Here is a 140,672-nt window from a genome sequence, read left to right as displayed (position 1 = left end):
TGGCGGGAGGCAGTTTACATCTAAGCAACAGCTCTGGGAGGGTATTCTGTCCTCATGCAAAACAATTGAAGCAGAAACCATCCAAAACCTGACAAATTCAATGGACGAGAGAGTTCAGAAGCTCCTTTCGAACAAGGGGTCCTATGTGCAAATGTAACATCACCTAGAATAAAGTTTTGAGTTGAAAACTGTTTGATTTCAGTTTGTAATAACCTGCTAATGCTTATCATTTCAAAAATGACCATTTTTTTGTTATTTATTAAAATGAAAAGGTTGAAAACTCTGCTGTGCACAATAATTTGGAACATGCATTTTGAGTGCAGTTTGAGTGTTTTATTTTTTTTTTTAATATACTGTTATCATAGGCAGTTTATACAAAAAAAACTTTCAATTGTACTCTAATAGTTATTTGACTGGAAAATTACAATGACTGCAATTCATATAGGTAATTTGGGAAAGTCTGAGAAAATATTATTTGCATAATAATTTGGAACACAGTGTACATAAACCCAAGATCTAAAAGGATTTTAAAAATAAACTTAATGCACAACAATCCCTTTAAGTGAAACATCTCCTAGTCCCGTGTGCAGGACTCTGGATGGAGGTCTACACTGTACAGCCCCCCACATAACCATAAGAGGTGACAGACAGCAGCAGATGAGTGTACAGAGAACCGCGATCCGCTCCCTGCTGTATGAGTGTACAGAGAACCGCGATCCGCTCCTTGCTGTAGGAGTATACGGAGAACCGCGATCCGCTTCCTGCTGTATGAGTGTACAGAGAACCGCGATCCGCTCCCTGCTGTATGAGTGTACAGAGAACCGCGATCCGCTTCCTGCTGTATGAGTGTACGAAGAACCGCGATCCGCTCCCTGCTGAATGAGTGTACAGAGAACCGCGATCCGCTCCCTGCTGTATGAGTGTACAGAGAACAGCAATCCGCGCCCTGCTGTATGAGTGTACAGAGAACCAGGATCCGCGCCCTGCTGTATGAGTGTACAGAGAACCAGGATCCGCGCCCTGCTGTATGAGTGTACAGAGAACCAGGATCCGCTCCCTGCTGTATGAGTGTACAGAGAACCATGATCTGCTCCCTGCTGTATGAGTGTAGAGAGAACCAGGATCTGCGAGAACCAGGATCTGCTCCCTGCTGTATGAGTGTACGAAGAACCGCGATCCGCTCCCTGCTGAATGAGTGTACAGAGAACCGCGATCCGCTCCCTGCTGTATGAGTGTACAGAGAACCAGGATCCGCGCCCTGCTGTATGAGTGTACAGAGAACCAGGATCCGCGCCCTGCTGTATGAGTGTACAGAGAACCAGGATCCGCGCCCTGCTGTATGAGTGTACAGAGAACCAGGATCCGCTCCCTGCTGTATGAGTGTACAGAGAACCATGATCTGCTCCCTGCTGTATGAGTGTAGAGAGAACCAGGATCTGCGAGAACCAGGATCTGCTCCCTGCTGTATGAGTGTAGAGAGAACCAGGATCTGCTCCCCGCTGTATGAGTGTACAGAGAACCAGGATCTGCTCCCTGCTGTATGAGTGTACAGAGAACCAGGATCGGCTCCCTGCTGTATGAGTGTACAGAAAACCAGGATCTGCTCTATGAGTGTACAGAGAACCAGGATCTGTTCCCTGCTGTATGAGTGTACAGAGAACCAGGATCCGCTCCCTGCTGTATGAGTGTACGGAGAACCAGGATCCGCTCCCTGCTGTATGAGTGTACAGAGAACCATGATCTGCTCTATGAGTGTACAGAGAACCAGGGTCGGCTCCCTGCTGTATGAGTTTACAGAGAACCATGATCTGCTCTATGAGTGTACAGAGAACCAGGATCCGCTCCCTGCTGTATGAGTGTACGGAGAACCAGGATCTGCTCCCTGCTGTATGAGTGTGCAGAGAACCAGGATCTGCTCCCTGCTGTATGATTGTACGGAGAACCAGTATCTGCGAGAACCAGGATCCGCTCCCTGCTGAATGAGTGTACAGAGAACCAGGATCTGCTCCCTGCTGTATGAGTGTACAGAGAACCACGATCTGCTCCCTGCTGTATGAGTGTACAGAGAACCAGGATCCGCTCCCTGCTGTATGAGTGTACAGAGAACCAGGATCCACTCCCTGCTGTATGAGTGTACAGAGAACCAGGATCTGCTCCCTGCAGTATGAGTGTAGAGAGAACCAGGATCTGCGAGAACCAGGATCTGCTCCCTGCTGTATGAGTGTAGAGAGAACCAGGATCTGCTCCCCGCTGTATGAGTGTACAGAGAACCAGGATCTGCTCCCTGCTGTATGAGTGTACAGAGAACCAGGATCGGCTCCCTGCTGTATGAGTGTACAGAAAACCAGGATCTGCTCTATGAGTGTACAGAGAACCAGGATCTGCTCCCTGCTGTATGAGTGTACGGAGAACCAGGATCCGCTCCCTGCTGTATGAGTGTACAGAGAACCATGATCTGCTCTATGAGTGTACAGAGAACCAGGGTCGGCTCCCTGCTGTATGAGTGTACAGAGAACCATGATCTGCTCTATGAGTGTACAGAGAACCAGGATCCGCTCCCTGCTGTATGAGTGTACGGAGAACCAGGATCTGCTCCCTGCTGTATGAGTGTGCAGAGAACCAGGATCTGCTCCCTGCTGTATGATTGTACGGAGAACCAGTATCTGCGAGAACCAGGATCCGCTCCCTGCTGTATGAGTGTACAGAGAAGCAGGATCTGCTCCCTGCTGTATGAGTGTACGGAGAACCACGATCTGCTCCCTACTGTATGAGTGTACGGAGAACCAGGATCCGCTCCCTGCTGTATGAGTGTACGGAGAACCAGGATCCGCTCCCTGCTGTATGAGTGTACGGAGAACCAGGATCTGCGAGAACCAGGATCTGCTCCCTGCTGTATGAGTGTACAGAGAACCAGGATCGGCTCCCCGCTGTATGAGTGTACGGAGAACCAGTATCTGCGAGAACCAGGATCCGCTCCCTGCTGTATGAGTGTACAGAGAACCAGGATCTGCTCCCTGCTCTATGAGTGTACAGAGAACCACGATCTGCTCCCTGCTGTATGAGTGTACGGAGAACCAGGATCCGCTCCCTGCTGTATGAGTGTACGGAGAACCAGGATCTGCTCCCTGCTGTATGAGTGTACAGAGAACCAGGATCTGCTCCCTGCTGTATGAGTGTACAGAGAACCAGGATCTGCTCCCTGCTGTATGAGTGTACGGAGAACCAGTATCTGCGAGAACCAGGATCCGCTCCCTGCTGTATGAGTGTACAGAGAACCAGGATCTGCTCCCTGCTGTATGAGTGTACAGAGAACCAGGATCCACTCCCTGCTGTATGAGTGTACAGAGAACCAGGATCTGCTCCCTGCTGTATGAGTGTACAGAGAACCAGGATATGCTCCCTGCTGTATGAGTGTAGAGAGAACCAGGATCTGCGAGAACCAGGATCCGCTCCCTGCTGTATGAGTGTACAGAGAACCAGGATCTGCTCCCTGCTGTATGAGTGTACAGAGAACCAGGATCGGCTCCCTGCTGTATGAGTGTACAGAAAACCAGGATCTGCTCTATGAGTGTACAGAGAACCAGGATCTGCTCCCTGCTATATGAGTGTACAGAGAACCATGATCTGCTCCCTGCTGTATGAGTGTACGGAGAACCAGGATCCGCTCCCTGCTGTATGAGTGTACAGAGAACCATGATCTGCTCTATGAGTGTACAGAGAACCAGGGTCGGCTCCCTGCTGTATGAGTGTACAGAGAACCATGATCTGCTCTATGAGTGTACAGAGGACCAGGATCCGCTCCCTGCTGTATGAGTGTACGGAGAACCAGGATCTGCTCCCTGCTGTATGAGTGTGCAGAGAACCAGGATCTGCTCCCTGCTGTATGATTGTACGGAGAACCAGTATCTGCGAGAACCAGGATCCGCTCCCTGCTGTATGAGTGTACAGAGAAGCAGGATCTGCTCCCTGCTGTATGAGTGTACAGAGAACCAGGATCTGCTCCCTGCTGTATGAGTGTACAGAGAACCAGGATCTGCTCCCTGCTGTATGAGTGTACGGAGAACCAGTATCTGCGAGAACCAGGATCCGCTCCCTGCTGTATGAGTGTACAGAGAACCAGGATCTGCTCCCTGCTGTATGAGTGTACAGAGAACCACGATCTGCTCCCTGCTGTATGAGTGTAAGGAGAACCAGGATCCGCTCCCTGCTGTATGAGTGTACAGAGAACCAGGATCTGCTCCCTGCTGTATGAGTGTACAGAGAACCAGGATCCACTCCCTGCTGTATGAGTGTACAGAGAACCAGGATCCGCTCCCTGCTGTATGAGTGTACAGAGAACCAGGATCTGCTCCCTGCTGTATGAGTGTAGAGAGAACCAGGATCTGCAAGAACCAGGATCTGCTCCCTGCTGTATGAGTGTAGAGAGAACCAGGATCTTCTCCCCACTGTATGAGTGTACAGAGAACCAGGATCTGCTCCCTGCTGTATGAGTGTACAGAAAACCAGGATCTGCTCTATGAGTGTACAGAGAACCAGGATCTGCTCCCTGCTGTATGAGTGTACAGAGAACCATGATCTGCTCCCTGCTGTATGAGTGTACGGAGAACCAGGATCCGCTCCCTGCTGTATGAGTGTACAGAGAACCATGATCTGCTCTATGAGTGTACAGAGAACCAGGGTCGGCTCCCTGCTGAATGAGTGTACAGAGAACCATGATCTGCTCTATGAGTGTACAGAGTACCAGGATCCGCTCCCTGCTGTATGAATGTACGGAGAACCAGGATCTGCTCCCTGCTGTATGAGTGTGCAGAGAACCAGGATCTGCTCCCTGCTGTATGATTGTACGGAGAACCAGTATCTGCGAGAACCAGGATCCGCTCCCTGCTGTATGAGTGTACAGAGAACCAGGATCTGCTCCCTGCTGTATGAGTGTACGGAGAACCACGATCTGCTCCCTGCTGTATGAGTGTACGGAGAACCAGGATCCGCTCCTGCTGTATGAGTGTACGGAGAACCAGGATCCGCTCCCTGCTGTATGAGTGTACAGAGAACCAGGATCTGCGAGAACCAGGATCTGCTCCCTGCTGTATGAGTGTACAGAGAACCAGGATCGGCTCCCTGCTGTATGAGTGTACGGAGAACCAGTATCTGCGAGAACCAGGATCCGCTCCCTGCTGTATGAGTGTACAGAGAACCAGGATCTGCTCCCTGCTCTATGAGTGTACAGAGAACCAGGATCTGCTCCCTGCTGTATGAGTGTACAGAGAACCAGGATCTGCTCCCTGCTGTATGAGTGTACAGAGAACCAGGATCTGCTCCCTGCTGTATGAGTGTACAGAGAACCAGGATCTGCTCCCTGCTGTATGAGTGTACAGAGAACCACGATCTGCTCCCTGCTGTATGAGTGTACAGCGAACCAGGATCTGCTCCCTGCTGTATGAGTGTACGGAGAACCAGGATCTGCGAGAACCACGATCTGCTCCCTGCTGTATGAGTGTACGGAGAACCAGGATCTGCTCCCTGCTGTATGAGTGTACGGAGAACCAGGATCTGCTCCCTGCTGTATGTGTGTACAGAGAACCAGGATCTGCTCCCTGCTGTATGAGTGTACGGAGAACCAGGATCTGCTCCCTGCTGTATGAGTGTACGGAGAACCAGGATCTGCTCCCTGCTGTATGAGTGTACGGAGAACCAGGATCTGCTCCCTGCTGTATGAGTGTACAGAGAACCAGGATCTGCTCCCTGCTGTATGAGTGTACAGAGAACCAGGATCTGCTCCCTGCTGTATGAGTGTACGGAGAACCAGGCTCTGCTCCCTGCTGTATGAGTGTACAGAGAACCAGGATCTGCTCCCTGCTGTATGAGTGTACAGAGAACCAGGATCTGCTCCCTGCTGTATGAGTGTACAGAGAACCAGGATCTGCTCCCTGCTGTATGAGTGTACAGAGAACCAGGATCTGCGAGAACCACTGTCTGCTCCCTGCTGTAAACACTACAATGGCGACGCACAGGAGAAGCACGGGCAGCGCTAGTAGTCCGGCAGCGCTAGTAGTCCGGCAGCACAGTATAACGGCGCACTCCGCGCTTACCCGGCTCCTGTCCATAGTGTACGCGCTGTCCCGCACCCGACGTCTTTTAGCTGGAGCTTTATCCCGTTGCCATGGGCCCAGAGACTACTTCCGGGATCACAGGAGACTTCCGCTCCATGCTCCCACCCGCAGTGGAGTATAAATTGCAGCTTCTGATTGGTCGGTGTTCTCCGTTTTCATTGGCTGCCACCTACCCCTGCAGTGGAGGCTTCGCGGCGTACAGGGACTTCTCTCAGTGGCCTGTGCACTGGATGTGAGGAGTTAGCTCTTATCTTTGAGCCTCGCCCTCAGCCGCAGTGCTGTGACATGCACTAGTTATTAATAACAGTGTGAATATGTCCCACATGTCTCCTTCATAATGTACGTGCAGGAAAAAGCTCCATTAATAAGAGGCTGTGGTGGCCGCACACTAATATGGCATCGTCTTGATGGCTATTTTCATTAATCGGTGCCACTATAGACTGTGGACGATGTCGCTTGCGGATGTCGTCCGTCGCATAGCTGCGGTTCAGTTCACACGTCAGGCAGTACGGACCGGCCACAGTCGCCGGTGGGGTTGCCAACAGTCCAGAATATCCAGGACTCACTTTCTGTCCTTTCCGTGAAAACAATGTGAGGCGGCCATGATTTTGGGGCTACAGAAATTTATACAGATAATTTTGACAGTAATTATCATTTTACAGTGACTGCAGCTGATGTCTCATCAGATTTATGGGCTGTAGGCACAGATCACTTATAATGATTTATTATGATTTTCCAATGTGTCTGTAAAAAATATTGTCCATGATTTTTTGATAAACTGTCCTGAAGAAATAAAAAGTTAAGTTGGCCTTTGAACTTAGCCTAATACGGTCACCATTTGTTGGATACATTTTTTTACAGGATCTTCTATAGTAAATACTGCATCATTTCATACTTCATTATTCTAGTGGTATGTCGATGTATACTGGCCCGACAGAAGCATGAAGGACACTCGTTCTGGCCTCCGTGCGATCCCTGTGCACCACTCCAGTACATGGCTGTGGATGATGAAGGATATTGTCTATCATGAACACTTCATCAAGCTAAGTCCATGATATTTTTTCTGTCTATGTGTTGAGGCTTAGGGAACAGCTAAAAGTATGCTTTCCTGATGAACCTATGTAAGGGGAAACGCGTTGAGTTATATAGCATACTATTTTGGATATAAGCTTTATGGCATATTATTCTGAATAACATGTATTAGCTGCTAAACACTGCACTTTATACGGGCATTGTGCAATTATTTTGATTTCTGAGTGACATCTGAAGCTTGATGGTTTGGGGATTGGTGCAATAGGTATTACATGACTGGGATGGAGGTATTGCCTTATTGAAAATAGCTGTTATTGGCATCTGTGTCCTACATGCACCTTATGTGGGTTGCATGTAATATAGTGTTGGGGAATTAGCAACCTTTTTGTTGAATTATTGAAGAGGTATTACCTCTGCTCTATTTTCCAAGAGCTCTGGATATTAGACTATTGTTTTTGATTTTTTATGTGTTCCCTCTTTCCTCCGTCTGTCTTCTATTTGAAGGCCTATTGGGGTCAGGCAGGGAGAGTCGACGTGGAGCGGGGACGCCACTGCGCAGGTTAAGGGTGCCAACCTCCGCTTCCAGGCAGGTTGACAAGAGAGGAATACCCTATATATTTTCTGTTTCTGTCTGTCCATTGAAAAATGGTCCTTTATTATCAGGGAATGGGTCACATGTTTATGGTGTCCTAGGTTCAGTATATGCTATACCCTGAGGTATTTAGCTGACCAATTGGTCTGTCTCCTTATTCCAGACCTAGGTCCAGTTATCCAATTGGGGATTTGCTCTGTCATATTTATCCCGGGTATAGTGCCCATTAGGGACAGACAAGGACAGCCGACGTTGAGCGGGGGCGTCACTGCGTCGGATAAGGGTGCCAACCTCCGCTGCTATGTAGGGAAACACTAGCATGATTGTAGGGTGAGTTCCCTAAACCTACCTATTTGTATATTGGATGGCCAATGTCTTTATTATTCTTTACTACACTTTAAAAAACGTATACCCTGCTTAAAGGATATCTGGCGCCCCCATAACACAATTTGAGCTGCTTATACAGTCATGTAGGGGTATTAGCCCCTATGAAACCTGCTGTATAGATTTCTCTTTTTTCTTTTTTTCAGAAAAAAATGAGTTTTATTTTAAATGTAAATGAGGGCTCCTTGGTGCACCCTTGGCATGGCCAAAGGCTATGTGCACTATTCCCCCCATCAACCGCTATGCCGCACACCTCTTCTTAGCTCAATTGACAAAGTTCACTTGCACAAAGTGAGAACTGTCTGAATTTAATCCCTGGCCCTCTTCACGCAGTGTCAGTGCAGGTGCACTCTCATCCCTTTTATCCTGTCTCCATCAGACGCCCAATACTGTGTGATCTCTGTGTGCAGTGAGAGGCGTCTGCGGACAGGGGAGGCGTCTTTGGACCACGGAGGTGTCTGCGTGTACAGGGGAGGCATCTGTGCGGACAGGGGAGGCGTCTTGTGCGGACAGGGGAGGCGTCTGTGCGGACAGGGGAGGCGTCTGTGCGGACAGGGGAGGCGTCTGCAGATTGGAGTGGTGCCTGCGGACAGGGGAGGCGTCTGCGGATGGGAGAGGCGCCTGCGGACGGGAGAGGCGCCTGCGGACAGGGGAGGCGCCTGCGGACAGGGGAGGCGCCTGCGGATAGGGGAGGCGCCTGCGGATAGGGGAGGCGCCTGCAGACAGGAGAGGCGCCTGCAGACAGGAGAGGCGGCTGAAAACCCACCTGCACCTACATTGTGCATTAGCTTGGCTCCTGCAGTGTCAACACAGACATGGAGGGGAAAAGATTCATCTCAGGCAGCGCTCGCTTTGAGCAGACGCTGTAACGGGTCCGGGAGGCGGAACCTCTGAGCTACTATACAAGGGGGCGGCCCTTGTAAGGGAGCGGGTGGCAGTCTCTGGGTGAACGGACAGGGAGTTACGGCAAGTGATCAGGGCAGTCTCTGGGTAAGGGGTAGGTACGACCTGTGATGGCGGAGCCTCCGGGTAGGCTAGCAGGCAGATGGTAGATGTGTGCTCCCAGGTGAGCAAGCGAGAGTCTCTGGAATAGCAGGTGGTCACGCACGTGACGGCGGAACCTCCGGGCTGGCAGGCAGGTAGGTAACGGAGAAGCGCTCCCAGGTGAGCGGGCAAGAGTCTCTGAGATAGCTGGTGGTCACAGCACGTGACAACGGAGCCTCCGGGCTGGCAAGCAGGCAGGTAGCGGAGAAGCGCTCCCAGGTGAGCGGGCAAGCTGGTCCATAGACAGACTGACCGGAGTTGTAAGGCAGACCGTCGGACCTCAGGCAGGCAGGCAGGTAACAAGTATTCAGGCAGGAATCAGGCAGGTAACTAGCAGGAAACTGGCAGGAAACTGGCAGGTAACTGGCAGGTAACTGGCAACGGGACCTGAGGGCTGAAGCACAGGTGAGACACAGGTGCAAACAACATTGCTCGGGCACCTCCATTTTGGAGGAGGTGCCTTATATATGATGAAGTCCTCCGGCCATTGGCCGGGGACTCCTTAGGACGGCGTGCGCGGCCCCTTTAAGAGGAGGGGAGCGCGCGCGCGCGCGCCCTAAGCACAGGGGCCGGGAAGGAGCGCGCGCTGAGAGCAGAGCGGGAGGAGGACGCCGGGAAGGAGCGCGCGCTGACAGCAGAGCGGGGAGAGGACGCCGGGCACGGAGCAGAGCGGTGAGGGGAGCAGCGTCCCTGCCTAGCAGAGGGCAGGGACGCCAGCGCTACAGACGCGTGCTGTCAATCAAGCTAAGAGGATAAGACATGCTGATCGAGGGGGTGGAATGGTGTGTGAGCCCTTGACCATGCCATGAGCTTGACTGTTTAATTTATTTAAATTGAGTTTTGAGGATGACAGAACTTTAACCCCGCCACCACCTTGCGATTTTCCGCTTTAATTTTTTGCTCCCCTTTTTCCCTTGTTTGTTGCAGGGCACGTTGTACTTTTGCATGACACCATTAATTTTACCATGTAGTGTACTGGAAAACGGGTAAAAAAAATTCCAAGTGCGGTGAAATTGCAAAAAAAAGTGCAATTCCACAAATGTTTCTTGGGTTTCTCCAGGTCAGTATGAGTATGTGACGCGCCCCCTGGGGCCGTGGGGTGCTCAGTAGCCAGGCCGGTCCTTTTTGGGGTAGTCACGGTGGCAGTGACCCGGTCCGTGGCCCAGGGCGGTCAATAAGAAAAGTCAATTGAGGAATAAAGATTTGTGACGCCACCCGTGGTGTGCGGCTATAGGTGGCCGCCGCTGCTGTTCAGACCCACTGGGGCTGTTGGTGACGCAACAAAGATGGTTTAGCTCTCGACAGGTAGAACTAGGCCTCAGGGCAATTCAATAAGGGGATTTAGGGTGTTGGTGGCGTAGTGCAAGGCCGGTGACGCAGTAATTAAGTAAAGGACACAGTGGGGTGCAGTCTTCAAGTGTTTACTCACAGTTCTTATGGAGTTCCACGTTACAACGTCCAGATTATAACAGCCCACCGAGTCCTGTGTCCTCCGGGGAAGTGATCCAGCCAACTCTCAGATAACTTGGGTGCACTTGAACAGGACCCGTTTCTTATGTACCTTCCTAGGTCGTCTCTCTGCGCTGGCTCTCGCCCTCCTGCCCTGCGCCTTACACACAGTGTCCCGAGCCACTGGCCGCGGGCCTTGTTGGGCGTCTTCTAGATGTTTCTACACTTCCTTTTATATTCTTCCTTCAGTGCTCCCCTAAACTACTTCCTCCACCCACCTCCTCTACTTAGTTCCATCCTCCTGACAGGGACCAGGCCTGTGCTCTCCATCAGGAGCTATCTGGACCTTCCCTAATGGAGTGATGTAGTGTTGGATGTGAGTGGTTGGGTCCCGGGTAGTGCTCCCTCCTTACCTGAGAGTGGGGTGCCACACCTCTGGCTGAGATGCAGTACCTCTGTGGCAACTGGACCCGAAGGGGTGCCACATATGCAGATCCAGCATTCATGGGAGATTTACAATGGCAGGCACGGGGGTATTCTGCAGACCGCCGATTATCATGACAACCCATCGGTGTCCCGCAGTCGTGTAACAGAGGCACCAACGGGCGGGTCTTGTGACGCGTGCGTGTTAAATGCCGCTGTCAGATTGACAGCAACATTTAACTTGTTAACAGCCGTGGCTGGATCATCTGTTAGAGGCACATGACAGCTGATCAGATCAGCTGTCATGTGCAGGGAAAGATGAGGGCTCATCGCCGGAGCCTGCATCAAAGGCATGGACATGACCGATGACGTACCTATACGTCCAAAGTTGTTGAGGGGTTAATAATAGTCCATTTACAGGAGCTGATTATCATCAATGAGGGTTCCTAGCACCAAAAGGAACCTATCAGCAGTTTTATACCTTATAAACCTTGCACATCACCGATATAAGAATGTAAACTGGGTTCTTACAGAGCCTTTATACCCTCATAGGTATCTGTAATTGCCTAGGTGTGTGCCATCCCAATAATACACCAATTTTCATCTTATTAAAGCCTTGATACCTCTAATTTATGAAGCAGCCAGAGGTAAATATGATACCAATGAGCTGCAACTCATGGGCCACTGTTGTGTGCTTGCCCCCCAGGCTAAAATTTGCCAGACACCTCCTGGCTACAAGTGTCACATTCCTTGTGTCAAGCCACTCATGACCAATAGACAACGCCAGAAGCATCTTACCTGGGCCAAGGAGAAAAAGACCTAGACTGTTACTCAGTGGTCCAAGGTGTTGTTTTCAGATGAAAGTAAATTTTGCATTTCACTTGGAAATTAAGGTCCCAGAGTCTGGAGGAAGAGTTGAGAGGCCACAATCCAAGCTGCTGGAGGTCTAGTGTGAAGTTTCCACAATCAGTGATGGTTTGGGGAGCCATGTCATCTGCTGGTGTAGGTCCACTGTGTTTTATCAAGACCAAAGTCAGCGCAGCCGTCTACTAAGAAATTTCAGAGCACTTCATGCTTCCCTCTGCCGACAAGCTTTTTGGAGATGGAAATTTCATTCTTCAGCAGGACTTGGCACCTGCCCACACTGCCAAAAGTACCAATACCTGGTTTACAAACAATAGTATCACTGTGCTTGATTGGCCAGCAAACTCGCCTGACCTTAACCCCATAGAGAATCTATGGGGTATTGTCAAGAGGAAGATGAGAGACACCAGACCCAACAATGCAGACGAGCTGAAGGCTGCTATCAAAGCAACCTGGGCTTCCATAACACCTCAGCAGTGCCACAGGCTGATCACCTCCATGCCACGCCGCATTGATGCAGTAATTGATGCAAAAGGAGCCTCGACCAAGTATTGAGTGCATTTACTGAACATACATTTCAGTAGGCCAACATTTCAGATTTCAAAATCATTTTTCAAGCTGTTGTTATAAAGTATTCTAATTTACTGAGATAATATTTTTTGTGTTGTCATTGGCTGTAAGCCATGATCATCAACAATAACAGAAATAAACACTTGAAATAGATCACTCTGTTTGTAATGACTCTATATAACTTTTTGTATTGAAGAACTGAAATAAATTAACTTTTTGATAATATTCTAATTTTGTGAGAAGCACCTGTATGTGGGGGTCGCTCTGCTAGAAACTCTCTATCCAGATATTTGCCGTCTGGAGGCATAAGAAGATGTAATTTTCACTCAGCAGACTTTCCTGCTCTAAACAACCTTATATTTCATACACAACTAGAACGGGAGGTAGCAAAATATTTTTCAGAGGGTCTAAAACAATATAAGAAAAAAATGTAGTATTACCTTCAGCCAGCAGGTGGCACACAATGCACTATTATGCATGTTTCATGAGCAATTCTGTTCTTATGCATGTTCACTTATAATTTTTTCCTATCTTTGGAGATAAACACCGGACTATATCACAATGTGTACTTCCAATGGGAGACTGCAACAAATGTAAAGGCATTCTTTTAAAAAAACATACCTTAATGTACCTTTTGTTCTACCGTATTCTGTACTGGAAACAACAGCAGACACTGCTTTCCAACACAATAAAAAAAAAAAATTAAAAGAACACTATTTCAGTGTATACTGTGTGCAGAGAGCCCTATAATTAAGTTCATGTGGTTTCCCCAGATTAACCTGTGGGGTGCTCCTATATGCGGACTGCTCTGCCTGATTATAGAGAGGTTATTTAGCAGCTCCTCTGCTCTGTTTCCACCTGCAGGACTAAAAATAGGACCGAGCAGAGCATCTCTGCTGCCGCTGCTCCGAAGCCTCATACTAGAAGAGGGCTCTGCAGCTGGGAGATGGCTGGAAGGGACAGTGTTAAAGGGGTCATCCACCCCTGATATTTTTTACCAAAATATATCCAGAATGCTTCAAGGGCTTGTCACGTTTCAAATATTGCTAGCCCATAGATGTATAAAATATCAAACGGAGCTTTTACTCACCCGCATCCAGTGATGCTGCAGTGGTGACGTCACATTGATAGTGCTGCAGCCAATCACTGACCTCAGCAACTCCGGGACAAAGATATACGTAAAATGCGCGTCGTGTGAGAGTGGCTACCTGGATCCTCTGGGTGTTTATGTAATGTATATATTAGCTGCAATGAGCTTTTTATTCTGAATTCTATTTTACTGCACTTTGCATTTACTCTGAATATTGCAGCCCTTGTACCTACATTTTCTTCTCTGGGGCTCCAGATGCATCAGAAATGCAAGTAAAAACCCCATGAAAATGTGCCTATTTTACACTGCACTTTTCCTGCCAAGAAATGCTTTTTTAGGTGCAGAAATGTATGCAGCAAATTCTTAAAGGGGTTGTTCAGGCTTGGGTATCAAGTCTGCAGTCACTGTTTCACTGCAGACTTGTGAATCTTCAAAACGTGCACAGTGCACACTGTCGCAATTCGTCGGCGCCAGGAACGGGCTGTCATGTGACAACAAGTATGCAAGTTGCGGTTCTGGCCTCGTTCAATTCACTTGCCATGCCGTCTAGTCTGGATGTATGCAAATAGCATTCACTAGCTCCCAACTGCAGACTTTAACCTTAAGCCTGGACAACCCCTTTATTATGTGCACTTAAAGAGGTTGTCCACTAGTTTTACATTAATGACCTCTCCTTAGGATAGGTGATCAATGTGGCTACTGTCCATTGCATCCTGTGTAAGTGTTTTTCCAAAAACATTCATTTTCACAGACCAGGTTGCCACTGTCCCTTTATTTTTTCCTTTCTGGAGTGTAATTTAGTATTGATTTTAATCACTGTTGGTATTTGTTATATATATAACGTTTGTGTGTTTTTAACCATTCTTTAATAAAGCTTTTTCTAAACATTATAGTTTTGCTATCTTTCTACAAATATCTTGTCTATATGATCATGTTTATACATTGATGCATGTTGGGACTTGTCACATAGGCAGTTTCATAGGTTGAGCTTATATTAAAAATCCTCTCAGTGCTCCAGAATGGAAGTATTTTTAATTCTACCGTTTACTGCTTGTTGCCCAGCCACCTCTACGGTATATCAAAGATGGCTGGTCTTTTAGGCAAGGAGAGCACACTTGCAAACTTTTTGCTATACAGCTTGCAAGCTCTGCTCTGAAACTGGCCATATTCCTGGATCTGCGAGCTTCAGAGCCCCTGAACGTCTCCGATGCTGCAAAGCTGCTTCTGCTACCAACATCTGAGAAAGCGGAGTTCAAACTAGCGACTCAACCATGCCAATTGTCCAAACTTTTAATCATGACGAGCGCACCACCCACCAGCAAGCTGGAACTTGGGAGGCTGGACATCAGTGCGCTCCTAAAGCCAGAAGAGAATAACTTTTTAAGATTGTGAAAAATCAAGGGCGCGAATACAAAGGTACACGCCCACCCCTCTACACCCATAAAATGATTTATACGCATGTATGGTTACAAAATAAAAGTGCTATACGAAGACCAAATACTACAACCATACAGTGATTAAGTATTACCTCCATACTGTTATTCCACAAAACACACCGTAGAAGAACCAGTATTACTAATGATAACAATGAACAAAGCCCTAATAATACCGCCACACCATGACCACTACCATTACCATCACATAGTGACTTAGTAATAGCAATACTGCTAGTGAATAAAAGTCATTGATCGCTGGGGACCCCACCACTGAGACACCCACGATTACTGGAATGGGTTCCTGAGACACCATTTCTCCTTGGTTTAGTCAAGGTTTACAGGGAGTCTGTCTGCTGAAAATGACATAACTCTTAAAAAATTGCACCTTTACTATCCAAATGTGTTGCTGCATTTAATATAAATTGTTCTTTATTTAAATATGTTAATGAGGCACTTGGTGCACCTATTTGTTTTCATCTCCTCCTTGATTGATATTTCTGTCTTTACAGGAGCCAAAGGAGGGCAGAGATAGATGAAAAGCGAGTACCAGGGAAGGTGCACTGAAGTGCTCAGCCACATCCAACAGGCACTTCAATAGTATCTTTGAATTAAGAAGAATTTCTGGCAAAGACAGTAAAAGATGTGAACAATGTCACCCGCTAGTTACTGTGATTAGTTTGAACACTCATTTTGTGCCATAGCTATGCACTGCTACTCCAATCATTGTTTATGGGACTGATGGTGGTAGCCAAGTACAGCCCCACTGACAGTAATCAGGCGCCTTTTAGGCCCTACACAGTAATGATGCTAACACACAGTAAGTGATCTTCTCAGTGCCCACAAACAGTAGCAGCGCTCTTCTAAGTGCCCCACAGTAATAATGCTCACTATTGTTGCCCTATAATAATAGTAATAATGCCCACCATTGTCACCCTATACAGTAATAATGCCCACCATTTTCGCCCTATACAGTAATAATGCCCACCATTGTCGTCCTATACAGTTATAATGCCCACCATTGTGTTCATTGTTTCAAGTCTTTCCTTTCCTTTCCGTGCCTCAGGAGAAATCATTGAGAGAAGCAGAAGACGAAGCAGTAGGCGCGTGATTGCAAGTGTGCAAATCACACAACTGGTCACGTGATGACCACCAGAACAGAGTACAATCCTGCTAGTGAATATGACGCGCCCAAGGGATGGGGACTCGGCGCCCGGGCCTTGCTGCTTGGTTTTGGGGGATGCCGCGGTGGCTGGCTCCCGGGCCCGTACCCTGGGGTCACTCTTAAAAGCAAGGAATTGGGGGAAAGGTGTATGGGATAGGGAAAGTTCGTGACGCCACCCGTGGTGTCTGGTGAGACTCACCAGCGCTGCTACAGTCCTCTGAGGCCGGCGGTCAGGCAGCTTAGTTGGTGTGGCTCCCCACAGGTGGAGCGGGGCCTCAGGGCAGCGTAGGAGGAGGGATGCAGGACAGAGGGGACCCAGCCGGGTCGGAGGAAGAATAGGCACACTCACAACAGTTCACTTCAGTACCTTTACTGGTGGTGTTTTAGGCATGATCCAGGGCACTGTTGGGTGAAGGGTGCAAATCAGGACTCTCCCCAGTGAGCGGGTGTGGGGCCTCCTGTTTCTTGCCTTTTCCTGATAAGTTTATGACCTGCCTGGAGCTAGGCCTAACTTGGTCTCTGTCTTGCACCTGCTGACCTGGTGGTAGGGCCTTCTGTTGGAGATCACTCTCCCCGGTCTCTTGGGCCTCCGTGACTCCTGACCCTGGTATAACAGTCAGCTTTTGGTGTTCCTGGGACATGTAGTTCGCCAGGGGTTCCGGTTGTTTCTGCTGGGCCTTAGGGATCCTTGCAGACGCGGACCCGGTGTCCAGTAAGTGGTTGTGGGGTGAGCTGGTTAAGCTCCTCTGCCCCCTATGTAGCTCGCTTACTCCACTTGCCTTCGGCCGCACTCGGGGCCCTCACTAGGCTTCACACTGGCAGTAGGCCTCGCTACTCTTCACCGCTCTTACGGCGTCGGCACGCCTTGGGCTCACTAACCTGAGCTTCCTGAGTCTGGGCTGGACTGACTTTCTCACTGGCTGCACTCTCTGTGGACTCCAGACTGACTGTAACTGAACTCCTTACAGACGACTTCAGACCAGACTGAACTGCCTACCTCCACCTTCCCTATTTATATACCTATCCGGGCTCCCTCTGGTGGTCTGAGGTGGAAGGTGGAGGTGTGTGAATGCTATGAGGGCCTCTTGTGGAGGAATCCGTCCATGCACTCCTCTAGGATCTGCGGCACCAATGCACAGCAGGGCGCCACAAATATACTACAGACTGTTAGTATTCCGCAAATTAGACTTTATAGAACTTCTTCGGACAGTACCTTTTTTTACCTTACCTTTTTTCAGTGAAGCCATGCTCCTTGTGAAACACGGAGAAAAATCGTGTCTTAAGCGCTTAACCCCTTTCCAACCCTTGCCGTATTAGTACGCACATTTGCGTACCCCCGGTTCAGTGAGGGCTGCTGCGCTGAGCCCTCACTGAACCGAGCACATGTCAGCTGATTCTTACAGCTGACATGTGCCCGCAACAGCCGTGGGTGGAATCGCGATCCACCCGCGGCTGTTAACATGTTAAATGCCGCCGTCAATCTCCGACATCGGCATTTAACACGCGCTTCCGGGTTGCGCGTCATAAGCCCCGCCCATCGGCGACCCCGTCACGTGATCGCGTGTCACCGATGGGTGGGCATGACAACCCAGGGTCTGCAGCAGACGCCTGTGGTTGTCATGATCTGGTCGCTATGAGCGCCACCTAGTGGTCGGCACTCATAGCACAGGACCATTTCTGCTGCATGCAGGGGATCTACTAATCCCCTGTATGTAGCAGAGACGATCAGACAACTGCTGCTTCTAGTCTCCTATGGAGACTATTGAAGCATGCAGTAAGTGAAAAAAAATGTTTTTAAAAATATAAAAAATATATATATATATAAAAATTTAAATCACCCCCCTTTCGCCCCATTCAAAATAAAATATATAAAAAAAAAAAACCCACATACACATATTTGGTATCGCCGCGTTCAGAATCGCCCCATCTATCAATATAAAAAAAGAATTAATCCGATCGGTAAACGGTGTAACGAGAAAAAAATTCTAAACACCAGAATTACGCTTTTTGGTCGCCGCAAAATTGCAATAAAATGCAATAACGGGCGATCAAAACATCGGATCTACCCCAAAATGTTATAAAAAAAAACGTCAGCCCGGCGCGCAAAAAATAAGCCCTCACCCAGCCCCAGATCACGAAAAATAGAGACGCTACAGGCCTCGGAAAATGGCGCTATTTTTTTTTAGTTTTTTTTACCAAATTTTTGAATTTTTTTTCACCACTTAAATATAAAATAACCTATAAATGTTTGGTGTCTACGAACTCGTAATGACCTGGAGAATAAGAATGGCAGGTCAGTTTTAGCATTCAGTGAACGTGGTAAAAAAAATAAATAAAAAACAACTGTGGTATTGCACTTTTTTTGCAATTTTACCGCACTTGGAATTTTTTTCCCGTTTTCCCGTACACGATATGGTAAAACTAGTAATGGCGTTGAAAAGTACAACTTGTCCCGCAAAAAATAAGCCCTCACACGGCCATATTGTCCAAAAAATAAAAACGCTATGGCTCTGGGAACAAGGGGAGCAAAAAACGAAAAAGCAAACACGACAAAACCCAAGGTTGCGAAGGGGTTAAAGGGGCCGTCTGGTGATAACTTGTTAGTGAGATTCGCACTAATCGGAGGAGCAGAGCACGTTTCTTCCGGTTAGAATGGAGTGGCAGTGCGCACGCAGGACCGCAGCTCCATTCATTCTCTATGGACTGTCCAGTGCTGTGCTCAGCATTTTCCAGCAGCTCCATAAACAATGAATGGTGCGGCGTCCGGGAATCCAACTTAGGCCTCGTGCACACATTCAGTATTTGGTCAGTATTTTACCTCAGTATTTGTAAACCAAAATCAGGAGTGGAACAATCAGAGGAAAAGTATAATAGAAACACGTCACCACTTCTGTATTTATCACCCACTCCTGGTTTTGCCTTACAAATACTGATGTAACATACTGACCAAATACTGAACGTGTGAACTTGGCCTTACACTCAGACACCCACTGATCTGTAAGGTATCACCTGTCATGTGGATAGAGGATGACTTGTTTTCACTGGAGAACCCCTTTAATAATAAATATGGGGCATGGTATTTTGACTAACACATCTGCCCTCTGGTGTCTGAGCTACTGCATTGCGTATAATGCCCTGAGGTTGGCGCACTGTATGGAGGCACTCTGCCACATTTACAGACTGACTAGAAGCACTGTATGGGAGAATTTCGGATTGCACTGTTTATTGGGTGAAGTGTGGCACTGCTTGTGGGGGACATTGCAGGAATTAGCGTCTTCTGCACAGACACTCCACATATCTTGCCTTGCCACTCGTGGAAGCAGGAGGCAGGTAGCATGCCAGTCAGCCCTCAATCACTTGCTCAGTTCCTGGTTGCTATGGACTACATTGCACACACTTCCTGTTTCTGGACGGTGGCCGGCTGGGACTTATGGCGCATGCGTACTCGGGCTTCCAGTGCTCTTCATCCCGTTAGCCGGCTGTTGGACAGGTGTGTCTTATAGGAGGACCGTAGCCTCTCGCCTGCAGACGCCACCGGTAAGAGCCGTCTTGTCTGCTTATGTTGCAAACGATTCACTGCCGGGAGTCTGCTGCCAACCATTGCAAAGGCTGGTACTCGGGATGGTTGTCATGGCAACTGCTGGGAGATGCGGGCGGTGATGGAGGAAGGTTCCCTGCCCCCCCGCGCACAGTCTCCTTTATTACATGGTCTCCGGGTGGATAGAGGAGCCAGGAGTGGACATGATTGTGTGTGAGGCTGGGTGACCTCAGCGCTGGGGCCAGGGGCAGCCCCGCATGTGCCCATCAGCAGCTGTAATATATGGGGCACAGGAAGAGTCAGGGTCCTCGGTCACCAGCAGGGGCCTCCTGTGATTGACACTGGACCTCCGCTGACCCCACTATGTAAAAAGTAACGGAGCAGATGTGGTGGCCGCCTGCGTACATGTCTGCCCCTCCGCTATTTTAGCGGATGCCACAACGCCACACAATGAGGCTTCCTTCATTATCTAGTCACATTCGGGCCTGACAGCTAAAAGTGTATTATCCTTTAACCCCTTAATGACAAAACCTGAAGGTCCTCAAAGGGGTTGTCCAGTGAAGATAAGTCATCTTCTATACACATGATCTGTCCGACCCCTGCGACCCAAACCCATCAGCAGGATGAGGCACTTTTACCACCAGTAGAATGGAGCGGCAGTGTGCTGACCGACCGCCGCGCCATTTATTTTCCATGGGGCTGCTGCAAAAAAGCCAAGTGCAGGGTTCAGCAGTCCTATAGGAAATGAATGGAGTGGTGGTCGAATATCCAACCTGCCACTAAATTCTAACAGGGGTAAAAGTGCCCCATTCTGCTGATTGGTGCGGCTCCCGGCTGTCATAACCCTTTAGATCTTTAAAGAGAACCCGTTATCATCATTTTATACCCCCAACTAATGGCATGTATGTAAAGGTGCTTTACTGCTGAGTAAATCCTCACTTTTCTTGTAGAAATCTGTTTAGCTGTTTTAGAGGAATCCATAGATGACACTGTATCCTAATGAGTCACAAGTGCAGTGAGGTTGGACAAAGGGCTGTGAAGTCGGTAAGCCAAACCTCCGACTCCTCAATTTTCCTGACTCCCGACTCCGACTCCACAGCATGGCCTCATAACTGAGCGTGTACATAAAGTGCAGCACAGATTCATCTCAACTAAAAGTCTAGACCTTTAGATCACGAACAGAACCGACGTTTATAGGAAATTTCATAACTTTCCCAAATTCTTATGAAAAAATATTCCCCACAAACTGCATTATACTACTGAACCCAATGTATTATATATTTTAGGAGTCAGAGTCGATCCATTTTATACCGACTTCACTAATACGACTCCAACTCCACAGCCCGAGTTGGACATTGAAATTACAGCTCTCCTACTTCTCTGCCTTATGGGACTGTTCTGGAATTTCTGGACAGTTAGCAACCCTGATTAAAGCCTAGGATAAAGCTCTCTCAACTTATGGCCAGGGCTGTGGAGTCGGAGTCAGAGCTCATTTTGGTGGAGTTGGGTACAATAGTAAATTGGGTACAATAGTTCAATGCAGTTTGTGGGGAATATTTTTTCATAAGAATTTGGGAAAGTTATGAAATGTCCTATAAATGTCTGTCCTATTCCTGATCTAAGGGTCTACACTTTTAGCTGAGAAGAATCTGTGCTACAGTAAATTTATCACTTAAACATGAGCCATGTATGAGGGAGTCGGAGTCATGGAAATTGAGGAGTCGGAGGTTTGGCTTACCAACTCCACAGCCCTGCTTATGGCACTTGGTCATTATGAGGTTGCAGTAACACTCAAGGTTTGTTGTGTTCTTTGTTTTTTCTTCTGTCACTCATCCAGGGTTGCCAGCTTATCCAAAACTACAAACAGCTTACACTTTTATGGACACCTTGGAAAACCATAATGAATCATTCAGATTTTAAGTTCTACATGTCTACAGCCTATTATACTGATTTGAAGAAATTAAGAGCATTCACTGTAAACAGTAAAATGATTTGATGATAATTAAAAATTTTCATAAGAATTTGGGAAAGTTATGAAATGTCCTATAAACGTCTGTTCTGTTCCTGGTCTAAGGATCTGGGCTTTTAGTTGAGATGAATCTGTGCTGCACTTTATGTACATGCTCAGTATTGAGCAGTGCTGTGGAATTGGAGTCATATCTTATAGGCAACCTGTCTCAAGATTTATGCTGCCCAAATCACGGCCAGCATGAATCAGTTGCAGACTGCACAGCGAAGGACTTGTTAGTCTCCTGGAGCGGCGCTAGGAGAAGGATCTTCAACCTTTATTATATTCCTGGCTGCAGTCCTCTAGGCAGGCTCTGATTCATGCTGCCTGTTGTTTGGGCAGATTGAATCGTGTGACAGGTTCACCTTAACATATTCTGAAAGCAATCCAAACACATGCATGTATATTCCCTCATAAAGGATGAGAAGTGAACTTTGGGGTACATACTTCATAGTGGCCCATCAAGTCGTTATGGGCCTGTCTTACAGCTCTGTAGATATTGTGTGTTCTGCCTTCATGATTTAACACTCCTATTGGAGAATACCGTTGAAATTCCAGATGAACACCGGGAAACGCGTATGTTGGGTCAGAGCCATCTGCTCTTCAGGAAAGGATTTGGAGGGTGGTTATCGGGGATTTGACATCCTTTCAGCTTCCCTACTGTATTACACAAATTGCTCTTGCTTGTACAGGAAGCCATTTAGGAAATTATTAGGGCTATAGAAGTCTGTTCATAGGCTTCCCTTCAATATCTGGATTGTTTAGCATACTATGAATGTCTTGTATATGCATAAAGATTGGACTTCTAATAGTATTTTTTATATTCATGTCTGCAGCATTTAAAGATCTATACAGCATTAATTATTAAGCGACAAGCAAGGAATAAAAAAAAAACAATATCAAGAAACCTATAGATTGCCTGATTTCTCTTAATACGAATTGGATTACTTTGGACTTAATAAAGAGCTGTAAAAGGTACAGTATGCATTCTGCACAGCTCGTACTCTGTAAAATCAGGGATTGCCGTGTCATTTGTACGTCCTCCATGTTTCCTGTGGGAAAACAATTGTTTTACAAGTCACTCTTGTTTGAATGGATGTCCTGTATTACCACATTACATAGGCTCCCCCATATTAAGCTGGGAGCTGGTCCTGAGGGGATGGACCCTTCACTGACACTATTATCTAACATCGTATATCCCTCCCGTGACTATCGCAGGCACCAGGTGGGTGTAGGCAGAACCATTTCACTCTTGGCATACATCAAAGACCAATGTAGGGTATGGGACGCATAGCTAGACAGATATATAAATGGGCAAGTGAAACGATCTTAGCGACTTTGACACAGGGCTAATTTTGATGTTGAAACATCTTTGTCATGGAATCTCCAAAATGCCAGGTTTTGTGTGGCATTCCCGATATGCAGTGATTAGTACCTACTAAAAGTAGTCCAAGGAAAGACACGCAATGAACCAAAGACAGGGTCATAGATGTCCAAGGCTCATTTATGTGTGTCGGGAGTGAATGTAAGCCTGTCTGGTGTGGGCCCACTGGAGCACAAATAATGCTTTAAATGCATTATAACACACAGCTTGGTGCATATGTGACTAAGTAGCCACAGACCAGTGTCAGAGGCCATTCTGATTACTGTACCCACTTCATCTAGACATACGGATGATTGTCTGTTGCTTACCTAGGAAAGATATAGCACAATCGGAGGAAGGCAAGCTGGCGGAAGCACTGTAATGGTCTAGGTCAGTAGTCCTCAAGAGCCACCAACAGGTCATGTTTTCAGGATTTCCTTAGCATTGCCTTGCTGATGGAATTATCACCTGTGCAATACTAAGGAAATCCTGAAAACATGACCTGTTGGTGGCTCTTGAGGACTGGAGTTGGGGAACACTGCTGTAGGTAATGTTCTGCTAGAGAACCTTGGGACCTGCCATTCATGTGGATGTTAATTTTACTTGTACCATATTGTTGCAGTCCAAGTAATTGTATTCCCTAATGGTCATGACCTCTTTTAGCAAAGTAATGATCCCTGGCACACTGAAAACTGGTGTGTGGCGCATGACAAAGCGTTCAAGGTGTTGACTTGCTCTCCAAATTCTCCAGATGGGATAAGATCAAGCATCTATGGGATGTGCTGGAAAACAAGTCTAATCCATGAAGGCCCACCTCACAACAGGACCAAATGTATCTGCAGCTAAGGCCTAAGTGCCAGATACCACAGGAAGCCTTCAGAGGTCTTGTGGAGTCTATGCCTCAAGTGTTCAGAGCTCTTTAGCCAGCTTACTGTTGTGGCTTACATGTGTATATATTCAGTATACAGTTATTTTCACCAATGTCACCAAGTCTCCCCTAGGCTAGGTAAAAGAGCTATAGCTGGCACTTCCAACTAACTGCCATTGATTTCACATGACTCCATATCCAATGTACACAGTACAATTAGACAGTGATCCTCCGGCTTTCCTATGTGGTGGACTATGGGTCCTAAAGAGTTGGTGCATAATTGCGATTAACCCTGTAACCTCTATAGCTGCACCTCTGCTCTGACTCTCATGCTATCCAAATATTTCTTTATTGATCTAATTATTTTTCTTTGTTACACAGAAGCAATATGAGGTTAGTTGTTTTTTCATTTGTGACACTTGCGCTGTATAATGCATGCAGTTAAATTCCATACGGATGGATCGGGGAACTGTTAGAAAATGTCTTGATGCATCAGCAGTTTCTAGGTTTATAGGAAACAGCACCCTGCCGGCACCATGGAAACCGGCCCTGATTAATGATAAATGGAAAGATAACCTATTTATCAGATGGATGTTATTTTATTTTACATGTTCGGTAACATTTTGTATAGGTAGGCCTCCTATTCAACATGCACATGTCGGTTTTATTATAAGCGAGAACCCCAAATCACAAGGACAGGAAGAACATTTTCCACATGCACATATAAAACAAGTATGCTGTTGGAGTGTGGGAGTAAATCGGTGTACCCAGAAGAAACTTGCATAAATCTGGGAGAACATATGAACTCAATGCAGACATTGTCCTTGATCAGAGATGAATCCAGGGCCACAGTACAGCCAGACAACAGTGCTAACCACCAAGTCGCCAGGGATTATTTTCAGACAATGATGCAATTTAAAGGGAATCTGTCACCAGGAATTTGCCATTTCATCTAAAAGCAGAATGGTGTAGAGGAAGAAACTCTGATTTCAGTGATGTGTTACTTACTGGATTGCTTGCTGTAGTTTTGATACAACACTTTTATCAGGCGGGTATCACTGAGGGTAACAGACTTGAAGCAATGTAGTCCTCAATATACACTGCTCAAAAAAATAAGGGAACACTTAAATATCACATCCTCAATATCACTGAATGAAATATTCCAGTTGCAAATCTTTATTCATTACATAGTGGAATGCATTGAGGACAATAAAATATAAAAATGATCAATGTAAATCAAAATGAATATCCCATGGAGGTCTGGATTTGGAGTGATACTCAAAATCAAAGTGTAAAATCAAATTACAGGCTGATCCAACTTCAGTGGGAATGCCTCAAGACAAGGAAATGATGCTCAGTATTGTGTGTGGTCACCACGTGCCTGTATGACCTCCCTACAACTCTTCTTGCCACAGCTCACATTAATGCGCCATCCTGGATGAGCTGCACTACCTGAGCAAGTTTTGTGGGTTGTATTGTAGACACCGCCTCATGCTACTGTACCTCTAAGGCCACGGCCCCACTATCAGTATTTGGTCAGTATTTTTTCTCAGGAGTGGGAGACAAAGCCAGGAGTGGGCGATAAATGCAGAATTGGTGACTTGTTTCTATTATACCTTTTCTCTGATTGTTCCTCACCTGGTTTTGTCTCCCACTCCTGAGAAAAAATACTGACCGAATACTGATAGTGGGGCCGTGGCCTAAGTGTGAGAGCTTGGAGTTACATTGTGTTGTTTAAGTGTCCCCTTTATTTTTTTGAGCAGTGTACATTAGCTCTGTCTATTCCTGCCTCAGCCACTGATTTGGCAGCTTGCTGCCTATTCACAGTATACACAGAAAACTGTCCATCTGTGGTGTGGGTGATATTATACAGAGCTCATCACTGAGAAGACTAGCAGAGCAGCAGATAAGATAGTGATTTTATCAAAATTACAGCAAGAAATCCAGTAAGTGACATACCCAGGAATCAGGGTCTCTGTCCCTAAATTATCCTTCTCTCAGATGGGGCAGCAAAAACTTTGTGACAGATTCTCTTTAACCCCTTAGTGACAGCACACAGCCACTGTACAGTGGCTGTCACTATATGGAGCAAATCCAATGGAGAAATGGAAGCGAATGCGACCTTATAAATATGTATAAAAATTCAATTTTATTAGGAAACAATTTTCATATAAAAGCATAGAAAGACAAAATGGAGAAAGTGACAATGAGTAGCACACCACTCGGAGTAAATAGTAACATAAAGGGGATTTTTCACATAACAAACCCGTAAGAAAATACACTGCTCAAAAAAATAAAGGGAACACTTAAACAACAGAATATAACTCCAAGGAAATCAAACTGTCCACTTAGGAAGCAACACTAATTGACAATCAATTTCACATGCTGTTGTGCAAATGGAATAGACAATAGATGGAAATTATTGGCAATTATCAAGACACCCTCAATAAAGGAGTGGTTCTGCAGGTGGGGACCACAGACCACATCTCAGTACCAATGCATTCTGGCTGATGTTTTGGTCACTTTTGAATGTTGGTTGTGCTTTCACACTCGTGGTGGCATGAGACGGACTCTACAACCCACAGAAGTTGCTCAGGTAGTGCAGCTCATCCAGGATGGCACATCAATGCGAGCTGTGGCAAGAAGGTTTGCTGTGTCTTTCAGCGTAGTGTCCAGAGGCTGGAGGCACTACCAGGAGACAGGCCAGTACACCAGGAGATGTAGAGGGGGCCGTAGAAGGGCAACAACCCAGCAGCAGGACCGCTACCTCCGCCTTTGTTCAAGGAGGAACAGGAGGAGCACTGCCAGAGCCCTGCAAAATGACCTCCAGGAGGCCACAAATGTGCATGTATCTGCACAAACGATTAGAAACCGACTCCATGAGGGTGGTATGAGGGCCCGACGTCCACAGATGGGGGTTGTGCTCACAGCCCAACACCGTGCAGGACGCTTGGCATTTGCCACAGAACACCAGGATTGGCAAAGTCGCCACTGGCGCCCTGTGCTCTTCACAGATGAAAGCAGGTTCACACTGAGCACATGTGACAGACGTGACAGAGTCTGGAGACGCCGTGGAGAGCGATCTGCTGCCTGCAACATCCTTCAGTATGACCGGTTTGGCAGTGGGTCAGTAATGGTGTGGGGTGGCATTTCTTTGGAGGGCCGCACAGCCCTCCATGTGCTCGCCAAAGGTAGCCTGACTGCCATTAGGTACCGAGATGAGATCCTCAGACCCCTTGTGAGACTATATGCTGGTGCGGTTGGCCCTGGGTTCCTCCTAATGCAGGACAATGTCAGACCTCATGTGGCTGGAGTGTGTCAGCAGTTCCTGCAAGATGAAGACATTGAAGTTATGGACTTGTCCGCCAGTTCCCCAGACCTGAATCCGATTGAGCACATCTGGGACATCATGTCTCGCTCCATCCACCAACGTCACGTTGCACCACAGACTGTCCAGGAGTTGGCGGATGCTTTAGTCCAGGTCTGGGGGGAGATCCCACAGGAGACCATCCGCAACCTCATCGGGAGCACGCCCAGGCATTGTAGGGAGGTCATACAGGCACGTGGAGGCCACACACAATACTGAGCCTCATTTTGACTTGTTTTAAGGACATTACATCAAAGTTGGATCAGCCTGTAGTGTGTTTTTCCACTTTAATTTTGGGGGTGACTCCAAATCCAGGCCTCCATTGGTTAATAAATTTGATTTCCATTGATGATTTTTGTGTGATTTTGTTGTCAGCACATTCAACTTTGTACAGAACAAAGTATTCAATGAGAATATTTCATTCATTCAGATCTAGGATGTGTTATTTGAGTGTTCCCTTTATTTTTTTGAGCAATGTATATAGCATACAAAGCTGCATGTGGCCACCATAAGACAAATCATCAAAATAGTATAAGGGGTATGATAGAATATACAGACTCTTAATTAAATATAAAGTGGTACAGATATTATTGTTGGGTATCTGGGAATAATATTAGTAGTCCTCGGACTGTCCAGATGACTGCCTGTCTATATGCTATGAATGATCTTTGTGGATATAGTTTTGGTACCGCAGAAATTCTTATGTGACTTTATTACACAATTTTTCCTTGGCATGATATGCACTCTAATAAGGGTTCTGATCTATTATAATACTTCTGATAATAGTGATTCTGCATATACCACCATATATTAAGGGTTTGTATATTTTATCATAGCGAGGAGACCACAGCTGTGTCCTTACATCTCACACACTAAGGATGCTAAGCTATAATGGGGGCATGTTCTTTTTCTGTTGTGTTGCTGCCTGCTTATGATTTGTCAACTTATACAGGGCTAAGACGTACACCCCAAGTGAAAACTATCTGGTAACACCCACTTGGACTAAAAGAGGTATTCCCAGATCCAAGATCCTATCCCAATATGTAGTAGATGTAATACTAATAATATTAGCAAATACCTCCAAATAGCAATGTAGAGTAGTTCTCCTGATAAGCTATGTCGCTTACCCCATCTGCAGGGTGATGCTGTAGCTTAGGTATCCATGGTTACGACCACTCAAATAGTGACAGTTAATTGCTAGTGGTCGTAACCATGGATACCTAAGCTACTACAATGCCTGCACACTGGGTAAGCGACATAGGTTATTAGGAGAACTATACAGAATTTCTAATTGGAGGCATTTTCTAATAATAATATAATAATATTATTATTACTACACTTACAACATATTGGGATAGGATCTTGGAGATGGTAATACCCCTTTAACAAAGTTAACTCATTACCTAATCAAATACCTTGATTGCTAAAACCTCTGCAACAGAAAGGCAAAATAAAAAAAAACAAACAAAGTTTTATGCCACTCTGCAGCAACTTTTACTTTGTGCGTCCAGTTCAGCATGAAAAATTTGATGGAAGGTCTTCTTTAAGGGGTTATAGATCATGTGTCACAAATCTGATATCATGCATAGAGCTGTGCCACTGTGCATGTGGATCTATAAATAATTTTCTGCTAGCAGAGAAAAGTTGAGACATAATAATAATCTTCATGTATATAGCGCCAACATATTCTGCAGCGCTTTACAATTCAGAGGTTCATATACAACAGTCACAAGTAACATAGCTAAAGATAATACAATAATTAAAGCAAAAATAATGACTTCCCTGCTCGTAAGAGCTTACAATCTACAATGAGGTGGGGTGACACAAAGGACAGGGGCTTATTTACAATGATGGTCCGGCCATCTTGAGGGAATGGGGTATCCTCCATAGGCTGCATGAGCTCATCACCAGACAATATTTGTAGGGCTTTTGGGTGCGGCAGAGTTTGATGGAGAATTATGTTCAGAGAAATAGTGAAAGGACTTTGATTATGGAACATAATAGGCCACTCTAAACAGATGTGTTTTTAGGGAGTGCCAAAAACGGTGTAAATTGTGCTTAGTCCTAGTTTCTTGGGGTAGAACATTCCAAAGAATATGTGCAGCTCTGGAGAAGTCTAGGAGAAAGGAGTGGGAGACATCCCATAAAGTACATGAGCTTCTTAACTCTCACAACCTATAAAGTACATGGAGCTTCTTCTGTTAATATCAGTAGAAGTATCAAAGAAATAGAAATGGTGGAGTATTCCTGTATAAAAGAGCTGTTCTCTCCCAGAAGCACTGACATGGAGCACCACAGAGTCAGATGCTGAGTTCCTACAGCCTCATACACTGCGACTCTGTGCCCTTAGAGTAGGCATCTTTATAGATCTAATACATAAAACTAAAACCACTATATAATATATCTATTTGTCCACATATTTGTGTTGACTCGTAATGGATTATATTTATGAGCCTGGAGTTCATATTCTTGTAAATATCATTCCCTTTGCCTCTCTACCAGGTATAATACACATTTAGAAAGCTTGTTGTGGCTGCCGATCACATTGCATTACATCCAGGAGCTGTTTAATGTTTTATTTATTTGCTTGTGACCACAATCTGCTACTTGATGAGGTTCTTACTTATTCATGAAGGTTACTTAGTGACATCAGAAAGACAGAGCTGAATGCAGTGTTCAGTGGTCTGGTGGAAGCAGAAAGCGATGCCCTGGGGAGCAAGATATAATTCTCTCTCTGATTCCTTGCAGATCTTCCATGCACAGCAGCGGGCAGCTATGGGCAGGAGAGGACCGATCTATGGTCAGCCGCATGCAGAAGAAGTTTTGGGAAACAAAGCAGGTGTTAATCAAGGTTACGGGGAAGAAAGAAGACGAACATGTGGTTGCATCAGATGCTGAGCTGGATGCCAAACTTGAGGTAGAGCGATACAAGTGTACATTATTTACAAAATCAGACAGTAGGACCACATTGGTTACAGAATTCACCCAAAATGAATATTACAGCAAAATAATTGAATTATTCCTACAAACGTTATACACAGTTATGTGCAAACTTATGCAGATACCTTATCCTGATGTGCTCTATTTCACTGGTTACCTTTTTAGGACCTACATAGAGGGTGGGCCTCATTCTACTAAAATAGCCTCATAGAGGTTTTTTGTAGTGAAAGCATGCCTGACGATCTCCCATCCTGCACTCTTCTAGGTGTCCAAATCCATCTGAATAAATTATATTAGCAGCATGACAATTCCAGGTTCCACTAACAAAAATGTTTACTTTTAGCAAGATAATTCTTACAGCTCTCCCATGCAGGAAATATCACATAATGTAGTCTAAGTTAAGCACAAAATCTCACCCTAGATCAGTCAGTGTACTTTTCCAAATGTATTTTATTTGCATTTTTATATACCGTATATACTAGAGTATAAGCCGACCCGAATATAAGTCGAGGCACCTAATTTTCCGACAAAAAAACAGAAAACTTATTGACTCGAGTATAAGCCTAGGGTGGGAGATGCAGCAGCTACTGGTAAATTTCTCCATGCATGGCCCCCTCATCCCCAAGCCTGGTATGCATGGCCCCCTCATCCCCAATCCTGGTATGCATGGTCCCCTCATCCTCAATCCTGGTATGCATGGACCCTTGTCCTGGTATGCATGGACCCTTGTCCTGGTATGCATGGACCCTTGTCCTGGTATGCATGGACCCTTGTCCTGGTATGCATGGACCCCTGTCCTGGTATGCATGGAATAAAATAAACACTTCTACTCACCTTCCTTCCCTCTGCTCCAGTGCTGTTTCCTGTTCTGCCAATGCCATGCGCCCTCAGACGCTGAGGTGAGCTATGGGGATATTCACTCCTCTCCACACCGGGACTATTGGCGTGGAGAAGAATGAATATTCATTTTCTTTAATAGTGCACACTGTAGCCACAGCTGCCGGATTTCTTCTGCGACTCAGCGATCCTGTGTGCCCGCTATTAGAGAGTATAAATATTCACTCTTCTCCACGCCCAGGAGAAGAGTGAATATTTTAACTCAGGAACAGTTCAGAAATCAATATTTGGTGGACTAACCATGATTTTTAATCCCGGCTTTCATGCGTCTTCCCATGCTTTCCACCAGTCTTTCCATGCTTTCCAATTGAAAACTGTTCAGTGGTCTCTTAATTTTTGCCAGTGCTGTATATGGTAAATTAATTAAGGCTCAGTTCACTCTACAAAGTGCTGTGCTGAACACACTGTCTCCATTGTGCCTTGCAAAAAAGAAGGATACTGATGGAAGGGAGATTAATATTATTTATTTGTAGAGCACTATTGATCCCACGGTGCTGTACATGAGGAGGGGTTACTTACAAATTATAAATTACCGTGAACAAACTAACAATGACAGACTGGTATAGAAAGGAGTGGGCCCTGCCCTTGCAGGCTTACAGTCTACACGATAATGGGGAGTTTGTGACAGCTCTGGTGGTGGTGAGGTGGGTAATTGCAGAGTGTAAGCTTTCCTGAATAAATGTGTTTTCAAGTTCCATCTGAAAGTTTCGAATGAGGTGGATAATCGGATGTGTTGGGCCACAGAATTCCAGAGGATGAGGGATACTCGGGAGAAGTTTGAGGCGATTGGGTGAGGAATGTATAAGTGTGGAGGTTAGAAGGAGGTCTTGAGAGAACCAGAGAATATGTGTTGAAAGATATTGGGAGATTAGTTCAGAGATTTATGGAGGAGACAGATTATGAACAGCTTTGTAGGTCAATATTAGTAGTTTGAACTACCTTATTTTCTGGAGTATAAGATGACTGGATGTATAAGACGACCCCCAACTTTTCCAGTTAAAATATAGAGTTTGGGATATACTTGCTGTATAAGACTACCCCTCTTCTAACGCACATATGGTAAAAATTGAAAAAAAATCAGATTTGATTTCAATATGGTAATTTTAAAGTGATGAACCTTACCGGCGATTGGCTGGTTGTTGTATACAAATCCTGCTTGGATTGGTCAACTCTCCCTGCTAGCCCAGCTCTCCCTGTCTCCAAGATTATCAGAGCGGTACATGAGGACTGCACTGCTTCACTGCAGTCCTCAGGAGAGAGATCTGAGAGGCAGAGAAGGAGGTAATACAAGGGCAGGCCAGACAAGTGAAAGAGGCGTGTTTTTCTGGGCACAGCATCACTCTTTCTCTTTTTCCCATACCCCGGGTGTCCCGGACGCCTGCAGCTTGCTTCACTTCCCCCTCACCTCGTCACTGCTGTCCTCAGGAGCGAGATCAGAGAGGCAGGTACCAGTAATAGGATACAAGGGCGGGCCAGAGGGATGTGCTACCGCTCTGATAGTCTTGGAGACAGGGAGGGCTTATAAATTACCATAATTATACACCAAACCTAAAAAAGGGGGTGGACAAAAGTATTGGCACTGTTTTGAAAGATCATGTGATGCTTCTCTAATTCGTGTAATTAACAGCACCTGTAACTTACCTGTGGCACCTAACAGGTGTTGGCAATAACTAAATCACACTTGCAGCCAGTTAACATGGATTAAAGTTGACTCAACCTCTGTCCTGTGTCCTTGTGTGTACCACATTGAGCATGGAGAAAAGAAAGAAGACCAAAGAACTGTCTGAGGACTTGAGAAACCAAATTGTGAGGAAGCATGAGCAATCTCAAGGCTACAAGTCCATCTCCAAAGACCTGAATGTTCCTGTGTCTTCCATGCGCAGTGTCATCAAGAAGTTTAAAGCCCATGGCACTGTGGCTAACCTCCCTAGATGTGGACGGAAAAGAAAAATTGACGAGAGATTTCAACGCAAGATTGTGCGGATGGTGGATAACGAACCTCGACTAACATCCAAACAAGTTCAAGCTGCCCTGCAGTCCAAGGGTACAACAGTGTCAACCCGTAATATCCGTCGGCGTCTGAATGAAAAGGGACTGTATGGTAGGATACCCAGGAAGACCCCACTTCTTACCCCGAGACATAAAAAAGCCAGGCTGGAGTTTGCCAAAACTTACCTGAGAAAGCCTAAAATGTTTTGAAAGAATGTTCTCTGGTCAGATGAGACAAAAGTAGAGCTTTTTGGCAAAAAGCATCAACATAGAGTGTACAGGAAAAAAAAAAGAGGCATTCAAAGAAAAGAACATGGTCCCTACAGTCAAACATGGCGGAGGTTCCCTGATGTTTTGGGGTTGCTTTGCTGCCTCTGGCACTGGACTGCTTGACCGTGTGCATGGCATTATGAAGTCTGAAGACTACCAACAAATTTTGCAGCATAATGTAGGGCCCAGTGTGAGAAAGCTGGGTCTCCCTCAGAGGTCATGGGTCTTCCAGCAGGGCAATGAGCCAAAACACACTTCCAAAAGCACTATAAAATGGTTTGAGAGAAAGCAATGGAGACTTCTAAGGTGGCCAGCAATGAGTCCAGACCTGAATCCCATAGAACACCTGTGGAGAGATCTCAAAATGGCAGTTTGGAGAAGGCACCCTTCAAATATTAGGGACCTGGAGCAGTTTGCCAAAGAAGAATGGTCTACAATTCCAGCAGAGCATTGTAAGAAACTCATTGATGGTTACCGGAAGTGGTTGTTCGCAGTTATTTTGGCTAAAGGTCATGCAACCAAGTATTAGGCTCACGGTGCCAATACTTTTGTCTGGCCCATTTTTGGAGTTTTGTGTGAAATGATCAATGATTTCATTTTTGGTTCATTCTCTTTTGTGTTTTTTCCTTGCAAGCAAATTAAATGAAGATAATAATACCAAAGAATTTGTGATTGCAATCATTTTCAGGAAGAAACTGAGTATTATCTGACAGAATTGCAGGGGTGTCAACACTTTTGGCCACCACTGTAGGTGGTACTGGAAGCCATGGGACTTTGAATTGTTCCAGGCCAAAGGTATAGATAGAGTAGAGTAGGGGTCCCAGGACAGAGCCTGGGGATAAACTAACAGAGAGAGGGCGGGATGAGGAGGTAGTATGGGAGTGTGAGACTCTAAATGTACAGTTAGAAAGGTATGAGGTGATCCAGGAGAGAGCAAGGTCTTTGACGCCAAGTAAAGAGAGGATCTGTAGTGGGAGAGAGTGGTCGACTGTGGTAAAGGCAGAGGACAGGTGTAGAAGGAGGAATATGGAGATGAAATTGAGTCCAAATGTTCAGCATTTGGACTCCCTTTGCCACATTGAAGTAAATAAGTACAATGAGAGGAAAGACTGATTCTTGTTTTGGGGTATAAAAACATAACCAACTTCCATTGAAGTTTGCACAATAAGGTGCATACACAATACTGGATGTCTCTATGCCCATGTATATCTTTACTATGTACATCTTTACTGACTCAAAGCCAGCAGAAAAGTTGGCTACAATATGCTCAAAATCATATAAAAAAAAAGCCCCAGAGGTTTTGTGCAACAATGAAACAAAAGGAGGAAGAATAAAGCAGTTGCAGAATAGAACACTCTGCCTACAGTGAAGCATGGCGGTGAATCAGTGATGCCTACAGTGATGCTTTCAGGTCCTGAAAACTGTAGCATGTGGAAGGCAAGATGTATTCAATCAAGTATCAGGAAATCCTAGGAGAAAAGGTCATGTCTTCTGTGAGAAAGCTTCAGCTGGGGCATCATTGGACCTCTCAGCAGTACAATAATCCTAAACATATCTCAAAGTCCACCAAAGCTTGATGTCAGAAGAAGCCTTGGAAGATTCTGAAATGGACTCAGAAACCTGACTTGTACCACATAAAAAATCTTTGGTGGCATTTGATTTAAGGTGTTTGCAGTCCACTATCCAAAGAATATTAGTGAGCTGTAGGTCATTGCCCATGAGGAATGGCCTAAGACTACTCAGGAATACTGCCAGAAGTTAGTGTCTGACTATGCATCATCTGTACAGCAAGTTATAACAGTCAAAGTGGCTCTACTAAGTACTAAAGACACAGTAGTCATTAAAAGTGAAATTTGGTCTTTACAGTATAGCGTCTGTCTTTCGCCACTCCCTTGACTGGATCTATGCCTTCACTCGCTTTACTAATACTCCAATAGACAAGGCCATGTGTGGACCCTTTAGCCTCCCAGCTCTGCTCCATTTACGACAAGCTGAAGTCCCAGTGGAGGTTAGAGATAACCCCCAACTATGGTCAGTAGTTTTGGGATGGCGTCATGCTAGACGAATTAGTGGACTTAACCCTCATATCTCGGTGTTTCTCCCTTTTCAAGGCAACCCCTCCTTTCTACAGGGCAGGCCACCTCCCGTCTATCATGTGCTTGGGAATAATAGATGTAGACTGATTTGTGACATGTTGACAGATAATCAATGTCTTCTTACATTGGAAGACATGGTCTTCACATACCCAATGCTGGCAAGAGATAACTTCACTATTACTCAAATTAGACATTATGTAGGCTCGATATTGCGGGACATACCGGAAGACATTAGAGCGCACCCTCTAAACTTAATTTCCATTAAAGCCCAAATGGGGACTTATTCCCTGAGTCTTATATATAAGTCACTGAAACTTTCCATACAGTGGTCGGACTCTTCACCGGGCCTGGGGAGATGGGTATCTCAACTAACTGATTGTCGGGTAAAAGACCTTTTGAACGCCACATTACGTATTAACTCCATGTTACCGTATGATAGTTACACAACCATGGCTCTCATGATATTCCATAGAGCAGATATTTCTCCGAAGGTTAAGTCTAAAATGTCCCCCTCAGGTAACTTTCCCTGCCCTAAATGCTTACATTCTCCAGCTGACATTTTTCATTGCCTCTGGGACTGTCCAAAAATAAGGGTGGTGTGGGATACACGTTTGCATCATCTCACTAATACTTTTGGTGTATCTGTTTCTCTCTCCCTGGAATGGGCCATATTTAACATCCTCACACAAGATCAGCAGCGCCGCATTTTATTCATATGGGCGGCAGCCACCCGCATAAGTATTCTCCATCTATGGGCACAAGATGGAACTCCTTCCCTGAGCTTAATTACTACGAAGGTAACCTATCTTTTTAAAATGGAATGGATAGAGGCCATACTCAATAAAGACAAATACACTGAACGGTTTTTCCTTACATGGTCCTCTTCTATTAACACCCATACATTATCTATACGTCAGGCGATGCCTAGTTGTTTCCAGTTTACTAACTGGTATATGAAAGAGTAACTAGTCGGCAAAATTCCTGTTAGGCTTGATGATATTGTGATATAAAGCTGTGGATATGTGCTTGGGAGGGTGAAGGGGGGGAGATTATAGTTATAATGAACCGTCTAATGTTCAAAGGATTGCACAATTGTCTTTTTATAGATCTTCTCTAATGTTTTTGGACAGTGTTGTACACTTTGCTTATTGTTCAATAAAGACGGTTTAATTAAAAAAAAAAAAAAAGTGAAATTTGGTGTAGAATCTGGAGAAACCGCTCGGCATATTATTTGTGTTGATTTATTAAATTGTTCTTGTTTGATTGCAAACAGCAGAAAGGGGTTTGGATAAATTTGATTGCAATTGTACAATATATTGATGATGATAATAAGGTTTTTACAGAGTAAATTATTGCTAGAGGCAGATTTCTGCTCAGTATATCTATCATTTTAGATTACACTTGAGTTATTGAACATCATTTACATATTTTTAGAATGCTGAATAATTATCCCTCTACTTCTTCAATGCTCCATGTGTATCTTGATGACTTGTGTGAAGTATAATCTACGTTCATTTGTTTTATACTGGTGTTTTCTATTTATGATGACTTTTATGGTTTGCTTTCTTTACAATCTCCAGATATTTCATTCAGTTCAAACTACAGGATCTGAATTGCTTAAAATTATTGAAAAATATCATCAAGCTCTCAATGGTATGTATAGATCGTTATATGTATATAATGCTTTGTATTTATAAAAGCTTAATTCATGTTTTCATTAGAGGGAAGTATATCATATGATGCCTGTATATAATTGTATATGCACATAAGACATGGATATACAGTAACCATTCATCTTTCATGTTTCTTTGGTGTTCGGTATAGAAATTTTAAAGGGATTGTCCACCTTATTGGATATACAGTACAGACCAAAGGTTTGGACACACCTTCTCATTTAAAGATTTTTCTGTATTTTCATGACTATGAAAATTGTACATTCACACTGAAGGCATCAAAACTATGAATTAACACATGTGGAATTATATACTTAACAAAAAAGTGTGAAACAACTGAAAATATGTCTTATATTCTAGGTTCTTCAAAGTAGCCACCTTTTGCTTTGATGACTGCTTTGCACACTCTTGGCATTCTCTTGATGAGCTTCAAGAGGTAGTCACTGGAAATGGTTTTCACTTCACAGGTGTGCCCTGTCAGGTTTAATAAGTGGGATTTCTTGCCTTATAAATGGGGTTGGGACCATCAGTTGTGTTCTGCAGAAGTCTGATGGATACACAGCTGATAGTCCTACTGAATAGACTGTTAGCTGCTTTTTTCTTGCCATAATACAAATTCTAAGTAAAGAAAAACGAGTGCCCATCATTACTTTAAAAAATGAAGGTCAGTCAGTGCGAAAAATTGGGAAAACTTTGAAATTGTACCCAAGTGCAGTTGCAAAAACCATCAAGCGCTACAAAGAAACTGGCTCACATGAGGACCGCCCCAGGAAAGGAAGACCAAGAGTCACCTCTGCTTCTGAGGATAAGTTTATCCAAGTCACCAGCCTCAGAAATCGCAGGTTAACAGCAGCTCAGATTAGAGACCAGGTCAATGCCACACAGAGTTCTAGCAGCAGACACATCTCTACAACAACAATTAAGAGGAGACTTTGTGCAGCAGGCCTTCATGGTAAAATAGCTGCTAGGAAACCACTGCTAAGGACAGGCAACAAGCAGAAGAGACTTGTTTGGGCTAAAGAACACAAGGAATGGACATTAGACCAGTGGAAATCTGTGCTTTGGTCTGATGAGTCCAAATTTGAGATCTTTGGTTCCAACCACCGTGTCTTTGTGCGACGCAGAAAAGGTGAACGGATGGACTCTGCATGCCTGGTTCCCACCATGAAGCATGGAGGAGGAGGTGTGATGGTGTGGGGGGGCTTTGCTGGTGACACTGTTGGGGATTTATTCAAAATTGAAGGCATACTGAACCAGCATGGCTACCACAGCATCTTGCAGCGGCATGCTATTCCATCCGGTTTGCGTTTAGTTGGACCATCATTTATTTTTCAACAGGACAATGACCCCAAACACACCTCCAGACTGTGTAAGGGCTATTTGACCAAGAAGAGTGATGGGGTGCTACACCTGATGACCTGGCCTCCACAGTCACCAGACCTGAATCCAATCGAGATGGTTTGGGGTGAGTTGGACCGCAGAGTGAAAAGGGCCAACAAGTGCTAAGCATCTCTGGGAACTCCTTCAAGATTGTTGGAAGACCATTTCCGGTGACTACCTCTTGAAGCTCATCAAGAGAATGCCAAGAGTGTGCAAAGCAGTCATCAAAGCAAAAGGTGGCTACTTTGAAGAACCTAGAATATAAGACATATTTTCAGTTGTTTCACACTTTTTTGTTAAGTATATAATTCCACATGTGTTAATTCATAGTTTTGATGCCTTCAGTGTGAATGTACAATTTTCATAGTCATGAAAATACAGAAAAATCTTTAAATGAGGTGTGTCCAAACTTTTGGTCTGTACTGTATATACTGTATATATTGTATGTATTTTTTTTTTACTTTATATGCATGTAATTAGGGCTAAAATTAATTTTTGCAGGTGAGTTTTATTACAAATGTTGCACCCTTTGCCTCCTATAGCTTCTGTGTTGCACTGTATATTGCTGTCTGCTGAATAAGTTAACTATTTTATTTGTCTTTCTGAGCTGCTCTTTGCTGACTTCTGACCACAGACCATATCAACATTTAATGTGCAGGGAAACAAAAGAACTGTAAAGGCAAAACGATGCAGAATTTGTAATGAAACCAAATTGTAAAAAATGTATTTTATCCCAAAATAAAGGCATTTAAGTTTTAAAAAAATAGTCCCAGAAGGAGGACATTGAATTTAAAGCTGTCTTTCCTTTTTTAGCTCTGTCCCTGGAAGAAAATGACTTTGGTTTGCACCTGAAAGTACATGCTCAGCAAAACAGCACACGAGCTGGAAAAATGATGAAAGTCACTGGCAATGCTTTGTGCTCATCTGCTGGCCAGAGGTATACGATTACCCTTATTTACTCATGCAGGATACATTAGACACTTTGCAAATTATATTTATCAACATAAATGTTGAATGGGCTGTAAAAAGGTTTAAACAACAAAAAAATTCTCAACTGTTCACATTTAAAATCCATTATCACTATAGCACCAATGCTATTATAGCCCTCTTCAGTCTTTTTTGCTTTATGCCAGATTTTTTCTGGCATAAAACAATTTGAAATATCGCATATTTTTGCGCAAGTTAAAGTTGCACAAAAATGTTACAACTGTGGTGTTTTTACACCAGTCCCGGCTAGCTCTGCCAAAGTGGTCAGCGCTTGGGTGAGAAAGGCTGTGATCTGCAAATTCATCAAAATATACTCCACTTTAAAGGCGTAGATTACACCAGAAATGTACTTCAATTCTTGACTGGAGTAAGATTTCTGGCGGAGGCACTTAGCAGTTGTGAAATGCGCCTAATTCATTAACAGTCATGCGCATTATAATGACTTAGGCGCATCTTTACTCCAGCAGTGCCTTCATTAAGACTGGCATGCACAATGCCAACTTTAAAGGTGTTGTCCGGTCCAAATCGATAAGTCTGCAGTCAATCTGTGTGACTACAGACTTATGAATCTTCCCCCAGCGCTCGCAGTCGGCCATACCCACTGGACGCCCAAGTCGCTAGTCGGGGCGCAGCCTTGCTCTATACAAGTGTAAGGAGCAAAACCGCGCCCACTGGTCAGGCCCTGGCCGGGATTATGTATAATGCATACATACCCTCTGGTCCCGGCTCAGAAACCGGCGAATCCCCGCAAGGCATAGTGAATGCGCTGGGGGGATTCATAAGTCTGCAGACAAACAGAGTGACTGCAGACTTATCGATTTGGATCGGACAACCCTTTTAGTGAATCGGGCCCTATTTGTGTGTTTTCTTTTCTCTATCGCTTCATTGGGGGACACAGGACCATTGTTGTATGCTGCTGTCGCTAGGAGGTTGACACTATGCAAAAAAAGGAAAATGGCTCCTCCTCCGCAGTATGCACCCACCTACAGGCGCCAAGCTCACCAGTTTAAGCTTAGTGTCTGTAGGAGGTAGACCTGGATCCTACCGATCCAAAACTGTTGTGTTTTATTAATGTTTGTTTTTTCTCTTTCAGATACAGCTCTTCAGGCTAACAGGGCACATTGCTTCCCCTGTTAACCCACTAGCGACCGAGAGAGCATTGTGGCTACCCCCACATCGCCCACTCTCGGACCCGCTGGGCAGGACTTATCCCCTGTCACCTTAGGGTGTCTCAGGGTGATAACGGTGGCCAGTCCTAGCCTGTTCCCCACCCCAGCCCCCTCCTCAGAGCGGCCTGGGAGGGAGACGGTGGTCCCTGCGGGTGACCTTCCCCCAGTTTTCTGGGGTTGACACAGTCTCCTGCACTGTCCAGGACTGGACAGTGCGGGAAGGAGGAAAAGCCAGGATCCCCCCCTATCCAGGAAGGCATCCTGAGACCATCCTCAGGAGGTGAAAGGAACGGACGATTACCAGACCCTGCCTTTCAGCTGCCTTCCGCGGACCTATCACGGGGGACCTCTCAAGCCCACCCCCTTTCCCATCTGCCTATCGGAGCCTCGCGCGCTCCATCATCAACGAGCGTCCTCTGCACCGACGCCATCACTCTGCCGCATGCAGCTCCCTACTCCGGCGGCACCTACTGCGACCCACTCCAACCTCACCTTCGGAGCCTTCAGGGGGACACGGGACCGCTTCTCTGCAGGATCGGGTAGGGTCTGTCCTGACACAAGGTCCCCATCCCTCCCTGCTCACAATGCTCCCCTCTGCAGTATCCCTGCTCTGGCACATATGCCCAAACCCAGGGAGCCCTCAGTCCGTCCCTCTCACATTGTCACATACTACGCCTGTGCTCTTTGCGGTACTAAGTGGCCCGCGGGTCTCACTACGGCCTTCTGCTCGACCTGCAAACCTTCCGCCATGCTTGCACCCCAAGATCCCCAAGATCCCCCCGCCGCTCAGGATGTGGTAACGCCCTCCCCTCCGGAGTGGGCTGTTGCTATGTCACAGTCTGTCTCTGACCTCACCAAGGTTTCTCAATCTCTGGTGCAGGTCTTGGAACGCTTGCCAGAACGTTTGCCTATGTTATCCACGGCCACCAGCGCTCCGAACGTCCCCACTGACGATTCGCAAGCAACCCTGCCCCCTCCTCTCAGGGGAAGATGGATGGCACGTTCTCAGAAACGGATTCACGCAAGCTCATCCTCCAGCTCTCCAGACTCCAAGATGCTCCTTGTGTCTCACACCTCCTCCCCGGAGGTCGCCCCGGGATCTGACTCTGCTTTAGATTCAGACTCTGGTTCTGACTGACCAGTATTCCAAGGTCCAGGACATGATAGTCAGCCTTATAACGGCTGTCAATCAGACTCTGCATGTTACAGAAGACGAGAGCCCGTCCCGGGACTACTCAGTTTCCTTCAAAAAGATTAAGCGTCCCACACGCACTTTTTCTAACCATGCAGAATTTGACAGCGTTTTTCAAAAGCAGTGGGAGCATCCAGAAAAGCGCTTTACAGGAAAGAAACAGTTAAACGTCCTATACCCATTTAACCACGACCTTGTCAGCAAATGGACGGAGTCACCATCTGTGGATCCTCCCGTCTCTCTCCTTTCCGCCAAGACGGTACTGTCTCTTCCGGATGGTTCCTCCCTTAAGGATACCACGGATAGACAAGTTGAGGCCCTCTCTAAGTCAGCCTTTGAGGCTGCAGGCACCTCTCTTTGCCCTTCCTTCGCCTCAACTTGGGTATCAAAGGCGGTGTCCGCATGGGCCAAACAACTCAGACAGGGCATCCTAGCAGGGGCCTCCCCGGACGATCTGGCCGACTTAGCTGATCAAATCGGCCATGCCGGGAAATATCTGCTTACGGCGTTCTTCGACTCCGCTGCATGCTCAGCCTGGGTTTCCAGTAATCTCGTTGCCTTACGCAGAATTCTTTGGCTTAAAGCCTGGAACACCGACCCGGCTTCCAAAAGATCTCTAACTAATCTTCCTTTTCAAGGCTCCAGGCTGTTTGGCTCCAAGCTAGATCAGATCATCTCTGATGCTACTGGGGGCAAGAGCACCTCCCTCCCCCAGCCCAGACCCAAGCGCCCTTTTCCTAGGAGATGCCCCCTTCAGTTCTGGTCCTTTCGTCAGTTCGCTCAACCGAACCCCTCCTCTCAACAAGACCGTACTCCAGCACAGCGGGACAGTCGTAAACCCTCCTTTAGGCCCACGCCTAACTGGCGCCCAAAGAGTCGCTCCTCCAAGTCCTCTGGATCACGATCTCGATCCAACAGGTTTTCCTCAACATGACGGGTCACTCCCACCTGGGACTTCTCCCAGGGTGGGCGGCCGTCTCCTTCTGTTCACAGATTCTTGGCTCCCGGCAATAGAGGATGCCTGGGTCAAAGAAATTGTGACTTCCGGCTACAAAATAGAGTTCGATTCCAGCCCACGATCGCGTTTTCTCAGGTCCCGCCCCCCACAACCATCTCTGCTTCCCGGTTTCCTCCAAGCCATCACTTCTCTTCTACGCTCAGGAGTCATAGTCCCGGTTCCCGTTCAGGAAAGGTTTTCCGGTTTTTACTCAAATCTCTTCGTCGTCCCAAAAAAGGACGGCTCACTACGTCCGATTCTGGACCTCAAACAGCTAAACCGACATGTACGCATCTGATTGTTCAGGATGGAGTCCCTCTGGTCGGTAATCGCCTCAATGGAGGCCGGGGAATATCTATGTTCAGTGGACATTCAGGATGCATACCTTCACATCCCAATCTGCGTTTCACATTAGAAGTTCCTACGCTTTTCCTTCAAGAACGCGCATTACCAGTTCACTGCCCTCCCCTTCGGCCTCGCCACAGCCCCCAGGGTTTTCACGAAGGTGATGGCGACAGTTATGGCCATTCTTCGAACAAGGGGAATTGTAATCATACCCTACCTCGACGACCTGTTAATCAAAGGCCCCACGTTCAGGGACTGTCTCCAGAGTCTCCACATCACCTTGAACACTCTCTCCCGGTTAGGCTGGCTGATCAACACGGACAAATCCTCCCTGGTCCCATCCCAACGTTTAACCTTCCTAGGGATGCAGTTCGACACGACCCGTGCCCGGGTCCTCCTTCCAAGGGAAAGGATGAACTCCCTACGACAAGGAATTCACATCCTCTCCGACCCAGGTCCACACTCCCTTCGCCTATGCATGAGTGTCCTGGGAAAGATGGTAGTAGCCATGGAGGCAGTTCCGTTTGCCCAGTTCCATACCCAGTCCCTTCAACTAGCCCTTCTCTCAGCTTGGGACAAGAATCCGTCATCTCTAGATCGACGCATCAAGTTGCCTCGTCAAGTAAGACGGTCGCTAAACTGGTGGTCCCTCCCTTCTTCCTTCAGACCCGGGAGATCATTCCTTCCGCTTCGCTCTCAGGTGGTCACGACCGATGCCAGTCTCATCGGTTGGGGGGCAGTTTTTCTACAACACACGGTCCAAGGCCGGTGGAGTCCCCATGAAGTCTCTCTCCCCATCAACATTCTGGAGATAAGGGCGATTTACCTGGCGTTGCTTCACTGGCAGAAGATCCTGGCACAGCAGTGGCATACATAAACCATCAGGGAGGAACGCGCAGCAAGCCCGTCCTAAAAGAGGTGGCAAGAGTGCTACTTTGGGCCGAGAAGATGGTCCCGGCAATCTCAGCAGTCCACATTCCAGGGATCGACAACTGGGCGGCCGACTTTCTCAGTCGGCAGGGCCTCGCCTCAGGAGAATGGTCTCTCCCTCCCGAAGTGTTTCACCAAATCTGCTTACGGTGGGGCACGCCGGACGTCGACCTCATGGCGTCTCGGTTAAACCACAAGGTTCCGGACTTTGTAGCTCGGTCCCGCGATCCGCTAGCAATCTCCCAGGACGCGTTAGTCATATCATGGTCACAGTTCCAACTGCCCTATCTCTTCCCACCTCTACCTTTGATCCGTCGAGTCATCAAGAAGGTCAAGACAGAGGGAGTACCAGTTCTCCTAGTGGCCCCAGATTGGCCCAGGCACGTCTGGTACGCAGATCTGATAAATCGGCTTGTCGACTCCCCCTGGAGACTACCAGACCGTCCGGACCTCCTCTCTCAGGGTCTTACTCTTCATCAGAGTTCTCGTTCTCTGAATTTAATGGTATGGCCGTTGAGGCCGCGGTGTTGAAGACGGCGGGCTTTACTGACCGTGTCATTCAGACCCTAATTAACGCCAGAAAACCCGCTACCTCACGCATATACCACAGAACTTGGAGAGCCTTTTTTCGTCACTGCGAACAAGATCAGCTAAGTCCTATGTCCTTTTCTTTGCCAGTCATTTTGGCCTTTCTTCAGTCTGGCCTAGAGGCAGGAGTATCTCTCAGCACTCTCAAGGGCCAAGTTTCGGCCTTGTCCATTCTATTCCAACGTAACTTAGCTAGCCGTCCTCAGGTCAGGACCTTTCTACAAGGGGTGGCCCTCCTGGCGCCCACCTATCGCCCTCCAGTGGAACCATGGGACCTTAATATGGTTCTAAGCGTCCTACAGCAGCCTCCGTTTGAACCCATTCAGGACATTCCAGCCTCTCTTTCCTGGAAGGTGGCTTTTCTGGTGGCTGTTACCTCTATTAGAAGGGTCACAGAACTCGCAGCCCTCTCTTGTCGGTCGCCTTTTCTGGTATTCCATCAAGACAAAGTAGTGCTCAGGCCAGTGCCTTCCTTTTTGCCAAAGGTGGTTTCCTCTTTTCACATTAATGAGGACATCGTTTTGCCTTCCTTTTGCCCTGCTCCAGTGCATCCACGGGAGAAGTCCCTGCACAAACTGGACCTGGTCAGAGCTCTACGTGTGTACCTTTCCAGAACGGCCTCCCTTCGGCTCTCGGATGCCCTTTTTGTCATCCCTGAGGGGCATCGCAAGGGTCTCCCTGCTTCCAAGTCAACCATCGCCCGATGGATACGTTCGGCCATCTTGGAGGCACATCGCATCTCGGGCAAATCTCCCCCTCCCGGAGTAAGGGCTCACTCCACCAGGGCGGTGGGGGCCTCTTGGGCGGTCCGCCATCAGGCTTCGGCCTCTCAAATCTGCAAGGCCGCAACGTGGTCTTCTCTTCACACCTTTTCAAGGTTTTACAAGGTCCACACTTATTCTTCGGCTGTCGCCAGTCTTGGACAGAAGGTCCTGCAGGCGGCAGTTGCCGAGGTCTGACCTACTCTGTGACTATCTTCTGTTCTCCCACCCAAGGGACTGCTTTGGGACGTCCCATGGTCCTGTGTCCCCCCAATGAAGCAATAGAGAAAGAGGGATTTTTGGTACTCACCTTAAAATCTCTTTCTTGGAGCCTTCATTGGGGGACACAGCACCCTCCCTGTTTTTGGACATATGTCCTGTTGGCCCTGTTGGGCATCTCATTTAGTTTTTCACAGTTGTGCCCCATTGGGCATTACATAGTTGATTATTTTGTGCTTCTCCTACTGCTCTAGCCACTAATTGGTGAGCTTGGCGCCTGTAGGTGGGTGCATACTGCGGAGGAGGAGCCGTTTTCCTTTTTTTGCATAGTGTCAACCTCCTAGTGACAACAGCATACACCCTTGGTCCTGTGTCCCCCAATGAAGGCTCCAAGAAAGAGATTTTACGGTGAGTACCAAAAATCCCTCTTTTCTTCATTCTGCTTATTTTCTTAAATGTAACCATCATTTTAATTTATATTTTATAAATCAATAGTATACACAAAATAAAGCAACTTTGCATTATATGTTATTAGGGAAATCTGCTTCTTTTTCCACCTGGACTGATCATTCATTTTCAAAAGTCTCGATTTACTGGTAAAATGTGTATTCAGTGAAGCAGACTGTCCCATTACTGAGATGGGAGATGGCAGCTGCTACAGATAAGATTCTATGTATAGGAGGGACAGCTTCTACAGGCAGAGCTCATCCTTTATCCTTCCCCTTCTGCTCTACATCGAATCTCCTCAGTAGCAACAATCTGTCTTCACTGAATACATATAAAATTGACACTTTTGGAAATAACCAGTCCTGGTGAAGACAGAAGCAGGTTTCTCTGATAAGATATATTACAAAGTTTCTTCATGTGTACTATTGATATATAAATGAAAATTAAAAGTATGATTACTGGGAATCTGTCAGCAGGTTTGTGCTATGTAATCTGAGAGCATAATAATATAGAGAAAGAGAGCCTGATTCCAGTGATGTTTCATTTACTAGACTGCTTGGTGTAGCTTTGATAGCATCCATGCTGATCTATGTATAACCCCACCCACACGCCTGATTGGCAGCTTCCTATGTACATTGTCAGCAACCTGCTACAGGGGTGGGGGCGGGGTTACACAGATTAGCTGGACTGCTGTGCACATGAGACCTAGTCAGGCAGAGATAATCTCCTGCTGATAAAACACTGATTGAATTAAGACTACAGTACACAGCCTAGTAAGTGACTACTCCCTGGAATTAGGCTTTCTTGGCCTCTATTATGCTGCTCTCAGATTAAATAGCAAAAACCTCTTGACAGATTCCCATTAAACAAACCTTTTTTGCATTTTCAGGTTAGCCCTATGTGCTCCACTTTCCCGGCTTCAGCAAGAAATGGACACCTTTACTAATCGAGCAGTCTCGGACACCTTATTAACCATCAACCAAATGGAAAAGGCACGGACTGAATACAGAGGAGCTCTGCTATGGATGAAGGATGTATCTCAGGAGCTGGACCCTGACACCTACAAGCAAATGGAGAAATTCAGAAAGGTCAGAAAAGTAGTACGAAAAAGTTGCATCGGAAATCACAAGCTTAGCCAGACATTGCACAGTTGTGGCCACTGAGATGACGGCCCTGGACTGTGACATGAGAATTAGGTTAACCATTGACCGCGGTCTCTATGTGCATAATGTTGTTAGGTAGTTGTGGTTGGACTGTCCACAGAAATGTCATAACTAGATGACTGTAACAGTATAAATCAAATTGTCATGGCTTGTCACAAAACTTAGAGATCTGAGCTCATATTAATGTTCCTTTTCCCCAGGTGCAAATTCAAGTAAGAAATACTAAGAGCCACTTTGATAAGACAAAAATGGATGTATGCCAGAAAGTAGACCTTCTCGGAGCGAGCCGATGTAATTTGTTATCGCATTCACTTGCATCCTATCAGGTACACCATGCAACACCTTGTAACATTTATCTCAATATTCTCTTCAATTTCTTATTTTTTAAGTCATATCTAGTTTTATTGAACAAGCTTTTTCTTTTTCCATTTTTTAAATATACATACAAATCAAAAAAAACAAAACAAATAAAAGTAAACTTGCATGAAGGTCAATAATAGTATAATGACAGCATAAAAAATACATTGGGATACTGCAGTCCTTCTCTTTACTATACCTTCAGAACTTCAAATAAAATATTTCTCTACTATTTCTATCCCTAGAGACTGGAGAAACTCCCTCCAGCCCCATATTTGATTGCTAATGTAAAGGACTATACAAGAAGATTTAGACTAGTGTAGAAGCTTTATGCCACCTTTCTGGCTTAAAGGGACTCTGTCACCAGGTTATTACCTCCTAATTTGAGGGCATCATAACGTAGAGGCAGAGACCCTGATTCCAGGAATATAGCATTTACTAGGCTGCTTAGTGTAGTTTTGATAAAATCACTGTTTTATCAGCAGTAGATTATGACTAGAGGACTAGTAATCCTGCTGCCAGTCTAAAAGCATATTTATGTGCTCTATATAGCTCTGCCCCAACACTGAAAGGTAGCTTTCTGCCTATGCACAGTGTACACAGAGCTGCCAATCAGTGTTGTGGGCGGGGTTATAGAGAGCTCATCATTCAGAGAACAGGTAGATCTGCAGCAGAGAAATCATCGCTTTAATTCCACATCGCTGGAATCAGGGTCCCTGCCCCTAAATCATGCTGCTCTCAGATGGGGTAGGAAAATCTGGTGAAAGATTCCCTGGGTTTAGGGGTTTTCCATATATCAGCTGTTTGTGCCTATGCATGATTATTGTTATGCGGCATTAGCTCATTATATAAATGACTTCTGTTCCTACAGACTACACTTCTGCACTTTTGGATGAAGACGGCACGTCTAATGTCTGAAATTCAGGAGGAGTTTCGAGAGATACTTCCTTATACCCCAGCTTATATGAAGGTTTGTTATATATCTTTTTTGTCTTATACACTGTATGTAAGTTTTATATTATTGCTTTTTAAAACTAACAATGAATGTGTGGCGAATTGTTCACAAGAGATTCATGTTCAATTTGCCTTATCATTTATGGAATCTAGCTACCATTAGAAATGATTACTCTCTTTATTTATTTTGTTAAAGGCATTATGGGAGGGTATGCCTTTATGTATGGGTGTAATTAGTACAGGAAATGCACCATTATTAGGGGTCTTGGTGGGCGCAGGGTTGATCACCTGGGGGGTTCCAGTGCTGTAGCAGAACTACAAAGCATTTCAGAATTTCATGTGAAAAATAGTAAACCTGATAAGTGTTAAACACATTGGGGCAGATTTGCTAATCCTGCCTAATGAAGACAGCGAAAACTTAGACTAGACAGTCTAAAAATGTTCACATTTTATCCCAGCAGCTCATGCCGCGACTGAGACACTTTTGTGTAACTTGTGTGCATTGGCTTTTGGTGAGCTTTGTTTAATCCAATATTTTATGCTAAAATTTTGAACATTGTCAAATTTGAAGACTTGCCCTTCTTAAGTAGCACCCACTTTCCTATATGCCATGCCCACTCGTTGAGTTAACCACAATAAATAAAAGTGATTAAAGTAGTGCAAGGCATGTTTGTAAGCCAGTGCGCAATATAGCCAGAATTTTGGCGCATTTATCTATAACTTCTTCATTGACCGAGAGATCAACAAATCAGATTGTGAATAGGAAGGACACTATGTGACATGAATACCATTTTCAGCATTTGGATAAGTTTGCGAGAGGAGTCCTCATTGATCACTAACTTAATGAGGGTAACCGGCGCCTCTCACTTACAGATCAGGAGCTGAGATCCGCTGATGATGATGACTGCAGTATTTATAGTGCTTGCTGTTGCCATTACTTCAAGCTGTGATTTCCGTACATGCACCAGAAGGATAGCGGCAAATTAAGCCTCCTCCTCAGTCCTGAGCTGTTGTCTGATCCTAGCTGTCCGTACAGCCTCCTCTCCGCAGCAGTTGGACAGATGATGGTGATGTACGGTACCTGCATATATCCACCTGCTGCTGACTGCAGTGCTCAGGGTGGAGGGATTCCCTGTGCTTTATTAGATAAGAATTTATTTTTTGAGCGGTTTATTTGTAAAATTGTATATAGTATGAACAAAAAAGTCAGCTCCCCCACCAATAGATCCGAGGCACGGAGGCTTGCAATGCAACAAGGTAGAAATAGAAAGTAGGAAAAATCCAGCGTCAGGATCCTCTATAAAAACATGTCTTTATTACAAAAGTGTTTTAAAGAGTCACTGCTCACAAGATACAGTGGAAAAGCAAGCACGTTTCAGACGGAGTCTTTAGTTATTGCAATGACTAATGACTCCATCTGAAATTCGATTGCTTTTTCACTTTTGCATTAAAGACGGGTTTTTATAGAGGATCCTGTTGCTGGATGTTTCCTACTTTCTATTATATATAGTACCACTGTCCAGTTAAGGAAGTATGGTTAGAGGTCTTAATTTACACATTTTCTGTTGCAGGCTCCCAAACAAAACTCTGGACAGGATAATGTGCAAAATACAGACAGTTGTGAGGATGATCAATTGGTAGATAATCACGTGTGAGTAGAGACTAGCAGTATATAACATGTACCACTGGATTATCTTATTTGATCTTGGAAACATTCCTAATAAACATGTGGAGGTACCTTTCTGCTTACTTTGGACAGTAGACCTCTCCTTACATGTGAATCGGATACCTACTGTTGAAGAAAACAAGGATTTAACATTCCCAATTTTTCCCATGCCCATCCACTTGAAAATAAGTGCTCTATGTCAATAAAAATGCACATTTGGCCAATCCACAGCAAGCTGTAGAGAATTGTCATACATTCTTAGTCTAGATGATTTGATTAGGACTCCAGCTATGGTGAATCTACAACTTCCAACATTTCGTGACAACATGCTCTGCTGTCAGGGCTTTTTGAGTTGGAGCTTTTTGCAGTTTTACAACAGCTGAAGTGCCGCAGATTGTTGAACCATGATGTATTACAGAGTTATTAATAACTCATCAAGGGCATAGATTTCAGTAAGTCCCATTCATATTAACAGTTGGAGTAATTTTTGCAAATCCACAGTATGTGATTATACCCTAACGATAATGAAATGACTCTGTTCATGTTCATTCTGTCAGTGTCTATTCAGCAAAGCTGACAAATGAGCTGGATAACCCAGGTCATTGTTTCTGCATAAGAGAAAACTAGAATTTTCAATATTCATTTATTGTTGATAGATTTACATAATATGGCATTTTATGGTGATACATTCAATTTGTTATACTATTTAAAAGATACCCTGGGGTAAAAATCTCAGCTGTTGCTATTGGATTAGCTAAGCAGCTCCCCAAACACGGGCAGCTTGAATAATGATTAGGCTACCTAATTATAAATACCCATGTTCCACTCTGAGACATAACAGAGAATACATACTTTAAACAGGGAACCCTGTATGAGATGACTAGTGTCGTAGCAATTTGGAGCAGCTCCATGGGTAGTATATGTCTTGAAGAATTCCTGATCTGTAAATTAAAGAGCTTGTGTGCCTGGCGAACAGAATGCACACACTGCATAGAGTCTGGCACAAAAGTGCCTTGACTTTATTAGACTGAAGCAAGTTTTTATATCCCTTACAATGTATTGTCTCATTATGTTTTGACCTTCGCGACATAGCTGTACGTAGGAATCCAGATGGCAGAGGATGTCCTGTTCTCAGTAATAGTAGAGCAGTCAGCTCACCTGTCCGATGCACAGCTATAATACTCTAAAAGTGATAGCAGTTTTAACCCAAGTGAAAGGCCAGCACTCGTTTCTTCAATAAAACGGTGCTTTACTAATCCAAGAAGGTGATTAAAAACGATGGTCAAACAGCGGTACAAAAACAAATGGCAAAGGGGGGGAAACATACAGGCTAAATGGAATGCGTTTCTCACCTACATGGTCCTTAGTGTGAACCCAGACTAAGCACCATATATGTCAGAATCACTTTCTTGGATTGATAAAGTCCCAATTCATTGATGAAACGAGTGCCTTCCTTTTGCTTGGATTGCCACTGCTATGAGAAATACATTCTTCTGGTTACGCTGGACACTCGTACGCCTTCTAAGCGCCGTTCTGCTCCACCCAGTACTTGACCATCGCTCGGAGTTGCCTTGTTCGGGTTGTGAGTCATTGGGGGACACTGCCGAACTCTGCAGGTATTTGTTTCCACTCTGTCCTGCAGAGATTTGCTTTCCCAGCCCATCACCTGCTAGCAGATGATGTATCAGGCGACTCCACCCTCCATCCCTTACCTGAATGTTGGTTCCTAGCACCTTGTTTAAGCGTATCTCCATATTTTGTCTCCCATTATCAACCCGGCCTGTTTACCTGCTCTGTTTGACTTCTCCATCCCTGACTCCAACTTTTTTCTGTGAACCCATGCTGCCTGCCCCGACCTCAGTTCATCTGACTACGCTTTTGTCTCGCCCTCCTGTACCTTGTACCCGTGCCTCTGACCCTCCGGTCAGCTGCTGCAGATCTGGAGACTGCCCTGAAGCGGCACCTGGTGTCTACCGACAGCCCAGTCTATCCTCGCCATCAGAGGCTCTGGTGAAGCCCTGATGGACACTAAGCCACACTTCTCCAGTATAAGTCCGGCCCGTGGAGCAGTGGGTCCACACCCAACAGCGTTACACCTCTGCAGTCTCTCTTATCAATTTAAAGGCATAAATTGTCCTCACTTTAATTAAAGGCACTAACTCTGGTTTTTGTTACTATTTTTCTACTATACTAGTCTTGCATAGCCAGGCGTCAAAAAGCTGGTGGAGGCCCTATAGATACTGAATCAAATGACAGGTTCCCCTTGAAGGAAACTTGTCACCTTCAGAAAAGCTCTTTCCCTGCAGACATAGGAGTAATCTGCAGGTAAATATAATTTAAATCATGCCTTACTGGGGCAGCAGCTACAGGGAGAAAATTATTTTTTTTTCTCCCTGTGGCTTCTTGCTTACAGTCAACGGGGTTGTGCAGGGAGCTGTTATAGTCACCGCTCACTACACAGTGATCATGCTGTAATCTCTCCCCTGTAGGTCGATTGACAGTTTGCTGTGAGATTGTATGTCTGTATGTGTGTGTGTGAAGAGCGCTCACTGTATATTGAAAAGTGAATGTACTCTCGCTGGACTGCCCTGATAACTGGAAGCAAGCAACTACAAGGAAAAATATAACTTTGTTTTCTCCCTGCTCCAGTAACCAGCCAGGCATAATGTAAACACTATTTATCTGCAGGTTACTACTATATCTGAAGGTAAATAGCCTTTCTGGAGGTGACAGGTTAAATGTGCTGTAAGTAAATTATAGCTGTTCTTTGCCTGTCATTAGTTGCCATGGTTGACAGAAATGAAATGAGGTTTTGAGATGACAGAAGTACTGTCTGCTGGAAAGAATCTTTTTTTATAATATATATCATTTTTTCCTTATTTGCTCTGTTTTAACCCCTAGGCTACTTACATTGCAAGGAGAAACACTAAACAACCCAGAAGCAATATCTGGTGAGTATTTCATTTTAACATTTTTTATTACAGAGTTTCTTGTAAATCGTTCTGATACAGGCAGAAGGACTAATTAGGAGTCATTAATGTTGTTTTAAAATAATTAAACTTTCATGATACATGACACTTCAATATGACATATAATCCAAATTTCTGAGCTACCGTTATAGTTTATGGTCTGTATAGAAGGTTTTATGTCCAGGAATCTGTAAATGGCCTTCGACGAGGGGTATTCTGTGTTTTATATAGTGTTTTTAACCATTATTTTATATATCTATTTTCATTACACTTGACATTTTAACATTATATCCTATACCTCTTCTTATCTCTTTGTAACTAGAATGGTAGCTCAGATATCTGGTAGAAGAACTAATTAGATAGTTTCTAGTGATGAGCGAGTATGTCTCATTAACCCTTTCAGCGAGCACGCTCGAGTGCTCGCCGAGTATTATGGCGTGCTCGGCATTTCTTTTACTGTCGCCGCGGCGGCATGTGTCACGGCTGTTAGACAGATGTGACACAGGCAGGGATTTACTGTTTGACAGGCAATCTCTACATGTGTCTCATCTGTCTAAGAGCCGTGACACATGCCGCGGCGACAGTAAAAGAAATGCCGAGCACTCCAAAATACTCGGCGAGCACTCGAGCGTGCTCGCTGAATGGGTTAATGAGACATACTTGCTCATCACAGCAGTTTTTCATTGAACTACATAACGGTCAAAGTAAGGTATAGATTTATATCATTTAATTTTTGTAGATTAGGAGCTGCATTTGTAATGTTTTATATACAGCGCTATGCAAACGTTTCAGGCGGATGTCGAAAAATTGTTAAGATTTCTTACAAAAATATAAGTGTTAATAGTTTATTCACTTTGCATTTTGTTCATTGGTAACAAACGAGGCATCTAAATCACCTCAATATTTGGCATGACCACCTTTTGTCTTGACAACCGCATCAATTCTTCCAGACACACTTGCAAAAAAAATCAAGAATTTTGTAGGATTAATTCGCTGAGTAACCAATTATTGCACACAAGTGATTATAATTTGCATATGTAGTTTGAAACACATTCATTAAATAAAGCTTAAACAGCTGTGTAGGAGGCTTAAAACTGGGTGCGGAACAGCCAAAATCTGATACAAAGGGTGAGGCTGTGAAAAACAGGTTCATGCCACAGGTCATACACCATGTCAAGTCTGAGCACAGCAACAAGACACAAGGTAGTTATACTGCATCAGCAATGTCTTTTCCAGGCAAAGCAGAGTGGGGTTTCAAGATGTGCTGTTCAGGCTCTCTTGAAGAAGCACCAAGAAATGGGCAAAGTTGATCTCCACTCAGTGTTTGACCAATGAAACTTAGTGCAGCAGATGTAAGACACTTCACATTTCAACATCAGATGATGTCCTGCTGTGCCATCAGTTCAGAAGTGGCAGCAATAATTAAAATCAAGCTGCACCCATCTACTCTTTGGAAAAGTCTGTCCAGAAGTGGACATCATTGAGAAATTGCAGCCAAAAGCCATACCTTGAACAATCAACGTAACTGTGCTTGAAAACATAGGAACTGGGTTGCAGAGAAATGGCAGCAGGTGCTCTGGACTGATGAGTCAAAATGTGATATACTCAGTTGTAACAGAAGGACTGGAGAGCGGTACAATAATATGTGTCTGCATGCGACATTGAGACAGGGTGGTGGAGGTTTCTTGCAAGTTTGGGGGGGGCTGAATTTCATCAAATCGATTTGGGGATTTTGTGAGGATTAACCCGTTTATCCCCCAGGGTGGTTTGCACGTTAATGACCAGGCCAATTTTTACAATTCTGACCACTGTCACTTTATGAGGTAATTACTCTGGAACGCTTCAATGGATCCCGCTGATTCTGAGATTGTTTTTTCGTGACATATTGTACTTCATGATTGTGGTAAAATTTCTTCGATATCACTTGCGTTTATTTTGTGAAAAAAATGGAAATTTGGCGAAAATTTAGAAAATTTTGCAATTTTCAAAATTTGAATTTTTATCCCCTTAATTCAGAGAGTGATGTGACACAAAATAGTTAATAAATAACATTTCCCACATGTTTACTTTACATCAGCACAATTTTGGAGCCAAAATTTTTTTTTGTTAGGAAATTATAAGGGTTAAAAGTTGACCAGCGATTTCTCATTTTTCCAACAAAATTTACAAAACCATTTTTTTAGGGACCACATCACATTTGAAGTCACTTTGAGAGGCCTTTATGACAGAAAATGCCCAAAAGTGACACCATTCTAAAAACTGCAACCTCTTAAAGCCCAGGGCACTGACGCGTATTAATACTTCATGGGCTTTAAAGGGGTTTTCCCACGAACACAAGTTCATTTTAATCAGTAGATCTTGGAATAATAATAATTTCCACAATTGGATGCATTAATAAAATGTTCCTGTGCTGAGATAATCTTATAAATGTGCCCCTGCTGTGTACTGTGTAATGGCTGTGTCTGACCGTACAGGAACATGGTCTGATCATACCACATCTCCTGGGCAGAGGAGGGGGGAAAGAGTATACAGACAGGACAGCACGAGATTGCAGCTGATTCTTTCTTTCTTTGAAGTAAAACATTGTTTAAAAACAGACAGGGAAAAGTTTTACCTTTTAATGTTGTCCTCAATGCTGAGAAATACAGGCAGATACTTATTCATCCTTCAATATCATCAGGGAGGTATCTGATGAGTCAAGCATACCTGCTGAAAGCCAGTGTCTGATACATGCTACCTGTACATCTGCTGTCAGGTTCACTTTAACACTTATATTTTTGAAAGCATTCTTGCTTTACATCTTGTTTTTGCACAGTTCTCTACATGTTGCAGTAATTGCACATTATTCTGGTTACGTGTGAATCCTGAAAATTGTAAAAAACAATTATTTACACCTACATGTTAACAAAGAAGGACACAAAGACAAGCTGATGATATAAAATTGTATTGTACAACACTGTTTCATGGCTTAGCTTCTCACAGTACTATCCCCTAATAAATGTGCTCCTACAGATAATGTGAATAGCAACCTATGTACCTTGGAGGATCCAGAAAAGAACAATACTCAGAAGGGTAAGTGTATTCCTCATCTGTTAGTAATACTGTATGACTATAGATATTGTAAGGCGGCGGTGTTCACACCGTGCAGTAACTGAGGCAGTGACCCAAGCAAGTCCAACATAAACAGCTTTTATTCAGCAAAACTTACAGGTAAACAGAAAGTCCTCCTGTTCGCAGCCGGGTTAACACAAGTCCATAAAAATGGTTGCCGGGGGCAACGGCTGCGCCGGTCCGCTCAGGGCCTGACAGGTGCAGAGCCTTCCCAGGTGTGGGTTCAGCTACTCACAGGTCCGCTGAGCTTTTCTGCTATACTCCTAGCAGGTCCTAACACTGAACAACACTAATCCTTAAAGGGGTATTCCAATCTCCAAGATCCTAACCCAAAATGTAGTAGGTATAATAATAATATTAGCAAATATCTCCAATTAGAAATGTAGTATAGTTTTTCTGATTCGCTATCTATCTTTCCTCATGTGCAGGCATTGCACGACCTTAGGTATCCACGGTTACGACCACTAGCAACTAGCTAACTAACTGTGACTTTATCAGTGGACGTAACTATGGATACCTAAGGTCCTGCAATGCCTGCACATGAGGAAAGATAGATAGCGAATCAGAAAAACTATACTACATTTCTAATTGGAGATATTTGCTAATATTACTATTATTACACCTACTACATATTGGGATAGGATCTTGGAGATGGGAATACCCCTTTAATGCAGGGTTTTTAAAGGACCTGTGGCAAGAGCCACTGGAAAACCCAGGTTGGAGGTTGGAGGCCACCCCACTGCCTTCCTGTAGCCTCCTCCAAGAAATGAAGGCCCTGCCGGGTTTTACTAATCTGCCCTAGCCAGATAGCCTGACCAGGTCAATGCTCACCTTCATTCCTGCATTGCAGCCGCAGGTGTGTCTGTGACTGCAATGCACTTCAATGGGTTTAATAGGTCTCTGTACACATTCTGGGAATATATAACATCCCTCGTACACAATCCCAGTCACTGCCTCACATATATCCCCCCCTCCTCTGTTCAAACTGGTGGGGTTGAACATTTGTCACAATACAGGGTGCCCGGAACAGGGCATCCGCATTTGCCTGCAACTTCTACAGAGAGACTGAAATTTTGCAGTGACAGAAACCGCCTGGTGACTCGCGCATTCCTCGATGACTCTTAACTGGAGCATTTGTTTTACCTCAGCCGTGCCGGCTTGCCTCCGGGCTTCAGGTACTCGGTACGGTCTCATTCGTACCCTTACCCCAGGTTCGGTGACATTGTCATGTTGGAGGACCGCAGTCCTACCCGGTAGCTCTGAGAACACTTCGGTATTCTGCTGCACCAGCGAGCGAGCCTCCCGTCGCTGCTGTTTAAGGAGAGCATCGCTTATTCTGACCTCTCCCCCGGTCGCACCCCTGGCTGAGGGTACACGTACTACCACCCGATCGCCCTTGTTACAAGACCTGACCGTGGCTCTTTTATTATATGTGCGCCTCCGTTCTGCCTGGGCATCATGTTCTTTCATGATGGGCATGACTGCCACGATCCGGTCCTGCATACTAGCCACGTGTTCAATTATACTCCTATGTGGAGTCGGCTTTTGTTCCCACATCTCTTTGGCTACATCCAACAGACCCCTAGGGTGTCTGCCGTGCAATAACTCCAGAGGGAGAGAACCCTGTGGAAGCCTGGGGTACCTCACAGACTGCAAACATCAAATAGGGTAGTAACATGTCCCGATCCCTTCCGTCCTTAGAAACCACCTTTTTTAACATGGACTTGAGGGTTTTATTGAACCGTTCTACTAGCCCGTCGGTTTGAGGGTGGTACGCCGAGGTGCGCAATTGTTTTGTTTTTAGCAGTTTGCACAGTTCCCTCGTCACCTTGGACATAAAAGGGGTCCCTTGATTCGTCAGGATCTCCTTAGGTAGTCCAAGGCAACTGAACATTGCAAACAGCTCCCGTGCAATCAGTTCCGCCGAGGTGTGGCGTAGCAATATAGCCTCCGGGTACCGGGTGGCACAGTCGACGACCACAAGTATATGTTGGTGGCCACGAGCGGATTTTACAATGGGCCCTACCAAGTCTATTGCAATCTGTTCAAAAGGTACCTCTATCACTGGTGGAGGTACCAATGGGCTACGGAAGCTTGCGGTGGGTGTGGTCAGCTGATATTCGGGGCAGGATTCGCAGTGCTTTTGAACCTCCACGTAAATCCCCGGTCAAAAGAACCGCTGCAAGATACGCTCTTGCGTCTTTTTAACCCCTAAGTGTCCACCCAGCAGGTGTGTGTACCATCTCCAGAACCGCCTGAAGGTACAACTGAGGTACCACTAACTGTTCCACGACCTCGTCCCTGATTTTGTCTACCCTATAGAGCAACTCACCGTTGACCACCATGCGTGGAATCACAGTATCTGCACCGGGCTGTTGAGCTACGCCATTTACCTCTAACACCCTTTTCCGCGCCCGAGTCAGGGTGGGATCCTGTAGCCGAGCTGTCCCAAACGTGTCCCTGGACACTTCCAGCTCGGGGATCAATGAGGTCTCCTCGACCTCTCCTGCCAGCACCTCTAGGGAAAACCTATCGGGGTTACACTCTGTCCCTAGGTTGGACACCCCTACGGCGGTACACCTGACTCGGGTTCTTCGGGTACAGCACCCGTAATAAATTTTACCGGAGAAGAGTGTTTTTTGTTTTTCCACAGAGTGCAGAACAGGGGCAAGTCTCTTCCCAACACAGTCCCATAGGGAAGAGTTTTTACCACCCCCACCACATGTTTTGGGTCCCCACATGGCGTGGACAACACTACCTCCACGGTTGGGTATTCTCGGAGGATACACACAACCCCGACGGTCCGTCCTCTGGGGTTGTCTCCTGCCACCAGCGACTCATGTACCAAAGTTACTAGGCTCCCTGAGTCTAAGAGGGCCTCCGTTGGGTACCCATTAACCAGTACCTGGCACAGTTGGGGTTCACTGTCCGGAGAGTCGGCACTCGCAGAGCAGACAGTCTGGGCGTACATTGAGACCCGGCGGTTATACCCGCAGTCCATGGGCTCCGTAGTCAGGGGGCAGCTAGCAACCACTTGTCCCGGCCCCTGTCACCGCCAACACCTAATGTACTGTTAGATCCTGTGACCTTTTGGGAGGGAACCGGTCTCCTGCCACTATCAGTCCGGGGTTCCCCTTCAGCACGGGTATAGTGCTGACTGTCCTCAGCAGATGGACGCGCCCCCTTTCCCGGTTCCTGGTCTGGCAGGGTCCAGCGTGACAGCCGCGAGGGGGCAGAGTCCCGTATAAAGTCCTGAGTGGCCGAGTACCGCTTGATCAGGCTGACCACCTGGTCGAGGCTGCCAGGGTCCCCTTGCCCCACCCAACGTTGGATAGCGGCCGGCAGAGTCCTCCCCAGCCAGTCGACCACACTCTCCACCATCTGGGCTGGAGTCAAAGTCTCAGACTGGAGCCACCTCCTTACCAGTTGCAGAAGGTCATAAGCCTGAGACCGGGCGGGTCGGGTTTCCACAAAGGCCCATGAAAATACGTGCTGAGCCTTCACGTATGTATTGACCCCCAGTCGGGCAAGGATCTCACCTTTGAGCCTCTGGTAGTCCTGGGCGTCCTCCCGACTGACGTCGAAGTAGGCCTTCTGGGCATCGCCGACCAAAAACGGAGCCACCACTTCTGCCCACTGGCCGACTGGTAGGTTTTCCTGCTCTGCCGTGCGTTCATAGATGGTAAGGAAGGCTTCCACGTCGTCCTGGTCCCATCTTCCTCAACGCTGAGCGAACCTTGTCCCGGGCCTCTCGACATTCCGGGGCTGGTGCCGTCCGGGTCTCCCGCAGGGCTGTGAGCTCCTTTATGATTAGCTCATTGGTGTGCTGCTGCTGCGTGAGGACCAATTGCCTTAACAGCTTCTCCGTTTTGTCCACGGGGTTGGGCTGAAAGGAGGCCAGCCGGATTGTGGTCATGCAGCTGCCGGTGGGGTATGCCTCAGTCACAATGCCCCGCATTCTCCACCAAGCTGTAAGGCGGCGGTGTTCACACCGTGCAGTAACTGAAGCAGTGACCCAAGCAAGTCCAACATATGCAGCTTTTATTCAGCAAAACTTACAGGTAAACAGAAAGTCCTTCGGTTCGCAGCCGGGTTAACACAAGTCCATAATAATGGTTGCCAGGGGCAATGGCCGCGCCAGGTCGCTCAGAGCCTGACGGGTGCCGAGCCTTCCCAGGCGTGGGTTCAGCTACACACAGGCCCGCCAAGCTTTCCTGCTATGCTCCTAGCAGGTCCGAACACTAAACAACACTAATCCTTAATGCAGGGTTTTTAAAGGACCTGTGGCAAGAGCCACTGGAAAACCCGGGTTGGAGGGAGGAGGCTGCCCCACTGCCTTCCTGTAGCCTCCTCCAAGAAATGAAGGCCCTGCCGGGTTTTACTAATCTACCTTAGCCAGATAGCCTGACCAGGTCAATGCTCACCTTCATTCCTGCTTTGCAGCCGCAATGTCACATGACTAAATGACGTCATGGAAGGTCCTTTTACACTATCGCGAGCCGCCGGGGAGCCAGAACGCATCATACAGGAGACCGGGGGGGACATCGGAAGGTGAGTATAATGTATATTTTTTATTTTAAATTCTTTTTTACTATGGTACCTGAGTCTGGATGAGAGTCTCCTCTTCTCCAGACCCGGGTACCATCCCCACATTGAATCGCTTAATATACGCATGTGCACATGTAGTCATGCGGATATTAAGCGATTCAATGCAAGTCAATGGTGGCAATTACGCTGCGTGTCCACAAAATTAATGGACATGCTGCGTATTTTTCCGCAATGATAATCCACAGCGGAAATTTCTGCAGCATGTGCACAGCATATGCCTATTATCATTGGGGACCAGGGGGCATGTATTACCAAGCGTTTTTTAAGCGTTTTCGCTGCGGAAACTCTGCGGCAAAAACGCTTGAAAAACGCATAGTGGGCACGCAGCCTTATATAGGATTCGGAAGTGCACATCTTTTCGAAGGAGAACAAAGGACTAGCGAAACTAGGTCTGTCAGCAAATGAATGATAAAAATGCTGAAGTTAAACATATTGGATGTTTTGACGTATCGTGGGGGTTTGTCCGCACAAAATGGCATAGGAAGGTAGGAGAGTTCCCTATGGGACAATCATGTTCAGGCTTAGTGGTGCTTTCTTGGAGCTACCCAGGAAGGATTTTGAAAAGGACGCCGGAGGAAACCTAGGATTAGTGTCGGATTGGAGTGTGTAGGGTCCACCCTACTGCAACTTTACTCTACATAGAAATTTTACCTGTTCGTACACAAGCCTCATGCACATGTATTTAGGCCCCCACCACACCTACCAGTATTACTCATTTACCCTAAAAGACTTTTTCAAGGGGCTGACCAGAGCCTTTTATTTGATCTCATGCTACCTGTATAGTGACGCCAGTCCTAGTAATGTTGCTGAGGCTGGTGATCACACCTACAAGATAGTTTGCCTGGATCAGAATTTTCTCCAATCTCGATAGTTGCAGCAGGAGTGCAGCTGTTTATTGCCAAGTCCCCTTCCCCCACATATAGCATATATAGCCAAGTCCCCTTCCCCCACATATAGCATATATAGCCAAGTCCCCTTCCCCCACATATAGCATATATAGCCAAGTTCCCTTCCCCCCACATATAGCATATATAGCCAAGTTCCCTTCCCCCCACATATAGCATATATAGCCAAGTCCCCTTCCCCCACATATAGCATATATAGCCAAGTCCCCCTCCCTTATACATAGTATATATAGCCATGTCCCCCTCCCCCACATATAGCATATATAGCCAAGTGCCCCTCCCTGATACATAGTGTATATATAGCCTCCTTCCCCTACTGTGCTGGCGCTAGGTGTTGGAGTCAGACTGACACCTGTGCAGGAGAGATGTTACTGTCAGTGGCACCTCTCCTGCACAGGTGGCAGTCTGACCCCGACATTTAGGGATATTGTGAGAGGAAGCATAGCTGATAATGTCAAGAGTTTTGAGTGTGTAGTTGTGGGCTTCTCTGCCCAGGACAAATCCTACTTGATCCAGGTGAATAAGATCTGATGGGAATGGGTTTGTCAACACTTAAAAGTGATATTGGGCGATAACTGATAACTAGTGCATAAGAGGGGTTCCTTTCCAGATTTAAGGATGACTGTGACATGTACATATGGGATGGTAAGGGTGCGGAGTCAGAGATATACCATATTTTTCGGAATATAAGATGCACCTTTTTCCCCAAAATGTGGGTGGAAAATGGGGGTACGTCTTAGCTATGTTCACACATGTTGTGTTTTTCAGAGTTTTTTGCTGCAGATTTTTATGTAAATTTTCACCTGTGTTTTGCAGTACCAGCAAAGTCTATGAGAAACCAGAATTCTCTCTTCACACATCATGTTTTTTTAGTTGTTGCGTATTTTGTGCTTTTGTTGGGTTTTTGGAAAATAGAGCATGTCACTTCTTTCAACATTTTTTTAGCGTTTTTTCACCCATAGGATGTAATTGGTGGTGAAAAAAAATGCTGAAAAAACCCAGCAAAATTTTCATCAGCGTTTATTCAGCTTTTTTTTCACAGAACTTTGTGTACATGCATAAATAGAGACAGAAGGGCAGTGAAAAAATGGTACAAAAAATGCAGCAAAACTTGTGTTTTTGACACAGCTGATTTCCTGCCAGAGATCAGTTTTGCTGCAGATTTGTGACGGAAAAAAAAAACAATGTGTGAACATAGCCTTATAGTCCAAATGTAGCTCACCGGGTGGGGGGCGTCGGCGGCAGTGGAGTGGGGTCACAGGAGGCAGGGTCGCCTCTGCAGGAAGCCGGCAGTGGCAGGAGTGGGGTGATGCTGCGGGCCCTGGGCTGGGAGGAGGAGATGTTCCGGCGGTGCACAGTGAAGAGCTAAGATCTCAATTTGCGCATGCCCCGCCTCTGGCTCCATTTTCCTGAAGCCCACCACTGGGAGATCAATGTGCGCAGTGGAGACATAGCTACTGCCTCGCACCACCGACATTTTCCTGAAGATTTCAGTGGTCTAGGATATGTCTGGAGGCAGGGGTCCTACCTCGTCTGGAATGGAGTGCAGGATAGAGGATCCAATGGTGTCAGACCGCGGAGGGGAAGCGGCTGTGCGGACCTGCTGTGGCTGCGAGCGTGTTTGCGTGCCGTCAGACAAGGAGTGGCAGCCATTTTGTGACATCACAGGGCCTGGCGTGCAGGGGAATTGGATGTTTCGCCCCCAGCAGTTCGCCCCCGGGTACATTTCGCCCCCGCACATTTCGTCCCCAGCATTTGGCCCCCAGTATGTTTTGACCCCGCACATTTCACCCCCTCACATATCGCCCCCAGTTCGCAAAACGTGTGGGGGCGAAATGTGCTGGGGCGAATCTTCCTGGGGGCGAAATGATAGGGGCGAAATGTACCTGGGGGCAAATTGCTGGGGGCGAAACTTCCTATAACCGGCGTGCAGATCGTCGCAGGAGACTCCGGCAGGCCTCGCGGAGGGAGGGCGGCAGGGTCATCTCACCCAGATCCGGCGTTGGACACTGCAGAACAGGTTCCGGAGACAGCCAAGGAGCAGATGGAGTCTGCGCTTCACCACCAAGTGATTATGTCTCTGTCTGCAGGAGGGAGTCTGGTACTTGTTTCTGGAGACGTGTGAGGTAGCTCCGGTACCCCCCTGGGGGAACAAGCTCTGGAGAATGAGCGTGCCCTTGTTTTTTTTGAGGGTTATGCCCATAATTAAGTTGAGAATGCCAGGGTTTTAGTGTGCTAGATGTAGGAGCTCAGAATCATGCGTGTTCACAGATCCATGGCTAGCCACGCTCCGTAACATCAAAATCTTACCCAAATAATGAATGGGAAACTGCGAGTCTCTAGTAATAACTTGCTAAAATACTGGGATTACTGAAGCCTCTGCACTATTTTAAGCAAGTCAAGCTGAGCAAATAGATGCGTAGGACCCTGGTCCAGCAGCCACATAGGTAGTCCATGTCAGTCGGCCACCTCCTGCCTTCCGTCATCCCCGGAACAGCGTCATCATTGCTCCGTGACACATGCATGATATTACACCAGGCTTACTATTCAGAAGAAGTACCTGGGATGCTAGCAGGTCGCTGAATCATGGTCCTGTAAATCTTTCTGCTCAACTCCACAAACAAGCAGTCTTTGTAGTGTTGAGAGGTGAGGAGAGTTTTGTTTTCCATTTAAGGTAGGATTTACTGGTGACTCAGTTTTTTGGTTGAGGAGTAACCGAGATGCCTGTAGATTGACAAAACGCAATGCAGTAGATATTGATTGTAGCAAAGGTTTATTTATCTTATAATGGATGATCGCAGTTATAATGGATGGGTTCTCTGCCTGTCCAAAGCATTGAACCCCTTTAATATTGTGCTAAGAATTGAAAAGAAGATTTTGTAAAAATATTTGTTAGTAACTATAAGGCCTCAAGCACATGCACGCATGGAATCCAATCTACCCTAAATTTAGCCCAATCAGTAACTGGATTTGTTTTATTTTCAGAACCAAGTCACCTACTAATGGATAATCTAGAAGGGGATGATTTTGATCAGGAGTTCTCCTTTCTAAGTTTACAGCCCCCTATGTCTCCAGCGTTTTCACAAGAGGAACAAGATATTTTTGAGTGTGGTGAATCGAGCTCATGGACAAAACAGTCACAGAGTTTGTCTGGATATCTTCCTTCTCAGCTGCTTGATATGGGACTTAAGTCTGTGGGGGGACTCAGCAGTAAGTGATCATGTTGTGGCATTTACTATATGGTTATTGTATTCAATATATCTAAATCCAGCAATTTTCTGTATTTATACTAGGAAATCATTAATTTGCTCCATCTTCCTAAATCTTATATCAGACTCTTTTCTGTCTGTAAGGCAGCTGGCTGTAGCAGGAGCCCTCCTCCAGGCTGCTGTGTTTGCAGTATGTTAACCCACTCCCACATCAAAGCTTCACCCCAATCCGAGGCCCAAAAATGGAAGATATCAGAAATGAACACCTGTGCTGTCTCAGCAAGATTAATTTTAGACTATACAGCGGGTGAAATAAGTATTGAACACGTCAACAATTTTCTAAGTAAATATATTTCTAAAGGTGCTATTGAGATGAAATTCTCACCAGATGTCGGTAATAACCCATCCAATCCACACAGGCAAAGAAATCAAACATAAGATGGCCATAAATTGTGATGTGTAATATTGAAAAATGACACAGGAAAAAAATATTGAACACGTGAAGAAAGAGAGGTACAAAAAGCCATAGAAGGTCATGACACCAGCTGAAATCTATCAGTAATTAGAAAGCAATCCTACCACTTGGTGAAAAATTAGTATCAGCTGGCCTATAAAAAGGGGTCTCATTACCAAGGTGCCACACAAGAAACATTTCTTGATGGGTAAAACCAGTGAGCTGTCTCAAGACCTTCGCAACCTTATTGTTGCAAAACATACTGATTGGTTACAGAAGAATTTCTAATCTACTAAAGGTTCCAGTGAGCACTGTTGGGGCCATAATCCGAAAGTGAAAGGAACATTATTTCCCCATATACTGGCCACAACCAGGTGCTTCCCACAAGATTTTTAGACAGAGATTTAATAAGAATTATCAGAAGCGTTGTCCAAGAGCCAAGGACCACCTGTGGAAAGCTACAGAAAGGCCAGGAATCAGCAGGTACAATTTTTTCAAAGAAAAGTACAAGTAATCCACTCAACCTCCATGGCCTGTATGCATGGTCATCAAACAGGACTCCATTGCTGAACAAAAAGAATGTTCAAGCATGTTTAAAGTTTGCTCAACAACATTTAGAGAAACCTGTGAAATACTGAGAGAATATAGTCTGGTCATATGAGAACAAAATTGAACTCTTTGGATGCCATAATACACACCATGCTTGGAAGCCAAAAGTTACTGCCTATCACCCCAAAAACACCATACCAACAGTGAAGTTTGGAGGTTGGAACATCATGGTGTGGGTGTGTTTTTAAGCATAAAGCACTGGCAAACTTCATATCATTAAAAGAAGGATGAATGGACAAATGTACCTAGGCATTCTTGATAAAAATCTGCTGCCATCTACCAGGATGATAAAGATGAAACAAGGGTAGACATTTCAGCAAGACAATGATGCCAAACACACAGCCAAGGAAACTCTCAATTGGTTTCAGAGAAAGAAAATAAAGCTGCTAGAATGACCCAGAATCACCTGACCTGAATCCAATTGAAAATTTCTGGTAGGAACTAAAGTTCATAGAAGGAGCCCACGGGACCTTTAGGATTTAGGAATGTTTGTGTGGAAGAATGGGTCAAAATCACACCTGAGCAATGCATGCAACAAATTTTTCCATACAGGAGGTATTTTAAAGCGGTCATCACCAACAAAAGCTTTTATACAAAGTATTAAATAAACTTCTTTGTGGTTATATCCTGAAGAAGAAGTGTGTCAACTTGTGTGTCACACTCGTGTATTCTGGATCCTTTCCATTTTAACCCACCAGCAGCGTGGAAAATTCCACTATTCTCCCCAATCACACAAGTTCTGGTCTGGCGACCCGTGGATCTGCAGCAGCGGACTACTTCAAAATTCTTGAAATTGAGTGTAACACACAACCTCACCATGTGAGCAAGTACCGTATACTCGAGTATAAGCTGACCCGAATATAAGCTGAGGCACCTAATTTTACCACAAAAAACTGAGAAAACTTATTAACTCTAGTATAAGCCTAGAGTGGGAAATGCAGCTGCTACTGGTAAATTTCCCCATCTTGGTAAGTATTGCCCACTCATCCCCAATCCTGGTATGCATGGCACCCCATCATCCCCAATCCTGGTATGCATGGCTCCCCTCATCCCCAATCCTGATATGCATGGCTCCCCTCATCCCCAATCCTGGTATGCATGGCCCCATCATCCCCAATCTTTGTATGCATGGCTCCCCTCATCCCCAATCCTGGTCTGCATGGCTCCCCTCATCCCCATTCCTGATATGCATGGCTCCACTCATCCCCAATCCTGGTATGCATGGCTCCCCTCATCCCCAATCCTGGTATGCATGGCTCCCCTCATCCCCAATCCTGATATGCATGGTCCCCCTCATCCCCAATCCTGGTATGCATGGCCTTCTCATCCCCCAATCCTGGTATGCATGGCTCCCCCTCATCCCCAATCCTGATATGCATGACTCCCCCTCATCCCCAATCCTGATATGCATGGCCCCCTTATCCCCAATCCTGATATGTATGGCCCCCTCATCCCTAATCCTGATATGCATGGCCCTCTCATCCCCAATCCTGATATGTATGGCCCCCTCATCCCTAATCCTGATATGCATGGCCCCCTCTGACCCAATCCTGGTATGCATGGCCCCCTCATCACAATCCTGGTATGTATGGCCCCCCTATCACTGCACACATTAAAAAAAATAAACACTCATACTCACCTTCCTCCCCTCTGCTCCAGCGCTGCTCCTGTTCTGCCAGCAGCAGCTCGCCTCCGCATCGGAGCAGCGCATGATGTCACTGCCATGCGCTCTCAGATGCCGTGGTGAGCTGCGGGGATATTCACTCCTCTCCATGCCGGAACTATGTGTGTGGAGAAGAGTGAATATCCCTGCTCTTTAATGGCGTGTGCACAGTGTCAGCAGTGCGCAGCTTCCGCTGTGGCTCAGCTCTCTTCTGTGCCTGCTACTAAAGAGAATGCATATTCACCCTTCTCCATGCCCATGGGCGTGGAGAAGCGTGAATATGCATTCGCTTTAATAGCGGGCACAGAGGATCTCTGAGCCGCAGCGGGAGCTGCGTGCTGCAGACAGTGTGCGCACGCCATTAAAGAAATGAAAATTCACTCTTCTCCACTCTCATGGGCTGGAGAAGGGTGAATATTAATTTCCCTTTAGCAGAGGGCACACGTGTTAGCTGCAGCAGCCGGCTACTGATTGTGCTCTGCTCCTCCGCCGCCGCAACCCCCCCCCCCCACACACACACACACACACACACACTATCCACCAATGGACTATGTATATACTCGAGTATATACCCGAGTATAAGCCGAGGGGGCTTTTTCAGCCTAAAAAATGGGCTGAAAAAAATCGGCTTATACTCGAGTATATACGGTACTCCCTAATAATCCATCCATTGTTATCGCATAAGACTTTCTTGCACTTGTTTGCTCCCCGGCTTCAATAGCACCTTTAGAAATCTATTTACTTAGAAAATTGATGCCATGTTCAATACCTTTTGCACCCACTGTTTCAAGAGCTCAGGGAATTTTTCGGCTCAGAGGCCTCTGCTTGATCAGCGTCATAGGGCAGCCTTGTTTCCTGCTCCAGTGTCACAGTATGGCATCAACCCTAACATATTTATAAAAGAAAAATGCTGCTGAAGAAGAAAAATTAATAAATAATGCTAAATGAATGTATATATTTTTATTCAGTAACATGCGTATAAGTACAACATACAGCAGGTAACATTTTCTTTTTATTATTATTTTGACTCTTTGATTTTCTGCTTTAACTTTAGACTGGACCATTCCAGGTTTGTCATCAAATGGCAGCACGTCTGACTGTTCTCTTCAGAAAACTCCTGATCCTTCATCCAATAGTAAGTTCAAATTTCTACAGGACACTACAGTTTATCGAGTATACCTTCTACAGGAGCAGGGCAGATAATAAAGGTATATTAGAAAAGTGTGTGTTAGGAAGAGTTCGGGCATATGAAAGGGGGTTAAATCAGTAGTGGAAAACCTCTTTAACCACTTCGCGCCAGAGCCTGTTTTTGCCTTCGTGACCGGGCCATTTTTTTCAATTCTGACCACTGTCACTTTATGAGGTAATTACTCTGGAACGCTTCAACGGATCCCCCTGATTCTGAGATTGTTTTTTCGTGACATATTGTTCTTCATGATAGTGGTAAAATTTCTTCGATATCACTTGCGTTTATTTGTGAAAAAATCGGAAATTTGGCGAAAATTTTGCAATTTTCAAACTTTGAATTTTCATGCCCTTAAATCAGAGAGATATGTCACACAAAATAGTTAATAAATAACATTTCCCACATGTCTACTTTACATCAGCACAATTTTGGAACCAAAATTTTCTTTTGTTAGGCAGCTATAATGGTTAAAAGTTGACCAGCGATTTCTCATTTTTCCAACAAAATGTACCAAAACATTTTTTTAGGGACCACATCATATTTGAAGTCACTTTGAGGGGTCTTTATGACAGAAAATACCCAAAAGTGACACCATTCTAAAAACTGCACCCCTCAAGGTGCTCAAAACCACATTCAAGAAGTTTATTAACCCTTCAGGTGCTTCACAGGAATTTTTGGAATGTGGAAGAAAAAAATTAACATTTAACTTTTTTCACAAAAATGTTACTTTAGACCCAATTTTTTTTTTCACAGGGGTAACAGGAAAAAATGGACCCCAAAATTTTTTGTGCAATTTCTCTTGAGCGCGCTGATACCCCATATGTGAGGGAAAACCACTGTTTGGGCGCACTGCAGGGTTCGGAAGGGAAGGAGCGCCATTTGACTTTTTGAATGTAAAATTTGTCTGAATAATTAGCAGACGCCATGTTGCGTTTGGAGAGCCCCTGATGTGCCTAAACAGTGGAAACCCCCCACAAGTGCCACCATTTTGGAAACTAGACCCCTTAGGGAACTTATCTAGATGTGTGGTGAGCACCTTGCACCCCCAGCTGCTTCACAGAAGTTTATAATATTGAGCCATAAAAATAAAATTTTCACATATTTCCCACAAAAAAATGTTTTTCATTCCCTAATTTTGCATTATCATAAGGGTAACAGGAGAAATTGCACCATGAAATTTGTTGTGCAATTTCTCCTGAGTACGCCGATACCCCATATGTGGGGGAAAACCACTGCTTTGGCGTACGGCAGGGTTCGGAAGAGAAAGGAGCGCTATGTTGGCTGGGATAGGTTGCAGACACCATGTCACATTTGAAGAGTCGCTGACATGCCGAAACAGCAGAAACCCCCACAAGTGACCCCATTTTGTAAACTACACCTCTCAAGGAATTCATCTAGGGAAGTAGTGAGTATTTTTTAATTTTTAAATTTATACCATTGGGCAGTGAAAAAAGCATAATTATATTTTTACCACAAAAAAATGTTTTACCCTCAGATTTTACATTTTCACACAGGGCAATGGGTAAAAATGGTGCCGAAATGTGTCACACAATTTCTTCTAAAAGTGGCAATACCCCATATGTGGCAGTATCGTACTGCTCAGCCATACGGCGAGATCTGGGGGGGACGGAGTGCTATTTGACAATTGGAGAACAAATTATTGTAGAATAGGCATTTGGATTTGGGAGCACAAAATTTTCTGAATTTCTTTTGTGGGGCAAGGGCCATTTCGCTTTTCCAGAGCCTTTCTGCTACCAGTAACTTGGAAGTCCCTTATATTTTTAACAGATGACGGACCTGAATTGGGACTAGCTTTTTTTGAGGACTAAGTTGAAGCTTTTATTGGGAACATTTTACATAACATTTATCCAGCGCTCTAGGCTGAGCATTTACATCGGGGTTTCCATCTAAATTTCCAAGTGATGTAATTCAGATGAAACCCCTGCGGGATCCATTCACTGTAATGAGGCAGCAGAGTTACTCTGGACTCCGTCTGGCCTCTGTTTAGCGGTGTCCTTTTTTTCAGAAGTGCACAAAACTGTGGCCAACCGCACTTTTATGCACGCCTAAAACAAATGACACCGTGGGATCCCAGGCTAGACGGCATCCACAGTGGCCTATATCTGTCTCATTACAGGGAATCTTCCGTCATGGCTTCTGTCTGAATCACGTATTTCAGAGATTTACATGGAAACTCTGGTGTAAGCTCTTAGCGCAGAGCGCAGGATAAATGTGAGCAGAGCCTTACTGCGATCTTTGGGAGACATAATAAACAAATCAGTAGAAGGTGAAGAATTGGTTTTATTTATTTTTTACGCCGTTCCTCGTGCGGTATAAGTGATGAGATTACTTTATTCTTCGGGTTGGTGCGATTACAGAGATACCAGATTTATATCGGGTTTTTATGACTGACAGCTGTCACACACTAAGAGACGCTTTTTTTTGCAAAATCTAGTTTTTGCATCGCCATATTTTGAGAGCTATAATTTTTCCATATTTCGGCTGACAGAGTCATGTGATGGCTTGTTTTTTGCGGGATGAGTTGACATTTTTATTGGTACCGTTTTTTGGGTACGTGACATTTTTTGATCGCTTTCTATTCCGTTTTTTGGGAGGTAAAATTAACAGAAGCCAACAATTCAGGAATTGTTTTTTTGAGGGTTTTTTTTATGCCGTTCTGCGTGTGGTAAAAGTGATCAGGCAGCGTTATTCTTCGGGTCAGTACGTTTACAGCGATACTACACTTACTGTATTTTTTTTTATGTTTTGGCGCTTTTACACAATAAAACAATTTTATAGAAAAAATATTTTTTTTGCATTGCTTTATTCTGAGCGCTATAACTTTTTTATTTTTCGGCTGATGGAGCTGTATGGCGGCTTTTTTTTTGCTTAACAAGATGACGTTTTCAGCGGTACCATTTTTATTTCCATTTTGCTTTTTGATCGCATTTTTTTCCACTTTTTGTTTGGCAATATGATGAAAAAGCATATTTTTTTGCTCCGTTTTTTATTTATTTTTATTACGGTGTGCATAGAAGGAGTTAATTAGTGTGACAGTTTTATAGATCGGGTTGTTTCGGACGCAGCGATACCAAATATGTGTACTTTTTTTGTTTTTGCATAAATATACGGATTTATTGGTTTAATATTTTATTTATTTTATTTTGTTATTTTTTTTTTTTTAAAAAAAACATTTTTTTTTTACTTTTTTTTACATTTTTACTTAGTCCCAGTATGGGACATTAATTTTTATTTTTCTGATCACTGATCTCATGTAATGTAATAGACATGTATTACATTACATGAGATCTTTGCTGACTGTTTCACAGTCAGTGTGTCCTGCCAGGCTTCAGCTGCAGGCTGAGCCTGGCAGGACACCATATATGGCAGATCTGGAGGCGGTCATGTGACCTCCAGCTGCCATAGCAACGCCAGGTCCTGGAAGGTATCAGGGGTCGTCAGAGAGGTAAGTAAGACGACCCCCTCTCCTCTGTCTATCTTTTATATGTCGCGATCACTATAGATCGCGGCATATAGAACATAGCTAAGGGTTAACATCATTGGGACCTGATCCAATCAGGTCCCGATGATGTCCCCTGTCAGAGCTAACGCTCTGCACCGGAATCGCAGCGCTTGCAGGACCCTGGGGGTCCTGAGCGCTGCGGGACCACCCACCTTTTTTAAACGTCGGCGCTGTACAGAGCCCAGCAAGCGCCGACGTTTATCTACAGTGGGCGGTCGGGAACCGGTTAAAGGTTGTACCAAACTGTAATACACTTGGGGCATGAGACTTAAAACATACAAACAAGATTATTATTTGGTGGATCAGAATAAAGGGCATTTTTAAACTGACCGATAAATGGCCGGATTATCATGTAAAGTGCCTTAAAGGAATTTTTCCCCTAACAACAAAGTAGATTTTAATTAATAGATCTTGGAATCCGTGACGTAACTAGAAATTGATGGGCACTGGTGCAAAATGTGTGCCTGTGTTTTCCTGGCCACACACTCACACCTGCCCCTGCTTGTTTGTCAGTTGTATGGGCCTTTGTAGTATTCTAAATTCTATAAGGACATATGAGCCCCCCCCCCCCATTATGTAGTAATGTCCCCCATCCTGAGGTCCTTCCTGGTATATATGTCCCCCCATCCTGGTATATATATCCCACCATCCTGGGCCCCATCCTGGTATATATGTCCCCCATCCTGGGCCCCTTCTAGTATATATGTCACCCATCCTGGTATATATGTCCCTCATCCTGGCCCCATCTTGGTATATATATCCCTCATCCTGGTATATATGTTCCTTATCCTGGGCCACATCCTGGTGTTATATATATATATGTATGTATGTATGTATGTATGTATGTATGTATGTATGTCTGTCTGTCTGTCCTCTATCCTGGTATATGTCCCCCATTCTACCGATGTTCTTTAATGCATAGGAAAAAAATGATTCTACTCACCTTCCCTCTGCTCCCCCACTGTCCGCTTCTGAAGCCGGTAGCTGACTTCAATGTCCAATGAATGGGAGCGCATGATGTCACTGCCATGCACCCCCAGTCATGTGCACACCGACATCAGCTGCTGGCCTCTGATTGGCCGGCAGCATGTATTACAGCGAATGGAGCCCCTGCCCCTCAATATACTTCAGCTGAATGTGCATCCGAGGATGCACATCCAGTTCAAATTCGCGCTGGTGTCAGCAGGTCCCTCACCCACATGGGCCCAGGCACGGTCGCCACCTCTGACTGCGATTGTTTTGCCCTTGCTTTCAATAAAAATTATTTATAAAATTAGATGTGGTTAAAAAAATGTTCCTGTGCTGAGATAATCTTATCAATGTGCCCCTGCTGTGTACTGTGTAATGGCTGTGTGACCGTGCAGGAATATGGTCTGATCATACCACAGCTCCTGGGCAGGGGAGGACAGCATGGGTTTGCAGCTACTGCTTTCTGCGATACCATGCCTGTCTGTATTCTCTTTTGCCTCCTCCCCTGCCCAGGAGATGTGGTATGATCAGACCATGTTCCTGTATGGTCTGACACAGGAACTTTCAGCAGCAGAAGGGAAGGAAGGGAGACACAGATCCATTACTAGTGGGTAGGCGGAGCCCCACAGGATAGTTCACCTCAGATTAGAAAAAAGTGATGACCGGCCCCTCCAGCTTAGGCTCCTCCTACTCCCATGTCCTTCAGTCTAAAATTTGAGGTCGCAGAGGATAGTCGCTGCCTTTGCAGCTCCTCAGAAAAAAAATTTATTTTATCATTTCCGGACCTGGACCCCCGTGGTCTAGAGGTCTCAGGGGGTCTCGGCGCTGCTGTGACCCCTGACCCTCCCCTGGCAAATCTGCGTACCCCCTAAGGAGGACCCCGCAGAAGCCTGCCGGCCCCGGGGGATACAGGGCGCTCCCTGGCGGAGACGCACACCGCTTCTGTGGGGTCCCTGCGCGCTCCGCCGTGGGGGGGAGCAAAGGGCCACGGCGCCACACATCCCTGGGGGTCCCTGTGGCGCTCAGCTGGGTAAGTGCTCTCAAGGTCTGAGTGCTTCAGCGGCTGCGGCGGCAGCCGCTGTTACTGTTGCAAGTGGTGACTGCTGTTTTGTCCTTGCAGAAAGGATATCACCGCTGCATACGGCGTTTGTGTAACTCTCTGCTAGCAGGGGAGCAGGGACGGAGGAGCCGCGGGCTCCGTTAGTATACGGGGGCGTGGCTTCGCGCCTCTCTGCTGCCTGTTATCTTAGCCTCAGGCAAGAAGCGCCCGGAAAGCGCGCAGTGGAGCTGACCCAGCCCCTTCTTCTTCCGGGTCCTTCTGCCGGCATCCATTACCTCGTGCAGCGCCTCCTGCTCCCTGCTCCCCGCTCTCTACACCACCAGAACCGGGAAGAGCAGTCACCGCGGCCAGCTGGTGAGTCACTCCTGTCTTTTAAGGCAGAAGATTCCTTTTTCTCACTATTGCAGCGCAGAGCACCTTACTGCTGGCCTGTTAAGGCAGACAGGGTGTGCTATATCCGGCGCTGCTACCTCTCTGCTGAGGAGGCTCTGGGACTTGCACACCTCTGTCCTTTTAAGGCAAAGGTGTATTGCGTGGTCAGCAGCATTAACCCCTTCTGAATGGGGTCTGGCCTCATCAGGGCAGTTAACCCTTTCTGGATGTGCATGCTTCTGGGATCAGAGGGTGCATCACCCTAGTCTGTTAGGTTAACTTTTGCTCTGCAGGCAGCTGGGGTAGCTCTTCTCCCTCTAAGGAGGAGTTTTAACCCTTCAGTGCTTGGTGATTTTTTGCGTAGGAACAGGCTGTGGTAGCGGAATCACACATCCTCGGTTACTGTACCCATTATAAAGGGTTATTACCGCCTTATCCGCGATGCTCGCAACTGTGTGGGGGCATGTCGGTTCAGGGACCAGGGGGCACGGACCTCTCTCCCGGTCCGCTTCAGGATCGGTCACGCGTATCCGATACGCCGGGGTCTTCGACGGCGTCAGGTCCGACACTGGTCGGGGCTCTCAGTGATGTTAAAGTGGAGGCGCTCACACGCTCCATTGACAGTCTGTCTGACCTCCTGGGTCATTGGGTATCAGCTAAGTCCCAACCGACATCACGAGGCAAGAAGCGAGGTGGCGCTGTCTCCTCCGCGCAGTGCGTCGGAGGCTTCGGAATCACCGACAGACTCTGCTGGTGAGATCTCCGATTCTGATGAAGAGGATCGGCAGGGTCGCTCTGCTTCGCTTTCGGGCCGCGTGGACGCTTTTATTGGGGCTATGCGGGAAGCGTTACAGCTGTCTGAAGAGGTGACGAGGCGCCCTGGCAAGTCGGCCCGGCTGTATCAGGAGTTGCGTCGGGCTCGTTCGACGCTGCCGGCGCACGATGAACTTAATGAGGCGGTGGAGAAGGAACGCCTGTGTCCGGATAAACGCTTCCAGGGGATGCGGTTTTTTGATGCCCTGTATCCCTGCTCCACGGAGACGATCGCTAATTGGGTCCCCTCTCCTGAAGTGGACGTGCCATTGTCTCAGCTGAGCAAATCTTCTTTGCTTCCTGTTAAAGGGAAGGCGAGTCTACAGGAACCGCTGGACAGAAGGACGGAGTTAGAGGTGAAGTCCATCTACGAGGCCGCGGGTCATGGATTCCGAGCGGCCTTGGGGGCCATGTGGGCTGGTGAGGCTTCTCTGCGGTGGTTGGATCAGCTGCGGACGGCGTGGCAAGATGGGACTCCGCTGTCTGAGGTGGAAAGGCTCTTCCAGCTGTTGGAAGAGGCTGCCCGATATGGCAGGGACGCAGTGCTGGATACTACTTCGGTTCTGTCCAGGGATCAATCCTCAGCCGTCACAGTCAGGAGAGCACTGTGGCTTAAACAGTGGACTGGAGACGCAGTATCCAAACAAGGTTTGCTGAGTCTGGCGTACAAGGGCAGTCAGCTTTTTGGTTCGGACCTCACGGAGCTGATTTCTAAGGCCAAGGCCAAGGATACGGCTTTGCCGCAGCGGAAAGCAGCGGCTTCTACGTCTGGCAAGTCAAGTGCCGGTAGTGGTCGTCGGCCCAGGGGACGGTTCGGTCAGCCCTCTTGGAGATCGGGTCGTCCCTCGTCTTCCGGAAAGAAGACCACCCAGAAATCCCGTACACCCTGGAAACAACATTTCCGTAAGGACAAACGGGAGGTTGACAAAAAGCCCGCTAAGGCGGACTGACGCCAGGAACCCACTCGAGGGCTCTCGGGTGGGAGGTCGTCTGCTACAATTCGGGTCGATTTGGGCGTCCCACGTATCGGACGCCTGGGTGACGCGGGTTATGTCGGCAGGCTATTTCATAGAGTTTCATTCTCGACCCCCGGACAGGTTTCGTCAGTCACGCATCCCGTCCGAGCCCAAGCTGGCTGCCGCACTGCTGCGGGAGGTCGACTCTCTTCTGCAGCAGGGTGTGGTGGTTCCGGTTCCGCCGGAGGACCGGGGAAGGGCGTTTTACTCCAACCTTTTTGTGGTCTCCAAAAAGGAGGACAAGTTTCGCCCCATTCTGGACCTCAAAGAATTGAATTTTCATGTCCGGACCCGGAAATTCCGTATGGAGTCTCTTCGCTCTGTCGTGGCGGCCCTGTCGCAGTACGATTTCTTGGTGTCGATCGACATCCGCGACGCCTATTTGCATGTCCCTATCGGCAGGGCTCACCAGCGCTTCCTGCGTTTCGCCATAGGTCAGACCCATTACCAGTTTGTGGCCCTACCATTCGGGTTGGCCTTGGCGTCCAGGGTTTTTACAAAGATTCTGGCGCCGCTCATGGCGCTCCTTCGAAGGCAAGGAGTTACGATTCTCCCCTACCTGGACGACCTGTTAATTGTGTCGCCCACAGCGGAGGAGGCGGTGACAGCTCGCTATCTCTCCCTTCAGCACCTGGAGGACTTCGGGTGGCTGGTCAATTGGAAGAAGTTGTCATTGGAGCCGTCGCAGTCAATCCTGTTCTTGGGGATGCATTTCGACACGGTACGGGCAGTGGTGTCCCTGCCTCCGAACAAACAAGCGAACCTTCGTCACCACGTCCAGGCTATGATGTCGGCGATGGCGATGTCCCTTCGGAAGTGTATGCGCCTTCTGGGTCTGATGGTGGCGGCAATGGAAGCGGTACCGTTTGCACAATTTCATTCCCGGGGTCTCCAAGATCTTATTCTGACCCATTAGGATCGATCGCCGGCTTCGCTGGATCGCTGTGTCGGTATCTCCCGCAGGGTGCGAGAGTCTCTTGGATGGTGGTTACATCCGGAGGCTTTATCCCTGGGGAAATCCTTCCTCCTCCCATGGTGGTCGGTCATTACCACCGATGCCGGCCTGACTGGCTGGGGGGGTGGGGTTTGGAACGATCTCTGGGTTCAGGGGGTCTGGTCGTCAGATGAGTCGTCTCTGCCGATCAACATCCTGGAGTTCAGAGCGATATTTCTCTGCCTCCGACATTGGACGGTCCCTTTGAGCGGTCTGCTGGTATATCAACCATCAGGGCGGGTCGAGGAGTTCCAGACTCATGATGGAGGTCTCTCGGATCCTGGTATGGGCCGAGTCCAGGGTTCCAGCCATCTCCGCGATTCACATCCCAGGAGTGCTGAATATCACGGCAGACTTCCTCAGTCGCGAGCAGGTGGATCCCGGAGAATGGAGTCTTCATCCGGAAGTTTTTGCACTGCTGTGCTCCCACTGGGGGACTCCCCAAGTGGACTTGATGGCATCCACGCTGAACGCCAGGATTCCGACGTTCATGTCCAGGTACAGGGACTCGAAGGCTGTGGCGGTAGATGCTCTAGTGGCCCCGTGGGACCAGTTCGAGCTGATCTACGTGTTTCCGCCGGTATCCTTACTTCCTCTGGTGATCCGGCGGATCAAACTCAAACGAATTTCGGCGATTTTGGTGGCGCCGGATTGGCCGTGGAGGGCGTGGTATTCAACGCTGGTGTCTCTTCTGGCGGCGCCTCCGTTTCCACTGCCTCTTCGCCCGGACCTGTTAACCCAAGGGCCCATTCGCCATCCGGACCTGAAGTCACTTCGTTTAACGGCGTGGCACTTGAGACCGTGATCTTGACCCGTCGTGGGTTTTCAGCCGAGGTCATTGCCACCTTGCGGGCGGCCAGAGGTCCAGCTACGACTAGGATTTATCACAGAACTTGGGAGGCCTTCTATTCATGGTGTTCTGGATCGTCAAGGAACCCGAGGGTTTTTTCCATTCCCAACTTCTTGGCTTTTCTGCAATGTGGTTTGTCCAAGGGTCTGGCGGTTGGTACCTTGCGGGGTCAGGTATCTGCACTATCCGTGCTTTTTCGAAAGGGTATTGCCTCGCGCAGGGATGTGCGTTCGTTTTTTCGCGGGGTTGAACGTCAGTTTCCACCTCGGAGGGCGTTTGTGGCTCCTTGGCGGCTCAATCTAGTCTTGGAGGCTCTTCAGCATGGGCCGTTTGAGCCTATGGATTCAGCTACGCTTTACTTGCTTTCTTGGAAGGTGGCCTTCCTGGTGGCGGTCACCTCTTTGAGAAGGGTTTCTGAGTTGGCGGCACTGTCTTGCTCGCCCCCTTTTCTGGATTTCCACTCAGATCGCATGGTGCTTCGTACCCGTTGCGATTTTATGCCTAAAGTGGTGTCGCGTTTCCACGTCAATCAGGACATCGTGTTGCCCTCCCTCTGTCCGAAACCGAAGAGTCCAAAGGAGCGGGCCTTGCACTCGTTGGATTTGGTGCGGGCATTGAAGTTCTATCTTACAATCACGCAAGGGTTTCGGAAGTCGGACTCTCTTTTTGTGATTCCTGCTGGTCGTCGGCGTGGTCAGCGGGTTTCCAAGGACACTATAGCTCGGTGGATACGTTCGGCTATCTTGGAGGCGTACCGGCTCAAGGGCGAGCCTTGTCCGGTTAAGGTTCGAGCTCATTCCACGAGAGCTGTTGGTTCGTCGTGGGCTTTTCGTCAGGGGGCCTTGGCAGCGCAGCTCTGCCGGGCGGCTACCTGGCGCTCCATTCACACTTTTACAAAATTTTATAAAGTGGACGTGAGTGCTTCCGCCGATGCGGCCTTGGGACGCAGGGTCCTGCAGGCGGCGGTGGTTTAGGTTATCCCTTTATCTCGTTTTTGGCGCTTGTTGCGCACTTGCCTAAGTTGTTGGGGTGTTGGCGATTCTGCCACTGTTTCCCACCCTTGAGTTCTGGACTGCTTTGGGACGTCCCACTAGTAATGGATCTGTGTCTCCCTTCCTTCCCTTCTGCTGCTGAAAGACGGATTTTGGTAAGACCTTACCTGTAAAATCCTTTTCAGCGAAGGAAGGGAGACACAGCACCCTCCCAGGGCAGAAGTGCATTATTGTTTTTCCAGATGCGGCGCGACTCCTCTCTGATGGCGGTCATCTGGGCTGGGGTCGGCGCGCTAGGGCTCTGTTCCAGCATTGCCAGCTCATCGCAGTTGTCAGGTCCAGTGAGTAGTGCCTAGGACTGTGTGTTTTTTCTGTTATATGCATAACCTGTTCTCTCGCATTTCTGAATTTTTGGAAGGAGTTGTGTTGTTCCGCTGGTGTTATCTGCTCTTTCTTAGCTTGTGTACGGACTGAGGAATATGGGAGTAGGAGGAGCCTAAGCTGGAGGGGCCGGTCGTCACTTTTTCTAATCTGAGGTGAACTATCCTGTGGGGCTCCGCCTACCCACTAGTAATGGATCTGTGTCTCCCTTCTTTCCTTCGCTGAAAAGGATTTTACAGGTAAGGTCTTGCCAAAATCCGTCTTTTTTTTTTTTAACACATCCAGTTGTGGAATTTATTTTTATTCCTAGATCTATTGATTAAAATTTACTTTGTTTGTGGGAAAACCCCTTCAAGAATACAGGTGACTATAGGTTCAACATTCATTGCAGATAAATATAAGAGATGATGTGAACATCATCTGCTAGAAGACTAGATGTACATTTTCTTTTATGTATATTTCCATTTTTCTGCTTTTATTTCTACACAAGCCAACCAGTATTTTTCACACACTGTTGAACGGTTAAGGTTAATACTAACCTAATAATGCATACATCTCGGTGCTTCCAGAGTGCTGCTGTATTCTTTTTTTGTAATATAACAAGTGAGGCTGATGACCAGGGCCGTCTCGTCTGCTTCAGTGAGTACAGGACTAATTCGGTTCTCCTGTCTCCAGTTAAATGTTTTACCTTGACTTAGGATGTGCACAAGTTCCACACAGCACAAGCAGCAGGAAACCTGCAATTGTTTGCCCATTTCCCATAGTTGCAGTTCATTTGTATTGTTTTTCTTACAGACCCAAAGGCAGGAAATTCAGACATGTCGGCATGGCTAAACATGTTTGCAGATCTTGACCCGCTCGCAAGCCTTGGTGCCACCAGCCACTCAGACAATGAACTTTTCAGTGCGTGACAGGAGACTGGATAAAGTGTGACGTGAAAGGATCGATGTTGTGGAGCCTTGAACTCTACTATAAGAAAATACTTTTTGAACCCTGCAGGAGTTTAACAAAAGACTTAAAGTGCTTTTAATGACCTTCCCATCCATCCCCAGCTACTCAGTATTCTAGTTTGATTACCTCTTACAATATTATTTGACAGGGGGTCTTGACTTTCATCAAGTATTACTAGAAATGAGCATCACAGAAATGCTTTCAAGAAGCAGTTCACATCATTTTCAGCATTTCTCACTCACAGTTGTAGAATTTAATTAATCATCACTTATTTCACATGTGGTAACAAAATGTTTATATGATGACATTATAGGTAAATGATAAGAAATGGGAAATCTTGGAAGAGCAAAAATAAAAGAAGAAACAAAGACTGGAAGTCAGTGTTCTAATGTACATGAATATCCAAGATAGTAATTGTTGATTTTATAGTTACTATACTTAACAGCATAGAATTAAGAGGGGCGTAATATCAAAGGCAGTGCTAAAGCAATGTGGTGCAGTTAGCCACAGCAGCATTCAGATTGCCGCTTCGATTTCAAGGTGTAACTGACAGTTGCATAGTAGGGTTGAAAAAGGACACATGCTCGACAGGTTCAGCCGAAGGACGGGAAAGGATAAAGGTAATGGGGAACAGGTACAACCATAATACATGATCAAGTTTACTCTAAAGCAGGGTTCCCCAACTCCAGTCCTCAAGGCCCACCAACAGGTCATGTTTTCAGGATTTCCTTAGTATTGCACAGGTGATAATTCCATCACCTGCACAGGCAATAATTCCATCACCTGTGCAATGCTAAGGAGATCCTGAAAACCTGAGCTGTTGGTGGGCCTTGAGGACTGGAGTTGGGGAACACTGCTCTAAAGGACACATTTTTCCATCCTGATTCCGAGTGTCTATCAATTGGATCAGCATTCAGAACAAGAATTTTATACATTTACATACAGTAGGTATGTTGTTTTATTTGTTTCTCATAGATCAGTAGTACAAGTGAACTTAAAGGGAACCTGTCAGATTGTAGTTGCAATGCGATCTGTGGACAGATGGTATAGAGCAGAATGATATATAGGTTTGTGAGAAAAGCTTCAGTATAACTTGTAATTTATTCCTTGAAATGCTTAGCATTTGTATGTGAGTCCAGTGGGCGGTGCTACTCAGTAACTGACAGTTATCTCTGCATGTACAGTCATACAGGGATCGGTGACTGGAGTTGTATGCATACAAGCACCAGAAAAAATGATATTAACCTGCAGATATGGGGGTTAATCTGCTGGTTAATAGCGTTACTAACCTGCCCGACGCACACACTTAACCGAACGCTGCTGGGAGAAAATGAACTTTATTCCTCCTGGCAGCGTTCGGTTTCAGTCACAGCAGATCCAGTGTTAGGGCTGGGGGAGCGGTTACAGCCGCTGCTCTGTATTCTCAGAGTGGTGACTGAACCAGCGGCGGAGCCGCACCCCGTGACTGATACTGGAACGCTGCAGGGGGGGGGGTAATGAAATTCATTTTCTCCCCACAGCGTTCGGTTAAGTGTGGGTGCCAGGCTGGTTAGTAACGCTATTAACCTGCAGGTTAATACGTTTTTTTATGGTGACAGGTTCCCTTTAAATGGATAAAATGCAAAATGTCATGCTTCTGATGGAAGCAAGATGGCGCACAGCAAGACAGATGGGAAAGGGAGCTCTACCACTAGGGAAGGGGCACCCCTGCGCCATCGCGAGCTCCCCTAGCGTCCCTAGACGGGTTCTTTCACCCTGTGCTACGATCACGTTCCTATCCCCGTCTTACCCTGAGTATCACCCTGGCTAGTGAGTGGAATAGCAAAATTGCTAGTCTTGCTCTAACATAAAGACACAGAGGGGAAACAGACAGGCATAAAAGAAAACCACAATCATACAAAAATACTCACAAGCAAATGAGTGGATTATAGGGAAGGAGAATGGGAGGCAAACTAAATGGGAAGAAGGATAAGGAGACAAACGTCCAAACTAACTTCACGCAGATTTCTCCTGATACACCTCCAAACGCCTGCTCCAAACTCTGCTCACTCCTCCAACCCCAAACCAGGTAGTTGTAAAGCTGTGTGCCCACGATGCGTTTTTTAAGCGTTTCCGCAGCGCAATTCCGCTGCAGAAACGCTTAAAAAACACTTTGTAGAAGGTCTGCCATGTTCCCCAATGATAATCCCCATGTTCTGTGCACATGCTGCGGAAATTTCCGCTGCGGGTTATCATTGCGGAAAAAAAACGCAGCACTACCAATTATTTTGCGGAAGCGCTGCGTTTTCACCGCCATTGACTTGCATTGGAACGCATGGAATCCGCATCACTCGATCTGTACATGCGGATTACATGCGTTTCAATGTGCGGATGGTACCCGGGTCTGGAGAAGAGGAGACTCTCCTCCGGACCCAGGTACCATAAAACCTGTAAAAAAAAAGAATAAAATAAAAAACAAATATTATACTTACCTTCTGATGGCCCCCGGTGTCCTTGTCTTGGCTTGCCGGCAGATCGCGGTGGACTCAAAGACCTGCGCTGAGTCATTTAGTCATGTGACGGGTCACGCGACCGCTGACGTCGACAGGTCCTTTCAGTGTACTGCGAGCTGCCGGCAAGCCGAGACGCATCGAATAAAGACTCCGGGGGCCATCGGAAGGTAAGTATAGATTTATTTTTTAACATTCTTTCGGTCACACTATATAAAATCCATGCTGTTTGCATGGATTTATATAGTGTGACCAAGTTGTCAAGCACTTTCCAAGTGATGCTAAAATCGCTTGGAAAGCACTTGTCAACCCTCATGCGGAAATGCATGTGAAGAACGCTTCACATCCGCATGTCCCTGGCAGGAAAAACGCATGTACAATCCGCATGTACAATCCGCATGTACAATCCGCATGCATTTTTTCTGCCAGGGAGATGCAGAAACGCTCAGGAAAAAATCCGGAGCATTTCTGCATCGTGGGCACATAGCCTAAAGCCATCACTGGCAAGGTCAAAAGCAAGGAGGAGGGTTCTTATACCTCCTGGGAGTAACAAATTCTGAACAGATACAACCAAAGACCAAGAACTCCAGGAGTCCAGCTAAGGAGTTTAACCCTTGCAGCACCAGAGCAAATAATGCCAGAACTGCTAATAGGACGGTGAAGTCGTTCTAACTACCGTAGGTATATCTTTCACCAGATGCTGTGAGCATCTGATGCCACTCTGTTGTGGTATTCCCGTGACACAAGGTTTGCTGAAACTTTTCCTCAAAAAATGTACACCGCATTCCAAATTATTATGCAAATGCTATTTTTCTCTGATTTTCTTAAATAGTCGATGCAAATGAGTCAGTATAATGTTCTAATAATCAAACGTTAAGAGTATAAATCAAGTTTTATTGAACAAATCTCTGAATGATAACAGTATTTTTTTCAAAACTAAAAAAACCTCAAAATGCATTGTTCCAAATTATTATGCACAACAGAGTTTCCTAATATTTTATGGGTTGTAAAAAACTGAAAATTATAATTTGTTGAATTTGCAGCATTAAGAGGTCACATTTACTGAAATCAAAAACTTTTCCAATCAAAAACATCATAACAGACCAAGTTACATGTTAACATAGGGCCCTTTCTTTGAGCTCACGGTCTCAATTCTTGTATCCATTTTGTGAGTTTTTGGATAGGTTCTGCTTGAATGTATTTGCAGGATGTCCATATAGCTTCCCAGAGCTGCTGTGAACTGACTCCCACCCTCATTGATCTTTTGCTTGAGGATACTCCAAAGGTTCTCAATAGGGTTGAAGTCAGGGGAGGATGGTGGCTACCAGGGCTGTGGAGTCAATAAGCCAAGTCTCTGACTCCTCAATTTCCCTGACTCTCGACTCCATGATTCAGACTCCACAGCACTGCTTCACAGAGCATGTACAGTGGGGGAAATAAGTATTTGATCCATAGGCGGATTATAATGAGGTCAATCTGGGCTACATTCACACTGAAGGCATCAAAACTATGAATTAACACATGTGGAATTATATACTTAACAAAAAAGTGTGAAACAACTGAAAATATGTCTTATATGCTAGGTTCTTCAAAGGAGCCACCTTTTGCTTTGATGACTGCTTTGCACACTCTTGGCATTCTCTTGATGAGCTTCAAGAGGTAGTCACCGGAAATGGTTTTCACTTCACAGGTGTGCCCTGTCAGGTTTAATAAGTGGGATTTCTTGCCTTATAAATGGGTTTGGGACCATCAGTTGTGTTGTGCAGAAGTCTGGTGGATACACAGCTGATAGTCCTACTGAATAGACTGTTAGAATTTGTATTATGGCAAGAAAAAAAGCAGCTAAGCAAAGAAAAACGAGTGGCCATCATTACTTTAAGAAATGAAAGTCAGTCAGTGCGAAAAATTGGGAAAACTTTGAAAGTGTCCCCAAGTGCAGTTGCAAAAACCATCAAGCGCTACAAAGAAACTGGCTCACATGAGGACCGCCCCAGGAAAGGAAGACCATGAGTCATCTCTGCTTCTGATGATAAGTTTATCCGAGTCACCAGCCTCAGAAATCGCAGGTTAACAGCAGCTCAGATTAGAGACCAGGTCAATGCCACACAGAGTTCTAGCAGCAGACACATCTCTACAACAACAATTAAGAGGAGACTTTGTGCAGCAGGCCTTCATGGTAAAATAGCTGCTAGGAAACCACTGCTAAGGACAGGCAACAAGCAGAAGAGACTTGTTTGGGCTAAAGAACACAAGGAATGGACATTAGACCAGTGGAAATCTGTGCTTTGGTCTGATGAGTTCAAATTTGAGATCTTTGGTTCCAACCACCGTGTCTTTGTGCGACGCAGAAAAGGTGAACGGATGGACTCTACATGCCTGGTTCCCACCGTGAAGCATGGAGGAGGTGGTGTGATAGTGTGGGGGTGCTTTGATAGTGACACTGTTGGGGTATTGTTCAAAATTGAAGGCATACTTAACCAGCATGGCTACCACAGCATCTTGCAGCAGCATGCTATTCCATCCGGTTTGCGTTTAGTTGGACCATCATTTATTTTTCAACAGGACAATGACCCCAAACACACCTCCAGGCTGTGTAAGGGCTATTTGACCAAGAGGGAGAGTGATGGGGTGCTACGCCAGATGACCTGGCCTCCACAGTCACCAGACCTGAACCCAATCGAGATGGTTTGGGGTGAGCTGGACCGCCGAGTGAAGGCAAAAGGGCCAACAAGTGCTAAGCATCTCTGGGAACTCCTTCAAGATTGTTGGAAGACCATTTCCGGTGACTACCTCTTGAAGCTCATAAAGAGAATGCCAAGAGTGTGCAAAGCAGTCATCAAAGCAAAAGGTGGCTACTTTGAAGAACCTAGAATATAAGACATATTTTCAGTTGTTTCACACTTTTTTGTTAAATATATAATTCCACATGTGTTAATTCATAGTTTTGATGCCTTCAGTGTGAATGTACAATTTTCATAGTCATGAAAATACAGAAAAATCTTTAAATGAGAAGGTGTGTCCAAACTTTTGGTCTGTCTGTATATGTGTGTGTGTGTGTGTGTGTATGTATCTATGTCTAGGTATTGAAGATCGGTCGTGGCTGGGTCTTCCAGCAAGACAATGACCCAAAACATACAGCCAAGACAACAAAGGAGTGGCTCAAAAAGAAGCACAGTAAGGTCATGGAGTGGCATAGCCAGTCTCCAGACCTTAATCCCATAGAAAACTTATGGAGGGAGTTGAAGCTTCGAGTTGCCAAGCGACAGCCTCAAAATCTGAATGATTTAGAGATAATCTGCAAAGAGGAGTGGACCAAAATTCCTCCTGACATGTGCGCAACCCTCATAATCAACTACAAAAAACGTCTGACTGCTGTTCTTGCCAACAAGGGTTTTGCCACCATGTATTACCGTATTTTTCGGACTATAAGACGCACTGGACCATAAGACGCACCTAGGTTTTAAAGGAGGAAAATAGGAAAAAAAATGTAAGCAAAAAATGTGGTCATGATGCCCTGTTATGGGGGAAGGGGGTCTGCGGACACTGGTATTTAGGTAATGTCCCCCAATTCTGTTAATATCCTCCATCCTGGTATAAGTGGCCCCCATCCCATCCTGGTATGCATGGCACCCCTTTATCCCCCATCCTGGTATGCATGGCACCCCTTTATCCCCCATCCTAGTATGCATGGCACCCCTTTTATCCCCCATCCTGGTATGCATGGCACCCCTTGAGCCCCCATCCTGGTATGCATGGCACCCATTGAGCCCCCTCCTGGTATGCATGGCACCCCTTGAGCCCCCATCCTGGTTCTGAGCCCCCATCCAGGTATGTATGGCACCTTCTGAGCCCCCATCCACGTATGCATGGCACCCTCTGAGCCCCCATCCTGGTACGCATGGCACCTTCAGAGCCCCCATCCGGGTATGCATGGCACTCTCTGAGCCCCCATCCTGGTATGCATGGCACCTTCTGAGCCCCCATCCTGGTTCTGAGTCCCAATCCTGGTATGCATGGCACCTTCTGAGCCCCCATCCAGGTATGCATGGCACCTTCTGAGCCACCATCCAGGTATGCATGGCACCCTCTGAGCCCCCATCCTGGTATGCATGGCACCCTCTGAGCCCCCATCCTGGTATGCATGGCACCTTCTGAGCCCCCATCCTGGTATTCATGGCACTCCTCTGAGCCCCCATCCTGGTATGCATGGCACCCTTTGAGCCCCATCCTGGTATGTATGGCACCCTCTGAGCCCCCATCCTGGTATGTATGGCACCCTTTGAGCCCCCATCCTGGTATGTATGGCACCCTCTGTGCCCCCATCCTGGTATGTATGGCACCTTCTGAGCCCCCATCCTGGTATGTATGGCACCCTCTGAGGCCCCATCCTGGTATGTCTGGCACCCTCTGAGCCCCCATCCTGGTATTTATGACACCCTCTGAGTCCCCATCACGCTGCCTACAAAAAAAAAGTACAATCATACTCACCTCCTCTCTCCTCCAACGCCATCCCGCTCTGCTGCTGACACTCTCACTGTGTGAGCGGCGCATGGCGTCCCTGCTATGCGTCCTCACACAGTGTGAGACGCTGTGCTGGAATAGTCACTGCTCCCCACGCCGGGACTCTGTGCGTGGGGAGCAGTGACCATTCAGTCTGTTCAATAGCCGGCACACTGTACCGCAGCGCGGCTCCTGCTGCCACTCTGTGGTCAGTGTCCCTGCTATTAAAGATCATGAATATTCACTACAACCCATGGGAGTGGGTTGTAGCGAATATTCATGAGCTTTAATAGCGGGCACACTGACCGCAGAGCGCAGCAGGAGCCGCGCTGCGGCTCCAGTGTGCCGGCTATTGAGAGAAATGAATATTCATTGCTCTGCACGCCTATGGGCGTGGGGAGCAGGGAATATTCATTTTCTTTAGTAGCGGGCACAGCTAGGCTGCAGCAAGCGGCTGCTGCCTCCTGTGCGCCGCTGATCCCCCCCGCTGCCGCTCCCCCACACCCACCACCATGTGGCCATACAATAATATAGTATTCGGACTATAAGACGCACACCCCACTTTCCTCCAAAATTTTGGAGGAAAAAAGTGCGTCTTATAGTCCGAAAAATACGGTAAGTGTTGTTTGCTAGAGGGATCAAATACTTATTTCACTGCAAAATGCAAAAAAAAAATCTAATTTATACAATGTGATTTTCTTGATTTTTTTATATACAGTTATATGAAAAAGTTTGGGCACCCCTATTAATCTTAAGCTTAATGTTTTATAATAATTGGTGTTTTTGCAACAGCTATTTCAGTTTGATATATGTAATAACTGTTGGACACAGTAATGTTTCTGCCTTGAAATGAGATTTATTGTACTAACAGAAAATGTGCAATCTGCATTCAAACAAAATTTGACAGGTGCATAAGTATGGGCACCTCACCAGAAAAGTGACATTAATATTTAGTAGATCCTCCTTTTGCAAAACGAACAGCCTCTAGTCGCTTCCTGTAGCTTTGAATGATTTCCTGGATCCTGGATGAAGGTATTTTTGACCATTCCTCTTTACAAAACAATTCCAGTTCAGTTAAGTTTGATGGTCGCCGAGCATGGACAGCCCTCTTCAAATGATCCCACAGATGTTCAATGATATTCAGGTCTGGGGACTGGGATGGCCATTCCAGAACATTGTAATTGTTCCTCTGCATGAATGCCTGAGTAGATTTGGAGCGGTGTTTTGGATCATTGTCTTGCTGAAAGATCCATCCCCTGCGTAACTTCAACTTTGTCACTGATTCTTGAACATTATTGTCAAGAATCTGCTGATACTGAGTGGAATCCATGCGTCCCTTAACTTTAACAAGATTCCCGGTTCCGCCATTGGCCACACAGCCCCAAAGCATGATGGAACCTCCACCAAATTTTACTGTGGGTAGCAAGTGTTTTTCTTGGAATGCTGTGTTTTTTTGCCGCCATGCATAACGCCTTTTTGTATGACCAAACAACTCAATCTTGGTTTCATCAGTCCACAGGACCTTCTTCCAAAAAGAAATTGGCTTCTCCAAATGTGCTTTTGCATACCTCAGCCGATTCTGTTTGTGGCGTGCTTGCAGAAACGGCTTCTTTCGCATCACTCTCCCATACAGCTTCTCCTTGTGCAAAGTGCGTTGTATAGTTGACCGATGCACAGTGACACCATCTGCAGCAAGTTGATGCTGCAGCTCTCTGGAGGTGGTCTGAGGATTGTCCTTGACTGATCTCACCATTCTTCTTCTCTGCCTTTCAGATGTTTTTCTTGGCCTGCCACTTCTGGCCTTAACAAGAACTGTCCCTGTGTTCTTCCATTTCCTTACTATGTTCCTCACAGTGGAAACTGACAGGTTAAATCTCTGAGACAGCTTTTTGTATCCTTCGCCTGAACAACTATGTTGAATAATCTTTGTTTTCAGATCATTTGACAGTTGTTTTGAGGAGCCCATGATGCCACTCTTCAGAGGAGATTCAAACAGGAGAACAACTTGCAAGTGGCCACTTTAAGTAGCTTTTCTCATGATTGCATACACCTGGCTATGAAGTTCAAAGCTCAATGAGGTTACAAAACCAAAAAAAGTGCTTTAGTAAGTCAGTAAAAAGTAGGTAGGAGTATTTAAAACAAGAAAATGATAAGGGTGCCCGTACTTATGCACCTGTCAAATTTTGTTTGAATGCAGATTGCACATTTTCTGTTAGCACAATAAACCTCATTTCAAGGCAGAAACATTACTGTGTCCAACAGTTATTACATATATCAAACTGAAATAGCTGTTGCAAAAACACAAATTTTTATAAAACATTAAGCTTAAGATTCATAGGGGTGCCCAAACTTTTTCATATAACTGTATATTCTATCTCTCAGTGTTAAAATTAACCTACCCTTAAAATTCTAGACTGTTCATGTCTTTGTCAGTGGGCAAACTTACAAAAACAGCAAGGGATCAAATACTTATTTCCCCCACTGTACATAAAGTGCAGCACAGATTCATCTCAACTAAAAGCCTTAGATCAGGAACAGAACAGACATTTATAGGACATTTCATAACTTTCCCAAATTCTTATGAAAAAATATTCCGCGCATACTACACTGAACTTCTATACCCAATTTATTATATATTTTAGGAGTCTGAGTTGGTCCATTTTATACCGACTCAACCAAAATAGACACAGACTCCATGACTGACTCCACAGCACTGGTGGCTACACCATGAGTTTGCAGGAAAACAAAACCATGAGTACGGCGTAGCCGAAACGCGTTGGTTGGAAACCAGTGGAGGAACTGCTACTATTTTATGATGATCTAATAAATACTGAAGTTTTACTTGATTCTTCGCTGGAGATTTTTTGTTTTCTGCTGTCTGCTAACTGCACCTGGTCCTGGGAGAAGATTTACACAGCTTCTTTACAACATGGATCTGGTGAGCTGACTCTCTTGTTTTCCCCTTTTCCCTCACGTTTATGTACACCATGGGTTTCTCTCCTTTCATGCCCATAGCAGCCAATGACTAAAAGGTATGCTTTGCAGCTTGAGATGGTGCATTAAAATGATTTTGTTACGACAGGCTCAGTTATTCTTTTTGTACCATGGAAGAAAGTGGTAATTCCGAAACACTATGTACTTTGCCGGGGTCATTTTCACACCTTCAGGGACACTAAAGGGGCCTACCAGATCTCTCTCCATGATTCCGACCCAAACCATGTCTCCACCACCTCCTTGCTGATGTTCCAGCCTGGTTGGGACATGGTGGCCATCCACCAAACATCTATTACTCCATCCGTTTGGACCATCCAGGGTTGCACGTCACTCATCAGTAAACAAGACTGTTTAAAAATTAGTCTTCATGTATGTCTGGGCCAACTGCAACCATTTCTGTTTGTGAGTACTGTTTGGAGGCGGCCAAATAGTAGGTTTATGCACAACTACAAGCTTCTGGAGGATCCTACACCTTGAGGTTTGCAGGACTCCCAGAGGCACCAAGAACTTCAAATACCTGTTTTCTGCTTTATAATGGTATTTCACCAGCTGCTCCGGTGAATTTGCACTATTTGATGCTTTTCGGCAGCAGAGAGATCCCTTTTCTTTCCCATATTGCTTGAAACCTGTGGCCTGCTTAATAACGTGGAACTTGGCAAATTAATTATCACAGGTGTTTGAGATTTTAGTGATCCAAAGAGCCCTGACACAATACCATCCATGAATTTATTTGAAAAACCCAAAAATACATCTTTATGACACTTAAATCCAATTTGCATAATAATTTGGAATACGGTGTACATCGATCTGATCAGCTCTTATTGTTCCATTACATCCTCCCTGCAGATCAGATATTTTCAATATGACAGGTTCCCTTTAAGATACTGGATCCAGCGAAGAGAAATTTACTTCTTTCTCCTTTCACCCTCAGAGAAGACAGATTTTCAGATCACTGAGGTAAGATATGTGTAGCGAGAGAGGAGGAGGGAGGTACTAGTTAGTCAGAGGCAGACACAGACGGGCTACTGTATTTTTACCTGCCACGACAGGGGTGGGGAATCTTTTTTTTTTTCTGCCAAGAGCCATTGGAATATTTATACAGTCCTTCGTGGGCCGTACAAATTGTGCGCTAACTCTACAAAGTGCGTCCTGACGCTGGCACTGGTGTCAGGACGTCATTTTTCATTGCATGCGCCTCAGCATTCAGTAGTGAACATTGTGTGCGCATGCTCACAGAGCAAGAAGAAATTAATGGGCCAGCGGCCATCACAATACAGCTGCTGGCCCAAACACTACAGTCACCGGGAATCTGCCCGGTGGTCAGATAAAAAGTCAAGGGCCCTAAACAGTCCGCAAACCTAAGGTTCCCTACCGCTGCCTTAAAAGATGGATCTAATAGGAATGTGCTTGTAAAAACAACCAACTTACCCATTCACTTTTCATTAAAATTGTGCACAGTTCTTTGGATAATTACTATTTTGCTGTTGGTCTACAGCTCATTGCACAGGTTACCAGCCACTGCTACCAACTGGCAGGAGTGAACAGACATGTATAGTGTGGACAAGCTCATTTGCATTGAGCTTGTAAGCACTGCACTGAAGCTAGCCAGGTTTGCTGTTATCCTGATCCTGGTCAGGTTTAGTGCTAGCACACTGTTCCGATGTTGCAAGGTCAAAGCTGCCTCATATAGCAGCATTAGGCTTGCATAATTTAGGCCATCGGTGAGACAATATTGCCGGTCCGAACTGTTGATCATGCAGGAAGTCAGTAGGCAAGGTAGTGGTGCCCTTGTACTGAAGATGATGGTGCTCTTGTGCTGATAATGAGGGATGAACCCCTTTAAAGAAGCACTCCTCCATCAAAATTTGTATCCTCTTAATATATTGCAGTCATCATATTACATAGCACTGTGCACTTACAATTGCTCATTTTGCCTTTCTACCCAGCTAATTCTTCTGTTATCCATTAGGTCTTTGACATCACGTGATTAAAAACTGACTAGCTGAATCCTTCTAAGCTCTATGTAGAAACAGGAGGTCAATTTTCCATGTACGAGTCAGAAGTCACTGCAGAAGTCAATGACAGGGGAGGATGGAGCAGCTGGTGAAGAAGGGAATGATTTCTGCAGGGACAAGAGACATCCTGTTTCTACATAAGCAGAGAAAAGAGAATAATTAGCTTGATAGAAGGGCAAAATGAGCAATTGTAAGTGCACAGTGCTGTATAATATGATTGCAATATATTAAGAGGATACAAACTTTGATAAGAGGAGTGCTTCTTTAAAGCACTCTTGGCTGATTTGTTGCAGAAATGTTAGCGACTGTTCCATTTATCTGAATAGGCTTTGCAAAAGTTCATGTTCATGAAACAAATCCCATTCAGAAGGATCTAATTTTCACTTGAACAACTATGAAATATGCAGCAAACCTGCATTTTGGACATTAAACGTTGAAGTTGGTTGGTATGAGCAACGATTCTCTGTATAAGTATCAATGCTGTATTTAGCTACCCCTAATGACAGTCAAAATTTTGTCATTAACTTTATTTTTTTTAATCAGATTCTTTTTAAACATTTTTCAAATAATTACAATCACAGGGAACATCTCCATGAAAAAATCACATACAAGAACAGAAAAGATGATAACCCCCATCCCCTTCCTTCCGAAACACAAGTCCTGGAACTGTTTTTATATAGGAAGATGAAAGAGTATCTTCTTTACATCTGATTTTGCCATTTCCATATATGCAAAAAAAGACCAAGCGTAATTCCTCTGATTGAACGTGTAACAAAAGTTATCTGCCACCCAGCAAGTGTCACTGTTTATTACAAGCCTAAAAAGGGAAAGTTAGTGTAGTGTAGAGAGGTGAAAATATTTTCCAACAATAGGATTCTCGATGCTAGTCCAGGGGTGCTGATCCAAGGAACCCAAATATAATTTTTTTTAATTAATTTCTTTTTTTAGAAATTCCTTTTTCTAAATGTATAAACCCATTTACTTTATTAATAAATTCACCAATGGATGGTGGAGTAGGTTATATCCAGTGAGAAGCAATAGTTTTCCTTGCAATATACAGTATTCTGGCCATACCAATTGCCTGTCATTAACTCTATGGCTGTGTGAAGGGGAGAAAGAATTTGAATGATAACAAATCCAACAGAGTACACACAATTTATGTTAAGCGCTCACCTGGTGAGGTGGGTTCTCTAAGCCAAAGGTCTGTGTGAACAGCACAGACCATAGGTGACCATACAGTGGAGCAGGTCTTGCTGGTCGACACAGATACCCTGTTTTCCTGGCTCTTGGTTATGTAGGCTGGTATCTTCCAGCAAGGCAATGGTTAATAGCAGCAATACAATATAATGTGTTCTCTATTTGCATTTTGCTCATGGTGACATCACATGCTGGGGCAAGTGACGGACATAAAATGTATGATTATCACAGACACACCATCAACAACAAGGACCAAGGACAGAATCAATTCTTCATCTTTATTGCCAAAGTTTGTAATGTTACCTTACTGATTCTGCTGTGCTCCAGGATTACTAGTGCTGGTCTTCTGATTAAAGTGTATGTGACCAGTCTATATGTCATCTGTTTTCCGTTATAGAGATTTCCAAATACCCTCCATAGACATAAGATTACATTGTAATTTAACTCAATTGATCTGTGCGTCCTAAACTCCACCTAGTGGCAGGTAGAATTAAACCATTTAAGGGGAATTTGTCATTAGAAAATCATGTTGTTGTTTTTTTAACTCGTCTTATTGAAGATTATACAACATAACAAGGTTACATCATAGAACAAAAAGCATTTCTCATTAATGCTGTCTGACAAAGTTAACCTTGCTCTTAACATACCATGTGTCTAATATCTTAACCAAAACCATAAGACACCTATGTTAGGCACCAAATATCACATACTTTATCATGAGAGAATACTCCTCATCACCTGGAGATTAATGTGAGTCAAGGGGGGCATCAAACCAAGGCCTTCCATATTTTAGGAAATTTTTCAAGACGGTATCTATTTTTATATATCACCCTCTCATAGGAAGCTGCAGTATTTACCATATTTATCCAGTGTGAAATTCATGGGGGTCTTCTATCCATCCATCTCATGGCGATAGCCTTGCTAGCCAAAAACAATGTTTCCCTGAGACGAGTGCGAGGGTAGTGAGGCCAGGTCTCCTCATCAAGGATTACTAATAATCACACCTTAGGGCAGAGTAGTACAGGGGGTTGTATGATCTCGATGAGGATAGCTATGACCTCTTTCCGAAGATCAGCAATAGGAGGGCAACAAGACCACATCAGGTATATAAAATCTGACGCGTCTTCCCCACACCTATGGCAATCGGCAGTTCTGGATCTACCCGTTTATATAACCTGCTAGGAGTCAGGTAGCATTGACGGACTATATACATTTCCACTAGCTTGTTATTAATTGAAGGTGAATCCTCCTCTGATAGGGAGGGTATTACTGTCCTCCATTTGGCCTCAACCAACAATGACATTGAGGATTATCTCCTGCTTAGTAACTGGGTGTATAAAAAGGAGATCAACCCCTTGAGTCCCTGGCTCCTTAGAATCCCAATCAGGGGGTATGAGGATATGAGAGAATTTACAATGTCTGGTAACTGGGTATTTAGGGCATGCCTTAGTTGCAGATACATAAAGAAAGCATGTCTGGGGCTTGATAGAGTTATTTACATTGATCAAAGGAATTAAGAACACCCTGGATATACACGTGTCAGTGTCTTGACCACTAAGTTCGACCAAAACTAAGCATCCTGGGAATGTAGCAATTCGGGAAGAGCACTGTTATGCCATAAGGGAGACTCGGCTACTGTGTCCTTAAAATTGAAAACCTTTTTGGCTGCTCCCCACGCTTGAACTGCAAGTCTGTGAATTGGCAAGAATGAGCGTGACTATTGCTCTGGTGCCTCCAAGACTCTGAAGACTCAAACCATGCACAAAGTGGTATTCAAATTTAGGCAAATGATTATCTAGTATCCAGTGTTGTAGAAAGCGAAGTTGGCCTGCTAAGCAGTATTAGCCCATGACTCCACTATCAGTATTTGGTCAGTATTTTTTCTCAGGAGCGGGAGCCAAAACCAGGAGTGGGTGATAAATACAGAATTGGTGACTTGTTTCTATTATACCTTTTCTCTGATTGTTCCTCACCTGGTTTTGGCTCCCACTAGAGAGAAAAAATACTGACCGAATACTGACCAAATACTGATAGTGGGGCCGTGGCCTTAGAAGAAGTCCAGGAATGTTTCACGTGCCTCATCCCTGGGCCTCTGAAGAGTGGTCAGTGTCAGTTTGTGTCTGTTTGAAACCCATATGAAGGATGCTAAATGGGAATTTATTATGGCAAAGATCTTTTGTGGGACTATGGAGGTTGCAGAACATATAGGAATTTAGGGAGGACTATCATTTTAATTACATTGATTCTCCCAGCTGCTAACAGAGGGAGGGCTCCCTATAATCTAATTTTCACCCGCAGATATGACAAAAGAGGGGATATATTTAAATCATGGAGTTGCGTGTGATTTTTTTGCTATGGGAATACCTAAATATTTAAAGTGGGATACTATTCATAACCTGCAGAATTCTTTCCCTACTTTCCATCCCATGGTGCTTAGAGGTAACAACATGGATTGTTGCCAGTTTATTTTTAGACCAGAGAACCGGCCAAAATCATTAATCAGATCCATTACCAAAGGCAGTTTACCGTATTTTGCGGATTATAAGATAAACTTTTTTTCCCAAAAATTTGGGAGGAAAAAGGGGGTTCGTCTTATAATGCAAACTTACGGTGTTTTACCTGGGGGGCGACGTTAGATCAGGGTCCCAGATAAAGGAGGTTGATGGCGACTGCGGCGGCAGGGGGGCGTTGCTGCGGGCCCCGTCCTCAGAAGAAGCGTCGCCGATTGAAGGCGGTGGTGGTGGAGGCGGTAGCAGGGCGATGCTGCAGCCCCATCCTCAGAAGTTGGCGGTGAGCGGAGGCGAGCTTCCCTATCCCGTACATAGCCATGCACTGTGTTTTGGCAAAATGGCCGCCTTTGCATGCGCAGATTGAGATCTCGGGAGACTAGATCTCGTCTCTCGAGATCTCAATCTGTGCATGCTCCGGAGGCCACTGCCACCGCCTTGAATCAGCGACACTTCTTCTGAGGACGGGGCCGCAGCATCGCCCCGCTACCGCCGCCGCCACCACCGCCTTGAATCAGCCACACTTCTTCTGAGGATGGGACCTGCAGCATCTCCTGACTCCTGCAGCAGCCGCTTCCGCCAATCTCCGGTATGTGTAACCCCCTCTCCACCAGCACTGCCACCCAGGTAAAAATGATTATAAGGCGCACCATTTTATTAAAATAAAAAAATAAAAAATAAAAAAATTTCCTATTTTGCACACCAAAATTTGGGGTGCGTTTTATAATCCGCAAAATACTGTTGGACTGCCATAAACAGGATTAAATCATCCGCATATAACACCAAGCAGTCCTTATGAGAACCCACTTTAATCCTTTGATACCTTGTAGTCTTATGGATACTGACATCTAGTGGTTCCATGGCAATGACAAACAAAAGGGGTAACTGAAGGCATCCCTGTCTGGTCCCTCTCCCCAAGGGAACCAACATGGGCATAAAACCATTAATCAGGAACTTTGCTTTTGGAGATCGATACAAGACTGCAATCCACCTTCTGAAGCCCGGTCCAAAGTCAAATTGTCGAAGGGCCTTCTTAAGGTAGGCCCACTCAGCCGAATTAAATGCCTTAGCAGCATCCAGAGATGCCAAGGCTCAATCTTCCTGTCTTTTCCAACCCAACTGTACAATTACCTGTGCTCTCTTTACATTATAGGCTGTAGACCAACCTGGAATAAATCCGCACTGGTCTGGGTGACTAATTTTGTGAATTGCTTTAGTCTATTCACTAGAATTTTGGTCAAAATTTTATCATCTAAATTTGTTAGAGATATGGGCCTATATGATGCATAATCTTCTGGAGGCTTATTTGGTTTTAGTATTACCACAATATTGGCATTGTAGAAAGATTTGGGTAGAAAGCCATGTTTCATTGAGCAATTATATACTTTAAGAAGCTGAAGGGCCAGTTGGTCTAAATATCTTAGACTCCCAGAGTGAGTTCATCTAGACCCGGAGACTTCCCTCGTGCCATAACTCTGGCTGCTTCCACTATCTCTTCTTCAGTAATAGGAGTCTCTAGGACTGCAGCACTTTCCTCTCCGAGGATCACGAGATTTATGCTGTCATCGAGATATTCTTCTAGAGTGTACTCTGGATACTCAACCTGAGTGGAGTACAGGTCCTGGTAGAAGTCAGAAAATACAGAATCTCACAAGAATCTGACACCCCCCCCTCCCCCAGGATCACAAACCCGAAGGCGCTTTTCACCCATTGACTTCAATTGACTCAGTCAAATCCGCAGCAAAAACGCAGGTATAAAAATATTTGTGTATTTGACTGGCTCAATTCAAGTCAATGAGTCAAAAATGCAGCAAAAATACACAAAGAATTGCCCGCGGGAGACTACTTCTCCCTTCTCATCCTCCTACAGCCTCTCCCACTGACAATAGTCGGAGTAGGCGCAGCTGGGGGAGAAGTAGTCTCCTCAGCCGGCGTCTGTGCGCAGTGTGAAAAAAAAAAAAGTTAATATAACTCGATATTAAAATAAAAAAACACTTCATACTCACCTACCACCGTCATCACGGCAATCCGATCAACTGGCAGCTCTCTATACACTGGCAGGAGCATGATTGCTCCCAGCAGTGTATAGCGCTGAGCTGCCGGGACGAGAGGTCACTGGAGTTCAATCAGCTGACGAGCTTCGGTGACCTCACTTACAGCACCGGTGCTGCGTGAGATTTTTCACACGCAACACTGATGCAGTAAATGAGCTAACTGGAGCTTATCAGCTGATCATCAGCTGACTGAAGTCCAGTGACCTCAGTCCCAGCAGCTCAGCGCTATTCAGTGACAGGAGTGTTTACATTCCTATCAGTGTATAGAGTGCTGTCCTCTACAACAGTCACATCAGTGATTGCTGGTAGGACTGCTGTAGAGGTGACCCAGATCGTCGTTGGACACTGGATTATGTCATCACAGTGGACACGTGAGGGACATGGTTGTTTTTTATTTTTGGTTTCTTACAGGTGACAATAGCGTTAGGTGAGAATACGGAGTATTTTATTCTTAAATAAATGATTAAAACCGTGTGTAATTGTATTTAAAATAAAAGACTTTATGTCTTTATTTCAAAAACTTTACTACGGGGTTAGTAATGGGGATGTCTTATAGACGCCCTCTGTTACTAATCTGGGCTTCATGTCAGCTGCCAATACAAGGCTGACATAAACCCCAACCCTATTACCCCACTTACCACTGCATCAGGGCAAGTGGGAAAAGCGGAGGCTAAGCGCCAGATTTGGTGCATCTTATGGATACGCCAGTTCTGGGGCAGCTGAGAGCTGATATTATTAGCCTCGGAGGGGGCCAGGATCCATGGCCCCTTCCCTGGATATTATCAGTCCACAGCTGTCAGCCTAGCTTTTGCTGGTTAGATTTTATAGGGGGACCCTACGTCAATTTTTTTCTAGAGTCCCCCTGTAATCTAGCCAGTAAAGGCTAAGAAAACAGCTGTGGGCTGTTATTAATATCCAGGGAACATTTTTGGCTAATGGCCCCTTCCCCATCAAGTAAGATCTGCCCCCAGTGGTTGACTTTCCCTCTGCTGGTTATGAAAATGACACGGGAGCCCACGCCATTTTTTTTTAAATTTTAGGCTATGTGCCCATGATCCGGACGTAGCAGTGCTTTGGATGCATATTTTTGCTGCGTCCAAAACGCTGCGTTCTATTGAACGCAGGTAAGTTCACTGAACCATGCGGAGTTACCGCATTCAATACAGTCTAGTGGTCAAATCTCTGTTGTGGAGACTAGCGACTCCTCAAGTGGGTCCTGAAAGACACGCCGTATGTCATTGTTTGCAGCCTCAGATGCACGCATAGTGGACATGGGATTTCTAGAAATACCATCCACTATGCTGTAACATCTGGCCACTACGGGTTTGACTCTGCATAAATACGCAGTATCAAACTCGCAGCATTTCCTAATCATGGGAACGTACCCAAACTCACCTGCAGCATGTCAATTTCTGTAGCAGAAACGCTAGTCTCCGCTGCATATTTTGACTGATTATAATGTCATTACATGTGGAAGATCCGTATGTACTGACAAAACAAGTGCGGCATTAGAACACAGTGTTTTGGATGCAGCTAAAATATGCTGTGTCCAAAACGCTGCTAGTTGCTGATCGTGGGGACGTAGCGGCTAACCAAACAGCTGTGAGCGGTTATTAATAGCCAGGGAACATGTTGGCATAATGGCCCCTTCCTAGGCTAAAAATAGTAGCTCTCAGCTGCCCCAGAAATGACATGAATGGGAATTAGGGCTAATAGGATTAGGGTTTATGGGATTAGGTGTCACTGACACCAAGCCCTTTGCTTAGTGATGAAGAGGTGTCAACCAGACACCCTCATTACTAAACCTATAAGTAAAGAGTTAAATAAACACACACCGAGAATAAAACACTTTATTTGAAATACAACAGACACATTCTTTAATCATTTAAATTAACCAATATACTCACCCCAGGTCCGACGTTAATCCAAGGGTTAAAGCGATGTCCCATGTTTCTTTTTCCAAAATCTTTATTTAGCTCCAAAAAGCATTCATTGCTGTACAAAAACGCCTCAAAAACACACCAAATTGCAGCAAAAATGCACGTTTTTTTTCCACTGCATTTTTCCTGCCAGGAGGTGCAGAAACCTTGCAGAAATTTCTGCAATTAAAGGGGCCACCGATAGCGCCGCTCACAGGCATTATCAGCACCACAAGGTGTTTACAAATATACTTCTGCCCACATGCTGAATACATTGGGCAATTTAAAAAAAGTACCGGACAACTTCTTTAAATACTGAACGTGCGCACATAGCCTTACAACCAGGGAGGGACTAACCATCTAGCAGTTCTGGCATTTGCTGAAGCCCCTTTGATGTGGTGACAGGACCTGAACAGCTCAGGAGCAGGAGAAGGAGGCGGGGCCTGAACTCCTCTTTCCTTGTGAACACCAGCAGAGATCTCTCTGGTCCCAGCAGTGAGGGACAGGGAGGCATTTGCCAGTCTCCCAGCTCCAGCTCAGGGTCAGCCTGGCTAATTTACATACCTCAATAGGAGACTGCACCAGATCCAGATCACAGCTGCTGTCTGTAGCTCCCAGCCAATGAACTCAAGCATGGGAGCTACAGAAACCAATGAGAGGAGGAGGGTGGGGCCAGTGCTGTGAGGAGAACAAGACTAAGATTCCAGCCCTGAGCTCCCTCCTCTGCAGTAATGAAAGCAGCAGTCTAGACAGGAGAGAGAGAGGATCAGTGCTGGAGGATACAGGGCTGAGAGTGAGAGAGGATCGGTGCTGGAGGATACAGGGCTGAGAGTGAGAGAGGATCAGTGCTGGAGGATACAGGGCTGAGTGAGAGGATCAGTGCTGGAGGTTACAGGGCTGAGAGAGAGAGGATCAGTGCTGGAGGCTACAGGGCTGAGAGTGAGAGAGGATTAATGCTGGAGGCTACAGGGCTGAGAGTGAGAGAGTATAAGTGCTGGAGGATACAGGGCTCAGAGTGAGCGAGGATCGGTGCTGGAGGATACAGGGCTGAGAGTGAGAGGGGATCAGTGCTGGCGGATACAGGGCTGAGTGAGAGGATCAGTGCTGGAGGTTACAGGGCTGAGAGAGAGAGTATAAGTGCTGGAGGATACAGGGCTGAGAGTGAGAGAGGATAAGTGCTGGAGGATACAGGGCTGAGAGCAGGGTCGGACTGGGCTGGCGGGGTATTCGGGATTTCCCCGGTGGGCCCTGTCCCCTGCTGCGGAGGAGAGGGGTGAGAAGAGAAACGGAAAAAAAAAACTGCGGTTTTAAGGGGCACGGGCCCTTTAAAAGCGCTGGCACAGTGTATGTGTGGCGCCCAGCTGCGCTTGGTACCACAGATCCTAGAAGGGTGTATTAATGGAATCCTCCACAAGAGGCCCCCATAAACATTCACACATCTCCACCTTCCACCTCAGACCAGCAGAGGGAGCCCGTTATGGATATAAATAGGGAAGGTGGAGCTAGGCAGTAAGCAGTTCCTCTGTAGAGTTCAACAAGTACAGACCTGAATACAGAGTCGAGCTCAGATAGTCTGGAATGCACAGAGAGTGAAAGGCTGTGTGTGCAGCGAAGCACGAGGGTTGCTGTGTAGGCAAGCTAGGCCTCCAGCGGTCCTGAAGCCCAGTCTAGACTCAGGAGCTCAAGTAAGTGAGCCCAAGGTGTGCCGACGCCTGTAAGAGCGGTGAAGAGCGGCAAGCTGCCATTAGTGTGAGTAGCCTAGTGAGGGCCCGAGCGTGGCCGAAGGCGAGTGGAAAGTGAGTAGCAGTGGGGGCAGAGGAGCTTACCCAGCTCACCCCGAATAATATACCGGACACCGGGTCCGAGCTTACCGGGATCTCTACGACCCAGTAAGGCATAACCGGAATCCCTGGAGAACTACAGGTCCCAGGTTCACCAGAGAGCTGATACGTAACAGAGCCAGGAGACATATAGGCCCCGTAAGCTGGGAGCGTGCACTCCAAGAGAAGACCCTACCACAATGTCAGCCGGTGCAGGACAGAGATAAAGTTAGACCTAGCTTCAGGCAGGTCAGACACTTACTACGCAGAAGCAAGAAACAGGAGGCCCTACACCCGCTCATTGGGGAGGATCCTGATATGCACCCTTCACCCTACAGTGCTCCGGGACGTGCCTGAATTTCCATCAGTAAAAGGTACTGAAGTGACTATCGTGTCTGTCCCTGTTCTTGCTCTGACCCGGCTAGGTCTCGCCTGTCCTGCATCCCCCCTCTCCGTACGCTGCCCTGAGGCCTAGCTCCACCTGTGGGGAGCTATACCATCGAGCTGCTTTATCACCGGCCTCAGTGGACAGCCGCAGCGCTGGTGATTCTCACCAGAAACCACAGGTGGCTTCACGAACTTTCATAGAGTTAACAAATAATCCCCTTTTAAAAGCTGACCCCAGGGTACGGGCCCGGGAGCCGACCACCGCGACATCCCCAAGGCCAGGCAAAGGCCCGGGTACAGAGTCGTCCCCATCCCCCTGGGCGAGTCATATGCAGGGACGCGCGCACGCAGCGTTCATTACCTGAACCCCTGCGGCGCACGTCCCAGTGAAGCAGCTGAAGCTATGCATCAGCATCTCCCTTCGCCGGCCGGCGTATGACGTCATCGTTATGCGCCTGCTGTGAAGGAGGCGCGCAACTCAGCCGCTGAAGGAGGCTGGCTGGGTATATGGAGGCTGGGATGAATGTATGGGGGGCAGGCTGAACACATGGAGGCCAGGATGGATATATGGGAGGGGGCAGGCTGGACACATGGTGGCCAGGACGAATATATGGGAGGGGGCAGGCTGGACATATGGGGACAAGGACGGATATATGGGAGGGGGCAGGCTGGACACAAGGTGGCCAGGACAGATATATGGGAGGGGGCAGGCTGGACATATGGAGACCAGGACAGATATATGGGAGGGGGCAGGATGGACACATGGAGGCCAGGACGGATATATGGGGGGCAGGCTGGACACATGGGGGGCTAGGACGGATATATGGGGGGCAAGCTGGACACATGGTGGCCAGGACAGATATATGGGAGGGGGCAGGCTGGACATATTGAGACCAGGATGGATATATGGGAGGGGTCAGGCTGGACACATGGTGGCCAGTACGGATATATGGGAGGGGGCAGGCTGGACACATGGAGGCAAGGATGGATATATGGGGGGGCAGGCTGGACACATGGAGGGCTAGGACGGTTATATGGGGGGGCAGGCTGGACACATGGGGGGCTAGGATGGATATATGGGAGGGGGCAGGCTCGATATATGTGGGCTAGGATAAATATATGAAGGGGCCACACTGGATATATGGGGGGGGGTGTCAGGATGGATACATACAGTTGGGGTGGGACAGGATGGATATATGGGGGGGCAGGCTGGACAAGGGACTTAATTACTGTTTGGGGGCCAGATTGAGGAACTTTATTGGTTTATGGTGGCGAGTGGGGAACATTATTACTTTAGAGTCCAATTAGAGACATTATTACTTCTGTAATATAATTTACTTTTTAGGAAACTGTTTTCCATGGGAGGAGACAAAATGGGGGAAAGGGGGTCCTGTTACTATGCAGGGTGGCACTATGTCGCTTTTTTTCTTCAACTGGTGTAGTGTAGAAGTCGGGGGTGAAAAAGTGGGAATGTGCTCTAGAAGAGATCAGTTATTGATAACTGTGTGTTATTTTATGCAGAGATGATTCCTGGCTGGAAGAACTGATGGCGGCCTGTGCCAGATGAAGAAGAAAAGCAAAGATGAAGGACTTCACCTAGAGACGTCACTTGTGAGTCAGTGTATTACATGTACACTTACACTATATAGTATATACAGAGCTCCTGTGTATGTCACTGGTGACCACTGTATTACCTGTACACTATATACAGAGCTCCTATATAACGTCACTGGTGATCATTGTATTACTTGTACACTGACACTATATACAGAGCACCTGTGTATAATATCACTGATGATCACGGTGTTACCTGTACACTGACACTATATACAGAGCTCCTGTGTATAATGTTGCTGGTGGTAATAACAGTGTTATTAGTATTGTGGTTTGTATTCATGATCAGTATTGTAGTATTTGGTCACTTTGTGGTGGTAATATGTGGTCCGGCCATGGTGTGGCAGTATTTGTTGCTTGCATGTGGTATTATTCGGTCACTGTGGTGGTAATATGTGATCTGGTCATAGTGTGGCGGTATTTGTTTCTTGTATGTGGTATTATTCGGTCACTGTGGTGGTAATATGTGATCTGGTCATGGTGTGGCGGTATTTGTTCCTTGTATGTGGTATTATTCGGTCACTTTGTGGTGGTAATATGTGGTCTGGTCATGGTGTGGCTATATTTGTCCCTTTTCTATGTGGTATTATTGGTGTTGGTATAGTGGATTGTGTTGTGTATGGCGGTCATTTGTTCTCGCTGATATTAACTAGGAAAATATTTTTTTCCATTAGGCCACAGCCCCACTATCAGTATTTGGTCAGTATTTTTTCTCAGGAGTGGCAGCCAAAACCAGATGTGGGTGATAAATGCAGAATTGGTGACTTGTTTCTATTATACCTTTTCTCTGATTGTTCCTCACCTGGTTTTGGCTCACCCTCCTGAGAAACAATACTGACCAAATACTGACAGTGGGGCCGTGGCCTTAGAGATTAAATATTTTACCAGTGCGTCAGAGATACACTTACAAAGGTCTATGGTGAAAACAAGTAATCACTTCTCCACAGGATCAGTGATAACTTATTGATTAGTGGGGGTCTGACTGCTGGCCCATAATCGGCAGAATGTGAAGCTTTTCTCCCCATTAGACTGGAGCTCATGTGCGACTCAACCACTGATCCATTCATTCCCTCAGTGGCTGCGAGCGCTGCTCTTTTTTGGAAGCCCCCAAGAGAATGAATGGAGCTGCGGTCAGACGTCCCACCTGCCGCTGTATTTTAAAATGGGGATAAGTGGATAAGTGTCCTGTCAGGGCTAAAACTTCCCCATTCTTCCGATCAGTGTGTTTTCCAATGTTCGGACCCAAGCAGTCTATAAGTGATCACCGATCCTGTGTAGCCCATGGATCGATGATAACTTGTTTTAACCAAAGAACCCCTTTACTGCAAACTACAGTAATTGTACATCCCAGTTATACTATGTGCACAGTAGATGTGCAGGAGCCGCCAGTCAATGCTTCACTATAAGGCTGTGCGCCCACGATGCAGAAATGCTCCGGATTTTTTCCTGAGCGTTTCTGCATCTCCCTGGCCGAAAAAAAGGATGCGGATTGTACATGCGGATTGTACATGCGTTTTTCCTGCCAGGGACAAGCGGATGTGAAGCGTTCTTCACTTGCATTTCCGCATGGGTTGACAAGCGCTTTCCAAGCGATTTTAGCATCACTTGGAAAGTGCTTGACAACTTGGTCACACTATATAAATCCATGCAAACAGCATGGATTTATATAGTGTGACCAAAAGAATGTTAAAAAATAAAAAATAAATATTATACTTACCTTCTGATGGCCCCCGGAGTCTTGTTTCACTCGGTGTAGACTGCCGGCAGATCGCGGTACACTGCACTGAAAGACCTGCCGACGTCAGCGTCACGTGACCCGTCACATGACTATGACATCAGCACAGGTCCTTCAGTCCATCGCGATTTGCCGGCAAGGGAGGAGGAGCGCAGCGGGGGGCCGCCAGAAGGTAAGTATCATATTTATTTTTTATTTTATTCAGGTTCTATGGTACCCTGGTCTGGAGGAGAGTCTCCTGTCCTCTAGACCTGGGTACCATCCGCACATTAGAACGCATGGAATGCGCATCTACATATACAGTGATGCGTAATCCATGCGTTCTAATGCAAGTCAATGGCGGCGAAAACGCAGCACTTCCGCAAAATAATTAGTAGTGCTGCGTTTTTTTCCGCAATGATAATCCGCAGCGGAAATTTCCGCAGTATGTGCACAGCACATGCGGATTATCATTAGGGAACATGGCAGGCCTTCTCCCATGCGTTTTTTAAGCGTTTCTGCAGCGTTTTTGCCGCTGCGGAAAGGCTTAAAAAAACGCATCGTGGGCACACAGCCTTACAGGGATAGCGGATAACAGATATGTGCATATTCCTGTAGGTGGGCCCCTAGAGTCAATTCCCCCTCTGGACCCCAGACACTCCAGTCCGACCCTGGCTGAGAGTGAGAGAGGATCAGTGCTGGAGGATACAGGGCTTAGAGTGAGAGAGGATCAGTGCTGGAGGATACAGGGCTGAGAGTGAGAGAGGATTACAGTAGTGCTGGAGGATACAGGGCTGAGAGCAGGACAGGAGGGCTCAGGCCTGTGTATGCAACCACTGCCCTAGCAACTGCCCTGAAATCCCCTGCTGCTAGGAAGTAATATCACATGATGAAGAAATCCAGCTGCCTGCAGAAAAGAGTGAGTATATAGGTGTATGTGCTCAATATGTAATGTGTGTATATGTGCAAGCCATGTGTCTGTACTTTGTGTATATGTATACTGTATATGTACTGTTTGTAAATATATATGTATTGTATATGTGCATGTCTATGTATGTACCTTACGTGTTTGTATAATGTGTGTGCGTGTATATATATATATATATATATCTATATATATATATCTATATATATAATCGTCTTATTCTGTCTGTCTGTCTGTCCTGGAAATCCCGCGTCGCTCATTGGTCCGGCAGGGGCCAATCAGCGCCGCGGGATTTCTGAAAAAAGATGGCGGCCGTTAGCGGCTCATCTGCGGGAGGGAGCTCAGCGGCGATGCAGCCGGGAGATGACCGGCGCGAGGTGCTCATCTCCCGGCCGGTACCAGCAGATGGACCTCGACCGCTGGACCCATCTGCGGGACGGAGATGCAGCCGGGAGATGAGCGGCCGGTAGCAGCGGATTGGGATACTTCTGCTGCGAGCGCCCGCTCATGTCCCGGGTTCTCGCAGCGGAAGTACCCGCACAGGCAGCGCCACTCCCCGATCCTCACCAAGACGATTCGATGATTTGTTGGGTCCGAAGACCGCGACCAATCACTGATCTTACCGCAAAAGTTAACCACCGCTGTGCTGATTGGTCGCGGACGCTGCCCGTGACCAATCACCGATTTGGGCGCCACATTTAAATATCGGCCGCGACCAATCACCGATCTTGGCTCCACATTTAAACACTGCTGTGCTGATTGGTCGCCGACGCCGGGTACGACCAATCACCGATTTTGGCTCCACATTTAAATTGCGTCCGCGACCAATCAGCACAGCGGTGTTTAAATGTGGAGCCAAGATCGGTGATTGGCCGCGGCCGATATTTAAATTTGGCGCCAAAAATCGGTGATTGGTCGCGGGCAGCGTCCGCGACCAATCAGCACAGTAGTGTTTAACTTTTGCGGCAAGATCAGTGATTGGTCGCGGGCCAAGACCGCGACCAATCACCGATTTGTGCGGCACATTTAAATAGCGGCCACGACCAATTGGATGTCAGCGCCACTCGTCGGTCCTCCCTTCACACCCTAGCCGCATGGATGTCAGCGGCGCTGCCTGCGCGGATACTTCCGCTGCGAGAACCCGGGACATGAGCGGGCGCTCGCAGCAGAAGTATCCCGACCCGCAGCGCCGCTCCCCGGTCCTCCCTTGACACGCTAGCCGCTGATGTCCCCACAGTATCCGCATGGTGTTACAAAGGTCCGGACATTTGTGTTAAAAATCGCTGATTGGTCGCTGGCGCTGCCCGCGACCAATCACCGATTTGGCCGCCACATTTAAATATCGGCCGCGACCAATCACCGATCTTGGCGCCACATTTAAACACCGCTGTGCTGATTGGTCGCGGACGCTATTTAAATGTTGCGCCCAAATCGGTGATTGGTCGTGGTCTTGGCCCGCGACCAATCACTGATCTTGCCGCAAAAGTTAAACACTACTGTGCTGATTGGTCGCGGACGCTGCCCGCGACCAATCACCGATCTTGGCTCCACATTTAAACAGCGCTGTACTGATTGGTCGCGGACGCTATTTAAATGTGGCGCCAAAATCGGTGATTGCTCGCGGGCAGCGCCAGCGACCAATCAGCGATTTTTAGCACAAATCTCCGGACCTTTGTAACACCATGCTTCTACTGTGGGGACATCAGCGGCTAGCGTGTCAAGGGAGGACCGGGGAGCGGCGCTGCGGGTCGGGATACTTCTGCTGCGAGTGCCCGCTCATGTCCCGGCTTCTCGCAGCGGAAGTATCCGCACAGGCAGTGGCGCTCCCCGGTTCTCACCAATACGATTCCGCTCCCCACTCCTCACCAATACGATTCGCTGATTGGTCGCGCTCTCCGCCCGCGACCAATCAGTGATCTTGGCGCTAAAGTTAAACACCGCTCTGCTGATTGGTCGCGGGCAGCGGCCGCGACCAATCACCGATTTGGGCGCCATATTTAAATAGCGGCCGCGACCAATCACCGATCTTGCCGCCACATTTAAACACTGTTGTGCTGATTGGTCGCGGACGCCAGACGCGACCAATCAGCGAGCTTGGCGCCTAATTTAAACAACGCTCTGCTGATTGGTTGCGGCCGCCAGCCGACCGCGACCAATCAGCGAGATTGGCGCCTAATTTAAACAGCGCTATGATCTCCCGACGGCAAGTGTGAACGGAGGACTGAGGAGCGGCGCCGCCGGTCGGGATGCTTCTGCTGCGAGCAGCCGCTCATCTCCCAGCTGCTCGCAGCGGAAGTACCCGCACAGGCAGCGCCGCTCCCCGGTCCTCACTAATACGACGCTGATTGGTTGCGGCCGCCGGCCCCGACCAATCATCGATATGTGCGGCAAATTTAAACCCCGCTCTGCTGATTGGTCGCAGACGGCAGACGCGACCAATCAGCAGTATTGGCGCCAAATTTAAACCTTGCTCTGCTGATTAGACGCAACCACCGGCCGTGACCAATCAGCGATATTGGCGCCATATTTAAACACTGCTCTGCTCATTGGTCGCGGTTACCGGTCACGAATAACCAGCATTATTGCTGACAAATTTAAACACCGCTCTGCTGATTGGTCGCGGCCGTGACCAATCACCATTATTGGCGCCAAATTTAAATACCGCTCTGCTGATTGTTTGCGGCCGGCGGTCGCGACCAATCAGCATTATTGCCGCCAAATTTAAACCCAGCTCTGCTGATGGGTCGCGTTCGCTGGCCACGACCAATCAGCATTATTTGCGCCAAATTTAAACCCCGCTCTGCTGATTAGTCGCGACCGCCGGCCGTGACTAATCTGCGATTTTGGCGCCAAATGTAAACACCGCTCTGCTGCTTGCGCCCGGTCGGCCGCATACCTATTCTAGAATACCCGATGCGTTAGAATCGGGCCACCATCTAGTATATAGTATATGTGTGTATGTACTGTTATGCTGCAGAATCAAACCCCCCAAGATGCCCACCTTTTATTTCTGTAACTTGCATTTTACTCCTCTGTGTCGCATATTTATTGAAACAAGTGGTTTTTAAGAGGAATTTGTCACCAGTTTTTGAGTCTCAAGGAATGCTAGCACCTTTATCTGCTCCTGTGCTGCATTACATCAACAAGTACACTGCTCAAAAAAATAAAGGGAACACTCAAATAACACATCCTAGATCTGAATGAATGAAATATTCTTATTGAATACTTTGTTCTGTACAAAGTTGAATGTGGTGACAACAAAATCACACAAAAATCATCAATGGAAATCAAATTTATTAACCAATGGAGGCCTGGATTTGGAGTCACCCCCAAAATTACAGTGGAAAAACCCACTACAGGCTGATCCAACTTTGATGTAATGTCCTTAAAACAAGTCAAAATAAGTCTCAGTATTGTGTGTGGCCTCCACGTGCCTGTATGACCTCCCTACAATGCCTGGGCATGCTGCTGATGAGGTTGCGGATGGTGTCTTGTGGGATCTCCTCCGAGACCTGGACTAAAGCATCCGCCAACTCCTGGACAGTCTGTGGTGCAACGTGACGTACGTGGATGGAGCGAGACATGATGTCCCAGATGTGCTCAATCGGATTCAGGTCTGGGGAACGGGTGGGCCAGTCCATAGCTTCAATGCCTTCATCTTGCAGGAACTGCTGACACACTCCAGCCACATGAGGTCTGGCATTGTCCTGCATTAGGAGGAACCCAGGGCCAACCGCACCAGCATATAGTCTCACAAGGGGTCTGAGGATCTCATCTCGGTACCAAATGGCAGTCAGGCTACCTCTAGCGAGCACATGGAGGGCTGTGCGGCCCTCCAAAGAAATGTCACCCCACACCATTACTGACCCACTGCCAAACCGGTCATACTGAAGGATGTTGCAGGCTGCAGATCGCTCTCCACGGCATCTCCAGACTCTGTCACGTCTGTCACATGTGCTCAGTGTGAACCTGCTTTCATCTGTGAAGAGCACAGGGCGCCAGTGGCAACTTTGCCAATCCTGGTGTTCTGAGGCAAAGGCCAAGTGTCCTGCACTGTGTTGGGCTGTGAGCATTACTCCCAACTGTGGACATCGGGCCCTCATACCACCCTCATGGAGTCGGTTTCTAACCTTTTGTGCAGACACATGAACATTTGTGCGTGGTTGCCTTGGTGATGGGGGGGATGACGTCGTTCCTCCTCCTCATCCCGCGGGCTGCACGCCGGTCCGCGTCATCGCTGGGGGCGCGGCATCGCGGGGGATAGCGCGCCAATTGGCAGTTACACACTTTTCATTCATATAAATAGGACCCACCTCTTATTCTAACCACGCCTCCTGACGAAGCTGAGGCGAAACGCGCGTCGAGGCGTTTTGCAGACCGCTATCACGAGCCCCTGATCTCTATCATGACTCAAGGTAATTATCTATACGGCATTGGCCGGTATATTGTCATATGATTAAACTAATGTTAGGCTGTTCATTTATATCAGTCCCTGGTCTCTCATCTCTACTCAGATGGACTGAGATACTTCAGATTCTTATACTTACCCTGAGCCAGCATGGTATAGTGCCTTCAGCGGTTGTTTTATTTTGATTCAATCACTGTCCTATGCACTTTTTTTTCAGCATAAACAATCTAGTCATCTCTGATATATTTTATCTATATGTAATCATTGCTTATGTGATATTTATACCTATCTGGGGCTTTAGCTACGGTCTCCTTACTATTTTGGGTTTATATACCCTGTATCCTATTGTTTTAGCTGCTCTTTCCCCAATACCTCTGTATGTGATGTATTTATCTAGAATAACATGTTGCTATGAATAAAGATTATGTTTTGTATAGATCTCCAATGAGTCTTGGGTATCTCTTTATATTTTTCTTCAGGATATATCTCTACTTGTTTTACTTTTAGATACCTATTAGATTTTTGTTTGGGTTTTTGGTTTAGTGATTTGGAGATGGCATTTCACCTTTGGTGATCTGCTTTTGTTTTGGTCATTACTTGATTGCATTGTTTTTGCAGATTCCTTAACAGGATTTATGGACTTTAGAAAGAGAGATAAAGCCCGAGTTATTCAACTCGGGACGGTATTTGGTGAGAAGTCAACTACCTCTAAGGATACAAGTGACATTAAAGACTTGAAGCAGCAAATTAAAGATCTACTCAAAAAAAGAATTAAACTATGGTGGAACAAAGCCGCCTTAGAAATTTATCTATGTAAAGATATTATACCCAGAGGGCTCCGCATCCAACTCTTTCCCACTTTGGACACTGAAGATTCAGTGCTCACTGGTAAGTGGGAAGAGACACTTACTAAATGTTCACGCACTCTACTAGAAATTCTTATTGGTGCCGATAAAAAGGCGCTAGAACCTATCGAAAAAGAGATTGATTCCCTGTGGTAGAAAATTCAATCTCTACTCCCAATAGATGAGTATAAAAACTTTGATCTATCTTTGGAGGAAGAACTTTCCAAATGGGAATCTGAGATCCAGAATTTCAAAACAAAAAAATATCTGAGGGATCTTGAGGATTATCAATCCAAGAATATTTACCACTGGCATCATAAAAATAGACACAATAAATTACGCACTAGGTCTCAGTCGGCCTCAAGCATTTCATCTACCTCTGAGGAAGAATGTGGAGGACATTCTTTAGACAAACGGGCTCTGCCCGGCGAGGCATTGCCCATAAACACTCTTCAGCAGCTCAGGACTCCATATATACAAAAGAAAAATCATCCATACAATTTCAGACAAAAGAGAGGAAAGAGAACTTAAAGGTAATTAATTTATCTAAACACACTCTATCTAAGCCACAGATTGAGGTGCTGTCTAGGGGCCTCTCTTTTTCACCGGTGGAGGGCTATGATTACTTTACCACCATTAAGGATCTTGAATTATTCGCTCGTAAGCTTATCTTTAAGAAGTACTTTAGTCCATCACCACATAGATCAGAAGCGCTCTCTTCGGATGCCGAGATTCGGGCCTTACAGAATCTCGAGTCTTTGGCGGCTGAACAGAGCGCTGATGATACTACGAAATTCCCCACACATCTGTATAGACGTTCACATGCGTTCCCGCCCCTGTCTACCTGCTCTCAGGTTGACATTTTTGTCAAGTTAGTTAAACAAGACCTTCTCCAACTTAGGGAGGGTATCCTTGAGGATAACCTGTCTAGACCACAAAGACAGGCTATCCGTGAACTCAAAAACCTAAAGGACATTGTCATCAAAAGGGCGGACAAGGGCGGGAACGTTGTATTATGGTCTGTCCTAGCATACGAACGTGAAGCCTTCAGACAACTTAATAATGTTCAAAATTATAGAAGGCTGGATAACATTCCTACCACAACCTTTGCGAGAGAACTTTCACATCTACTGGATGATGCCGTGGATAACTTGGTTATCCTTCCAAAAATGAAAGAGGCACTACTTTTGGAACATCCAGTGGTGCCGACCTTTTATCTTTTGCCCAAGGTTCACAAAGACCCCCTCCACCCACCAGGCAGACCCATTGTCTCGGGTATTGGGGGTCTTTGTGAACCTATATGTAAATTCGTGGATTTTTATCTCCAAAGATGCGTGGAGACTCTCCCATCTTTCGTGAGGGATACCACTGATGTTCTAAAACGACTAGACGGGATTACTCTTGAGGAAGATATGTGGCTTGTTACTTGTGATGTGGAGTCCTTATATACCTCGATACGTCACGACCAGGGCATGACGGCTGTACAATTCTTTCTGACCATGACAAATCTTGATCCAGATCTTATACTATTCATTCTCTCTCTTTTGGATTTTATTCTTAGACACAACTATTTTGTGTTTAAGGACCGCCCCTTCCTGCAGCTCCAGGGCACAGCAATGGGGGCGTCTTGTGCGCCCTCATATGCTAACTTGTTCCTGGGGCTGTGGGAGAGGGATACGGTCCTTAACACACGGGGCCATGAAGCCGTCATGTCCTGGTCAAGATATATTGATGATATATTGTTTATCTGGCAGGGCTCCATCTCGCAATTGGAGACATTCCTTCACAGTCTCAATAAAAATACTCGTAATATTCATTTAACCTGGAAATATAGTCAGACATCAGTTGACTTTTTAGACTTACTTATCACCAAATCAGAAGATAATAGAATTGAGACTGACATTTTCAGGAAGGAGACCTCCACTAACGCTTTATTACACTATTCTTCCTCACACCCGCCAAAACTAAAAAGCTCTATCCCTGTAGGGCAATTTTTACGGGCACGACGTATCTGTTCTAACGACAATAATTTTCGCCATCAAGCATATGATCTATCTCGTAGATTTCAGGATAGGGGCTATCCAAAGCAGGACATTAAACGTGGCTTCTTACGAGCTAAAGCCATTAGTAGACAAAGCCTACTGTCTAATGCTAAAAAGAAAACAAACACTGATATATTACCTAGATTTATCACTACATTTAATACTAATTGGATCAATATTAAAAAGATTTTTTCTAAACATTGGCCTATTTTACTTACGGACCGTGATCTACGCGGTCAGCTTACTAAACAACCACTTATAACATGGCGTAGAGCTAAGACCCTCGGAGATATCGTCTCCAGAAGTCACTATGTCCCTCCAAAAAAACAATTTTTCCCTGGCAGTAAGGGCCCACCATGGGGCTGTTCCGCCTGTGGCAGATGCTCAATCTGTAAATATATCACCAAAACGGGTGAATTTTCAGACTCCGGTAGGAATAAAAACTTTAAAATCTTACATCACATCACATGTGAAACGGAAGCGGTCGTTTATCATATTCGATGTCCGTGTGATCTAGTCTACATAGGAATGACCACAAGACCCCTCAAAATCCGCATTCAGGAACATATTAGAGATATAAAAAATGCCGCCTCTTGCTCAGACCCTCAACAACTTAAATCTATTCCCAGGCACTTTTTCGATGCCCACGGCTGTAACCCTAAGGGCCTTTCAGCTCGTGGCATCGATAGAGTCTATATGGGCATTAGGGGAGGCAATACTAAACAAAAATTGCTCCAAAAAGAGACACGCTGGATTATCACATTGGACACGGTTATGCCCTCTGGTTTGAACGAGTCTGTTAGCTTCAAGTCTTTTCTGTAAATACCTTTTCGTTGCGCTACTTTTAATGATGGGTTCCTATAAATGCTGTCTTTTATTCCCACATGAGTTGTGTTGTATTTACTCATTATTGATTTTATTCCTTTTGACATCCCTAGTGCTGTGTCATCTATTGACTATCACTTCATCATCGTTTTTGTCTATTCTGACACGAGGCTCTGACGTTTTACTAAATAATGGACTAAACATCATACACCTTTGAGTGATTTTTCCAGACGGTCTCCTATCAAGATTTCTGTCTACTTGTGGTCTATCTATTTATGTACATGGATTTAGCCATCTATATAACTATTGTATTTATATTTATTGTACTGGCTTTTTCCACTGGTTTATCATTAATTATGCAAACCCATTTTGACATACTGTGCATAGCATTCGGGGGATTATTAATCCTGACTATAACTCAGGACCTCATGGTATCTGGTATGATTTATTAGATATTGGTCCTATACCCTCTACTGTTATAGGTCAGGGCAGGTCGTCATTATTATTCCCCACTGTCCTCCTATCTGTCTTCATTGGTGGCAGGGGACTGGCCACCCCCTGGCAGCAATGACGCCACTAGTGAGCATTGAGTACCTGTGTTTGTACTCCGTCCCTCCTGTCTGGTTATCTGTGGACGCGCTCTCTCTCGCGCGCTGCGGCGCTCCGGCGGCGTCGGGGCCTGTGCGTGGTTGCCTTGGTGATGGGGGGGATGACGTCGTTCCTCCTCCTCATCCCGCGGGCTGCACGCCGGTCCGCGTCATCGCTGGGGGCGCGGCATCGCGGGGGATAGCGCGCCAATTGGCAGTTACACACTTTTCATTCATATAAATAGGACCCACCTCTTATTCTAACCACGCCTCCTGACGAAGCTGAGGCGAAACGCGCGTCGAGGCGTTTTGCAGACCGCTATCACGAGCCCCTGATCTCTATCATGACTCAAGGTAATTATCTATACGGCATTGGCCGGTATATTGTCATATGATTAAACTAATGTTAGGCTGTTCATTTATATCAGTCCCTGGTCTCTCATCTCTACTCAGATGGACTGAGATACTTCAGATTCTTATACTTACCCTGAGCCAGCATGGTATAGTGCCTTCAGCGGTTGTTTTATTTTGATTCAATCACTGTCCTATGCACTTTATTTCAGCATAAACAATCTAGTCATCTCTGATATATTTTATCTATATGTAATCATTGCTTATGTGATATTTATACCTATCTGGGGCTTTAGCTACGGTCTCCTTACTATTTTGGGTTTATATACCCTGTATCCTATTGTTTTAGCTGCTCTTTCCCCAATACCTCTGTATGTGATGTATTTATCTAGAATAACATGTTGCTATGAATAAAGATTATGTTTTGTATAGATCTCCAATGAGTCTTGGGTATCTCTTTATATTTTTCTTCAGGATATATCTCTACTTGTTTTACTTTTAGATACCTATTAGATTTTTGTTTGGGTTTTTGGTTTAGTGATTTGGAGATGGCATTTCACCTTTGGTGATCTGCTTTTGTTTTGGTCATTACATGAACATTTGCGGCCTGCTGGAGGTCATTTTGCAGGGCTCTGGCAGTGCTTCTCCTATTCCTCATTGCACAAAGGCGGAGGTAGCGGTCCTGCTGCTGGATTGCTGCCCTCCTACAGCCCCCTCCATGTCTCCTGGTGTACTGGCCTGTCTCCTGGTAGCGCCTCCAGCCTCTGGACACTACGCTGACAGACACAGCAACCTTCTTGCCACAACTCACATTGATGTGCCATCCTGGAGGAGATCCCACAGGAGACCAGCCGCAACCTCATCAGAAGCATGCCCAGGCGTTGCAGGGAGGTCATATAGGCACGTGGAGGCCACACACAATACTGAGCCTCTTTTTGACTTGTTTTAAGGACATTCCATCAAAGTTGGATCAGCCTGTAATGTGTTTTTCCACTTTAATTTTGGGGGCGACTCCAAATCCAGGCCTCCATTGGTTAATAAATTTGATTTCCATTGATGATTTTTGTGTGATTTTGTTGTCAGCACATTCAACTTTGTACAGAACAAAGTATTCAATGAGAATATTTCATTCATTCAGATCTAGGATGTGTTATTTGAGTGTTCACTTTATTTTTTTGAGCAGTGTATATTGTCTCCCGACTTCCCCTGTGTACCCACCAAAAAAACATTTGAATTGCTCCCACCAGGGGCGTACATAGGAATCATGGGGCCCCATAGCAGAAGCTCTAATTGGGAACCCCCCCACAAAAAAAAAATTAAAATAATTGTCGGGGTCACCAAAGATCAGATCTCACAACTTTCCATCCCTTACATAGTAATTTTCCTCCTGATGACGTCCTAGATCTCTCTTTCATTGCCCTATAAAGTGTGATGCCAATAAAAGGGCCCCCCAAACACAGTATGAAACCCCCATGGTGAATTCCTCCACATGCACAGTATAATGACCCTATTGTACCCCACCTCAACTCCCAGGGTAAAGTATGCTGACCCCAACACAGTATGATCCCCCAACTGTGAGCCGCTAGAGAGGATGGTACATAATAAGGGACGGCGCTATACATAATAAAAGAGGAAACTATATAACTAAGGATAGCGCTATACATAATAAGTGAGTACACTATATACTAAGGGACTGTGCTATACATAATAAGGCTACATTCCTGTATCCGTGTGCAGTGTCAGTGTGCTGCCCGGTTTTACTGACGCATTGAGCATGTCCTATTCTAATCCTCAAAATCGGATCAGAAAAGGACATTCTCTGACCCTCTTAGATGTCATTCTCAGATACGTGATTTTCATGGATGTGTGAATGGATCTATAAAACTGTACGAGTCCGTGGACCAGCCGATAAAAAGATCTGGCAGCACAAGGACATTTCACACAAATGTGAGAATGTGGCCTAAGGGATTTTACAGATAACATTATCACTTCAAGTCACACAGTGCAGATACAGAATAATATTTACATCCAGGCACTTACCGCTGACGTCTCATCTGATCAGAGTCGGTTTCTGCTGCTTCTTCTCCATCTGGTCAGACCTTCATGTCGACATCTCCCAGCCACGACTCATCTTGTCACGATGATCTCCAGCCTAGAAAATAACAAGGTCACATATTGTATGCATACATGTGTCTCCCCCGCTCTGTGTCCTCGAATACAGATATGTAACCCCCCCCCATTAAATATACTATTAGCCACTTAGTAGTCAAAATATAAAGGGATAAGCAGCACTGTGCCCCCCATTAACTATAATCTGCACCGGCCAATAATATAAATTATTCAGTCTCTGTGACTCTCCCCAATTAACTGTAAGGCTATGTGCACACGGAAAACATACAAGGCTTCACAGTGCAAGCAAAGTGAAACCCCCATAATTGCTCTCTCCCAGCAACCCCATTAATTGCTCTCTCCCAGCACCCCTCATCATTGCTCTCTCCCACCACCTCCATCATTGCTCTCTCTCTGCACCCCCATCATTACTCTCTCCCAGCACCCCCGTCATTGCTCTGTCCCAGCACCCCCGTCATTGCTCTGTCCCAGCACCCTCATCGTTGCTCTCTTCCGGCACCCCCATCATTGCCCTCTCCCAGCACCCGCATCATTGCTCTGTCCCACCACCCCCCATCATTGCTCTGTCCCAGCACCCATCATTGCTCTGTCCCAGCACCTCCATCATTGCTTCTCCCAGCACTCCCATCATTGCTCTCTCCCAGCACCCCCATCATTACTCTTTCCCAGCACCTCCATTATTGCTCTCTCCCAGCCCCACATAATTGCTCTCTCCCAGCCCCCCACCATTGCTCTGTCCCAGCACCTCCATCATTGCTCTCTCCCAGCACCCCAGTCATTGCTCTTTCCCAGCAACACGTCATTGCTCTTCCCTTCCCCACCATCCCCATCATTGCTCTCCCCAGCCCTATCAGCCCCATTATTGCTCTTCCCAGCCCCATCATTCCTCTCCCCAGCCCCACCATCCCATCATTCCTCTCCCCAGCCCCATTATTGCTCTTCCCAGCCCCATTATTCCTATCCCAAGCCCCATCACTCCTCTCCCCAGCCCCATCAACCCCATTATTGCTCTCCCCAGCCCCATCAACCCCATTATTCCTCTCCCCAGCCCCAATATTTCTCTCCCCAGTCCCATCAGCCCCATTATTGCTCTTCCCAGCCCCATCATTCCTCTCCCCAGCCCCACCATCCCACCATTGCTCTCCCCCCATCTCCCCTCCCCAGCATTTCAGTAAAAAAAAAAAAAAAAAAAAAAACAACTTTCCTCAGCTTGCTCCCCTGCAGCAGCATCCTCCTGGTTGCTGGCAGCTTTCTTCCTGACCCAGGCGCGCGCTGCACGATGACGTGATCAAGCTGCGCGCGCCTGGGTCAGGGAGGAAGCAGAGGACAAACCCTCCAGCTCCGCTGCTATTCTCCTCCTGACAGCAGGGGAGCTGCAGGGATCGCTCCCTGACCGCCGCGTGCAGGGAGCAGATGCACCTTGCGGGCCCCTTGGTGCAGCTGCATGGTGGGGACCCGGCGCAGCTGCACCAGCGACGGTATGTCCACCCCTGGACTGCTATGGGGCCCCCCGGCTCACGGGCCCCATAGCAGTCGCGTGGTCTGCCGCCATTGGCGGTACGCCACTGGCTCCCACGCTGTATTTAAGTGAGACTGGTCCAGTTCGATGGCAGAAAAAAAATTCTAGCACCACATATTTAATAAAGGAATACTGTGCCAGTAACCTCCCAAAGAGAGACTGGAAACTTTGAAGAGAACAAGGGGTACATATGCTAGGCAGCAAGTATTCTTAATAAGCAATAAAAATCAAACCGCAAGGATTGAAAAATTATAAAGAAATTTGATTAGGAACACTAAACACATTCCAGTTAAAACATACTTAAAAACATGTAGCAAATACCCGTGAAGGTATGTAGTATATCAAAATATAAGTGTAATACATATAATAATATAGAGGCAATACAGATTATTCCCCAAAATCTGCCCACAAATATATTAATCTGACGAGTGTCTGCAATTACAAGTGCTACCTTATAGAACAACTGTATCAAAATATATGCAGTTGCATTAGAAAAATAATAAGATAAGATTACTCCATTCAAACGGTGCATGTGTGGGCACATTGCTGTCTAAGCCCAGTATATATATTCAAATAGAAGGTATACAGCAAATACTATACCTACCACAAAGAAAGTGCACCAACAGGGAGACAGGCAGATAGTGGGAAAACAATACAGAGCCAGAGCGCCACGCGTTACGCCACTGAATGGCTTCCTCAGGGGTATAATGTTATTTTCACTAGGGGAACAATATATATATAGAATGAGTCCACATGTTGGCTAATAGGAAATTGGACAATCAATTGTTTGAAAAAAAGAATCAGACGTCCAAGTTTGGTCTCATTTCCATGAATAAGTTTATAATGTGAAAAAAAGTCAGAACTAGGTTCATGTTGCTTCTGTCTGTAAGGCCTCATCCCGGTGACTACCTCTTGAAGCTCATCAAAAGAATGCCAAGAGTGTGCAAAGCAGTCATCAAAGCAAAAGGTGGCTACTTTGAAGAACCTAGAATATAAGACATATTTTCAGTTGTTTCACACTTTTTTGTTAAGTATATAATTCCACATGTGTTAATTCATAGTCATGAAAATACAGAAAAATCTTTAAATGAGGTGTGTCCAAACTTTTGGTCTGTACTGTATGTGTCTAGTGTATATACTGAGTGTATATTGTAAGAAGTGACTGAGTGTTTATGTTGTATGTATATGTGAGCGTTTTTTTATTGCAGCACTGGAGTGGTGCTAGTAATGTACCAGCCGCCGTCTTTATCTTTTATTCGCACCGTTCTGGTCAGTCTCCAGCAGTTTGTGACCTGTCGGATTGCTCCAGTGTTTGCTGAAGACATTTGAACAAGCTGGAGGTCACTTTTCAATGTATGTCCATGACAGCCTCATCTTGGGGCTTGTGCAGACGCTGTATTATCGGACCAAGTGCAATCTGGGAAACAGAAACATCGGATCTCACTCGGACCAATGTTAGTGTATGGGGCCCTGCACATATTGAATTTTTTCCCTCAGACAGAGCCAGTCTGAGGAAATAATTGCTGCATGTCCAAGTTTGATCTGATATTCGGATCACACTCGGTCATGGAAGTCAATGAGTGCATGGAATTCATTGGACTGCATCCGGATGACACAATGGAGAGGATGGAGAAATTTTATTCTCCATCTTCTCCTCATAGTGTGCTCCAATTCTCTCTCAATACCATGCTCAAACTGCGATCAGAGCTTGATCAGAGTATCATTTGCATAATCGGCCCTATTCTCTCAGATGAGAGAATATATGGCCGTCTGCACGAGCCCTTGGAGTGATTCTTGCATTCATTGGAGTGATTCTTGTATTCATTAGAGTGATTCTTGCATTCATTAGAGTGATTCTTGTATTCCGTGTTTGCAGAGTGCTGCAGCCGAGTGTTCGTATCTAAGGTATGTGCACACAATGTTTTATTTCAGGCGGCAGAGCCGCTTCAGGAAAACGTATGAAATCTTTTTCTTGAAGCAGCCACGTTTGTTTGTGCCACCGGCATCTTTTCTCTATACTTTCTATAGCTGTAAGTGACTGAACATGCTACTTCTTTTAACAGCTTCAGTTTCCAAACACTGAAGCAGTTAGAGTGTGTACATCAATGGCGTTTCACATTGGTGTGCACTAAGTTCATTTTTAGCAGCAGGTTTGTGGCGCTTTTTCAGGGGGGTGCCTGCTGCAATCCACCTGAAAAAGATGTTGTGTACACATACCCTTACATTGGTACATGAAAACAAGAGGTCCAGTCTCATCTTTTAAAAGTTACCTCTGCTACTTCTATAAGGAAGTCAAGGCCGCGGTAAACTGGTTAATGATGCCCTATGCATGGGCCAGTGATGTGTGCTTGCCCCCCAGACTGAAACTTGCCAGCCAGCCCCTGGTTTTTACCATCAGTATTTCATTAGTGATTTTCACATATGAAAAAAATAAGTTAATTATAAAGCATCTACTATACATTACAATGTTAATCACAGACCACACGGATTGTGCACTGTGCTAGCCGTGTGCTGTCCGTCACAGGTCCATAGACTTGTAGAGGTTATTTTTACTGTAACGTTGATAAAAACGAAAATAACTGATTTTTTTTTTTGGGAGACACGGTCTGCAAAAAAATACGGGCAAATGAACATCACCATAGACTATAATGAAAATTAAATCATGAAAACCACAGATAGAACATTACAGGAGAAACAGACGTCTGAATGAGACCTGACTGTCATTACACCTGCCAGGAGGAGAGCAGGACGGCGCGCGCTGCAGCTGCAGTCTCCCTGCATTGTTACCACATGTACATGGCTACTGATCTGCTATATACATGTCAGCCAGTGTCCTATACGGCATTTCCACACAGGTGGTCCGCACTTCTCTGTGCACACAGCGATTGTTAACATGTTGTGTGCACGTACAATGTCATGTTCTCAGGAGCACATGTCCTGTATACCAAGAGCAATGTGCTACCAAGAACCATGATTTTTAAGCTGGCTAAAAATCATCGCATGTGACAAGTAACCATTTTGCTCTTATATCAGGTGATTACTGACCTATTTAAATGAGTCCATAATCAGGAAGGCGTGCTGTCACCAACACACTTTTCATGATTATTGGCTCTTCTAAATTGGCCATAATTCAGTGGCTGTCAGATATGGAGGTCCGCAGCACAAACCACTCATCATTGTATGTTGCTGACCTGTAGTTAGACTATTTAGAGAGCAAGGTTACAGAAGTTACACGACGTGGGCCTTTGTTCTTGAAAATGCCAGGGCTGAATTTCAGTCCCAGTCCAGCCCTGGGTACAACAAGTAAAGGTGCTGATAACACTATAGGATTTCTGATGCCAAAATATCAAAAATTTTGCAAAACGCCCATGTAACAGCTTCATTAAATCCTTGCAAGACTGTAAACTAATGTGCCAAAAAATGATTCCTGCTTTTGTTACACCTTTTAAAAGAAGTAACAAGGCGTTTTGAAAAGTTCACCCACGCAGCCTGGGGCACATTGCCCACATAGAGGCTGTTTTACAATGACACTCTCAGAGCCTGACACTGCCCCTCATTCCAGCCGCGTCTTGTCCCTACGCTAGTCAGAGCAGAATGGTGGCGCTCCCTGTGATCCAACGGTTAAGCTTGACCTCCCAAAATTCAGAGTGAGAATTTTAAAAACAGTGGGATTCCTTCACTGCTAAAGCCTATGCACTTAGTGCACGTCCTAGTAAATATTTAAAGGAGGGATTGCAGTTCACCCTGGAAGAGAAATAGAGGAGTGCCTCTGAAAACATTGTTTTAACATTGTTAAGGAGTGGGACTCAGAGTGGTAAAGCCGATGCATTATGTTCAAGGCATAACAAAAATTAGACGGAGGCAATGCGATACACCCTTGAAGAGACGTAGATGAGTGCCTCTGAAAAATAATTTTTAACATTTGGAAGGAGTGGGACTGCTACACTGGTAAAGCCAATGCACCTTGTGCAAGGGCTGAAAAACATTTACCCGGGAAGGGGCATACATACAGTTAGGTCCATATATATTTGGACAGAGACAACATTTTTCTAATTTTGGTTCTAGACATTACCACAATGAATTTTAAACAAAACAATTCAGATGCAGTTGAAGTTCAGACTTTCAGCTTTCATTTGAGGGTATTCACATTAAAATTGGATGAAGGGTTTAGGAGTTTCAGCTCCTTAACATGTGCCACCCTGTTTTTAAAGGGACCAAAAGTAATTGGACAATTGACTCCAAGGCTATTTCATGGACAGGTGTGGGCAATCCCTTCATTATGTCATTCTCAATTAAGCAGATAAAAGGCCTGGAGTTGATATGAGGTGTGGTGCTTGCATTTGGAAGGTTTTGCTGTGAAGTAAACATGCTGTCAAAGAGCTCTCCATGCAGGTGAAACAAGCCATCCTTAAGCTTCAAAAACGGAAAAAAAACATCCGATAAATTGCTACAATATTAGGAGTGGCAAAATCTACAGTTTGGTATATCCTGAGAAAGAAAGAAAGCACTGGTGAACTCATCAATGCAAAAAGACCTGGGCGCCCACGGAAGACAACAGTGGTGGATGATCACAGAATAATCTCCATGGTGAAGAGAAACCCCTTCACAACAGCCAACCAAGTGAACAACACTCTCCAGGACTTGGTACATTATCACCTCATGGTCTGAATGAGTCCTTATCGTTCTCTTCATTTTTGTAATAGGATATTATGTATTTTTGAACTACACTATATCTCATGTTGACCCCTCCAGCTGCCCTTACTGGGTCCGTTAGGGCGCAAGTGGTTGCGGGTTTATATTTGTTTTTTGTTTTTAATCTCATGTCTTTTACTTTATTTTTTTTAACTGGTTTATTTCTTTAGCTTTTTTCTAGATAATTTAATAATTTTTTCGTTCTGCACTGCACTGGACCTTTCTCTTATTTGTCTCAAGTGAACTCTATGACGCTTATACCTCAGATCGCACAGAGGATGGGATGACAAAAATGATCATAAAGGAAAAGAGAAAGAAAAATAACACTGATGGACTAAATATACTATATACTGGATCATCCACTTATCCATCTGCTTATTTCAACTTTTTCCTCTGTATATGATTGGTTGTTGATTTGGACCCCATTACTTGTGTACACCTAATGGCAGGTGCCGCTGTCCCCGGATGTGGTGCGCATGCGCCGACTCTCTTGCGGTTGGACGCGCTCCCAGCTGTCTATATGGCGTCCGCGCGCGGTCGGGCACTTCCGCATTCCTTTGCGGCGTGCCCGCGCGTGCGCGGAAGGTCTTGACGGCTCAGGGTTGGCGTCTGACGTAGGACTCGGCGGGCGCATGCGCCATTTTCACGCCTGTGGGACATCCGCACCCGCCCCCCTCTGATCATGTGACCGGTCACGTGACAGTGCACGTGACCGGCGCGAAAGATTTAAAAAGGTCCTTCACTGTGGATACCACTACTGCCCCTTGAGAAAGCGGCCTTAGACGCCACGAAACACGCGTCGGGGAATGCCCTGTGACCTCTGCCTGACCAGCCTGCTCCCAGTCTACAATTTTGGTAAGAATACCACCCCTAATATAACTTTTAAACTATAGGTACCTCTTTCCCGTTATTTAGTGACTAAGGGGTTTAAGGGTATTCTCTTACCATATTAAATTAGATAGTGACGCGCCCCCTGGGCCAGTGTTGTTGGGGATACCCGGAGCCGGATCAGATGGGGGTTGTAGTCTCCGAGTGGCTGTGACCCGGTCCGTGCCCAGGGTGTCAAGCTCAGTGTGTGGCAGTCCTTATGATGTTACTAGATGTTCTTTTGTGTCGACTACGCCACCCGTTGATTTGCGGTCAAAACGGCCGCCGCTGCAGCAGGGTCCGCTGAGGCTGGTGATGTATGTGCAGCTCAGGTAGTATAACCCCCAACGGGAGGGGTATAGCCTCAGGGGGTCAGTTGCAGAGGATGGGGGTTGTGGTGGTGCAGCGGGGATGGAAATGAGACTCAGAGTCGGGCTGTGCAGTTCAGGGTTTGTTTACTTACTGCAGTTGTTCTGGTCACTCCGGCCTTAAGTGACCACCCGAGCCGTGCTGCGTCCACCAGGTCCTGGACTCGGCCAACCCCCAGGTGATTCTGGAGCGTGGTCCTGAGCTCCCTTTCTGTCCTGTCCTCTTCTCTGGCCTTCCCCACCAGGGATCCACCTATGTCCAGCTCCCTCGGGCCTCTTGGTGGTAAACCCTTATCTCTGGGTTCCCTGACCCTATTCGTGGTCTGCCTTCCGGGTGGATTTAGTGGGTGATCGTGGCAGATCGATCCTGCCCACGACCTCCGGTTCCTGGCTAAGGTGTGCTGTAGCCTCTGCCAGCTTGGGATCCGGTACCCTGTTGCCAACTCTTCACCCTCTGGTCTAATTTGGGCTCTTGGAGTTCCTTCTTTCTCCTCTCTCTCTCTGGGCCTTGGAGCTGCTCTTCTCCTCTGCTCTCTTCCTCTGCTCTGCTCTGACAAAAGACTGACAGACTGACTGACGTCTCACAGACTGACCCTGATCTAAGATGGTTCCCACCTTATACACTCCCTCTATGTGTGAGCTCAGGTGACCAGCACCCAATGAGCTCCTAGCTTTACCCAGACTGCTCCCCCTATCTGCCCCTACACTACTGGGATGTTCCACCCCCCTCCCACTCCAGCCAGGAACAGACACTGTTGTACCTGCACATTTCTCTAGTGGGAGTACCATCGGTCTGTTCCTCGGAAATGGGATGTGTGTAGTGCATGCAGCTTACTGAGCTCAGTTCCACACTCCATCCTTACCCGGGAGTGGAATACCACACCTCTGGCTTGAGGTGTAATACCCCTGTAGCAGCCGAATCCTCAGGGTGCTACAATAGCATGTAGCACTTTATATACTGCAGGTCTGGTCACTCTTTGTATTGTGCCACATAGGCACGCCACTGTTTGGCCAGCCTACTGTCAGCCTGCCAGCCATGGTGTGACCATCACCCTCAATAAGCTCTCGGAGCCACAGGGGTACTATATATTTTCACGTCACTCTGGCTCTAATAATAAGTGATTGATTATTCCCTGTTTAGTAACGGGGGCTACAGGTGTAGTGTCTCAACTCCATGGCTGTTTAGGTACCAATTCTTGCAACTTTGCACATATCCAATGAGTATATAGCGCCTTATATTTTGGGCTGTGTCTAGTCTGGTCGTTCATATCATTGTTCACCTTGCACTTTATCCTGATGTTTTGGGATCTCTTTTTTAATGAACTTTGTTTAATAAAATATGTACTATTTTCTAAGCCGTGAAGACTCTGCCTTTCTCTTTATAAAAAAATGTTTCCAATGAGTCGGTATAGAGGGGTGTTTGGGGGGAGTGGTTCTCCCCACGTACACCTTAATCTTGATTTTTGGGCTGTGTTTCTAATAACACTCTCCAGGAGGTAGGCGTATCAATATCCAAATCTACCATAAAGAGAAGACGGCATGAAAGTAAATACAGAGGGTTCACTGCACGGTGCAAGCCACTCATAAGCATCAAGAATAAAAAGGCTAGACTGGACTTTGCTAAAAAAACATCTAAAAAAGTCAGCACAGTTCTGGAAGAACATTCTTTGGACAGATGAAACCAAGATCAACCTCTACCAGAATGATGGAAAGAGAAAAGTATGGCGAAGTCGTGGTACAGCTCATGATCCAAGGCATACCACATCATCTGTAAAACACGGCGTAGGCAGTGTGATGGCTTGGGCATGCATGGCTGCCAGTGGCACTGGGTCACTAGTGTTTATAGATGATGTGACACAGGACAGAAGCAGCCGAATGAATTCTGATGTATTCAGAGCCATACTGTGTGCTCAGATCCAGCCAAATGCAGCCAAACTGATTGGTTGTCGTTTCATACTACAGATGGACAATGACCCAAAACATAAAGCCAAAGCAACCCAGGAGTTTATTAAAGAAAAGAAGTGGAATATTCTTGAATGGCCAAGTCAGTCACCTGATCGCAACCCAATTGAGCATGCATTTCACTTGTTAAAGACTAAACTTCAGACAGAAAGGCCCACAAACAAACAGCAACTGAAAACCACCGCAGTGAAGGCCTGGCAGAGCATCAAAAAGGAGGAAACACAGCGTTTGGTGATGTCCACGAGTTCAAGACTTCAGGCAGTCATTGCCAACAAAGGGTTTTCAACCAAGTACTAGAAATGAACATTTTATTTACAATTATTTAAACTGTCCAATTACTTTTGGTCCCTTTAAAAACAGGGTGGCACATGTTAAGGAGCTGAAACTCCTAAACCCTTCATCCAATTTTAATGTGGATACCCTCAAATGAAAGCTGAAAGTCTGAACTTCAACTGCATCTGAATTGTTTTGTTTAAAATTCATTGTGGTAATGTCTAGAACCAAAATTAGAAAAATGTTGTCTCTGTCCAAATATATATGGACCTAACTGTATATATGTAAGATGATTTTACAGGTATGCCTTTAAAAAATATATAGTAGGGCATTAGACACACCATTGAAAAATTAGGAGCAAGAGGGAGATCATGACCATGTAGATATAGTGGAGGAGGACACTAAAAATTACAAAACAAGAAATGTATATCCTTGTTTGGGTGGGAAGGGGTGCATGGGAATACACCCTTAAAAAGGAACATATTATTTGAATTTTTGTTCTGCTGCTCTCATCCAGTGGGGTTGCAAAGTCTTGACCAATCCAGGCCTTGTTAATTTTCATGAGAGTCAGCCTGTCAGCATTTTCAGTTGACAGGCAGATGCGCCTATTAGTTATTATGCCCCTTGGAAGCACTTGCTCTGCCAAAAAAATGCTCACGACAACATCCGGGTCATCAGACAGCAGGAAATTACTTTGGTCATGCGCAGTGCATGACCCAAGTAACTTCTCCCTCTGCAGCTGTGACAGCCTGTATAGCACAGGGATGCTGCTGCAATCCTGTGCTATACAGGCGATCTGAATGTTAAGGATATACCCCAGACAATACAGCATGATATCCTAAGAAGATGAGTCACACCCAAATGGAATATGCTAAGGACCGTAAGTAGAGGACATAGCTAATGAAGGACATTAACAAACGAAGAAAAACAGCAACAATAAAGCCCTTCGACTGAATTATAAAAATAGAAAACCTTTATTAAACATTTATATATATTATAAAACAGTTATCACACAATAGGAGCAAGTGACACAAGACATGTGTAAAAACAGACAGGACGTGCACATCACCCAGAATAGTTGGCATACAAGATAGTTATATGGAGAGTCATTCTCTCAGTATTGATACCTCCAGAGTCCTAACTATTATATTATTCCCTCCAGTGATAGAATAAACACATGCTCGACACTGCTCGGTACTCGCCCGAGCATCACGCTACTCGGGATGTTCGGCGAGCACCGAGCATTTCCGGGTTACTCGGGCGGGAGCTCGGGTCTCCGCCCTGCATGTTTGGCGCTCTTTACAGAGCCAATGAACATGCAGGGATTGCCAGCCAGTCACTGTAATGCTGCAGCCATGTTGGTTGTGGGCATTACAGTGATTGGCTGGCCGCACAGCGTCACCTCGAGTATTTAAAACCGGGCGCCGCCATCTTGGACACAGTCGCTCCGGATTAGACAGTGTAGGGACAGCGCTGCTGATTTAGGGAGAGATATAAACTGCGAAATAGTTAGTGTAGGGTCTGTAAAGGCTGCCAGAACAAACAAACAGTCCTTTTCAGGACTAATATCCATCCCAGATACCAGGCAGGCAGGCTGTATAGGAGACCCAGTGGTTATACCAGCAAACGCTGCATTACAGTCCTGTGTGCTCCTGTTGCTGAAATTGCTGGAATTACCACCAGGTGTCGGGGGCCAGGAAAAATCCTTTTTTTTTCATCTAAATCCTCCTTTTTTTTCCTCCTTCACACTGTACAAATACCCGTCTTATTAACCTTTAGGTGTGCCCCCCCCCCCCCAAAAAAAAAGCGTGTCTCTGATTTTTCAGACACAAATATAACTGTTGAAAATAGTCTGGTGTGGGCTAGAGAAACAGAAGTGTTGTTTTGCACTTCCACGGTTCAAACCTCTGTATTATCCATTTTGGGCCATTTGTATCTAAAAAAAAAAAAACAGTTTGAGTGTGTCGCTCACTGTTCAGCCGCAAATATCTCTATTTAAAAAAGTGTGGTATACCCCAGTAAACAATAACTGTGGTTTTGCCATCCCACGGTAAAAAATCTCTATTATTCAGCTTTTGGTAGTTTTTTCCGTAAAGAAAAACAGTAGTGTCTCCTGACTGTTGTGACACAAAAATATATCTGTTGAAAATAGTCTTGTGTAGGCCCAACATCCCAGTGTGGTTTCGCAGTTCCACGGGTCAAATCGCTGTACTATCCAGTTTTGGGCCTTTGATATCTAAAAAAAAAGCAGTTTGAGTGTGTCGCTCACTGTTCAGCCGCAAATATCTCTATTTAAAAAAGTGTGGTATACCCCAGTAAACAATAACTGTGGTTTTCCTCTTCCACGGTTCTAATCTACTCTTTATTACCCTTTTTCCATTGATAGTGCAAGTATAAGCTATTTTACTTCATTTACAATGGGCAAGGCGCGTGGCAAGGGACGTGGAAGTGGACGTTCTGGTGATGGTTCGCGCAGAGGACGGGGCCGTGGCCAAGGTGAAAATGTGCCACAACCAACAGCCACATCTTCTCGCTCCCACTTCTTGACCAAATTACTAGGGAAGCACAGAACAACACCAGTATTGAGAACTGATCAGTGTGAACAGGTTATTAATTGGATAGCAGATAATACTTCCAGTTACCTGGGCACCACCACCTCCAGTCTGTCTTCCACACGGTCAACTCTTAGTAGCCGTGAGTCTCGACCGCATACTCCTCCTCACCCTGATGCTCCTTCCTCCCACCATGCCGAGTGTCGTCAGACAGCAAGTGATCCCACACTTGGACACTCTGAAGAGCTGTTCACTGGTCCATTTCCATATTTGGGCCCCTCGCCTGATACGCTTGAAGTGGTGGAAGAGGAGATCCCATGTTGCGATGCCCAAATATTTGAACAGCCACGGCCACAGGAAGTCGACGTTGGCAATCTGTCACAAGAGGTGGACGATGACGAGACACAATTGCCAGGAAGTGAGGAGGAGGATCGTGGTGCGCAAGTGGAAGAGGAGGAGGTGGTGGATGATCTAGTAACTGACCCAACGTGGAAGGAGGACATGCAGAGTGAGGCCAGCAGCACACAGGGGGAGGGAGGCAGAGTACCCCAACAGGCAGGAAGAAGCAGTGTGGTGGCCGCAGACAGAAGGCAGGCAACCGTTCCCCGTAACACCAACACGAGGGACGTTGCCAGTACAAGCGGTAGGTCTTCCAGAGTCTGGAATTTTTTTAAAGACTCTGCTGATAACCCCAAAAAGGCCGTATGTTCCACCTGCCATGCCAGCATCAGCAGGGGTGACAAAACTACCAGCCTGACCACCACCAGCATGATCAGGCACATGGCAGCAAAGCACCCGACTTTGTGGGGCGAAACCCAGGGTCCACAACCAGTGTCAGCGGGTGTCACCACTGCTTTTTCCACTGTTGTGCATGCAATAGAACCCCCTGTTGTGTGTGCAAGGCAATCCCCTGTCCATACTGCATGTAAAAATGCCCCCTCCTCTCAGTCTTCACTTGTTATGGCAGTTTCTCAAGAAACAGCATCAACGTCCACGTCCACGTCCCACCGCAGCGTTCAATTGTCCATATCCCAGACCTTTGAACGAAAGCGGAAATTCGCAGCTAACGCCCCACAGGCCACAGTCCTAAATTCGCACATTTCACGACTGCTTGCGTTGGAAATGCTGCCTTTTAGGCTGGTGGAGACGGAATCCTTCCGCAATCTTATGGCGGTGGCCGTCCCTCGGTACTCGGTCCCCAGCCGACACTATTTTGCCCGGTGTGCCATCCCCGCACTACACAAGCACGTGTCCCAAAGCATCTGTCGTGCCCTCAACAACGCAGTTACTGGGAGAGTCCACCTGACAACGGACACGTGGACAAGTGCTTGTGGCCAGGGACGGTACAGCTCTCTGACGGCACACTTGGTAAACATAGTGGAAGCCGGGACCCAGTCAGACCTTGGGACGGAACACATCCTCCCCACACCGAGGATTGCGGGCCCTATGTCAGTCAGAGTTGCCCCCACAGTGTACAGCTCCTGCGCATCCTCCTCCTCATGTTCAGCCTCCATCTCAGATATCACCACATCAGTTACAAGCTGGAAGCATTGCAGTACAGCCTCCGCCAAGCGGCAACAGGCTGTGCTGAAACTCATAAGCTTAGGTGATAAACCTCACACTGCTTGTGAGTTGTGGACAGCTGTGAAAGAGCAGGCAGATCTGTGGCTGAGACCGCTGAACCTACATCCCGGCATGGTCGTGTGTGACAATGGCCGTAACCTGGTGGCGGCTCTGAGGCGAGGTGAGATCACACACGTACTATGCCTGGCTCATGTGCTTAACCTCGTGGTTCAGCGGTTTCTTAAATTGTACCCCGAGTTGCCAGATCTGCTCGTGAAAGTATGCCGCCTGTCAGCTCATTTTCGCAAGTCGGCTACAGCTTCTGCCGCCCTTGCTGTGTTGCAGCAGAGTTTGCAGCTTCCGGCACACCGACTGGTGTGTGATGTCCCCACACGTTGGAACTCTACCCTCCACATGTTGCAAAGGATTTGTGAGCAGAAGAGAGCAGTTGTGGAGTACCAGCTGCAACAAGGTCGTCGATATTCAGGTCAGACTCCACACATAAGACCTCAGGAGTGGACCTGGATGTCTGACATATGTACCATCCTGACAAACTTTCAGGAGGCCACCAAGATGGTGAGTGGCGATGACGCCATCATTAGTGTCAGCATCCCACTTGTCTGTCTTTTGCAACGCTCTCTGCATAGAATTAAAGAGGAGGCATTGTAGCCAGAGTATGATGAGATGGATCAAGAAGCCATAGCGGGCGATTACACACAGCCCAGCCTCATCTCATGCCAATGTGCATTGGGGGACAATGAGGGAGAGGAGGAGGAGGAGGAGGAAGAACAGGATCTGCTATCATGCGTTGTAGACGGTAGTACCTGTACAAGTGTCATACCGTCAGTTCAGCGTGGGTGGCCTGAGGACAGGGGGGAGGAGGAAGAGGAGGAGGAGGAGAGCATGGTCAGTCGTCATCTTGGTGAGGACACGGAAATCTTGCCCGTTACCTGTCTGGCACGCATGGCTGACTTTATGTTACGCTGCCTTAACCGTGACCCTCGCGTTGTCAAAATGTTGGGTGACAGTCATTACTGGTTGGTGACACTTGTAGACCCCCGCTACAAGGAGAACTTTCACTCTCTTATTCCTGAGGTGGAGAGGTCTACAAAAATGGGGCAGTACCAGAAGGCCCTTGCTGCAGAACTCTTAAAAAAATTCCCATCTGAACACGCTAGCGGCAGAGGTCACAGTTCGTTGCCCAACCAAGGCGTACAGGCGAGAGAGATGCAACTCCAATCCAGCAGAGGCAGGGGAACACTGTCAACGTTCTGGGACAGTTTTCTGACACCCGCACAGCTTACAGGCCCTGAGGCGGAGGGTACTCTCACAAGGAGTGGAAACTTTCAAAAGATGGTGAGGGAGTACCTTGCCGACCATACCAGCGTCCTCCGTGATTCCTCTGTGCCTTTTAATTATTTGGTATCCAAGCTGGACACTTGGAATGAACTCGCTCTGTACGCCTTGGAGGTCCTGGCCTGCCCTGCCGCTAGCGTGTTATCGGAGCGTGTTTTTAGTGCCGCTGGGGGAATTATAACTGATAAGCGCACTCGCCTGTCAATTGACAATGCTGACAAGCTGACCCTTATCAAAATGAACAAGGGCTGGATTGGGCCAGACTTCTCATCACCACCAAATGACAGCAGAGTAACATAAAGTCAAATCCACTGTGTTATTTCGGGAGGTGTATTCACATGCACCGCTTCACACCCACACATGGGTATACGCTTCCTCGTTTCGGCTGTTTTATCTTCTTCTCCTTATCCTCAGCCTCCACCACCACTATACCACCAGGGTGCCTGCATTGCAAGTTCCTCCGTCCTTATTTTTGGCAGCTTTTGCTTGCAAGGCATAAGCAAATACTATGGGACTCCCACTCCCCAATAATGGGACTTATGTTTGTAATAAGCTGTACTGCATGGCTCTTGTAAGGGGCATTGCAAGTTGCTCCGTCCTAATTTTTGGCAGCTTTTGCTTGCAAGGCATAAGCAAATACTATGGGACACCCACTCCCCAATAATGGGACTTATGTTTGTAATATGCTGTACTGCATGTGACGCGCCCCCTGGGCCGTGTGTACACGTGTGTGGGATACCCGGTGCCGGGTCTCTGGGGTCTGTAGTCTCCGTGGCGGTGACCCGGTCCCGTGGCTCAGGCTGGTCAAACCAGTGGCAGTCTTTCTTAGGTTTTGAGGTTAATTGTCCGACTGCGCCACCCGTGGATTGCGGTCAGGGAGTACCACCGCTGCGAGGCAGACCGCTGAGGCTGGTGTTGTGTGCGCAGCAGAGAATGGGATAACTCCCCACGGGAGGAGTATAGCCTCAGGGCAGTGAGTGTGGATGATGGCGGTGATGGTGCATGAGCGCAGCAGGAACGACTCAGAGTCTTTGCAGTGCAGTTCAGGGTCTTTACTGATGATTATAAGGTAGACCTTCCTGGGAGTACTGGCTAGCATAAGAGGCCTGGTCAGTCTGTGAGCAAGCAGGAGTTCCCCTGGCCAGGTGGAGTTGTAGACCTCCCCGTCTGTTTGCACTCTTCCTGGCTACCTTGCTGTAAGCGGGTAGAAGTAGCCCACGTCCCTGAGTGTACCGTGTAGTGCTCACCCATATGGCTGGTGACTTGGGGCCTTCTGTTAGCCTCCGCTCCACGACGGCGGTGCTGGTCCCTTGCTTGTGACTGAGCCTCCGGGCTTCTATGGCCAGAGGACCTGAAATCCCCTGCCGGCTGGTTTCTGCTGCTGGATATATAAGTCCTCACAGCCTCGGACTCCTGTGTCCGGTTCCTATTGTCTTTTTCCAGGGCGAGCTCTGCTCAGCTTCCAGCCCCTGGTCTTTAGCTCCTAGCTCCTACAGAGCTCCTTGCTGTTACTTTCCCTTGCTCTCACTCTGACTCGGACTGTTCTCTGACTCACTCAACCCCGCCCCAGATCCAGTTTATAAGGGCAGAATTCTCCCCTCCCAGGACTGGGGCAGGAGGATGTTGCATGTTTAAGGGATCCTGACCAGGAAACCTCCCACTTGCTCTCCAACGTAATATCTCTATTACTGTGGTGACCAGACCCCTGGGGTGCCACACATGGCTCTTGTAAGGGGCATTGCAGTTCCTCATAATTTTTGGAAAGCCTTCCATTCAATGCTTAGGCCAACAGTGCACAGGAGACCCAGTTGCTATAAATGGAAAAAAAGGTTTAGTTAACGCCCTCTGACCTCCATGTCATTTCCAAGGGGCATTGGAGTGCCTCGAAATTTTTGGTAGGCATTGCACTCACTGTATGCCCTATAACTGTGTAGCCGAACCGCTCCTTTTGTTACAGAAACATATCCTACAAGACATATCTGGTTGACTGGCCTGATATTGATGTGAATGGTCCCTGTTCCTCCTGCTCTTTCTCCTTTGCCACTACCTCATCCATCATTTATCACCTGAAGCTTTGTTTTAAAGGGAGTCATAGAACTTGGATAGTAGCAGGAAAACATCCAGCAATCCTCGGAGGAGGTAGGATATGCGCCAAAACGCTGACCACCTCAGGCCTAGCCGCTACTACATACATGCGCTTGCATTACAACAAAACAAAGCAGATGCTAACTTCTATCATCCTCATCATGCTCCTCACCTTGGCACTCTCAACTCCCCTGATGGAGAAGCCAGGGCCCACCGGAGGAGTCTGATAGTCCGGTGGGCTCGGCCAATGCTGCCCTAAAGCAGGCCAGGCTAAGAAAAGTGTGGGAAAGGTTACCGGGACAAATAGGGGTGGCTGGGGACCGAGTATGGACACCTGGCCACCCCCTGGAGGCTGGGGAGCAAGCGGGGACACCCGGCCACCAGGCGGCTGGGGACTGAGTATGGATACCAGGCCGCCGACACAGCCATGGCGTGGTGGCCAGATTCCGCCTCCACATGCCTAAAAGGCCCAATTTAAAGTGCAAGCAAGCAAGCAGTATGGTATTCCAGCCTGGGGGTGGGTGGGTGGCAGGCTGCATACTTGCGCTTGCATTGCAAGGAATGGGAGAGGTACAATTGAACACTGCCCTGGGACAAGGACTTGAATGGGGATAGTTGCAAGTCTGCAACGACAGGTGCAAGGTGGGAGGCATATTCGCATATACCATGAACAGGGGTTTGGCATGCACACACTACAGCGGAATAGGCTCTCCTTCCCACTAAATGCACTGGGGAGGGCACAGGTAATGTTTTGGTATACGCGCTTAATCTTATGTATAAGGCACACCAGGACAAATAGGGGCGGCTGGGAACTGAGTATGGATACCTCGCTGCCGAAGCAGCCATGAGGTAGTGGCCAGCTTCGGCATCCTCCAAACTAAAAGGCCCCATTTCAAGTGCAAGCTAGCAGTATGGAATTGCAGTCTGGGGGTGGGTGGGTGGCAGGCTGCACACTTACACTTGCATTAAAAGAAAACATAGCAGATGCTAACTTCTATCATCATCATCATGCTCCTCACCATGGCACTCTCAACTCCACCGATGGAGAAGTCAGGGCCCACCGGAGGAGTCTGGTTCTCTGGTGGGCTCGTCCAATGCTGCCTAAAGCAGGTCGGGCTAAGAAAAGTGTGTGGGGGGATGTTCCAAGGAGAAATAGGGGCGGCTGGGGACCGTTTATGGACACCCGGCTGCCCCCAGGCGGCTGGGGACCGTGTGTGGACACCCGGCCGCGGGGCGGCTGGGGACCGAGTATGGACACCCGGCCGCCGGGCAACTGGGGACTGGGTATGGATTCCAGGCCGCCAACACAGCCATGACGTGGTGGCCAGATTCCGCCTCCACATGCCTAAAAGGCCCAATTTCAAGTTCAAGCAAGCAAGCAGTATGGTATTGCCGCCTGGGGGTGGGTGGGTGGCAGGCTGCATACTTGCGCTTGCATTGCAAGGAATGGGGGTGGTACAATTGAACACTGCCCTGGGACTAGAACTTGCATGGGGATAGTTGCAAGTCTGCATCTTCTGATGCGGCAAGGATCACTTATGATGGGCACACTTTTAGACAGTGACCTGGGAGTCAGAGATGCTTCCAGGGGTCTTCCCCATGCTGTTCCCATGTCTTTTCAGCACTTTATGCATGTGTCACACAGCACATGGCCAGATAAGGTTGTAAAATGTTAAAATGACATTTCCCGGTGAATGCATTTGTCATAGTTGAAAGCAATACAAAAGTGCAAAAACGCATAAAAAATACTACTTGTGAACATAGCCGAAGGTGTGGAGGAGTATTTTTGTTTTTGGTCATTTATTTTAACTTCTACACAAGTCTTTTCCCTGGAAAGGATGTTCCTTAACATATTTCACAGGAAAAAAGTTTCACTTTCGTTTTTGAACGTTTTATTGTGAGCCCGTAAAAGTGGCTTAATACCTCTGACCACGTTGTTGACAGCAGTGACCTGGGGATCAGAAATGCTTCCTGGGGCGATCCCCATGCTGTCCCCATGTCATTTGAGCACTGTCACTATCGTTTTGGGCACTTGTTAGGCTTTTAAAAGACTGCCGGGGGTGCCACTGCAAAAATGCTCGAGTCTCCCATAGACTAACATTGGGCTCGTTGCTCGGGTCGAGCACCCGAGTATCACGGCGAGCTCGGCCCGAGCTTCAAGCACCCGAGCATTTTAGTGCTCGCTCAACACTAATAAACACCCATAGTACATACAGTACAGACCAAAAGTTTGGACACACCTTCTCATTTAAAGCTTTTTCTGTATTTTCATGACTATGAAAATTGTACATTCCCACTGAAGGCATCAAAACTATGAATTAACACATGTGGAATTATATACTTAACAAAAAAATGTTAAACAACTGAAAATATGTCTTATATTCTAGGTTCTTCAAAGTAGCCACCTTTTGTTTTGATGACTGCTTTGCACACTCTTGGCATTCTCTTGATGAGCTTCAAGAGGTAGTCACCGGAAATGGCCTTCCAACATTCTTGAAGGAGTTCCCAGAGATGCTTAGCACTTGTTGGCCTTTTTGCCTTCACTCTGCGGTTCAGCTCACCCCAAACCATCTTGATTGGGTTCAGGTCTGGTGACTGTGGAGGCCAGGTCATCTGGCGTAGCACCCCATCACTCTCCTTCTTGGTCAAATAGCCCTTACACAGCCTGGAGGTGTGTTTGGGGTCATTGTCCTGTTGAAAAATAAATGATGGTCCAACTAAACGCAAACCTTATGGAATAGCATGCCGCTGCACGATGCTGTGGTAGCTATGCTGGTTCAGTATGCCTTCAATTTTGAATAAATCCCCAACAGTGTCACCAGCAAAGCACCCCCACACCATCACACCTTCTCCTCCATGCTTCACGGTGGGAACCAAGCATGTAGAGTCCATCCGTTCACCTTTTCTGTGTCGCACAAAGACACGGTGGTTGGAACCAAAGATCTCAAATTTGGACTCATCAGTCCAAAGCACAGATTTCCACTGGTCTAATGTCCATTCCTTGTGTTCTTTAGCCCAAACAAGTCTCTTCTGCTTGTTGCCTGTCCTTAGCAGTGGTTTCCTAGCAGCTATTTTACCATGAAGGCCTGCTGCACAAAGTCTCCTCTTAACAGTTGTTGTAGAGATGTGTCTGCTGCTAGAACTCTGTGTGGCATTGACCTGGTCTCTAATCTGAGCTGCTGTTAACCTCCGATTTCTGAGGCTGGTGACTCGGATAAACTTATCCTCAGAAGCAGAGGTGACTCTTGGTCTTCCTTTCCTGGGGCGGTCCTCAGGTGAGCCAGTTTCTTTGTAGCGCTTGATGGTTTTTGCAACTGCACTTGGGGACACTTTCAAAGTTTTCTCAATTTTTTGGACTGACTGACCTTCATTTCTTAAAGTAATGATGGCCACTTGTTTTTCTTTACTTAGAATTTGTATTATGGCAAGAAAAATGCAGCTAACAGTCTATTCAGTAGGACTATCAGCTGTGTATCCACCAGACTTCTGCACAACACAACTGATGGTCCCAACCCCATTTATAAGGCAAGAAACCCCACTTATTAAACCTGACAGGGCACACCTGTGAAGTGAAAACCATTTCCGGTGATTACCTCTTGAAACTCATCAAGAAAATGCCAAGAGTGTGCAAAGCAGTCATCAAAGCAAAAGGTGGCTACTTTGAAGAACCTAGAATATAAGACATATTTTCAGTTGTTTCACACTTTTTTGTTAAGTATATAATTCCACATGTGTTAATTCATAGTTTTGATGCCTTCAGTGTGAATGTACAATTTTCATAGTCATGAAAATACAGAAAAAGCTTTAAATGAGAAGGTGTGTCCAAACTTTTGGTCTGTACTGTATATACCGTATATACCTTAGATAGGGAGGACTGAAGTAATGCCACTTGCTGGGTGGGTTCGGCGAACCTTTGTCAGGGGGCGGTGCACTAGTATCCCGGTGGAGGTTTTAAATGTGTGTCCACCAATCATATTGCTTATGGACCTAATGACGCATGCCGTGTCACTGTAATGCGAGCGTTCCACGTTGTCGGCATCACGTGAGGTCTACGTGACAGTCATGTGACTGTGACTCACACAGGTTCTCACCGCACAATGCCGAGAGCCGGGGAGTGCACGAAGACCATGACGCGCATGCATACCCGCACATGTGGCAAGCAATTGGGACCAAAAGGGTAAATAGACCCAATTGTATACTTTCGGGATCTGGCTATGGACCATCGTATCAATTACCCATTAGACCTACGGACAGTTTGTAATAATTAATACATAGAGTGGCCAGGGGTTCAAAATACAAAATATAATCTTTACATCAATTCATCAACTATAGTTTCAGATATAATTACCAATAATATATCAAACTGTAGTTCAACAGGGAAGATATCTATCATACTTATTTATGGCCCTATTTCTAATCACCTTCCACTTATAATAAACAATAATAAATTCAAAAGAGAAGGAAAGAGACACAATGCCAACTTTAGTCCTTAGTACAGTATATGGTATCTTGATTGATAGATTCCATAAGGATATATCCATTCTTGAAGATGGCAGTCAAAACAGTCCCACAAAAGGTATAGGATACAAATGTATTAGATGGACGGAATAACAACCCACAACTTGTTCCTGGGGCTGTGGGAGAGGGACCTTGCCCTGTCAGATCGGCAGTTGTTAATGGACCACGTCCCTTTTTGGGCGCGGTACATTGACGACATATTGCTGATCTGGCAGGGGTCTGCAGAGTCATTACATCAGTTCATGGAACTCCTCAATAGGAACAACATGAACATCCATATTACTTACCAGTTTGATGCGAAAGAAATACATTTCCTGGGTGTTGCCATTAGGAGAGATGATAACTTTTTACAAACCAGTATTTTCAGAAAAAGTACTGCCAGTAATACATTTCTGCATGCCTCCTTGTCCTACCCTAAATATATGATCCAATCGGTACCTGTGGATCAGTTTCTCCGCTTGCGGAGAATATGCTCAGACAAGTCGGAATTTGAAAAACAGGCGGAGGATTTGAAGGCAAGTTTTTATGAAAGGGGATACAGTAAAAGAGCAGTGAAAAAAGCGTATAACCATGCAAAATATTCGGTATGCTCTGATCTCCTATATAAAAAACGGGAGGATAAAAATAACAATAAAGTTA

At 46.2% G+C, this 140,672-nt stretch overlaps 1 protein-coding gene across 3 annotated transcripts; it reads left to right on the top strand.

Annotated features, from left to right (window-relative positions):
* The first annotated feature begins 19,454 nt into the window (after positions 1-19,454).
* On the top strand, positions 19,455-81,559 carry ICA1L (islet cell autoantigen 1 like). Of its 3 annotated transcripts, XM_073645608.1 has the most exons (14): positions 19,462-19,693; positions 22,539-22,677; positions 30,049-30,217; positions 37,073-37,145; positions 39,359-39,482; positions 47,070-47,268; positions 47,544-47,669; positions 48,572-48,670; positions 50,226-50,305; positions 53,222-53,271; positions 56,302-56,361; positions 64,899-65,123; positions 68,903-68,983; positions 80,800-81,557. In XM_073645608.1, exons 3-14 carry the CDS (start codon positions 30,056-30,058, stop codon positions 80,913-80,915), a joined length of 1,395 nt encoding a protein of 464 aa, XP_073501709.1. In that variant the 5' UTR covers positions 19,462-19,693; positions 22,539-22,677; positions 30,049-30,055; the 3' UTR covers positions 80,916-81,557. The 3 variants fall into 3 exon arrangements, with proteins under 3 accessions (XP_073501711.1, XP_073501710.1, XP_073501709.1); XM_073645610.1 differs by lacking the exon at positions 56,302-56,361 and having other exon boundaries at positions 19,455-19,693; positions 80,800-81,559; XM_073645609.1 differs by lacking the exon at positions 22,539-22,677 and having other exon boundaries at positions 19,457-19,693; positions 80,800-81,558.
* Positions 81,560-140,672: the final 59,113 nt, after the last annotated feature.

The sequence above is a fragment of the Phyllobates terribilis genome, unplaced genomic scaffold (assembly GCF_046119375.1).
Source record: "Phyllobates terribilis strain yellow unplaced genomic scaffold, ASM4611937v1 Scaffold_9__5_contigs__length_417890890, whole genome shotgun sequence".
In the NCBI taxonomy this organism is placed as follows: domain Eukaryota; kingdom Metazoa; phylum Chordata; class Amphibia; order Anura; family Dendrobatidae; genus Phyllobates; species Phyllobates terribilis.
Note: the sequence above shows the minus strand (reverse complement) of the source record. Positions and strands in the feature narration are given on the sequence as shown.

Coding starts and splice junctions, on each gene's coding strand:
- ICA1L (XM_073645609.1), top strand. CDS start 30,056: ATGCACAGCAGCGGGCAGCTATGGGCAGGAGAGGACCGATCTATGGTC. Junction 39,483..47,069: donor TGCTCATCTGCTGGCCAGAG/GTATACGATTAC, acceptor TTGCATTTTCAG/GTTAGCCCTATGTGCTCCAC. Junction 53,272..56,301: donor CAACCCAGAAGCAATATCTG/GTGAGTATTTCA, acceptor GTGCTCCTACAG/ATAATGTGAATAGCAACCTA.